The 126,263-nt window shown below is 40.7% G+C and overlaps 1 protein-coding gene and 1 long non-coding RNA gene across 25 annotated transcripts; one reads left to right on the top strand and one right to left on the bottom strand.

The window, feature by feature from the left end:
* Positions 1-7,240: 7,240 nt before the first annotated feature.
* Positions 7,241-113,899, bottom strand: FYN (FYN proto-oncogene, Src family tyrosine kinase). Of its 24 annotated transcripts, XM_083433683.1 has the most exons (16): positions 113,331-113,885; positions 98,705-98,814; positions 61,039-61,111; positions 55,363-55,450; positions 48,517-48,595; positions 34,014-34,271; positions 32,988-33,084; positions 29,803-29,901; positions 28,235-28,338; positions 27,242-27,391; positions 21,564-21,719; positions 19,566-19,745; positions 14,287-14,363; positions 14,046-14,199; positions 9,785-9,916; positions 7,241-8,875 (listed from the first exon to the last, which is right to left on the bottom strand). In XM_083433683.1, the coding sequence occupies exons 6-16, from the start codon at positions 34,258-34,260 to the stop codon at positions 8,667-8,669; spliced, it is 1,605 nt and encodes a 534-aa protein (XP_083289809.1). In that variant the 5' UTR covers positions 34,261-34,271; positions 48,517-48,595; positions 55,363-55,450; positions 61,039-61,111; positions 98,705-98,814; positions 113,331-113,885; the 3' UTR covers positions 7,241-8,666. The 24 variants fall into 24 exon arrangements, with proteins under 24 accessions (XP_083289809.1, XP_083289820.1, XP_083289808.1 ...); XM_083433694.1 differs by lacking the exons at positions 21,564-21,719; positions 55,363-55,450 and adding an exon at positions 22,171-22,335; XM_083433682.1 differs by lacking the exon at positions 55,363-55,450.
* On the top strand, positions 22,343-24,421 carry LOC310674500. The gene is made up of 2 exons (XR_014509619.1): positions 22,343-23,787; positions 24,183-24,421. It is a non-coding gene; the product is annotated as an uncharacterized lncRNA (long non-coding RNA).
* Positions 113,900-126,263: the final 12,364 nt, after the last annotated feature.

Raw genomic sequence — 126,263 nt, 5'->3', positions numbered from 1 at the left:
CCCAATGTGGGTTTTGAACCCACAACCCTGAGGTTTCCCACAGCTCTCTTAGAGTCATTCTTTTGTATCAACAAAGGATTGGGAACTCAAAAGCAGTAGGTAGCACTGAAATGCTATTTGGGATAGCGGCTGTTTTGGTGTTTGCAAAAATTTGATCAAGATTGTCATCCATGCCCAGAGAATGTTATCAGGAAGCCTTACTTTCAGATTTAATCTTAGTTGTTACCAAGTAACCTTGTTTGACGCAGTTCAGACATTTTAAGAGAGGTACACCAGATGCTCTCTCTACTGGACAAGTTCAAGTCCAAGAAAGCTCAGTCAATGCAGTCTTTTCCCCACAGAGCTCCTGGCTCTCCTGTTTTATTCTCTTGTCCTGTTTAGTACCTGTTCTCTGCAATGTAGTCGTCCAGGAAGGGTATGTGAGAGGAACACAGTAGCTCTGTAGCAAAGAAAACATCTAAGCTGCTCTCCACCAGGAAATTTGATTGGCATGTTTTTTGTTTGTTTTTTAAAAGAAGGCATTACTACAATGGCAAAAGCAAATAATGAAGTGCAACATCTAGAGGACTACCGGTTTCTCACTCCTGGTTCCACAGGGAAACTGGCATCCACATTAATGGTCCATATATGCACAAGCCTTTAATGGTTTTGAATAGCATCTTAGTTTATAAGATTATAAAGTAGTTTGCTTGCTGGCCGATATCTATATTACTATATTGTTTATAAGCTAACATATGTTAAGCACGGTTAGGTAAAGGTAAAGGGACCCCTGACCATTAGGTCCAGTCGTGGCCGACTCTGGGGTTGTGGCGGTCATCTCGCTTTATTGGCTGAGTACAGCTTCCGGGTCATGTGGCCAGCATGACTAAGCTGCTTCTGGCAAACCAGAGCAGCACATGGAAACGCTGTTTACCTTCCCACTGGAGCGGTACCTATTTATCTACTTGCACTTTGTGCTTTCGAACTGCTAGGTTGGCAGGAGCTGGGACCGAGCAATGGGCGCTCACCCCGTTGCGGGGATTCGAACTGCCAACCTTCTGATCAGCGCCACCCACAGCGCCACCTGCATCCCTGTTAAGCACGGTTAGGTTAACAATTTTGTATTTTTATATTGTGATTTTATGTTGTAACTGCTCTGAGACCTAAAAAGGCAAATTTAATAGTTAATAAAATAATAAGTGATACAAAACAAAAAGAAAAAAGAATGGGGATAGAAGAGAAAAGCAAGCAGATTCATATATCAAATTTTCAAGTAAAATAACCTTAGCAGAATCATCTGAGCATGTGGGCCTCCCCGCCTTTAAGTGCACATATTCATACAACCTAGCCGCCCTTGATCTTCTGGGAGATGGAGAGTGCCAGACCATAACGCCCCCTCATTTCTGCAGTCCCCATGCAAATGGAGCCAAGTCTTCCTTCTGGCAGGGAAGGAAGAAACTGAGCTTTCTGTAGCTGATTCTTCTCTGGCTGCCGGATAGGACCATTTAACTGTGCTGATCTTCACGGGAGATAGGGGATATGCAGGCTCCCAGTGGCCCTTGGCCACCTGGTCAGAGCCAGAAGTTAGAGTGTGTTTTCCGCTCAGTTATGCAGTCTCAGGGCAACAGGGATGAGAAACCAAGCATGTCACACACACATATATATTTTCGGCTGGGGGAGCCGAGTACAGAAATGTTGCTGAAAGCTCATCCCTGCGCTCACCGACTTGCTCTCATTGCATAGTATAAATAGATTACGCTTGCTGCCCTACTAAGGAGGCTTGCAAATTCTGGCAGGGAGATCTGGAGCTCAGATCCCTCTGTGCTGTAGTAAATCTGATTACTTGAATCCCTGGCAGGCTCTCAGACACAGATGTTCTGAGCACAACTGGTCTGGTAACCTTTAAACCACTTGCATGGTCTGATCAGATTTCAAGGCTGCCTTTTAGACAGTCACCTACTTTTCCTTGGTCCTCATAGCACACCACATTACAGAAGTCTTGCAAAAGCCAGAAGAGTCTGAACTCCTTGGCTTTCGCATTACACAGTACCAAGGGATTTAGAGCAGTGAGGTAATCACAGGAGTCATCTTGCGACTGCTAGATGGTTTCAGAAGATTGCACCCAAACCTGTCATCAGATTGGGCACTTCATAAAATTCTGCACAGGGCATTTTTTAACATATAAAATAGTGGGGAAATTCCATGCCAGCCCTCATGAATTCCCCACCAGTGAAGTAAAACTTCCTCACCAGTAAAGTTCACCCAGCTTCATTCTTCTACATATGGATTCCTTTGCTTCCATGTGACCCATCCTAGGTTCTTTCTCAGTAAACACAAATCTCATCCCACTTTTCACCCTGCTTGCTTTGTGACAGGAGACAGACTAAAATGAATGACACGAATCTTATCTGAAGGCTCATTGGGAATAATAGGAGCCGTGAAGGTCAGTTTTAATGATAGGGCTCCGCTGAAAGAAGCGCAAGCTTTGGTGTTAACAGCGATGAAATATTAACTGCTTGCTTAAGTAATTTTCTATCTTAGAATAGGAAGTGGATAGAAAATTTCATGGTACCCAGACTTTTGGATTGCTCCTGGTGTTAGAATGGGAGGAGGGTGAAAAATTAAGCCTGTGTTGCTAAATACATAATCATTTAGAGGGTATTCTGCATGTGTGCTTTCATCTAAATTGGGGATCCTTACACAGTGTATACATGCCTTGAATCCTTTGCCAAGCTCCCTTTCCCCTTTGCCTACAGATTACTGATTTATTTGATTCTGTTCATTCATTTGCCACCTTTTCCAGAGTCGGGTGTGCCCGAAGCAGCTTACAACAAAAGTTGATTTATTTTCAAAATACAAAATGGGTGTGGTGGGGGAAGAAACGAGTTTACAAAGCATATCAATAAATTCAGATAAGACAAACACCTATTGGTCTTGCCTAATATTAATAAAGAGGCAGCCTTAAGTCTAACAGGGAGATTTTGCTGGACTGTGAAAGCCAATTGGAGTATAAGCAAGCACCATTATGTACTCTTCCTTTCTGTGAGAGACAGAGAGGCCTGGGTTTGAGTCTGAAGTTGTGATATTTGAGTCTGTAGACCAGGGGAGGCAACCTAAAGCCCCGGGGGCTGGATGTGGCCCAATCACCTTCTGAATCCAGCCCACGGACAGTCTGGGAATCAGTGTGGTTTTTTTTTATGAGTAGAATGTGTGCTTTTATTTAAAATGCATCTCTGGGTTATTTGTGAGGCCTGCCTGGTGTTTTTACATGAGTAGAATGTGTGCTTTTATTTAAAATGCATCTCTGGGTTATTTGTGGGGCCTGCCTGGCGTTTTTACATGAGTAGAATGTGTGCTTTTATTTAAAATGCATCTCTGGGTTATTTGTGGGGCATAGGAATTTGTTCATTATTTTTCAAAATGTAGTCCGGCCCACCACATGGTCTGAGGGATGGTGGACTGGCCCATGGCTGAAAAAGGTTGCTGACGCCTGCTGTAGACAGATATCTCAAGAGACCTGGGGAAGGGGTGTGCATGATGCCAAATGCTAAAAGAAATGCGAAAAGAGAGCAGCTATAGGCACTCTTCAGCCACTGCTATTGCTACCACTGTTGTTAAAAAGAGATGTTTTGGAGTTAAGAAAGAGGCTGATGCTCCTCAGTTGGATAAAAGAATGAGGACAAACCACACACACCCAACAAGAATTAGAATCTGCAGCAGATGATATACCAGAAAGTTACCAGCTGTGCTGGACAAAAGAAAACTAATGAAAAGGGAGACAGTTATTATCAAGGCAAAGGCTTGATGTGATTTTTAAATAAATAAATGAATGAATAAATAAATATCTGAATTGAAAATATTTGAAGCTGTTAGGATTGGGGGTGCGGGGGCGCGGCGTGTGTTATCTTGCCCACAAACTGTGGCTAGAATATTGAGGAAGGGGGAAAGTACTCAAATAAGTGGTCTAAGAGCTGAATAGAGAAGACGTGATTTCAATGCTGAAATATATTTATCACAGTATTGCTTTACTATGGAATTTTTAGCTTTATGAAATGAGTACCTTTGTGCATGTTTAAATGAGTCCTTTTGAGTTCATTCCCCAACAGTTAAAAATCATTAAAACACTGTTCTGCAGGCTTTTTACTAGCAGACCATTTTAAGGCTTGGTTGCCCACAACCGATTCAGTTAGATACTTCAGGGATTACAGTCTTTCTGTGTTTTCTTTCACAGACTATTTTCCCCAGCCCCCAAATCTAAAGGATTACTCATACAAAATACCAACCTCTGGGAGTTTCCTCTTCTGTTCCTGGAATAATTCATTCGTACTCACATGAATACTCAGAGATGAAGGGCTTTGCCAGAAGTAATTATTTCCGAAACCACTTGGGTGTCTTTTGCCCCTAGAGACAGCATTGTTCAAGGGTAATGTTAGAAACGAAGACTCCTGGAGATATGGAGATCCTTTCTCTATCATGCCACCAAGACATACTATAATCAGACAATAATTTATTGGCAAAAGCTGTACTAGAAGCACAAGAAATGATATTTGCCAAGGATTTAAATAACGCCAGGTAAGGAAATCCTCTCAGCAGCATTCTGAACAGATACATTTGATACCACGCTTCAATAAAAAATACATGCATTCTTTTTGTCTATTACACACTCTGAATAACAATTGCTTTCTGGTGTGGCTGTGGCAATGCTGTGAGATTTTAGCATTATGAATAAATCTGTAATTTTTGTTTGCTATGAACTGAAAGAGGCAAACCGTTTTCTGAGCCAAACATTGTGTCCTCCACACATTTTTCTACACCATCCTTGCGGAGCAGCTGCTTAAGGTGTTTTCCACATAATTATATGAGCAATTATATGTCACAGCAACCTCCAACGTACTTTCACATATCGCTTCTAAGTGTTATAAATACTGTGTTTTTCACTGTAGAATATCAGACAATGTGCAGATTGGTCTACCTGCTACTTACCCTGAAAACATCTGGAGAACAAATAGTATTGTTACCCATTTTGCTTAGGTTATTACAGGTCTGCTATACATTGGCCCACCAAACTGAATACAACACACAAGCCTTATTTTGTGGCCTGTTAGACCCTTATAGATCTCCTTTTTTGCTGCCTGTTGGCAACGATCTCTACTCAGCCATGAAGCTCACTGGGTGGACCTTTCAGCCTAACCTACTGTCACAGGGTTGTTGTGAGGATAAAATGGGGAAGGTGAGAAGAACTATGAGCTCCTAGGAGAAAAAGGGTGGGACATAAATGCAACAAAAATAAAATTAACAGGGGTGGGGGAAGCCGGCAGGCCAGGCATTCAGAAGGCCAAATGTAGTGGACTCCATTCAACATGATGGTTCACAAACAATATAGGCATCAGGTAACCTAATAATGAAAATAAATGGACCTGCCTTTCACTGAGTCAGAGCAGTGGCCCATGGTACAGAGCAGTCTTCTGTGACTAGGAGCAACTTTCCAGGGTCTCATAAAGAGCTATTTCTTAGCTCCAAGATCCTTTAACTTGGAAATGTCAGCAATGACACCTGGGACTTGGTTCATTTAAAGTATTTGATCCACCATGAAACTGTAGCTTCATACCTGACAATGTAGGCCTGTTTGTGATCAACTGAGATAGTGCAAAAATCATTTTCAAGAAACGAGATCCTAGCTGCTAGCCCGTGTCAAAAGAAACCAGTTACTCTTTGGGGACACACCATGTTTGCCATGCTGTTGCAGAGGACTGATTCACATAATGCATTTGTAGCTGTTTTAATCTCAGTCTGACTCTACACATGGTAATAAAACTTTTGTGCATTTGGACCATAAAAACAGATTAGCGATCTGCACAATGTTTGGAGAGTTGTGTAATTCACACACACTAAGTATGCAGGTGATATCGCATGCTTGAACTGAGTTCACAGATTAGAGCTAGCTTTTGAATTGAGCTAATCTCTGTCCCTTCAGATGTTGCTGGACTACAACTCCCACCATCCCTGACCATTTGCCAAGGCCTTGTGGGAGTTGGAGGGCCACAGATTGGCTGCCCCTGTATTAGATAAACAGCTGTTCAGGGATATAATTCAGACCCCACTCTTCCTTGCAGCTGGTAGGTGCAATTGTAAAAAATCTGAAAGGGCTTTGTAAAGATTGCCACAGAGCATTTTTATTGAATGGGAAAATGTCTTGTACTTTTGTAGTTCTAGTGAGCCTTCCTGATGGTAGGGGTGGGGTGGCTGTGCTGCGGGATTTGACATCTTTCCGCAGGGCCTGCAAGATGGAGCTGTTCCGTCTGGCCTTCGGCTTAGACTCACTCTGACCCCTTATATGGGATTTGGTATATACATTTTCCCTTTGCTTTTTTGCTGGCCCATGTAGGACCAGCATGGATAGCTGGCAGGCTGAATATATGATGTTTCCTCCCTTTATGGTCTTTATTTATGGGCTACTACTAAAATGAGGCTGTATTTTAAGCTGTATTTTAATTAACTGTTTTTTTGTTGTTGTTTTCTATTACGTTTTATTGTAATTTATATTTGGTGTTAGCCGCCCTGAGTCTGGCCCTGGCCGGGGAGGGCGGGATATAGTTAACTTAAAAAACTAATAATAATAAATAATAATAATAATAATATCTGCCTGGCTGAGTTGCTGCAGCACACGAGGTGAGGTCATTGCAAATGTGCTGGTGGAGCCAATCCAGCACTCCTGCCAGCACATTTGCACTGCACTGCCCTTGCCACCAATGCATTGCCTCTATGCTGGGATGCTGCAGTGACTCAGCAAGATGGGAGGTCAGGTAAACAGGGCAGTCCCATCACATTATCAGCTGCTGGTGGTAGTCTAGCAAACAAACACCCTCTAAGGTTTCTTGTAACATTTTTAAAGATCTATTAGCATAAATGACCCTTTGGATTCTTCCAGATATGGATAGGATTTTTACCTTTGTTTTGCTTCAACTCATTGGTGATAAGAGTTCCAAGTGCGAACATTGGGAAAAATATATTTATTTCTACATAGAAAATATTCTTCCTTCCTTCTGACAACAGTGCACAAAGACACACACTAAAGAAAGTAATTCTTGAATAATTATAAGAGTACAAACCCCTTTCACTTCCAGCCCCCCTCTTAGGCTGAATCCCAGCTGTTTCACATCAGCTTCATAATAAGGCTGCTGCAAGAGCCAACAGGCCAAGGACACTCATCCCCTGCTACAAACCTCCATCTGGCTATGATTTAAATGAAAGAACAAAAATCCAAATGTAAAATACTCTTTTAATTACTAAATTAAGACGGTTAAACATTTTTAAAAATGTAAACTTGCAAATAAAAACAACAACAAAATGTAATTAAGACTAAAATTATTTTTAAAAAAAAAACTTAAAAGAGACATAGAAAGGATGTGGCTTTTTTGTTTCTTTTTGGTTAAAGGTAAGAAAAGAAGGTATCCAAGGCTGATACAGACAACTGAAAAAGTAATACTTGCGTGTATCCCTCCATTCCCTCCCCGTTTCCCCATAAAAGAAGTGCATAGTAATTCCACTGAAACACTTGCAGACATATTGAAAGTAATTTCATCAGCAGTACAGGACATTTAGAACACCTACTTTACGATGGGTTATGGCATGTGAAGAAGGTACTCTAGGGGATGCCTGATGAATGGTTAAGCATGGGGACATGATTAAAATGCTATGAGGTTGAGACTATTTGCATGTGGTTGCAATGTTTATTAATTTTTTTAAAAAATCAGAAAATGTTCAGTATACATATTTTGATACAGGAAAGTACTTGCAGTTTCAGTCTTCCAGTCTGAACAGGTAATGGCGCATTTTCTTTAATAAGTTTGTTATTAAATTTTGATCACAAATTCAAACCACGCAGTTGGCAAAAGTTGCTGGAAATGCTGCACATGATTTCTGAAAGATCAAAAGTTACAACGACCTACAGGTACATAGTCAAACCCAAAAGTGCAATCCAATTTAAAAAGTCATGCTTGGCAAAAGCCAAAAATTCAGTCACTGGCTTTCAGAATCTTCACCAGTGTTTCATGTCTACAAGGAAATTAGTCTTTTTCTGGGTGCTTCAGCATTATGGCTAATCCGTTTCTGAAATGAGTTTCCTCTGCAGTAGCACCCACAACTATATATACAAGTATGTATATATTTTACATATATCTTATATATAAAAGCAAAAAAGGAAAAGGAAAAAACCCAACCAACCAAACGAAACCAAAATCCCCAAACACTGGTCCTGATTTTATTTTGTTAGAACGTGAAAAAATGTAGACAAAAAGAGGCCACTTTTGGAAAATAATACTTTAGTTGAATCAGGAGAAGACTAGTTAAAATCACATAACTTTGCATTATTATTATTTTTTAAAAAAGGAAAGCACTAGGATGTTATTGGCACTGAATTACTATTTACACTGAACAAAGATTTTGCAGTTTACATAACATCAAAACAATGCAGTTTCTGAGTCTCTGATGAAGAACAAAATCAAGTGTTCACTTTTCTGTTCATAGAAGACATTCAGATCTTTACGGCAGGTTAGGTCTGGGAATTCTCAGCTTCTGGCTCCAGTGCTTTTTGGTGCTCTAAGATGCAGCCTTTGGAAGTAGCTAGTCAGCCTTTGTCAGCTGCAGTCGGAACACCTGATAACTGTAGTCTGCACAGACCAGAAAAATTACAGGTTGTCACCTGGCTGGTACTGGGGTTCAGTTGCAGTAAAGTAGTCTTCAAGGAAACCCTGCAAGTACTCAAATGTTGGGCGCTCTTCTGGGTCTTTCTTCCAGCAGTGGATCATGAGCTCATGTAGGGAGATGGGGCAATCCTGAGGGCATGGCATCCTATAGCCCCGTTCTACCTGCTCCAGGACTTCACGGTTATTCATACCTGCAAAAACAACAACAGAGAGATGTACTGGAAATGAATTTTGTTTTGAAAAAAGCAATAGGGCTGGCCATATTTCCCTTAACAACCATCATCTTGTCAGGACTCCAGTAGCAGATACCAAGATGAAGTATTTATCACACATTATCATTATGGTCAGTGGCTTCAGCGTGCCAGAACTATCAAACAGAATAGCAAATTCAGTATTTGGAGTGCCTAGAAGTACTTTGTGGATGAACAATACTTAAATTTGCATTTGATGGCACCTAAATTATAGGTGCATCAAAACTGTGACTCAGAAAAGGTGGTGTCAGGTGTCTGCTGCAAACACATGCAGAGCAAAGTAGGGCCATGCACCCAAACCCTTCTCTCAGTGTCCCCATCTCTTTGGGGAGTACAAAGTTCTGGAGGGGATTTCCTGCGGGTCTGCAGAACACATGCAGAAGTGCCCCCCCCCCATGGTTGGGAACACTGAGTGAACAGGGTTCTTGATTGTGGGAAGGCTTCTATGTGTGCTTAGCCAGACACAGATCTTCCTACTCGACATGAAAAGTTCAGGGGTGGAGATGATAAGGCTAGGGATGGAGCCAGCCCACGTACCCACATGTCCCCTGTGTGATCTGAGCAGAGTTCAGATAATGCCCAAACAGGGCTACTGACACCATACAATTGAGAGAAATGGCCTCTCGACTATGGCAAGGATTTGAAGTGCAGTGAATATGCGGAGGAGATCTCTGTGTGCAGATAGAATTTCATATTGTTTTTGCTGCCTGAAATGAGGTGGGGTTTTTTTGTTGGTGCTCTGCCATGCACACGTATAATTTGTTGGGATCCAAGCATTAAAGCCACAGATTTCACCTAACTCACATAATTGCCTGAAATCATTTTTAGCATGGTTTCTTATTTCCTTACCTGGATATGGCACTCTCCCTTTTGTTACTAGCTCTGTCAGCAATATTCCAAAGGACCAGACATCTGATTTTATTGTAAACCTTCCATACAATGCAGCTTCAGGGGCAGTCCATTTTATTGGAAACTTTGCACCTAGGAAAGAACAAAGCAGCTACCATTGAGGTATCAGTGGCTGGTAGGGGGGTCACTTAATTTCTTTACTTGGGGAAATAATTCAAAGCTTCTTTCTACTTAATATTGACTTCAGGCCACAACATTCTTTTTTTCTTTTATTTCTCATATTTACAACATGATGCTTCTGGGTATATTTGCATATAAATGACAGCGATTTTGTGTGTGTGTGTGTGTGTGTGTGTGTGTGTGTAATAATCAGAAATTAGGGTGCATTTGGCACCATCGAAATCTACCTGTTCCTATTGCAAAATCTAGAAGCATAATTATTTTGAACATGATGCTCACATCTGGAAAGGCACCTAAGTATCGTGAAAGGTTTCTAGAGGAGAGGTGAGGAACCTCCCATCACTCTCAAACACATGCCTGTAACACCCATCTAAACACCCATCTTCTCTCTTCCCCTTTTCCTGTCTTCTCCCCAGCTATTAGCATGTCAGATTCAAGGTTTTACTACTTGCGTATTAAACCCTATGTGGTTCCTGATCAGGGTATCTGAAAAGTCACCTCTCCCTCTAATTTCACCCTGGTCTCTTGAGGTCAGTGGATGAAGATTTGTTGATAGTGCAGCATGCCATTGTGGTGAAGATGCTGACACTTGAGCACATGATTTTATCACTGTTTGCACCAGTTTTCCGGAATTCTTATCCCCTGCAAGTGAAGCAAGCCCCAATATTTTGTAGGGGGGGGGGATTCTTTTCTCCCAAAGCTTCATCAATTATCCCATTTTATTTCGGTAGTTTTTATTTTTTATTGGCTTAATGTTTTCAATATTGTTTTATGGTTTGTATTATATTTTCTGTTTTTCTACCATAGTAGCATGCTGCAATGAAAGTGTTAAGCCTTTCCTTCCCCAAGTGTCAACCCCTCTGAAAATCCTGCTCCTTCCATCCAGCATTGCAGTTAGACGCTTGCGGGGGGGGGGGGGGGGGAAGAGACTCATTTATGTAAAACTAGCTTATTCCCCCCCCCCCCAAATAAAATCAACATTTAAAAAATATACATAATTACATATGAAAACGCAGGCATTTTGTGTGGGTGTCATGAACAGGGATAGATGGATCAGTCTTTTTATTATTAATTAAATCTGTATACCAACCTTCCAATCTATGTCAATTTCAAGTGCGTTTATTCCACTATAATATGTTAGGGTTGTCATATTTCAAACAGTGAGAATCTGGACAGAAAAGGTTAGCTTTTTTTTGGTTGGGTTGCCATACATCCACTGCCACAAAAACTGCTTTCGACCACAGTCTTCCAAATATGTCCGGGAAATTCTGGATGTATGGCAACCCTATGATATTTTCAAAAAAACATGATCTGCATGGAAATTGGTACTGAAGTTGTATTTTATCATGCATTCTACGATTCTATGTTTCTAAATGAATGTTGCCCTTAAATATGCATTTCAAAGATGTTTGGTGAAGGGCAAAATCCAAAGGATAGTTACATTCCAATCCAGTCAGTTCACAAAGGAATTCACATAAATTTAATTTGTCAAGCACCTGTAGATCATGACCTGGTCACTCATTCATAGTGATCAAGACTTGTAGCCAGACTTGCAACACTATTCAGGGAAGAGTGAGAAGGCAGCAACAGCTTCTGCTGCATGCCAGGGAAACCACATGTCCGTGCATCCCCATCCGTTGCTTCCACATGATTGATAGGAAATAAAGTTTGCAGGCCTATTTTGCTCTTATAAATAGTCAGCGTAAATGTTAGAAAAACACTGAAAAATCAGACTCAACGAATAGCACCACATCTTATAAGACCACTGGAGATGGGTATCAACACCATCTGCTTCCTTTAGCAATTTATTCAGGGATTCATAGGAGCACTTTTTAGAGAGTGGAAGAGGCAGGAAGTCAGTTCTATTAATGTCAAGTACACAAACTATCAGGTGGCAAGGGGGAAAAAAAATGAAAGCCAAGTGTATTTGACATGAAACCTTCAACTCTTAACAGAAACAAGCGCTTCCTGTCTCCAAAAGCAATTGCCAGCCTGTATCATACTTTCCCAGCCAGTCTTCTGTTCCTGTGTGCCAGAGACACCATAGGAACAGTAGCTGGCTAGATAAACACAACAATCCCCCAGCTGCATCCCTCTGGAAAATCTATGTGAGAGGGTCGTGGGGGAAAACATACAAAAACAGCTATTGCTTCAAAGTGTTACTATGCCATCAACAGCCCCTCTGGAATTAAGCAATGTTGAGCAAGGGGAAATCTGTACAATACTCCAGTATTTAAAAGCTTGCTTCAAAAATTATTTAAAATATAAGGGAGAAATTCCAGACAGACAGTGATCTGAGTTACAGGCTCTAGAATGCATATAGAGAAGTCATTGCCAATAGGTCTGCATTAATTCCTGTACTCAGGCTGATTCTAGAATTTCCTCTTGTAGAATGTATATGCAGAAGAATCTACAGAAGAATCTGCAAGTGTATTACAATCAACATTCATTTAATTCTGCATTTTTATATAGAGCATACATTTTGGGGGGAACTATTAGCAGTTTGGTTACTATGGGCCCAGACAATGATATTAAGTTTGCCCTTTAAGAGAAGACCCTAATGCTTTTCACAAAAGCAAGGTCACTAGTAGAGGCTCTCCTCCACAGAGAGGGCCTTTTAAGAACATAAGATAATCCCTGCTGCCAAAGGCCCATCCAGTCTAGCACTCTGTTCTCAATGGTATTTACAGCGGTGAAGCCCTGTGGATGGAAATCTCTCACTAGGGAAATTTGCTTGGCTTACATGTTTTTGGTACCCAGTAAGACCTGTGTTCTCTTGGGCTTTTATTTTTTTTCATTTTTAGACTGTTTTATTTACTACTTTTAATCTGCTGAGGGTTTTTAACTGTGAATTTGTTTTATTTTAGTTTTTGCTCTACTGTATTGATTTTACTGTGGCTTGTATGTCCTTATGCACTGCACTGGCAATTATACTGGACAGTATTCAAATAGATATGATAAAGTCAAAGTAGGATAGTTTAAGTATGCTATGAATTAAAGCATGGTACATGTTGTGAAGTAAATTCACTTCAACCAATAAAATATTTAGAAACTAACAAGGAAATAATTGGTTTGCATGATTCATTTTTACATGATCATGCTACAACCAGAATGTTTGACTTACATTTAGTTTTCCTTGGGATGATAAATTTCAAAATATGCTGGCTGTACTAATCCATAAGAGAAAAAGTACTGTATGGACTGATCCATATATGGACTGATCCATATATATGGAGTGAAGAGTTTACAGACCAGTTTCTTCTAAAATGTTTTTAACAGTACACTAAGGAAATAATATTCTACTTTAGTTATAGCTGTTGTTCCCTTTGACAGGGTTTTATCCATTGGTTGCTTAAGCTCACACAGCTGATCTTTCTCTCCCTAGGGTCAAAAGCATCCTGAACAATAGGAGCTATTCTGTATGGGCCTGTATGGGTCTGCAGTACAGGGGATGAATTGCCTAAATTTGGGATATTCACCTTTGCACTGCAGCCCCATATTAAACAGCCCTCATGATTTAGGCACCCAACTGAAGTGAGATGGTTGGGGGGGGGGTTACAGAGAGCTGTGGTGGGGAGGCGCCAGAAAATAAAGATCATGTGCACAAGTTGCTGCTGAGTTTAGGGCAGGCATAGGCAACCTTGGCCCTCCAGATGTTTTGGGACTACAACTCCCATGATCCCTAGCTAACAGGACCAGTGGTCAGGGATGATGGGAACTGTAGTCCCAAAACATCTGGAAGGCCGAAGTTGCCTATGCCTGGTTTAGGGTCTATTTCGTTTTTCCTTACACTCAGCAATAGAATCCCATTCCTCTTTGTCTTTCAGAAATTCTTATTGAAAACCGCTGGTCAAATTTGCCAAAGAGGTCATATATTATACAATTACACTTACATTTCCCGTGTATTGGAACTGATAAACAGTTTCATAATTATCTATCTGTACTTGTAAATTGAACATTGATTCACATTTCCTTTACACTAGATGAGTAGGAAGAAGACCCATCAAGATTTTGGCATGTTTTTCTATCAATCATCTTTGAAAGCTACAGTAGTAAAAGTTATAGCGACTACTTATCCTACCTTGTCTGGCTGTGTATTCATTGTCTTCAATTAATCTTGCTAGTCCAAAATCAGCAATCTTGCATATTAGACCATTTCCCACCAGGATGTTTGCAGAACGCAGGTCTCTGTGTATGTAATTCATTCGCTCAATGTAAGCCATTCCTGCAGCAACCTGTTGGATTTACAATACACTCTACTTAATAAAGAACACAGAACCTTGACATGAGTACATTGTACTAAGAACATAGTCAAAATTTACCTGTGCTGCCATATCCACTAGGTTTGGCAATTTCAGAGCTCTTCCTTCTCCATCTTTTAAGAAATCTAGCAAACTTCCTGCAATGCAATACAAAAAAAGAGGTTTAAAGAGGTTTAGGTACTCAGTGCTGAACAACACATAGACACCAACGTTTTTGATTGAATGTAATGATACATATCCCAACTTTTACCTATACAGCATCTTAAAAAGCAGAGACATCACCTTGCCAACAAAGGTCCGTATAGTTAAAGCTATGGTTTTCCCAGTAGTGATGTATGGAAGTGAGAGCTGGACCATAAAGAAGGCTGATCGCCGAAGAATTGATGCTTTTGAATTATGGTGTTGGAGGAGACTCTTGAGAGTCCCATGGACTGCAAGAAGATAAAACATATCCATTCTTAAGGAAATTAGCCCTGAGTGCTCACTGGAAGGACAGAAGCTGAGGCTCCAATACTTTGGCCACCTCATGAGAAGTGAAGACTCCCTGGAAAAGACCCTGATGTTCGGAAAGATGGAGGGCACAAGGAGAAGGGGACGACAGAGGACGAGTTGGTTGGATAGTGTTCTCGAAGCTACCAGCATGAGTTTGACCAAACTGTGGGAGGCAGTAGAAGACAGAAGTGCCTGGTGTGCTCTGGTCCATGGGGTCACGAAGAGTCGGACACGACTAAACGACTAAACAACAACAACAACAAACTATCCCAACCTATAAATCTCCTGATGTATATTATTATGATGACACCAGCATAAGATTATCGTGCTGTCATAGTTGCCTGTACGCTCCATCTTAAACATTTATGGGCATATATTCATGATAAGGATTCATGAGAATCCTTCCAAAAATATTATTGTAGAAATTACTATATGCCTTGTTTGGACTGGCTATAATGCCTTGCTCACACCTTTTCTCACTTAATACCATCCATTAAATTACATTTTAATATACAGTGAAAGATACATAGTTGCATATAGAGATAGGTGGGCAAACAAATGTTGAAAATGTGATGTATTGCTGTTTTGACACTTGGCTGGGATTGGGCTTTGAGATTTCTTTACTTGGGGTGCCTGGGTTCTGGCCGGTGAAATTCATTTTGAGCAACGTAGAAATGTGCATCTTGAGAAACTGTTATAATTTTCATTAACCTGGCTTGTGTGCCACACCAAACCAAACTAGGTCTTCGCATGGACATGGAAGTGTGTGGACTCTGGGAAAGAAGACTGCAGCTCCTTTGCACCTTTCCAGTTCTGCTTCTGTGCTGCACTCTGCTAAGCCATGGCTTGACTTTGTGTGCAGTAAGAACCCGGGGTTCTGATTTAGATCTCTCTAGATTAACCATGAGCTGTAACCAAAATTTAGCCTATGGTTTACTGTTTGTTGTTTGTCTGGGAGAGCTAAATCCCATCCTGGGGCCGAACATGTTAAATCAGACCATGGCTTAGCACAGCACAGAAGCAAACTTTTTGGGAAGGGGAAAAGTGGCCATGACCTCCTCTCTGGGAAACTACATACTTGGTTTGTGCTAAGCCATGGTGCAAAGCAGGCCAATATATCATGTCACCAGGATCTTTGTGCTTTTCATTAACTATCACCAAACTTACCTCTCAGAAGCAAATGGAATATCTAGTAAGTGTATTCAGTAAACTATGTTTCTGGATATAGAATACAAGACAAGAATACTTAGCAAGATATAGTTCTTTTATCCCTAAATGTAAATGCAGCAGGAAGTGTAAAACAGCTTAATAAAGCCCCCTTTGCCGAAACAAAATAGAAGGGAAAACAGTGTTTTACTCTGAATTTACAACTTTTAGTATCAGTTTGCATGAAATCAGAGCAAACCCAACAAATAGCGAGTCTTTAACAAGATCAACCAATTACTTTGTATGAATATTTTTTAAAAGGTAAAAGATGCCAGTGCCCATGCATGGCTAACTCATCACTAAAATGAGTTCTCACTGCCCTAACAATACCTTGCAGAGGCCTTCTATGCAGGTAATGTATTTAGAAGGTCAGTTCAGAATGCTTCGTTAAGCATTCCCTGATGGAGAAAGTGGCTAGATCGCACGACAATGCCTGAGCTCAGCAAATCCATGGAGCCACAATTGCCTTAGGAAGTGGAAATCAATAACCCTTTCCATTTAAGAGAGAGTAAGATGGAGTAATATATAAAAATTTAAAGATACAATGTTAAGGGAAAATAGCATGGTATGGATTGCAGAGCAGCTAGGAACAGGAAGATGGGAAAGAAAGAAATGGACCCTTTTTCAACACTGAAATGACAAAAAGAGTTAAGTAGTTGTGATAATGTCACCAATCTTAAAAAGGGATTTCTATTCTTTGTTATTCTGTGAAAAGAATGTAGCACAGAGGTGAGGGTTAATCTTTTGTGCCCTGAACCATAACTTACAGAATCATCCATGTCTTCAAAAACAAAAGTAATATCTAAAGTGCTAGATTTTGCAAAATTCTTTTTTAAAATGGTTTCTGTCCTAAACAAACAAACAAAAGCAGATGTTCATCTCTATGATAACATGGTTGCTAGGAAATGCTCAGAGCAGTCTGAGAAGGGATGTGGAAAACAATCTGACAACAAAGTGAAAACACAATTAAAAATACATAAAAGTATGTTTCCTTTCTAGCACTTAAAAATAGCAACTTAAAACTCTTTGCTAGATTGTCACCCACAATCAAGTGGGCATAGAAAAATATGCATGCAAATAATTATATAGAGAGATATGGAGGGGTTTTGACAGTGATACGCAAGGAGATTTTGTGCAGTCCTCACTATACAGCAGAAGCAACAGGAGCAGGAAGACAGAGGCAGTTTTAATGCTCTGGGACCAGGAAGGTTTTAGTGAAGCAACACATTCTTGTCCAAGAAAACATTGCCATTTGTGAAACAAATGTCCTTTCATGTGAATTTATATTGTGTGTACTTACATAATTTCTTTTAAGCTGCCGTGTGAGGAATAGTACTATTTTAGTGTTTTGGCTAAATACATGATTTAATTAAAGCTGATTAAATTAATTTCAATATGTTGTTCAATAGGGCTTCATGTGTATATGATGAGAGATTCAAGATTGCTAAAATGAATCAACAACCTTCATTCACCCTGGCGTGTTCTGGTCAAGACTATCAGTCTGAATTCTAATCCCCACTTACCTTGGCACCCGCAAAATATCTAATTCTGACATGGAGTAAATGGCAACTTTTATACCCTCCAATTAATCAAAGGCTGTTTTCTTTACTCATTAAGAGTTTAATTAATGAGTAATCAATTAATTCGACACTCAAAGAAACCAGAGGCCATGTTTATACTATACAATGAGTCAACGCAATAATAATTAAAGGAGGCATTCTCCATCACTGCTTCAACAATGCAATGGGGAACAGTGGGGAAACGTGTAATGTAGAGGCTCAGGTATAACATGCTGATGGCAGGCCAAATCCTCCTTAAACTGTCCTGTGAGCAAGCAGAGGATAGTGCTGTGAAATGCCAGAGACAGCATACCCACCAAGACATGAACTTCATCTGGGGGAATAGGCTTTGAGCAAGACATTCTTTTTCAACAATATGGTGTAGTCAAACCTTGGTCCTCAAACGGCTTCATTTTCTAATGTTTCAGCTCCTGAACTCTGAAAACCTGGAAGTAAATGCTCCGGTTTCCGAACGTTTTTTGGAAGCCAAACGTCCGACGTGGCTTCCGCTTGAGTGCAAGAAGCTCTTGCAACCAACTGGAAGCCGCGTCTCGGCTGTCGAATGTTTCAGAAGTCAAATGGTCTTCCGGAATGGATTACATTCAACAACTGAGGTTTGACTGTATCAGACTACAGCCAGGGAGCTCTAGTTTAAACAAACATTTATTCAATGAAGCTCAGTCAATGTGTGGCCTTAGTACAGCCAATCTGACCTATTTCACAGAATTGTAACAGGATAAAATATGGCTGAGGAGAACTTATTTATGAATTGCCTTTTACAGCAGTCTCAAGGCAACATGAAACAGCTAAAATATAGTTTAAAACAGAAAAAATAAAACAACTGTATAGGCTTAAAAACACAAAATTAACATATAAGGCAGAGATCTTTTCATCCAGCTGAAAAAGCTTGCCAAAAACAAAAAAAATCTTCAATTGTTTCTGTTGTATCTCAACTGGGATGCTGCTTCATAAAACAGGAGCAGCCGTACTGAAAGCCCTGCTTTGAGTCTTGATAGTTTTGAGATCTGAAGCAGAAACTCTCCTGCAGAATGCAGTGACCTACTGGAAATGTAAGGGTTAGACAGGGTGGTCTGTCAAGTAATCTGGTTCCTCTAACAGAAGAACTGGATTGAGGAGCACCACTAGAATATGCACATGCTCCTTCAGGGAGAATGCTATCACATCCAGGGCAGGCAATTTACTGACTTCTCAAACCTACCACCAGAGCTTCCATCTTGCCAGAATACAGGCTCATTTTATTAGCCTTCATTCAGCCCAACGCTGCATCCAGACACTGGTCCAGGGTCTGCTCACCCATTCCCAGTTGAGATGTTATAGAGAAAGCTGGATATAATCAGGATACTAAAGGCACCTTGCTTCAAATCTTCTAAAACTCACTCTCAATGGCCTGTGATACCACACAGCTCTATTGTCAGGTCTTCCAAAATCATATTCCCTAGAGATAAGATGAGAAATGCTACGGAACAGTGCCCCAATAGGCATCTCTCATACAGTGCAGGTTACCATGGTTAACGGTATCAAAAGCTGATGGGTGATCCACCAGGAGTTGCACTTGCAGTGTTCCTCTCTTGATAAAGAGTGATCAAGGCTGATTCAGTCCCAAACCCAGCTGTGAACCCAGATTGGAATGAGTCTAGAAAACCAGTTTCCTTCAATGATGCTGTCAATGGCACCACCACAACCATCTTGTAGACCTTGCCCAAAAAGAGGTATTTGTGACTAGGTGGTAGTCGTTAAAACACCATCAGGTCTAGGGTCCCCTCCTCTGAACTGGCCATGCTATGGCCTCTTTCAAGGTGCCAAGCACCACCTATTCCCACAAAGATGTGTTCATCACACTCTGGATCCACCCAGTCTTGTGTATATCATCACCTTTTGTCACTATTTATATCACCTTCAGCTTCTTGGAGAGAGAAAAAAATGCAATAAAGAACAATTACTTCAATGGGTAGCTTTAAAAATAATGGGTAAGCAAATGGTTGAAGGTGATGCTAATTTGCATTAATCAATCTAGAGAGTAATTCCTGACTCACATCTACAAGCAGCATGGTGCTAACTTACCTTTGCTCATATATTCTGTGACGATGTAGATAGGTTCTTCGGACACCACAGCATAGAGCTGGACCAGTTTGTCATGTTTTAGCTTTTTCATGATCTGAGCCTCCTCCAGGAATGATTCTGGGGACATTGTGCCAGGCTTCAGAGTCTTTATTGCCACTTTAGTATTTCCATTCCAAGTACCTACAAAACACCCACAAATGCTGTCAGCAGAAAAATCCAGTGTCCACAGAACTCACAAGACTCTACTCGCAGTAGGTAAACAAAGAACAGAAGTAGCAAAGATCAGTAAGTGAGACATCTAAGAAGCAGTGGACATTAATGAGGCTGTGCATTTTTTGGTTGCCAGTTACTGTAATCTAGATCCATACACTGTAGTGGCCAAAGGGATGAATACACATATGCTAAGCTAGTTTTAACTTCTCTGTTATAAACGAAGTGACCAAGGACAAGCCATTGATCTTAGGCTAATCTACTTCATACTGTTATTGCACAGCTGAGACACAGCCCTGAGCAACTTGGAATAAATTTTTCTGCCTCTATTATTAAAAGAGGCCATCATTTTTGAGCTCCTTACACAAATCAGCAGAAGTCTAATTTAGTTGACTGAATAGTGCAGACTGATATTTCAGTGCTAAAATTAGTTCCATTTATTTGAGGGAATTCATTATAAAAAGACTTCCTAATGGAAGAAGCTACATATATAGCTTTGGCCAAAACAGCACATCACATAGTGTTTTTTTAATTTAAAATAAAACACAGAGCTAAGGAATTCATTCACTCTTAGTTCTGCATTGAACCAACAATGGTGAGTGTGTTAATGCAGGAATTCACACATTAGCTCAATACTTTTTTGGTAACTATCTATAGATTCCACCTCCCCTGAAATAAGAGGCACTTATTTTGATCCAGAAGAGAAAGGTAGATCATAAAGGGGCTATGTTGACATGTCTATAGATGTTAATACACACAAGCAACTTGTTCTCACATATTCTGAAGAATAGGTAGTCTTCATGCAACTCCCACCCCCAGGGTTGCTTAGCTACTTATTTGTAACCAGTTTGATAGGAACTGAGGCAGTAGACACAGGCAAGGCACCATGACTATTTGACCTCCTGTCACTGGTGGCTTATTGGCAGGGAGAGACTTGAGGTGGTAGCAAGGTCCAGGTGATGCAAATGCATGGGCAGAACCATGGGCAGAACCAATCTCCTGCTCCTACCAGTGTGTTTACTGAGCTCATTGCCATCTCACCCCTCCTCCCCAGCAGGCTGCAACAATGCAGCTGACAGGTCAGGTAAGCAAATATGTCCTACCTCGCTGACTCTACAGGACAGAGTGAAGGTTTTTTCCTCACTACCATGAAGTCTCCTAATGTAGTGCTTTACTTTTCCCCATTGACATGTGGTAGCCATACATATATATGTAGAAAAGTGAACTTGGGGACAACTCTTCGGTGAGCTTCACCCTGCCCAGTGCTGCCTGACCCTGGTTACTCTGAAATCTGGAGCACGTTTTCTCCCTTTTCAGATGTATTTCAAATTATAGGTCATTTACTTTGTTTCATAGAACTCAAGAGGAACTATTGACAAACTAGTCAGTACATATTTGCATAGCCCCAATCTTGATTTCATTTCTGGGACTAGTTAACAAATGCTGAAACTTGGGAACTGGTACAAAGGGCTGTATTAAACCAAATACAAAGGATTATTTGCCTGCAGTGCTAGAATAAATTTCTGCAATGTCAGTGTTGCAGTTTGTGACACTGCACAAAGGCAGCACTTGGTGTGGTCTCCTCAAAGCCCATGTGGACTTGCACAGCTAGCAAGTTGACAGACTAGGCATCAAGAGACCATATAAAAAATTTAGATTTAGGTGTCACTAACTTTAGATTTATTTCACTTCGTTTAATGATAACTTTCTGATTTTGAAACGGACAGGTTTTTTTTATGATGGCTTTAAAGTTATCTATCCCAAACAGAACAGTTTCCACTGCCTTACCACTCCACACTTCAGCGAAACAGCCCTGACCCAGCTTCTTTTCCAGAAACAATGAATCTCGCGCCACTTCCCATGCATCCTTAGCCAATCCGACAGTTTGTGGAGTGCAATTCGATGCAATCACAGTTAAGTTAAAACATAAACCATCAGCTTTTTCTACAGGAAAGGAAATTAATAAAAGAAATACTTATAATCCACACAGTTATTACATGCACAGAGAAAGATGGAAGGTGGTTTTGTCCTTCAGTGCCCATGCTCACTTAATTTCGAGGTAGAAGGCTCATCACAACCTTTACATAATTAACAGATTAGAGTGTGTGAAGCTTGATTCTTAAGCTGAAGGTAGTTTGTCAAACCTGACATATAGAGCCAGGAGAGCATATGAGATCATCTTTCTTTCTTCTTCTTCTTCGTCTATAAATTACTCAGTGCTCAGAATGAAAGGTTTTCAAAGTCAGAAGCATGTTATCCTAAGTAATCGAAGACATCTGCTCTTTGATGTTGCTGGTCACGGCTCATTTTGCTTCCACATTCCATCTTCCATACTTGCCCCCAAAAGTTGGGAGACTATGGGATATATATATAGATATGTATTTTCTCTGCATACCCATCCATACTTCCCCAAACTGCCCATTTCCCAGTCTCTTGATCAACTGTAGTGACTCTCGTGGAATTTCCCAGACATCTTTGGTTTTGACAGACAGATCAGTAAGCCTTGGCATTCCTTTATGACAAGGGACTACTAAGCGGCAGCAAAGACCTGCAGCTCTCTCTGATGAAGCAGAAGTGAAGCAGAGGGGAAAGAAAAGAGTAACAAACATGAAACATACACAGGAAGCAAGAAAAACAATGCCAGTAAACAAGTTACATCATTTGTTAGTAGCATTCTCCCCCAAAAGCTTGAAGATAAACAAACTGTACACTTAAAACATTCACTTTTGAAATATTCACTCAAGGGCATTTATTAATCCCATTATTCGTTTGGCATAAGGAGTGGATAAATCACCTCTTAGTTTCTTCCTATTATTGCAACATTCTGCAATTATGGGCGACTGGCATAATGTAGTTCAAAATATTCATTTAATACTGTCTGACTTGATAAATTATTTATTCGTTAAATTTTCAAATTATTTAACGAGTTAAAAAAACAAAGCAGCACATAAAATGAAAATCCTCACACCTCAGTCTAACTGTTTTACCTTTATGAGAATTTTACTTTTTATAATAAAAAGTGTATGTGGTTTGCATTAAAAGAAGAAGCACATGTTGACGAGATTTGTGTTTCCTCTCCCCACCCCAGGCCAAGGAGGCCATGAATAGATGCCATACATGTTACATCATTTTGTATTTTAATGTCACCATGAATGTATTTTCACAGTAATGTTGATCTTTAGAATGGTTGGCATGACAAAAGTCTGCAGAATTCTTTGAGCTACAAGGAAGCATGTGGGGCAGGCGGGGCTGGGAAAATAACTTTAGCTTAGTAAGTCCACACAAATGTGTGAGCTCCTGCAGCCACTTTGCCCTGTCCTGATTCTAAAACTTGGCATAGCAGCAAAAAGGACCAGGAAGGAGAAAATGGCTGGGAGCTCCCTTCCAGGAACCTGCATGTTCAGGCAGTCTCGCCAAACCATGGTTTGGCTTAGCATGCCCCGCAAATCAGCTCCCTGTCTGTACACAAACAATCACAGATGGACTGATTGTAAAGTTATCACCCCAGTAAGCTAAACTAAGCTAACCTAAGCTAAAGGATCCCTGGATGGTTAAGTCCAGTCAAAGGCAACTATGAGGCTGGGGCACTCATGCTTTTCAGGCCAAGGGAGCTGGCTTTTGTCCACAGACAGCTTTCCAGGTCATGTGGCTAGCATGACCTAACCGCTTCTGGTGCACGGAGGACCATGACAGAAGCCAGAGCACATGGAAACGCTGTTTACCTTCCCGCCGCAGTGGTACCTATTTATCTACTTGCACAGGCATGCTTTCGAACTGCTGGGTTGGCAGGAGCTGGGACAGAGCAATGGGAGCTCACCCCGTCGTGCAGATTCAACCCCCCGACCTTCATATCAGCAAGCCCAAGAGGCTCAGTGGTTTAGATCACAGCACTACCCACTCTCAGTACTACCTACCCCAACTGCTTCCTTGTAGTGTTACTTTATATTATTTTTTGCTTCTTTCTTACAATGTGTTAAGAGGTTCCAAGTCAGGAATTAACACAAGTAAAAAGGTAAAGGTAAAGGTACCCCTGCCCGTACGGGCCAGTCTTGACAGACTCTAGGGTTGTGCGCCCATCTCACTTAAGAGGCCGGGGGCCAGCGCTGTCCGAAGACACTTCCGGGTCACGTGGCCAGCGTGACAACGCTGCTCTGGCAAGCCAGAGCCGCACACGGAAACGCCGTTTACCTTCCCGCTAGTAAGCGGTCCCTATTTATCTACTTGCACCCGAGAGTGCTTTCAAACTGCTAGGTTGGCAGACGCTGGGACCGAACAACGGGAGCGCACCCCGCCGCGGGGATTCGAACCGCCGACCTTTCGATCAGCAAGCCCCAGGCGCTGAGGCTTTAACCCACAGTGCCACCCACGTCCCTTAGCGCCACCCGCATCCCTAACACAAGTAGTGAGAACAAATATTGAAAGGCAGGAAAAGGACATTTAAATTGTAGGATTGTTAAAATAACAGCAATTTGATGGGCTGCAGTATCTCCTGGATGCCTTTTTCTAAGATATAAATGCAGTAGTGGCTACTGGATTGTCCACTACTGGGTAAATATATATGATTTACTTGTCTTTATTGGTGCTTTAGGAATAAGGTACAGGGGGAAACAAATGCCCAGAAGCAAGTTTGTGGTGCCTTGTTTTTATTTTAAAAAAAGCTGGCATTGATTTAAAACTAATACAGCCCAAAATGATCTAAGCCCCAACTATGTGAAAGAAGGCCTTCTCTCATACCAACTTGCTACAGTTTTAAGATCAGTAGGATAAGCAGTGCTTGTGGTCCCAAAGCACAATGAGATTCATGGGGCAGGAGCTTGTGGGGCAGACTTTCTCTATAGGGACCCTCAGCTGTTGCTGCTGGTGCTATCTGTAACTGAAGCCTGCATTTTGTTTTATGCTGTTTTAATTTTATTGCTTAATTCTTGCTTAGGTTTGTATATGTCTGCCCTGGGACCTGGTTGAAGAGTGGATTATAAATAAATGATAAATAAACGTTTTTCTTTTCACCCATGAGTCCAGAAATACATGGGTATCAGACAAAATCAATTAATGGCTATTAATACAATCAAGTTGGTTCTTTGGAGCTGATAGGTACATGTTATACCTCTATCATAATACACAGGAGCCTGACCTAGAGTTTGTAAATCTTTTAAATGGGGTTTTCTGAAATAAACATGGAGCAGATGCAGCAAACTTTTGCAGGTAAGGAGAAGAAAAGGGAGAAATGGTGGACGGGGTGAAAGAGCTAGGGGAAACCAATTAATAGACAATTCAGGATGGTGTAGTGCCAGAATATGCGTGGACGATCTTGCAACTAGCTCAAATCTAGGCACTAGAATTTTCAAAACTGCTTTCCTAACACTACCATAATTTGCAACATGGCCAGTTATGTTCCCAATGGAAACAAAATCATAGCTTGAGGCAGAGGCTTTTTGTTTGTTTGTGAATTTCGTTTGTTTGTGACCTTCATAGGAGAAGGCCGGGGGGGGGGGGGGAGGTAGTCCAAAAAAGGAAGGAGTACTGGGACAGAACACATAGCTAGGAGCTGTAGAGGAAAAGAGCTGACAGCCATATCTGGCAGGGGCTGGTGAGGTGGAGTAGAAAGCAGCAAATGGCTGCCACTTACAGGGAGGGGAGGCCTGCGCCCTTATGAGTGGGCAGCAGAGACAGGCAGTGGCTCATGCAGCACCCATGCAGATACACTGCTGGCAAATGTAATTGACCACACTCAAAGAGAGAGATGCTGGCCCTTCATCAGCAGCACACCTGCACACCGCAGGAAGAAGCTTTTCCCTGCTTCAAATACCCTCAAACAGGCCCACCTCTAAGTTTAAGCAGCTTCCCAGGATAGAAGAAGGAATTTCAATAGATGTGACTTGCATGACTATCTATGTCTGTTGAAATTCCTTCTTCTACACAAGTATTAAAAGTTTTAAGAAGCCCTGTACTTAAAAAGCAAAACAAAACTGGCTACCCCAGACATCCCACCCTCTCAGTTTCTGTTCAGTGGTGGCAATTTACTGCCTTCCATTCTATCTCACCAGCCATCACACCTCGATTTGAAACAGCCACCCAAATTTCTAGGCTGAAGCCAATGTCTTTGCAGCCACATATTTTCCTACCAATGGCAATGTAAAAGATAACATTTCCAGCACTACACCAATAGAAGAGTTGAGACTAGAAACCACAAAGTATTAGAAAATGAAAGTCTGAATGTGTATAGGGATAGAATAAATAGATCTTAGAAGCAAGATTGAGGGCTTTGGTGCAATGCAAAACAGGGAGTCAATGTATGAGAATTAGACGTAGGATTAATATTAAGAAATAGTTGAAGCATAAATTGTCAGCACTCCTCTAGTTAGCATAACCTTAGACCAAGCAGAAATAGAAGGTCAGATTTTCTTTTCAGAGAAGCTCTGAGTAATATTACAAACAGAAATAAAATGATGCAGCAATAATCCCAAACAGATTCCCCTCCCCCTACAGTTTATGAAACATTTTAAAGATCAAACAATCTTAGGCAGCATTATAGTTATGATATCCTAGACTAGAATAAGCAATTTTAAATATAGTTATGAATAAATTTACTTAAAAATAATGGTAGGAAACATCTTGAAGATAAGAACTTTGCAGAATATTTATAGAAATGTGTGTGTGTATGCGCATTTGGAACAACATACACAACATAAAAGTGCGAGGAAACTATTTTAAACGATTAAGCAAATTATACAGATATGAATTTCTAATTGTTTCACAGCTGTGCTACAATGCAAAGTATGGACTATTACTAAAGATATAGTATATGGAAATCAATGTAATAAAACATGCATGTTAGCTATAATGTACAGTACTATCTGGACGGAGACAGCCTTACTACAGTTATCCATACTCTGGCAACCTCTTGTTTGGATTACTGCAATAAATTATATGGGGCTGCCTTTAAAAATGATTTTGGGGGGGGCCTTAGGGGGATGCAGGATTGGGGAAAGGAAAGTGAAGTCCTTTTGTACAAGCAGAAGTCTGGTTGCACAACATTGGATGGCATCAAAGAAAGAAAAATTACCGATATGCTACATAGCTAGCAAGAATTATCCAGTCAATGTTCCCAATAGTTTCTTTGTGGTTTTGTACTCTAGCAGTGTAATTAATGAAGAACATTGCTTATGTAGTGCAAAGCTGCTTTTATTTTCTTGGTTTTTTTAAAGGAAATTGTTTATTTGCTCTCATCAGATATTGCTGTGTTACATTTGGAACAGTTTAATGTGTTTTACAATTGTATCTGTTTTTATAATTGTATATTCTATTGTTGCAACCTGCTCTGGTACCTCATGGTGAATAATATTGAAAGTATTGAATGAATGAATGAATAATTCTTTAATGTATTATACAGGAAAAAAGTTCTATATACACTATTGATATCTTATAGGAACAGAGAATATATACCAGACATTTATCTGCAAAATTACCTGAATAATGCTGAACAAGCTGTTGAAGAGTTTCAAATTGTGCCCTGGTTGTAATGTAATATCCTCCATTGTCAAGTTTGCGAATTTTATAATGTTTGACATGATCTCCTTTCATATCATCCCAGTCACGAATAGACAATGAATAGGCACCTATTAAACAAGTTTTTAAAAGCTACATATAGTCAGAAGTAAAGTAAATAGACTTAATTCTAACTAAAAGTAATTTAAATTCTTTTGATAACATATTACAGTCCAAAGAAAAAAAGGACCATTCACTGTAATTACAAAAGGCATAATTAAGGTATCATATATAATGTATGCTAAAAGAAGACATTGCTGGATATACAAATTTACAGCTACAACTTTCAGTATTTTAAGATACGTGATACCTCTATATTGTAGTCAGCTTTGAACAACAATTATAACACCTGTATAGGGTTTTGTTTAAAATCAAGAATTGCTTGACTGTTTTGAATTGCATGATAGTTTAAAACTCATGTCTAGGGCATGCTTTAAGTGATGACTTAAGCAAAACTAAATCATACTATAAATGCTATCTATGTGCACAGGATCCCTTCATCTTCAACCTCTGTCCTCCCCGTCTTTTAAATATATATTATATTGATACACCTGATCAAATTCTTAACCAATTGCAAACAGTGATTTGCTATTTATTGTGTCGAATATAAATTTCTTTTTATGAGCTTTGCAAAATTCCACAAGCATGCAGCAAAATTTGGAGACGTCACCCCATAACCCTGCAGTTGCTTTTCTATACTTAGGAAAGGCACTACAGAAGTAATGAACTAGAAATGATGATTATTCAATACCAAATACTGGTAAACTCAACACTGACACTCATAGGTCACACAAACAAAAAATCAATGTATGTATGATAGATTAGGTCCCACTTGTTATCGGCTCATCGCTTTGTAAGCATCCCCCCCCCCGTCCCCCCGGTTTACTTAACAATTAAAATACTGGCCATACTACCTTTGGTGGTTTCACTCTCACGAATCAGGAAAGTTCCTCGAGGATTTCCAAATGTTAGCAGCTGCCTCTCAGCATCCTTTCGTCCAAGTTTGCCAAAGTACCATCTACCAAAAACACCAAGAAAGAAAATTTCATTTTAAATAGAAGGCTGAGCAATATTATTTAATTTGTACAAACAGGAGATTATTTAAGGGTGACTTGTGAGGATCTTGTGGCCTGAAAATACAATCTGGAAACCTGTTATGGATAGTAAATGGTACAGGACTCTTCTGGAAGCAGAAGATGGAAAAGGACAACTGCAGTAGCAGTCAAAAGTACGGTTCACCTAATGAAAAGTCAAACCATGATATAATGGAGGTGTGGGGAACTTATGATCCTCCAGATGTTGCCAAACTACAACTCTCATCTCCTATCCATTATCCATGTTTGCTAGGGCTTATGGGAACTGTAGTTCAGTAACATCTAGCAGGCTGAAGGTTGCCTACCCCCGGTTTAGTTTGAAGCAGGCTCTCTGAGAAGAGTTTATGGTCACTTTGATCCTCTCTGATGGTTTTGCTTCTGCGCTATACTAAGTCATGGCCTGGCTTATCCGGTGGTCTGAACCTGGGATCATGATTTAGCTCTATTCAGACTAACCATGAGCTGTAACCTATGGCTCTATGGCTTATGGCTCATAGTTTCTCTGAAAAAGCTAAACCATGAGCTGATTTCAAACAACATGCTAAGCCAATCCCTGTCTTAGCTCTGTGCAGTGCAGAAGCAGAATGACCAGGGAGAAGTGTGCATGCACACAAAAGCTTATACCCAGAACGAACTTAGTTGGTCTCTAAGGCGCTACTGGACATTTTTTAAATTTTTTAATATATTTTGAGAGCGAGTAAAGTTATTAATTTCTCTGGGAGGCTGTACACTCATCTGTTCACACAAAGCCATAGTTTGACTTAGCATGATGTGTGACTCATGCAAATATGAACAACTTGTACCTGTGGTGACAACTGCCAAGACCTGACTCCTGACATTTATTTGAAATGCACAATGCAGAACAGAAGGATACAGCTATTTAATGTGTATTCAGAATAGTTTCCAAACCGAACCACTTATGCTGGCAGATCTAGAAACCATTGAATAAATATGCATGTTTAAGATTTAAATTTTCAACTTCAATGGACCTTGCACAGTACTGAAAATGCAGCAAAAAATTCCCATAGCATTTACATTTAAATACTGTAGTCACAATTATAAAAAGTTTGTTCAGCTTGCAATTATTATGCCTTTATCTCTAGTGAATTGGCATGTGCAAAATTTATACAATTTGTCTTCTGTACTGACATACCAACTGCAACATGAAGGACACTCAGGCCAAGAAATTTTGGGTGCTCCTACTTTGACCTAATGAGAATGAGTTTAGTTTCCCCCCCTTCCACTAATTTACCCAATTATTTATCATTGAGCTGAAGAAGGAAGCCAGTGTGAAATCTGAAAATCACCCCAATCAATCACACACAAAATCTTTTGCACTTTCTTTAAGCACAGCTTTAAACAGTTTCCATAAAATTAAAAAAGCATACTCCTCTGCTTGGATGGAGTCAACTGGAGCCACATAATTACTGGGAATGTATCCAGTTTCTCCTGTAGTCAAAGAACGGGCTTCCCACCAGTCTCCTTCCCTGAAAAACAAGAGGGAAAAAAGAGTAAGAGAATTCCCACTCTGAATTCAAAGCTACTTACCATAAACTGTTATAGACTTAATTTGACACCCTTCGTTACGGAGTTCATTATGCATAAAAAGAGAGAATTAAAGGAACAGGACACAAAGGGTCAAAAAGTGACAGAAGAGTCAAATGTGTATTGAAACTATTTATTGGTTTTTATTTTGCTACCGCTGCCTAGAAATTCCACTAGATGGAGATATTTTATCACACCCATAAATACTGTGGCTGGTGTCGTTTAATAGGGGCTTCTCCAAGCAAAACGGATTGCCACATTTTGTACAGTTTGCCTCTCTGTTAATGAATGTGCCAGTATGAGCAGCTTCAGAAGCTCTAAAGTATATGCATCTACACCAGGGACTTTCCCTAATGGCAGCCCCCTGAGGTGCATTGTAAGAGGGTTTAGAACAGGGATGGGGGACCCGTGCCTCCTCCAGATTCTGTCACATCTGCCCCAGTCAGCATGGTAACTGAATGGTCAGGGATGGTGGGAGTTATAGTCCAGCACCATCAGGAGAGGCACAAGCTTCCCACCCCTGCTTTAGAGGCATGAGAGTGGGCAAGACTCTGGAACAGGAATGTGAGAAAGAGGCTGTGTACACTTTTCCGGCTTAAAGCACCAAGTCTCCCCCTCCGTAACTTGGATAAAGCTGGTATCGGAGGGAGAAACGCATCAAAATGTGGTATTTCAGGGAAAACCATGAGAGGACAGTTAGAGGATAGGTGTGGATTATGGTTAACTTTGTGTGTACCCCCCCCAAACCAGTGGTAAGGAGTGCCCTGGATGCAGAGTAAATGGGAGTCTAAAAATTCTGTGGCATGAAAAATGGTATTGGGGCAATTTTTCCAGCATGTTTATGAAAGCAATGATGTGTTCAGCGTATGGGTTGGTATAAAGCCTATATGAGAGCAGGGACAAGCATGCTAAGCTTTGCTCCTGCACTGCTATCTCTGTCACTCTCCACAATCTGGAATACGATTATCTAAGGTGAGGAGTATCCGCAAGGAGGAGGCAGCTTCCCGCCTCATACCTCTCCCTCCAACTTGTGGAGGGGGGATGGAGACAGCGATGGGGTAGGGGAAGAGCTAAGTAAGCACATCCATACTCATCCTCTTTGCAGGTAGGATTGACACTAGAGCAGAATGCCTAAACACACACACTCTCTTTCTTTACTGTGCCCCAAGATTCTTGACAGCAGAGCACTTCAAACTCACCCATTGCAGTTAAGAATTTGTAATGGATTTGTTTATTATTCAAGCATTACTTTCTTAGGCTTGCAGCAGCAGCATTTTGAAGCATAAAGGAAAGTGTATAATGTAAATATTTTGTCGGCTTTTTTCACTGCCAATTTAAAAGAAAAGGGTGTTTTCCTTTATAAATCATAGCCCAAGTGACTGTGCTTTCATGTGCATAAAAGCTGTTCAGGTAGGCAGAATAATGAAGTATTCCTTGAAATTATCTCATCTTTTTACTTCACTCTTCCAGACATCACAATGATTTATTTGCAATAAAAGGAAAACTATAACTAAATACTATAACAAAACACCACCATCGTTCAGCCCAAACACTGAGGTCCAGCGCCAAGGGCCTTCTGGCGGTTCCCTCACTGCGAGAAGTGAGGTTACAGGGAACAAGGCAGAGGGCCTTTTTGCTCCTGCCCTGTGGAACGCCCTCCCATCAGATGTCACGGAAATAAACTACTATCTGACTTTTAGAAGACATCTGAAGGCAGCCCTGTTTAGGGAAGATTTTAATGTTTGAAGTTTTCTTCTGTTTTTAATGTTCTGTTGAAAGCAGCCCAGAGTGGCTGGGGAAACCCAGCCAGATGGGCGGGGTAGAAATAAATTATTATTATTATTATTATTATTATTATTATTATTATACCTTTGGTTTGCACATCACAGTAAACTACAGTAAGAAATAAACATGGCTTATCATGGTTTACCATAGTTATTTTCTACTGGTCATGCAGACCAAAGATATTTGGTGACAGTTTGTGCAATGACTGCAAAAATTTACTTGGCTCTATGTTCTACTACAAAAATCCATGAAGATGGTCACAACCTCATAATGCTCTTAATATTGTTTATAGTTTAAATGTGTTGTTTTAAAAACTTATCCAAACCAGAGCAATGTACAAGCATGGTCTGAAATAAACATTCTGCAAATTGCATCAGTATAAGCACTGGCTTCTAAAAGGTCATATTTCCATTGCTAATTAATTCATTCCATCTTTCAGATTCAAGGACTAAAATCCAATTCAATATTTAGCTGCGATCATGAAAGGAAGGACACAGTGGATCCTTGCGTGAGTGGGTGGAAGCCAATAAGCCAAGGGTTTCGGACAAGTGAGAAGCAGGACTGTCTCGAGTATCCTGCGTTTCTTCCTCCAGCTGTTTAGCTTACAGGCCCTGATGCTGTGCTTCTCATGTCCACTTGCACCAGGAGCAGAAGTTGCTCTGAGTGTGAAGATTTCACATAAGAGATCCGGCTGAATCAGAAAAGGCCCCTCTCTAGTCCAACATCCTGCTCTCTCAGTAGCCAAGCAGATGCTTACAGGAAGCTCACAAGCAGGACATGAGAGCAGCAGCATTCTCGCCACTTGTGATTCCCAGAAACTGGTACAGTCATACCTTGGAAGTCAAACAGAATCCGTTCCAGAAGTCCGTTCGACTTCCAAAATGTTCAGAAACTGAAGCGGAGCTTCTGATTGGCTGCAGGAAGCTCCTACAGCCAACCAGAAGCCATGGAAGACGTTTGGCTTCCAAAAATAGTTCGCAAACCAGAACAGTCACTTCCAGGTTAGCAGCGTTTGGAACTGAGCTGTTCAAAAACCAAGGTACAACTGTATTACGAGTTATTCTGCCTCCAGTACTGGATGATGTACACAACCATCATGGTTAGTAGCCTTTAGTATCTTTATCCTCCATGAATTTGTCTTAATCCCCTTTAAAGCCATCCTCGTACATCTTTTGGGAGTGCTGCTGAAGGTACAAATCACTCAACAAATATTAATAAAGTGATGCGGTAACATAAAACTTACGAGCTGTTAAGTATCTGAAATTTTTCTCCTTTATGAAAACTTAAATCATCTTCTGTTCTTGCTTCATAATCATATAGAGCCACAAAAAGAGTTACACCTAAGAGACATAAAACAGCAGTTTACAAATTTGCTACTGAATAGGGGAAAACAGATGGCAAACAAATTCTGCCTTAAAAAATAAATAAATACAGAATTTGGTTTAAAAATTGTTTTTTGTTCCACTTACTTCACGAAATATTATCCTTGCAAAAAACAACAACCCCCCCCCAAAAAAACCCTGTGCAAGACAGAGGACTATCATTATTCCTGTACTGCAGATAAGGAGTGTGTGTCTAAGGAAGAGACAGAAGTGGCTTTCCAAAGGCCACCTGCTGAGTTCATGAGTCATACAGGTGACACCTGAACGAGGGAATTCACATCTCAGTCTCTCAACCATCATGCTATACTGGATTGCATGTGCACTCAACAAAACTTTATTATTTATTTAAATGAGGTAAAGATAGGTTAGAGACTTTGAAATCTGTGTAGCTATTGCCTGTTAAGAGCTCTGGCTTCCATGTACTCTGTGGAAAAGAGTTCAGCACAAACAGCAGTAGGCAATGTGAATCACAAGGTCACCTGTTACAGACTGCAAGTATGAATGTTGCATAAGTATGAGAGCAGCATGTAAATTACGAGTGCAAGAAGTGTATATACGTGAGTGCTGAGAATGAGCAGCGTGAGGGGGCTCTGTGTGCACTGTGTGAGACAGTGAAGGGGGAATGGAGACAGAGAATATATTATACCCAAAGTCATATCTGACTTTGTGCAGGCCTCCTTTTGTGTGCTCTGCTTACATTGTGAATTATTATTATATTGTGAATTGTGTCCTATATGAGCAAGAATCATTTCATGTCTTCAAATCAGAGGTGGGTGTTGCAAGAATGCAAATGATCCTCAATAAAAGACTGATTTTTTGTTTTTGATTTTTGTACTGAAGAAACCTAATATGCGCTGAAAAAGATAAAGGTATTCTAAATGATATACCTGTGCCTCCTCTTGTTCGCAGTGTGCCTGTATGTGATGAGGAATTTACACCACCAAAGACGGTCAGCCCCTGTCCACCGGCTGTGGGGAAGTTGTTGTAGTTTGGAATCGAAGTCACACCAAAATTTGGGTAATGTTGAGGGGTGGGATCTGTCCCATAGCGATAACCTGAACTCTGGTTTAAACTGCCATCCCTCTCGTCTGTCAGTTTTGTTGCTTCTTTATCCTTACATTGCACACAGCCCATTATCTAAAATCCTGCAGTAAACAAACAAACAAACAAAAACTGTTTCATTTTGACATCTGATATATTTTACCAACATGATATGGCACATAAACAGTTAATTCTACCAATCAGCAAAGGCAGAATTATTTTTGGGATACATCAGTATCAAGCAGCTAAAGGAAACATATCTCTTTTCTGGGACATGTCTAGAAAGCAACTTCTTGAACTTTCCATTTGGTGTTTGTGCTCCAACTGAGAAACATGGTTGGTCAATAAAGAAGTTTCCTTTACAAGGCAATGTCCCCCTTTTTGCATTTCTAAAGTGTGATTCAAACATGGCTTATGCCAGTCCTTTGTTTGCTGTGATTCGAACAGCAAAAAGACAGACTATGGACCAAGAAGGATAAAGTCTCCTACAATTCATAAAAAGCATCTTTGCACCAAATGATTTTAGCATCTTGTTAACCAATCTCATAGGTATCTCTTCTGTAGTTCTCCTGTTAAAGTACTGACGTTAAAGTGCCTTTAAAATTGTGTTGGCTTTCTGAAGTCATCTCACATCCTTTCTGAAGTCACTTCACATTACCACTTTGGAAAATATTGCTCATGAACCACTGAGCATTTGGTTTCTGATTCTCTAGTCTCAACTTCTCCCACCCCATTACAAAAATTCCCCAACATTGAGCAAGCTGCAAGTAGAAAAGGCCACCAAGCTCTTCTCTCTGTTGTATTTGCTTTGACAAGAGATTTACTGATGCTCTAGCTGCCTGACCTGGGCAAACCCTAACCCCACACCGTGTCAGCTCAAGGTTCCGACCATCCTCAGGTAAGATTCTCTGGAGAGAGATGGATCCCATGGCTCCTCCAATAGTCCTCCTGCTCCACACCTCTATTCACCTATTCTCTACTAGACTTTGGGATGGCAATGGCAGTTGCTGACCCTCAATACAGCCAAGGAACTGGCAGCCATTTTTGAGATAGTTGCACTTTTATGCTAGAGGCTGTTATTTCGGAGACAACTGCTGGTTTATTGCACGTATAGTTCCTATGTACATATACATGCTGCATTCAGAGTTTACACTGCTTCACTTTCCACACACAGAATGATTCAGAATACACCACTCATGGAAGAGATCCCAACAAAAGAAGAGTGGCAGATGAAGTTAATGGACTATGCCAAGTTGGCGAAACTAAACGGGAAAATTTGGAACCAGCAGGACCAGACCTTTTTGAAAGACTGAAATAAATTTGCATTGTATTTGAGAGACAATTGTAAACAACTGACATCATTAGTAGGGCTACAAGAAGTTTTGTACTGTTAGATATATCAATTATTATCAATATGATGTTTAAATGTTGTATTTAAGATTTGGATTTAAGGGTAACAACAACAACAACAACAACAACAACAACAACAACAACAAAATGCAGTATCAGAGCATAATTAGGAAAACCATCAGTTGAGGGGGAGGGAAGATGGCCAAGCGGTCTTTATATATTATATGTAAGATGGATGTTTTGTCAATTTTTTTTTTTATAAAATTCAATCAAAAAATCATATATATAAAAAACAGAATATACCACTCATATGTAAGAGCCATATGGGAAAAAATGGTGTGGTGTGGGTTTAACCCTCTATCCCTCCCCATGCAACCCCACCAGATGATTCTAACGGGGAAAAATGTGGCAGAATTTTGTATCATGCAACATATAGCCTTGCCGGGTGGGTGGGTGCTCTAAGCATCTCCAGGGGCCAATTATATCACACTGGCTCCTAGAGGCCTCCGCACAGGATTGGAGAGTAGCTGCACACTGTGATTTCAAACTGTACATATTGGAAAGGGCAGAATATGCTTTGGAGATCAGAATCCCAAAATAAAACAAACCTACAACATGAAACAAAAAAACTTCTGCACCCACATTTGGGCATATGAATTTATGTGGGATTTCTCTTCCACTAGGTTTAGCCCCCATCTCTATTTAATAGTCCTTTATAGATATCTGAGCACTTTCACAATCTGAATTGAGCAAGGATATACTTTATTACAGAGGAAGGGGAGGATATGGCCCTAAATGTATTATTCACACGCTGAGCCAACAAAAAAGTGAATTATTAACTTCGAGGTGCCAAAAAGGAAAAAAAAAGGGAAGAAAGAAAAAGGAATAAAGCAGCTATTCAAGAAATGCAGGCCAACTAAACAAGTAACAGAAAACTAGGCCAGCAATGAATAGGTACACAGGCCTTCCAAACTGTAAAAAAAAAGAGAGACCCAAATGAAACAGATTTTTTAAGAGGTAATAGTGACATCAGTGCAACATATTTTAATGAATATATTTTAGTCAGTTTCTCCTCTCTCTCTCTCTTTGCTGGCATGTATTTTCCTTGAGAGAGGTGGGGAGGAGCAGGCAGAAAAGTTTGATGGAGAGGTCATTTCCCTTTCTATTGTCCTCTTCAGCTTGGCTCCAGTGCCTGGGCAGTGCACGTATAAAAGCTGCTTGATTGCAGGACTGTGTGAGATGTGACAGAGGGTGTAACCTACATGTTTCTTTTCAAGCCAAGACTTTGAAAAGCTGTCCATTCCTTCTTGAAGACACTAGCTATGGATGATATCATTACTCGCCTAGTTAAGTTTCAGGAGGAAGTACAAGCACATTGCTGGACTTGATTCAAAAGGACTCCAGGGTTTTTGTAGATATTTTTAAATACATCCTCCATTCAGCAGTAGCACCACAGCTCTGAACAACCAGAGGGCAAGAATCTATTTTCCGCTGTTATCACAAAGCATCTCAAATTCAAACCTGAGCTGAATGGAGGCATTCATGGTTTGGTAGAGCTGAAAACATGCATGCTCAGGACAAGCGGTGATGATATCATTCAACAAAATCTGGAAACTATTTGTGCCAGACCCCTTGGAGATTTATGTTCAACACCACAAGCGGTAAACAAGATTTTAATATGGTCCTAATGGATGATGTATTTCTTCCTCAAATGTTTGGATTGCTGGGTCATAGGACCGTTTCAAAGTTTGCCATTACCGTTACCATAATTTTAGCATTTTAATCTTGATCCACTTTCCCAAAGCAGTATTAGGAATTTTCTGAAGAAAGCTAAACAAAGTTTACAGGAATAATGAAACTTCAAGTGATAGAGCACAAATTTACCTTTCAAAATATTGTTCAATTGTACAGAATCAACAATTCTACACTCACCAATGTGTTATTGAAGTTGCAACACTATACACCAGAAATGGGGAGCCTGCTATACATCCTTACATGGGCTCCATTAAACTTGATAGGGCTTACTTCTGAGGTGTTATGTGTAAGAGTCACTATAAGGCTGAATCACATGAGAAAGCCCCACAGTGGAGCTTGATTTAGAGAAAACGTGCACAAAATTATGCCACAAGTGTCATCCTTATGCATGAATATACAGTGGATATCTGTGGAAGGGATGGATAGTTAGGATCAATGACTCATCTAAATCCGTGAGGAACCATGAGAGTCATCTAGTCCACCCCCCCTGCAGTGCAGGTCCTTTGCCCAACGTGGGGCTCAAACCCATGACCATGAGATTGAGTGTCTCATGATCTACTGACTGAGCTATTGCAGCTGTTGAGAAGCTTTGTACTGTTGATGTGAAGTTTATTAAACATATCTTATGTCATTTGAAACAAGATGATCATTTAACTGACATGTTCCTGCTGGAAGCTATAGGAATATGTTGTATTGAAGGTAGGATAGCAGACAGAAAACTGTCAGTTAAATTGTCACTGCAGTCTAGCATCGGGGGTGGGGGTGGGGCACCTTGCTTGGAGAGGTTTCTGGCTTTATACAGGCAACGGCCATTTTATGCCGGGGTTACGTTCTGAGGCACTACACATTTAAGTGAAATTGCGTATATCAGGAACACCATTGAAAAAGCCTACAAACACCCTCTGAAAATCCCTTGAAAAAACCAAATTCCACCACAATTACTCCTTCCAAACTGCCCTGTCCAAACTCCAACTCTCCACAGGACTCAACAGTCAGTGCAAGGGCTCCTGAGATTGTACTTCCAAAGGCTTATGGGATTGCTAGGCGCTGCTATTACACTGTTTTTGGCCTTCCTGCATTCTTTTAGGGCCACTTTTGCACTTTTTCTAGTCACCTCTGGGTTTGTGGTGACGTGCACATGTTTGTGGCTATGTGTCAAGCACATATTGAACACACGTAAAACGGTTGTTGGCTGTATTGAGACTCAGTCATCAAAAGGGTGGTCAGTTTTAATTTGTCAATTAGTGGATATTTTACCGCATCTTATTGACTCGTAAGTCAGTAAGAGGATGGAATTTCACCCAAATTTTAGTGACTGCATGGAGGGTCTTGGCTGATGTAAATAAAAGGCCAGGTTTTGTATTGGGTGGGTAGAGCAGCTCTTGGAGCTGAAGGAGGGCTGGGATTTAGGAAGGGACCACAGTGAGCTGGACTTAAGAGGCAGGCATATGAAATGTCTGTCTTATGTAGCTCTGAACTGGACAGAGGCACCTTGGAGGATGGACTGAACCTCCCATTGACTTTGGGGAACATGCAGGATCCCGTGTCATGAACCCTGGGGCTCCTTAGGAGGAAGGGTACTCCTCAAAAGGGAAGAGCTCTCTGAATACCCCTAAACAGCAGCAACTGCGATTAGGTGGGAGGATGGAAAGACAGGCTATATTAGGCTTTACTGTGAGTTTCCCAGTTGTGAAAAGCACAGGCCCTTAACTCTGTTCAGCCTGACTTCTTGTTCCTGCCTCCTACACTGAATGACCGCTGCTAACCCCTTGCTTTTGAAATTTTGCCTACTTTTGGTCTGCTTAATTTTGGCTTTGTCTCATGTCCCTGCTATTGGACCACATCCATGCTTGGCTTGCATCACTGTGCTTGACCTCAGCTTCTCCTCTGTGTTTTCGGATAGCCCTGATGCTACTACCAGACCAAGATAGGACAGGGTAATGAAGATTCAACCCAGGAACTGATAATACTGGGGCAAAGAGCTGAAAGTGCTTTGCTAACAAGAGAACAGGATTGTATGATAGCCCTCAAGAAAGAGCTATAGGTAAGTAATAGTTGGTTGTTGTGAACCTGATGCTTGAAGGCTGCAATCTGTGAGCAGCCTGAAGGACTCCAGAATGAAGACCACGTTGGAGTCTCCATGTAAAGCCCTCTAGATGTATTAAGTTGCGTGTCAACTGGGGAAGGAGAGTGACAGGGTAATTGGCAAGGGTTCAGTTAGGGGATGGAAGTTTAATCTTATATAGTCACCTCCTTAAAGGGATGGTAATTCTGTTGCTTATGCAGTGTCATTTATTCAAATCCTTGTACTACTTCATGTACTTGGGTTGTTGTGTACAATATGGCAGGTGTATAACAGATAAAAATATTAAAAAGACAGCTTTGATTTTGGAACTTGTGTAAGCAGTATGGTTCAAAAGGGGGAAAGCAATTTCTTAGACTCTTTTGATCTTGCTAAACAGGCTAGAACCCGTTAAATAAATTTTTGTAAACTCTTGCCCTTGCTTTCCTCCCACTCACTGTGGTCATCAGTTTTGCATGGAATAGACAAGAGCTGCCAAATAAACAGAGTCCAACTTAGGCAGAATCTTTGCTACAATGCTAAACACTGTGCTGTTTTCATTGGGTATTGGTGCCCCCAAAGGAGGTGATCCTCAAATCTTTCCAGGCACCCACCTCGCCTCCTGTAATCTGTGCAATGTTGTGAAAGCAGTCACCTAAAGGAAAAGCCCACATAAAACATTCTGTTCATGTAAATTATACTGTCAGCTGTTCCATATATTCATAACTCTCCAGCTACTGAGCAGCTCTATTCACACAGAACAGCCCTAACAGAGACAACACAGTTAGAAACACAAAACAAGAACTCCAAATGCAATGCAGAGCAGAACACTGGACAGGTATACCCAGCTGCCAACTACGCATTAAGTCACATTCAACTACAACGCAAAACACATTAAGGAATTAAATGGCAAAAGTGAGCAAAAACCTTAAAAATGGGTTGAGTCACACTTATTTGTTATGTGCTCAAGGAGCCAACTGTTATCCGTTTTAGAGATGGAAATAGTGAGGCATAGAAAACTTGCATAAGCAAGGCTTTGAGCACTCAGACACAAGCCATTGACCTGCCTGGTGACCAATACAGGGAAATTAAGAAATGGACCTCTAAAGTGTTTTTTTAATCTTTACTTTTTGATTTTTTAAAATCTGCACAGAGCTCCATGTCTAACCAGAGCAGCAGTACTAGAGTGGTAATTATCTGCCTTCACTATTTTACCCAGACTAAATCATTTCCTCACACTGTTATAATTTTAAAAGGCACAATTCCCTTAGCATCGGGCATCCTTTTTTAGTTCAATATTTTAAAACATTCTGAGCAGTTTATCCCAAATAAGATTTCTAATTCCATTGTCTGCACATCCTGCTTTCTGTATATCATCGCCCTCTCCCTCCAACTCTCTAATAAAAAATGAGTCACAGAGAAAACAACGTGAGGTAGGTATTGCAGGCTTTCGACTCCTCTTGGATGAATAAGTGCCTTGCCTGCTTCATCATGCTTTTAAATCAGAGTGTACTGTTAATATATATATTCCTATCATTTTCTGCTTAGCACAGAATGTAGAGAGGCATCCTAGTGGAATGTGACAGAAAGTTAAATTCATGTCAATTCTGCCTTCTATTCACAGGGACCTCATTCCATTTTTAATGCAAAGTATTTTATTCCTTGGCCCAGTGGGAAGAAGCATCCGAAATCACTAATATTTGACAAAGTCCAGATAGGTATAACAGCAAACAACATTCCAGGCAATATTGTGGTGTTTCCTGCTTATTTTCCATGATGGAAATAAAAAAGAAAAGTGAGAAGAGGAAGGAGGAAAGTCCTTCACAAAGGAATGCTGATCTCAAAGTCATGTGGTCTTTTCTGCTGCATAGAGATGGGAAAATGAGGCGGAAATTAAGTGACTTGGCAAAGTGTAAGGTGTGATCCAGAACCAAGCAAGAAGCATAATGTGCCAAGTGGGAGGTATGCCTGTTTAATTATGTCAGTAGTATAACATCTGTCTTGCTAATGCCAGATTTCTTTACTGGGAAGGGATAGGCCCTGCTTTAATTAGGACCTATTACCCAATACTTTTAATTCTCTCTTTCTTCAGTAATAAACAAATTTTTATTTCAACATTTTTCATACTAACACTAGGATTTATTTATTTTTTTAAAAAATGCTATTTTGTAACTCTCTTGTTACCTCGGGAACTGAGGAACTTTCAGCCAGGCGCTCATGGGCTGGGGCAACGCAGCTTGTTTGAGCAGTTCAGCTAGGAATCGGGAAGGTTGTTCCTCCTTCCCAGCTGAGAAAGCCCAAGTGCTCCTCCAGCTCACGGGTGAGTGGGCAACCACCAACCGCGCTCCCTTCAGCTGAGCAGTTTCACGGAGCCCCCACTCCGCCACCAGCTCACGGGAGACAGCCCTGGGCTGGGAGCTGCTCAGCTGAGGTAAGAACAGCTGCACACTCCTCAGTCGAGCAGTTTAAAGATGCAGAGGGAAGAACAAGCTGTATCGGCGCCTCATACTGGTCCTGGGCGATATAGCGATATATTGCCCAGGCCTAGTATGTAAGAGAAATGGCACTGTACGCCTCACAGATCATTTGCCTGTTTCTTCTTTCTGTCTTAATGACCTAGCATCCCAAGCGCAAAATACCTGAGAGATGTATATGAAGTCTGTCTCACATGGTACTCTCCAGTTCTCTTGACCTGAACACACAGCTGGGAGGAGCCTTTGGTCAGTTATATGCACACAGCTCAGCTTTGGAGTCCATTATAGTTTCTGCTTATAGCATGCTTATTCCAGGACAGCTGCTACTCACCTCTACCTGCTATAGAAAAGACGTCCTTGTTGCCCACTGAAGACAACTTCCTGGCATTTGTCAAGGAGGAACAACGACAACAAAAAGATTATTTATTTACTGTACCATGTCAAGTATGCCCTTTTTTGTTTTCTTTTCTGCTTCTCTCAGTTGCTACTTTCCATATCTATGTTACATGGAACAAATTTATGGCTATATTGTGCCATTTCACAGCATTGATTCAGCCCCCAATTGGCACTGATATTTACAGCCAGTAAGGACAGAGCAAGACAACAGCAATGTTACAATTATGGATGTGTTGTCTTTGCTCTGGTGGTGGTGGGGTGGGGAGAAGGACACACACTAGAAATGAACCTCCATGATACCTTTTCCTGTTAACAAAACTGCCCCCTCCAGAACAAATGCTGTAGCTTATGAGCTGTATTTCATTTTATATGTGCAGATAAGCCTCACAGAAAGAAGCTGATGGAAGGAAACCAAAGAAACCAAAGTATAGCACTCCATGGGATGAAAATCCACTAGTATTTTGGGTGATGCAGTAATCAAGAAGAAGAATAATTATCTTGCAGACCATCATCAAAAGCCATCTTCTTTATTTTGGCATTCTGAGAACCATTGAGGTACTTTAAAAAACAACAACCACCCACCAAAAACAACCTTAGGATATATTCACCACTAGCTGAAAAGGAACAGGAAAGTCAGTGTTCCATCTGGACAGCAGTAGCAAAAACTGACTTCACTTGCTGTGCTTGTTTAAGGAACAGTCGCTGTGGTGGAACTGGCAGGGTGCCCATGAGTCAGGGGGTCACCTGGCAAATCCACAAGAAAACACATTAGCACAAAGTGGCTGTTTGAGCAGGCGTAATCAAAAACTCTCCAATGCAGGAAATGAAAGAGAAGGAGGCTCACCTCCAAGCTCCCAACAAAAGGCCACTTTGCCAACTCTTCCCATTTTGAACAGAGTTTCATTGCCAGATAATTCTATGAGTGTTAGAGCCTCCTTTTTTTGTTTTGTTTTGTTAATAGTGAATTCTTTTTCCATTCTCTTTGCTTGTACCAGTTTCAGTCAAGGAAAAGAGCAGTGTTCAGTTGGAAGGAGAGTAATTTCAGCAAACTTGTTTAAGCAAGTATCACTGAAATCCATCTGCAAGACAGGCAGATTCTGTCATTTCCCCGGAAATCTATTTATATTTTATAAAAAGAACTTATGCAACCTTTATATCATGGAGCACTAATTAATATAAGCTAGGAAGTAGGTCTGTTTTATTTTTAAAGAGTGGAGGCATACTCTTCTTTGAAGCAGGTATATATAAATTGTAAAGATGTATTATTATTATTTTCAAATTCATACTGTTATTAAGTTATGCCCTTAGTTTTAGAAGTTCACTTTGATTTGCCCAATCATATTTATTGTGCACTAAAAGTTTAATGGAAGATCCAGAAGACACACTTTGTACCCTTTCACACTGCTTTCACAAAAGTTTAAAGCTTTTTGTACTCTTTAAAAGGAAGGGGATTATCTCGGTCACTTTTTTTCACGTTTCCCCCCCATGAAGATACTAAGAACGAGGAGGAAATGACACTGTGAGCCTCTCTGTGCAGTCTCATTACTTCTCTGTAAAAAATACAGCTGCTCCACATTATTTCTTACCACTAACTCTCAACTATTTACATTTATATGCCACTCTTAGTTACCAAAGTAGCTTACAACAGATTATAAACAAAAGCAAATCAATGAAGCATTATAATAGACTATAATAAAACAAGTGAGAGACAAAATACAAAACCCAAAAAATTGCAAATGCCTGGTAAAAATAAGGCTTTAAGCGCCCTTCTAAACAGTCAATACTCATTTCCATGGGGCATATAGCAGATCCAGGATAGGACTTTCTTTGGGAAAATGTTATCTAGGGGCCATCATGACAAGCATCCATCAAGTGCTTGTGTTAGGGAACAGCAATCCCCTTTACTCTATGCATCGGTTAAGAGAGTGGAGGAGCTGATGTAGGTACAAGAAGGAGTGATAGAACAATTAGCAATGAGGAATACATAGTACTAGCAGTGAACTTGTGCTATTTGGCTTTTCCATTCACTTACAATACATGTGTTCAGATCATGATTTCACCATTTGGTCAACTAACTCATCAGTCAGATTAGAAAGATGCCTGCAATTAATTGAACTGAAGGTTTTGTTTTTTAGAACTGTTTTAAACTTAAGTACCTACAAAAACCAGAGCTGATAAGTGCCATAGTGTCACAGGGGAACTTCTTTCCCTCAGAAGCACCGTATTTTTTGCTCTATAAGACTCACTTTTTCCCTTCTAAAAAGTAAGGGGGAAAGTGTGTGCGTCTTATGGAGCGAGTACAGGCTGCGCAGCTATCCCAGAAGCCAGAACAGCAGGAGGGATCGCTGCTTTCACTGCACAGCGATCCCTCTTGCTGTTCTGGCTTCTGAGATTCAGAATATTTTTTTTCTTGTTTTCCTCCTCCAAAAACTTGTGGTCTGGTGCGTCTTATAGAGCGAAAAATACGGTAGATGCCTGTTTCAACACTTGCAGCAAAATATATACACCTGAGAGGTCTAAAAGAGTAATCTTTTCATATGTTAGTTACTTGGTACTCCAATTGCTACTAAGGATGATAACAAAAGCATTTTGTCAACATTTTATAGGACATAACTTCTAAGGACTTTACCCAGCTATGTTTCCTTCAGGCAGCATCATAATAACGGAATATTTTAAGCTCCAGTGGCCTATTTGGATGTGTATGAATATGTAGTATAATGTACTTCACCCTGCAGGTAATTCTCCTGAAACTCAATTCACTGTTATGAGCTTAAAGACGAAAATGATTTATAACAATGAACTGGCTCAATTTTAAACTCTAGGGAGCAAGTAAGTTTAGGAAAAGAGGAACTGTTTAAACCTCTTTGATCTGAATTTTTGTCTAGAATGTAAAAAAAAATAAGGAAAAGATTAATGTTATCTTTATGTATTATGATCTAATATGCACAAATGTATCCTTTTGAATACATTTTAAAGTACAAGCTTTGTTGGTTTTTGTTCTCTGCAATTGTTGAGGCTACATTGCAAGAAGAAGCAAGAAAAAGAAAAAAGATAAGCTCCTTTGGGGTTTTTTTGGGGGGGGGAGGGTTAATTTCTTAGCATGCTGGAACTCCAAAGAAACTGGACTTTTTATCATAGAAATATTGGGAAGGAAATACCATGGGAATAGCTCCATGTTAAATATGTAAAAATTGTTAAATAAGCAGAAGCATTTACGTGCTGGTGACAGCAGATGGACAAGTCTATTGCCAGTATTGAAAAAAACAGGACAGGGAATAGGGAATGTTTTCCTAAAGGACATCTAGAAACTTTGAGAGATTTCAGTCCACGTAGAACAGGGGCACAAAACCTGTTTTTACTAAAGATCATATTGTGGAAATAAATCATTAATTCATTCTTTCACCACCCTTTTTCCCTGATGGAATTTAAGGTGGCTTACAAAAATAAAAAATAAAAAATTGCTAAAAACACAGAAAAAACAATCATTAAAAACAATCAAACATTAATAGAATTAAAACTATATAGATATATAAAATCTATTTAAAACATACAAATAATTACAATGAAAACAGCACTGCACCAGCCCTTTCATAAAAAGCAGTCAGTTCCCCAAAGCCTGCTGAAAGAAGATTGGTCTTCACCTGCCAGCGGAAGGACAATGAGGGAGCCAGTCTAGCTTCTCCACGGAGGACGTTTCAGAGTCTGAGAGCAGCTACCGAGAAAGCCCTTTCCTGTGTCCCCACTAAGTGGACCTGTGAGGGTAGGGAGACCAAGAGAAGGGCCTCCTCTGAAGATCTCAAAACCCAGGCAGGTTCATATGAGGAAATACGGTCTTTCAGATAGCTTGGGCCTAAGCCATGTAAGGGCTTTATAGGTCATAACCAGCAGAAACAGAAAGGTAACTAGTGAAGCTTTTTCTAATAAGGGAGTTGTCTGCTCCCTGTAACCAGCCCCAGTCAGCACTCTGGCTGCAGCTCTTTGAGCCAGTTGAAGTTTATGAGTGCTTTTCAAAGGAAGCCCCATGTAGAGCACGTTGCAGGGGCCATTGCTTTACTAGTCTTAAACATCATTGGTTGTGCATATAACCTGTGAAGAATGCAAAGTTAAAGCTTTGGCAGAGTTGGACTTAAGTGCATGTCTGATTTTATCAGGTGGGATAGAAATTGCAAGCTTGAAGAACTCTCGAAGGAAGGGCCTTTTGTTATAGGAGTCACCCTCTCTGGCAATCCGTCCGTCAGCATGTGCATTTAGTGAGCTTCAAGGACACAGTGCAGGCTTTTGTGCTCCTTTACATGGGACCACGGCCAGGGGCTTTAGTCCCATCAATGAGTGTATGGGTGGGTAGTGGCTGTGCTGGAAAGAGGGGAGTTGTTTGGCCCATGGCAGCTGCTGTCTTTAGCTCATTTTGATTCCTGGAAAAAATCCCAGGCAGCACAGTGCAAGGAGCAGCAACTATAAACTCTATTAAAAAGAAAGGGAAGAAAACCTGAGTAAGTGGAAATGTACTTTATCTAGAAGCTGAACCACATATTTCAGCTTCTAGGGTTAAATGAGGTATAATGTCAGCCGTCTAAAGGTTTATTTGCTAATAGAATTTTCTATATGGATTGACTGAACCTCCAAGAAAACGTAATTTGGAATCTCACCCCCCCTCCCTATTATCCAATATATATTACTCTTCCAATTTCTTAATTTACCTGGATTTTTATGCAAGGCGGCAGCATGGGCACCAATATTTTGGATTTACAAATCGTTTTTGCCCCTTAAAAGGGTCCTCCAAGTGGCTCCCATACATAATATGAATAACGGCTGTACTATAGATGCTCAAAAGCATACTAATAACTAAATGAATCCAAAAATAGCCTGAGACTGGCCCTTGCCTTAAGCCTGTGGTGCAGTAGTGGCAGCAGCACTGATCCTTCCTACACTGCCAGGAATATGCACCATACATTTAAAGCACCCCGTGAATCCTGGGACCTGTAGTTTATCCATCACAGAGCTGCAAGCCTGAGCACCCTTAACAAACTACAGTTCCCAGGATTCTTGGGGAAGGCATGTGGCTTAAATGTATGGTGTGTGCACAGCCCATGTGAGAAGAGTATTTTTCCTATTCCCTGAGTGAACTCCTGCTGCATGGTCATGGGATTCCCATGTCACCTGACTGCATGGGAAGGAATGGCACTGCTGCAACTCCTACAGTGACAGAGTAATGCAAGAGAAGCCAGCCCTGGTGCCGTCCTGAGTAATCCATTCACACACCCATCAGCTGATTATTTTGCTCAATTCTGCATATTTTCTGCATTCCAGGAGCAGAACCTACCAAAATGTATGCTACAGAAAAAAATCAATCAATCAATCATAGAATCAGAGTTGGAAGGGACACCAAGGGTCATCTAGTCCAAAGCCTGCACTACACATTTCTGTAATCAAGGCACAAATGATACCCCCTCTTACCTTTGGATTAGTGTTTATATGGATTAAAGCCTGCATTTTGCTACTGCAACAAGAGCTAGGTTGTCCCCCTAGTAAAACTAATTCGTATTAATGTCTACTTTAATGTCTTAAGGCATTAAACATGTTCAATTTTAATAGTGACCTATCAATACATATCTCATTGCTTTGCATGGCTTCAAAGAATCACAGTCACTATACTTTGTTAAGGGTACTGGGAATTGTAGCTCCATGACAGGGAAACTACAAGTCCCAGGATTCTTTCAGGAAACTAACATGTTTTAAATGTACATTGGATGTGCTTTAAATGTTTGGTGTGGATCTTCCCTTAGTAATTTTAATTACATATTCAGTTAAAAATGTATAAAACAATGGATTACTAAAAGTTGTAAAGAAAAGCAAATTACAAATGGCAGCTGTGTGATTCCCAACACAACTTCTAACATTTCTTTACACTTGCTGTGGGTTTTTTTTATAACTCTCATGTCCATGCCTAAACAAAATTCAAATGACTAAGCAATGCAGTATGTTTCTGCTGTTCAGCTCCTTCAGAACTGTAAGTGCAAACACTTAGCAGAAATCAGTGGTTCTGGTCTCAGTTTTTTCCACTGCATGTGGAAGTGTGGAAAAACTTCACTCACTTTTTCCTTGTAACTGCTTCTTATTAATAGATGGTACGTGGAAGCTAATGCCCACATTGGTTGTTATCAGCAACTGAGTACAAAATGCTACCTAAGCAGCAACTAGACTTTTTACCCATATTTACGAACTCTCAAGGTGCCCATGAACTGGGTCAAACAGCTTTCCATCTTCACCCATTATAAAAAAATATGAATTGTTGATGTGATTCAAGGTACTCACTAAGAGCTCATCCAGACTTCTGTTTGTCCCTTGATTTCCAATCTCAGGTCTGAAGAATTCTTTTGTCTTGCCACTTTTCCTGGGAAAACAAATGCCAATCAGGTTTTTTGCAGACTGACGTTTGTTCCAATTCAGCAGTAAAGAGCAGGTATTCCTGGGGAAAGCGGCAGGAAAAAACTAAAACCTGTCAGACCCATGACTAGAAACCAAGGGAGAAAAAGAAGAAATCATGGAACAAACATAAGTGTGAATGAGCCAGCACAAGACAGAAAAAACTGTCAGAAATGTGTACTGTAGCTTATACAGAAACAAAATTAAATTTCTGAAACTGAATTCTCCTTTGCTCAGCTAACTTGCCTTCAGTCCAAAATTTCCAGGGCAGTTTGTATTGAGGACAGTTTGGATTTGGGGGAGGCTGCTTATCAGAATATGTACACACACACACACACACACGGTCTGCATGTATTCAGTCTGCTAAATTCAATCTGCCTTCTTAACAGTAATTAAAGCATTAATAGGATTGCTCAGTAGATTAATTCATTAAGTTTAGATTTAGAAGGTAGAGTCTTAGCCAGATCTTAATCAGATTTGTCACCACCGTGCTTAAGATAGTTTCCCAAATAATACATTGTTTGTATGTCAAATACCGGTAATCTTAATTGTAACATAGTTTTTATTCATTTCCATCTTTAAACTGTTTAACATGGTTGCATTGAGATATATCTTTGTCGATATTAGAGCATATGTCATGCAACAATTACATACAATTAAAAATAAAGCAATAATAAACACTCAGATAAACATTTTGAATATATTAACAAACTTGTGTCAAAGTATATAGCTCAGTCAGTAGAGCGTGACACTTATCATCTAATACTATAAACAAATTAAAACCTTAAAAACTTCACACAAGATTACACACACACACACTTCAGAATGCACAGGACAAGAGTCAAGGAATAACAGATAATCAGTTATATTCACTACATTCAAAGACTTCTAAGCATTTGGGTCTTTTTCTTATCAGTGCAATTGTTGGGGGGGGGGGGGCAAATGCAGCTCTACCTAGAGAGGGTTCCACATTGGGAGTGACATCTAAGAGAACACCATATCTCTTGCCATTGTGAAACAGGCCATGCGCAGGGCCAACACCACTGCTTTTAGCGTATGAGCTGGCAGTATTGGAGAAGGTGATTCTGCAGTCATATGTGGTTCAAACTATCCAATGCTTCAAATACTAACACCTTGAATAGAACCCAGTGCCTCACAGGTAACTAGTGCAATCCTTTCACAATTAGTGTTATAGTCCAACAGCTGAACAGCCACATTCTGCACTTGCACCAGTATCCAGACCAGTTTCAAGGGCAGTCCCATGTACAGTGCATTGCAGTAGTGTAGTCACAAGGTTACCCAGGCATAGATTTCTGAAGTTAGACTATCCTGGTCCAAAAACAACCATGGCTTGCCATCCCAGCATTGCCTGGGATGTTTCTGCACAGCATCTCCTAATTCCGATGGAACTGAGAGACACAGCCAAGTAGCATCAGCATACTGATGACACTGTGCTGCAAATCTTCAGATGACACCTCTCAGTGTCATCATACAGATGTTAAATATCATGGGGAGAGAATGGAACCCGGTAGGATCCAATAGCACAAGTGCTAGGGACCAAGCAGATGTTTGTGAATGCTATTTTCTGGTAGCAGTCCTACAGGGAAGAATGAAGCAACTGTAACATGGTGCCCCTGACTCCCAATCCACAGAGCTGCTTCAGCAAGATATGGTATCATCTTCTCCCCAAAATGCAGTCTTCATTCTTCACCTTAATGTGCACATTCAAAATTGACTTTAGTTAAGCTGTTACATTTTACAGAGCTGGACAGCTGCTTCCCTACAAAGAGTCTAAGATAGACAGACAGACAGACACACACACACACACACAAACTTATATTCCCATACTAACCCCCCTCTCCCAAAAAAAGCAGAGAAGGAGAGTAGGAGAGAGAGAGAGACGGACGGAAGGAAGGAAGGAAGGAAGGGTGAGAGAGAGAGAGAGAGAAAGGTGGAAGTTAATTTTGTCCATTCCTGTTAATATTTCTGTAAACGTTTTCTCATCTTTAGAATAGTTTTCTTGAAGCGTAACAATCAATACTCTGGCTTTGTTTGTAGCTGTTCTGTTTTAAATGCTTTTAATCACTGCGGCAAGAAAAAGTAAACAGAAGAGTGTTCAGCACCCTCATCATCTCAGTAGCCTATTTTCTGCATGGGCAGCTTTGTCCTTTAGTTTCTTCAGCATAGAACCTAATCATGTCGTTCCTAATTGTAAGTGATACATACTCATACATCTGTTTTCTCTGTAGAGCCTTTTAGAATTCTCTGAAGGGCACAGGAAGGATGTGGGCTCCTTTTTAGATTCAAATGAGGCAAATTAGCCTTACATTGGGTGCCACAAAGTAATGCCTATGTTACATTTAAGCGTGAGAAAGCGGAAGGAAACACACCACACAATTCCTATGTAGGTTAACAACTTTGCCAAAGTTCATTTTGCTTTCCCGCTCAAACTGATTTTAAAACCTCTGAGGTTTCTTTCTTTCTTTCTTTCTTTCTTTCTTTCTTTCTTTCTTTCCTCAAGGTAAGGAACGGTTGCCAAAGAGACACAGAGGAGAGTAAGAAAAAAGTGCAATTATTATGCAACAAAGAAAGTTAACTATCGTTTCACCTGTAGATATTTTTACATGCATTTACATGCATCAACAGTTCTGAAAATGCACAGAACCTATTTAAATGCAGTGCTCTTGAAACAATTCCACACACTTGGGAATTGAATGGCATTTCATCTGTCCTTGTTGTGAACCCACGTGGTTTCACTTCAGCCCTAGTATTGCATCTCTGTAGGAGGCAAGGTAAGGCTGGGAGAGGGTCACAGCCCAATGAACTGCAAGATTCAGGGGTAAAACACATAATAACTGTATTTCACAAAGTCAGACAAATGGCGCATATCACCTGCTATTGTAAATCTCCAGTGGCAGGTTTGTCCCATGGCCTCAGGCAGAGATCATTTTCAGTCTTGCTACCAGAAATGGCCAGAACAGAAGATGAACCTTATACATGCAAAAGCACCCATCCCACTGAGGCGCTGCAGTGGATCTTGCTCTTCTCCCGCACATTGCTACAAAAATTGATTTTTTTTGTGACAATGGCCTGATTCACATGCCACAGCAAGTCAAACCTTTGCTTAGTATGACCACATGAGCCTGCAGGCTTCCAGAGGAGAATGTGGTAATGGTTTTAGCTTTCCCTGGCAAATAATAAGCTGGAAAACCAAAGCGCAAGCCTTTGATACAGCTCATGATTAGTCTGGAGAGAGTGGTTTCAGACAATAAGCCAAGCCATACGTTAATGCATGAGCACTAAGCTGCCACTGCGGTTGGTAACTGTGAGAAATGGATGCTGGACTAGATGGGCCTTTGCCCTGATCCAGCAGACTCTTCTTATGTTCACAGTAGTAGAATGAACAGGGAGGAGCAAATTAGCTGAACCTCCTCTCCTGCAGTCCACACACACACACACATTCATGCTAAGCCATGATTTGGAAAACTACTCGAGAAATGGGATTTGGAGATAACTAAATTTGGAATTCCTGGGTACTATATAATTTCCAGACCTTGTGATGAACATGCAATGCTTACTGAACACGCAACTGCTATGTAAAAGTATGCCATTCATTTGGTATAAGAAGAACTTGCTATTTAAAACAAAAGTGACTTTCTAATTTAGCGGGTTCAGGTTACCAGACACAGAGGCTGAGTCCAATTAATCAAATTTCAAGGCCAAGAGTTATCTGCTCTGTTTGTCTCCTCCTGTTTTCCCAAAGTAGAGCAGGTTTCAGTCACAAATTTTACACTAAATACTGGCACTTCCATATTACTATTGCATTATACTGGCAGTTAGCAGAGGAGCACATATAGCCATGCTGTACCTCAGGCACAGCAGGATTTCTCAGAGCTCATTGTAAGTTTTTTTATAAAATTAAATTTGAGAATTTCCCAACTTCAAAGCGTGAAATGCGATGACTGATAAAAGTAGCGAGGAGAAGAAATGAGTCTGAGGAGAACAGCACAGTTTCATATTAAATGCAACTAGTCGTCCAAGCAAGTTAGAAAAAAATAAATCATGTGAAGTTAATAGGTATGTATCTTGGTAATTAAGCCTTAATTTAAAATTATCTTTCTTCAAATACTTCTCTAGGCAAGAACCCTATAATTATGCCTGCATATATATATATATATATGCATGTCATAATAAAATGCCAGCCATATGATTTTCACATACATTTAACTTTAACAATTATTTATGAAAATGGGAATAGGAAAGGCATATATTGGTGCACAGGATTTTCCAACAGGACTAAAAAGGTCAGAGTGAGAGTAAGTGTAAACTTTCTCTTTCTCTGTGTGTACAAGGTTCTCTTTCCCCCAAAGTCAAAGGTTCCTCTCAGTGAATTGGGTTAGACAGAATCAGGGGTGAGGTGGCAGTTACTGCCAAGTTCATTCCATTGAATGGGAGACATTCGCTCATACAACTTTGGGGTGTGGGAGCCCCGAGTACCCAATGTTTGGGGTAAGAGTCAAGTTGTGTCCCACAACAATTGTATTCCATTTTCTTTGTGCCGTTTGAACATAGCTCTCATTAAAAACTGATCTCTCCCAGCACAGGTAGTTTAACGGTGGTGAAGATGACATGTGCAGGAGGTACAAATGGAGCAGAGACATGTGCCCAGGGGTTCAGAAGGAAAGGTGATGGGGAGCATGAAACCATCAGGTCTCAACTCAAAGCCTGTCTCAGAAAGAAGGAGTGGGCAAACTGGAGAAAGGTAGCTAAGAAGCCGAGTACCACAGTGGAAGGGCAGGTACTAGTAATATAATTTATTTATACCCCGCCCATCTGGCTGGGTTTCCCCAGCCACTATGGGTGGCTCTCAACAGAATTAAAAGCACAATAAAACATCAAACATTAAAATCCTAAACAGGTAGGATCAATTATAGGTGCTGAGCAGAGAGAAAAATGGTAGTAAGAGATAAGCAAGGTATGAGTGCATCTAAAGAACAATGTTTATGCAACTTAATCACATTTTAACTAGGAAGTGCCCGTATCCTCCAGTAACTCTAGGCATTCATTCTTCTTAACAATGAATCCCTTAGCCCTAGTACACTTTTGTGAGGTACGATTTCCTGCTGTGTTCCATGATACAGTGGTACCTCGGGTTACAGAAGCTGCAAACCCAGAAATAGTACCTCGGGTTAAGAACTTTGCTTCAGGATGAGAACAGAAATCGCGCTGCAGCCCCATTAGCTAAAGTGGTACCTCAGGTTAAGAACAGTTTCAGGTTAAGAACAGACCTTCAGAACGAATTAATTTCTTAACCTGAGGTACCACTGTATAGTTATAACCCCCTATCCCTCTTCATTACCAACAGGCATTAAGTACTCATTGCCCCATCTGTTGTGCATTCTACAATTTCCAGATTATTCAAGGATTCATATTCATGAATTTAGATTTCCTCTATAACCTTTAGAATAAGAACCAATCTATGTAATTAGCACATTAATTACAGCTTAATCACATACTCAGTGATGACATGCACAATGACCTTACCTCTTGAATTAAATACTTCAGAATGCTTGTTCATAGCACCCCACATATAATCTCAATAGCTACTAGTTTATATTAAAGCAGTTTTCCTTTAGGTTCCACATTCATGAGATAGTGCATACATGTACATAAGGCATAGCAACAAACCTAATGTAGCAATACCAGCAAACTTAAAATGCTGATTTGCAAAGTGAATTGTATCCTAATAGCCAATAATGACATATAATATATAATAAAATTTATAATATACTTTAAAATAGCCCCCCCCCCAATGATAAGCTCTTTCAAGGTGGGATCAGAACCCCAAAATCACCACCTAATTAAAACCCCTAAGTATCACACACCTCATTTCAGGGGGAATGTTCTTATTGGAGAACATTCAGCACAGCCTTTTCTCATCAAAAGAATAGAGTTCTCAAAATATTTGGAAACATTTTGGTAAGCGATACAACTTTCATTTTTAAAAGGTGTACTCAATTTTATCTTGAGAGAGGCAGATAACAACAACAGATATTGGTTCAGCTTTTGTGGCTGGAAGTTAACATTATTAAGTCAACTTGTGTAGGACAGGACAGCATGTATCTGAAATTGAGTGTAAATGGCTATCAGATTTTGAAGAGCTGGAATCACTGCATCAAGCTCATCAATTTTGTTAACAGTTAAACCAAATAGTTTTAATCAGATTTTGAATAAATGTGCAATTACTTTTGGGGAAAGAAACTTTCATTTTTAAAACAAAATATTATCAAGGAACTAGAACAGAATCCAAATCAAGACAAAATATGAAAAAACAGAATGAATCACTTAACACACAAACACACACTATATTCTCAAAGCTGTTTGGGTTGTGAAAAGACTAGGAAAACCTGGTATGACCTTTTTCCAATGCCAGTGGCATTTAATTTAATTGATTATCTGCATATTCTGAGTAACAATCATGCTAATTACCCATGGGGTTTAAAGCAATCAAAGTACTGATGAGAAAACAGAGTGGCACATGTGTCTGCATACAGGCAGCCTGTGTTGATATTTAAATGCAGATCCTCTATAGTACAGTTGTCTTGAACAGAGGAGCCATGTCTGCAGCTGTCACATCAGCTGACAAGGGATCATTACTGCTATTTACATACAGCTGACAATTAAATAAATTTCCTATGGAAGCAGAGCAAACATTGACACTTATGTGAAAAATACCTTTTTTCTGAAGGTATTTCACATTCTTGTGCACAGAAGAAAACAGTGCCAGCTCTGTAAAAGTTCATCTGCATACTTTGCTGTAAACCTGAAATAATTCAAAAATACTTTTAGAACACAGGTGATTGCACAAATTCAAGTTTTAGACTGGGATAGCTGTTTTGCCTTCATTAAACCAATGGATTAATGAAATATGAGTTGAACCTCCTATAGTTTGGAAATAAACTGAAGGTTTGTGAACACACAGACACACACACAGAGACACACACAATAAATCTCTTTAGTTAGATCTTCCCAGATTACCAGGTACATGTATCAATGCAAATCAAAAAAATATTACAAACTACACTTAAGCATCTGGACTGAATTCAAATATACCCTGAATACTACAAAGAAAATCTACGTCGAGCATTTGAAGAGTCATAGTAAATGGATCTATTTATTTATTCTGCATATAAGATTTTCTGTATTTCCTCATGCGTAGTTGTCTTCAAATCTACATCAGTTTATATTCCACATGATAAACAGGATTATAACTGGAGAGCTAACATATAAAGCAAGAGGAGGGGTAGCCCTTCAGATGATGTTTAATTCCAACTTTCCTCATCCCTGACCAATAGCTATGCTGACTGGGGCTGATGGAGTCCAACAACATCTGGAGGAAGAAAGATTAGCCAATTTTGAGATAGATGAATGAGTTAGAGAAATTTGCTGGTTTAAACCTTGCTTTAGCAACAAGCTCAGGACCAAAAGAAATGTGACATTATTCACTCATTTACTAATTGCAGAAACGTTTTTAACAGTGCAATGCTGTTCAGTAGTATGTACCACTGAGTTCAATGGGGCCTACTCCCAGAGAAGCGTGCACAGTTCTGCTGCTCCTAAATAGCTGCTGCAGGAGGCCCCATCTGGATGGGAACTTGGGGGAGGCTTTTTTACTCCTTTGCCCCTGCAATATGAGAATAACAACACCAATCTACTTTAGTGGGCTGTTCCTAAGATAATGTGAGCTGCTTTGTACATCTGGAAAGTACAATATGCTTCTCAAGTTAAAATGGCTCTAACAGTGCAATCCTAACTATAGAAAGTCTGTGTAAGTTACATGAGTAACTAGTGTAAGATACCCCATTCCAAACTTCATTCGGGAGAAGTTTGACTGACACTACCATTTGCCAGCTAAATTCTGCTGGGTTACTAGATCACATGTCCTAGCTGAAAGGGGTCTAGAATAGGTATGTCTTTCCTTACCCCATCCTGCACTGACCATGTCCCTTTTTGGGGCCTTTGGTCAGTATAAATTCTACCAAATTAAATTCTGGTACACCACCAGCTTACCCAGGGTGAAGGACTTCTACTGGTGTAGCCCCAGCTAAGCCAGGAAGACCTAGGATCCACTGAATCCCAACTCCCTTATCCTGGCAGATCGTGGGTTTGAATTGCACTGTTACTTATTTCCTGAAACGAAGATGGGCTTAGGTGCACCTTCCTCTGCTCTTCATTCCCCCTCCCGCTCCACTTGAGTAGAAAGCAATCCAGCCCCAACACTGTGCCTCTCCAGATTTGCCCCTACTGGGTATTGATTAAGGTAGGTAGATATATTGAAAAATATGGTGCAGCAGCCCCTAAGTCATATCACACTAGTATTGGAAATACTAATCAAAACAAGGGTGGAAAAAAGGAGTACAGCTAAAATAAGAGTGATGCAAGTTTCAAAATCGCACTGATTAATAATAGATAGTACACTTGGGGATTTTACTACTGATTTATTGAGATTTAAATAAATAAACCATCGTAATGGGTTGAGATGGCAAATAATTTAAAAGCATCTTCTTCCCCTCTCCCCTTAGCCACTGCTAAAGCTCTTGTTAGTAGTGGGAAAGTGTACAAAATGCATAAACAACAAACATAATCTAAATTCTGGGAAAAAAAGGCTTCTCTCCCACTCCTCAATGCAAAACCTTAACAATGCAGATACAGACAAACCTAATACTTAGAAATGGATGCTCTGTCAGCACGTTAAAGAGAAAATGTTATTTTAAAAATGGCAAAGAAAGAAGCCACAATTTCTGGGGTCTTTCTAGAATTCAAGCCACTTCTGAGCATATTAAAGAGAAGTGTTATTAAAGAAAGGACAAGAAAGAAACCATAATTTCTGGGGTCAATCTACAGTTCAAGCCACTTCTAAGGATATTAAATGGAAACTATATTTGGATTTCAGTGAGCAAAATCTTTTTGGTTTTGTGGCAGGTTTTTTTTCTTTAACCCTTAGCACAGCGCCCCCACAAGTACAAAGCAGAAGATATTCCATTCTATTAAAATCCTCCAAAGATGTCAGATATGCAAGATGTTATTCAGGCTAGTTGCCAAGCTCTCCAGAAATACTCACCAACCCTGTTCCTTCATATTGCAACTTGCCCACAGATTGCACACCAAGGAAAAATCAACTTATGTGCTCTCAACTGGGTTCACGCTAGATGTATGACAGTTTCACTGCAACATCATGGTGATCATGGTGTTTGCTCTGTGTCAAAAGCAGTGGCAGCACTGGGCTCTCCTGTGCCACATCACCCCACATGGCAAGGGTCCTCCAGATGTTGAATTCCAACTCCTAGCAGCAGCATGGCCAGTAGCCAGGGATGGTGGGAACTTGAGCCCAACAATATCAGAAGAGGCACAGCCTCTCTCCCCCAACCCCATATAGGATGTGATTCTGTGCTGGCACAGCTATTGAGGCAGACTTGGCTTTAAAATCAAAGCTTTTTACAAAGTATCCTAAGTGAGAGCTTTAAAAGAAGGGGAGCTAAAGATGAGAAGTCCAGAGTTTGCCCCATAATGTGGGTGGCATGAAATATATTTGGGACATGTCATGGTGGACATGCAATCCTGAGCCATTCTTGACAGCGAAGTCTCAGCATGAATGTGTGTGTTAACATACTGGGTACCTAGAACATAACTTAGGGGCATTAATTAAAATGGATTTGGTCTTAGTAAAATTTAGTTGACCACCACTCATAAAGTTGGGCACACTGAGATCCAAATCACTGTCAGAAAGCAGCTGAATCCTAGAGCACGGACGTCTGCCAACATGCCAGTGACAGCTTCCTTTTTGGGGCTAACCAACAGCTTCAAGGGGGTGCTTCTTCACAAGGTTCATGGTGAGGCAGGAAAGGCTTGTCCTCCTTCTCCATATTCCATGGCCCCAATCCTAGTCTTCCTTCCTCCCCTATTAATGTTATTTAGAATAAAATAACTGGACATGTTAAATTTAATCCCACATTGAATGTTGCATCTGATTCAACCCTCAGGCAGAGGCATTCACATTACTGCCTACCCAGTGTTGATAGCTGGAGATGCCAGAGACTGAGCCTAGGGACTTCTGCCTTGCAAAACACATGTCTTACTATTGTGCTATGGTTTTCACCTGCTTCATTCTGGGGGCCTTCATTTTGAAAATGGCTACTGGTAATTGGCTAAAGATGCTATACTGATGGAGGGTTAAGATGCCAAATGTTTATTATAAATAAAATGCTACATTGAATAAGTATTTTTGTTCCTATTCATAGTATTTTAAATACTGAATAAGCATTAGAAAGAATGTAGAATCACCCTTTGAAACAGTATTAATATAAAACTTTGTACCAATATCATGCTAGATAAGCTTTTCTACCTTATGATTTATATGAACAAATCCTATCAATGACCACAACTATCTTACCCATAATTATCTCTCTTCAGTACTACCATCAGAACCAAATAATCCTTGAGAAATGAGACAATACGCAGGAACACATCCTAAGTCCAAATGCTATACATACGTAGAACAGATGCTTCTTTTTAAATAGCTATGATGAAAGTCCTCCTGGGCATTTTTTTTTAACCTAGCACATGAGCATCGTTATTCCATTTCCTGTCACTGGTCATCTGGGATACTTTCCCAGGCTTCTGTCTTAATTTGAGCTCAGCAACCTGATTAATAAGCAACCCTATAAAAATATTTCATCATGTGTTATTCATTTTTAGAAAATCACACCAAGCTCCAATGCTGTTTTCATAATTCGTGTGCCAAAGAGATTAAAAGAAAAACCTGGAGAGATCTTTTAGTCAGCAAGCAACGTGTAGTTTTGTCATTGAGGCCACATCCTTACTGCTGAGGTTGTGCATATGAGCGTACAGAAAAGCCATAAATATCTTTAAATAAATCACATAATTATGTCAAGGCACTAGTATGCCATGCTTAGTGATATGGAAATGAATCTATGTTGCTTTTGCAGAGCAATCCTACTGAACGGTTGTGCAGGGTGAAAACTGATGGCAGAGGATGTAAGATCTCCGAAGTCCTGCTAAGCAGGCAGCAAAAGGGTAGAAGAGAGAGCAAAGTGGTGCTTGTGGTCCCCCCCGCCCTTGGGCTATTTTTTTAGTTAATAGATACATGGCATTTAACACTTATAAGACTCAGCTTTATAGAGAAAACATCCTCTTCAGCATGCTGGAGATAATGCAAGGTAATTGGCATGACTTTCCATATGTGATGGACATGGGAATTTGTGCAGCCATTTGGGGAAAGGTTATTTACAGAAATAAGCAAAAGCACAAATCACAATGTACAATGCAACCCATGTCTAGGTTTATTTTAAAAAAAATTAAGTCACCCAAATTATTGCACAAGGAACTTATCACTTTTCTTCTGGTAGAAGCATGATTGCTCATAGCAAAAAATATAAATAAAAATTTGGAAAGGACTGGAACATCTACACATCACACAATGGAAACAGAACGTATGGACATTGCTTTACCTGAAAAACTAAGAGAGTCCATGCCCTGAATGATGGCAACTGATACGGACGATTTTGCTGAAATATGGCACCCCTTTTATAAAGTATTCAAATGAACACTCTGATGACTGGCAACTACCATCTACACATAGATTTATTACTCTTCTGTCCAGGGAGAGGGGTAGGAGGGGAAAAAACCCAATTGTTTAGACACTAATATCTTCCACCTCTTTCCAAGCCTCTAACAAGAGTTACTAATTTCAGTCAGCACACTGATGGACAAAAAGTTGAATTATATGGGAAGTCCTATCCTCCAATGAGAAATCTGCATGGATCATCTCTAGGGAGTTTTATATGTCATTGTCTGATATAACAAGGAGTAACATTATACAAAATCAGTCCTCTATAAAAAAAGACATGGTACAAGAGATAAGAAACAGATGCAGTATGTCAGTCTCCACACTGTTACAAAATCATTTATATCAACCTTTTAAAAATAGTTCTATCTGAACCATAATACTAGTTTGCATGATGCCATAGGAAATTTCTTTTTTAAGGCAAACCTTTATAATATCCCTCCCTTTGATTTTAGCTCCAAGGCTTTTAAGTACTTTATAAAAGCCACAGCACAATAAGTGGAAGCTGTTTCAGAAATTAAACTGTCTAGTGCATTCCTTGCCTCAAGGCTCAGCTTGATTTCTTTCAAGATTTCTCATTATAACCCAAAAGTCTTCATGCAAAACTAAATAAAGGAAAATAGAAAAAGAGGAAAATACGGTACTGCCCACACCAGTAACCAACTTTGTAAAATTATAGGTTTCCTATCTAAGCAGAAATTAAAGCAGAACAGTTGAAACAATTTAATGGGCACAACTACAAAAGTGTAAGATATAGAGTTGCTTACCAGAATTTCCCCCCTGTAAACAGAGCAAGTTTTTGTTCACCACATTTTTTCAAGAGCTTCTGTAAGACTGAACCTGCAACAAAAGAGGGAATTGCTCAGTTATGCACTTCCATCATTATTTACTTACACAGTGCCGAACAACTCTGGTGTTTCTAACAAAACTCCTTTTATAACAATCTTTGGACCGGGCTGTACAGTAGTACCTCGGGTTACATAGCTTCAGGTTACAGACTCCGCTAACTCAGAAATAGTGCTTCAGGTTAAGAACTTTGCTTCAGGATGAGAACAGAAATTGTTCTCCCGCAGCGCAGCAGCAGGCCCCATTAGCTAAAGTGGTGCTTCAGGTTAAGAACAGTTTCAGGTTAAGTACGGACCTCTGGAACGAATTAAGTACTTAACCCGAGGTACCACTGTACACCAATGATGGGACTGGAGCATAACACCAACACAGGGAGTTGACCTGTTTTTCAATTTTTTAAAAATGCCAATATGGAGCAAAAATGCCAATATGGAGCCAAAAGAGCAGAACCAGTGGATGAAGGCATTGTCCAATCTTTCTTTCACAGTATTGATTTTTCCTCTTTGTAAAAGGTATACCTGAGATTGAGCGTTATTAACAAAACATAGGGTCTGTGATAAAACAAAAAATAGCGTACCCTTCAAAATTACAATGCCGACATAATTGGAATTTTCACACATTGTTAAAAGGCCCCATCCAGCAAGGGAAAGTGTTACAATAAATACAATTAATTCCTTCAGACCTGCTCAGTTATTGGCATGCTGGTGTTTCACATAGCAATAAAGTGTCTCAATCATATGCAACAAAGTAGTTGTAAGAATGGAAGTCTGCAAATTGCTTTCCCACACTCACCAAATTGTTCCTGCTGCAATTATATCTTTCTGTAAAGTTACAGTTTGCTGCAACGGGTTTACCCTTTGTCGTTATACAAAATCACAAATAAGCAATACAATAAATCCATGATCATAACTGGAAACAATTTTCCAGTTATTGAAGGCCATACAAACAGACATGACATAACTTGGGTAACGGTAAAAATGATGGACACGTGCCACTATTTCACCAAAGGTAACTAATTTTTTCATGATAGCTACTTGAGTTCTTTCCTTAGGCTATATACATAGACAGAATAGCTTGCTGTGCAGACAAGCAGCGCTGTCAGAACAATTTTGAGGGCAATAATCATTGGGGAAAAGAAGAGCCTGTGTCTTGTGGTAGTATAAGATCTGAGAAACAGAGCAAGCAAGATGTTGGAGTGGTTGGAGAATGAGGTACAATGCCATTGAATGCCTGAAGATTAAGGAAGAGAACAGAGGTACAGTACATTCTCTACAGTTAGTTCAAAACTGTTTCCTCAGCATTGAGAGAAGGATAACAATTGTGTTTAAGGTACACATGACTAAAGACTGAAGGCATAATCCTGCTTGGCCTACACAAAGGCCCAGTTCACACATCCCATTAATTAAACATAGGTTTAAATCAACTATGCTTTAATGTGAATTAGCAGAGTACTTGTTCCCAGGGCGCACCTCCTGCTACTGCCATGAAGCAAAGCAGAGTGTCTGTGTCATGGGTAGGAAAACTAAGGCCCGGAATGGCAGATGAAACTGATGGACTACATGGAAATGGCGGAAATGACCGGCAGAATCCGAGACCAGGGAGAAGAGTCAATGGAAGAAGATTGGAAAAAATTTAAAGTATATTTACAGAAATACTGCAAAATTAATCAATGTTAGAAGTATATTGGAATGAAGTTATATGGTTTTAGCAGAAGAGTTATTAAGAATTATATGAACATTAAGTGTTAATGTGTTAAATTGGGAAATTGAAAGTTAAATTGTGTTATGATAAAATACAGACCAAATTGAAGAAGAGGGAAAGGATTTGTTGAACCAGATAATTTGAACCAGAATACAAAAAAGGGAGGTGCGAGGAAGTCGAGGAAATAAGCTAATGAAAGATTTGGATATAAAAATTTGGATTTGTGTTTTTGTATTTCCCCCCCCCTTATGTTGTATTGTATTTTCTTCTACTTTTTTTAATCTCTTTTTGTTGTTGATGTATTGTTTGTTGAATTTGTGCATTGTTTTTCATTTATTGTTTTTCTTTTATAAGTATAAAATCTCTAATAAATTTTATTTTTTTTAAAAAAAGGAAAACTAAGGCCCGGGGGCCAGATCTGGCCCAATCGCCTTCTAAGTCTGGCCTGCGGACAGTCTGGGAATCAGCATGTTTTTACATGAGTAGAATGTGTGCTTTTATTTAAAATGCATCTCTGGGTTATTTGTGGGGCATAGGAATTCGTTCATTCCCCCCCCAAAAAAATAGTCCAGCTCCCAACAAGGTCTGAGGGACAGTGGACCAGCCCCCTGCTGGAAAAGTTTGCTGACCCCTGGTCTGTGTCATCTGGCAGAGTTGTGTCATCTCAACCTAGGCTTATGGTTTGCTTTCCCCAAACAAACCATGAGTGGTGAGTCAAGAGCAACCCTTGGTTACCACATGTGGCTTGTTGGGGAATAATCAATCCAGGAGCCCAGGTTTTGATAACATTGGTTTGGTTTGTTTATGATACGGAAACAGCAGCAGTGCAGAAGAAGCACTATGGGGACATCTGTACACCGTGTACTAGCAAGCTTCTTATTCACATTAAACCATTGTTTGTTTCAAACTGTAGTTTAATTTGACCTCTGAACCAGGCTATAGACCGGCTTCATTAGAGGTCAGTATGGCTCTTTTCTCACCCATGCCTACTCCACATATGCTCTGCCACAGCTCAACTATTCATTTCAAGGAGAGGCTCTCTTAAGATGCACAATAAAGCAATCCAGGAACTGCATTTTCCTTAAGCCCCTGCATGAAATACTGTTACTCTGAAAAGTGCCTTATTTATTTCCCCTTCCTCTGGAAAAATGTATTGCTGACTTTAAGAAAACATATTATGGCAGTGAACAGCATAAGATCAACAACAAAAACCCAACCCGAAAGTAAAAAATTCATCTTAAAAATCAGTAAATCAGCTTATTACACCAAATAACACATCTCAAGGAAAGTGTGGGTGGTTCCATAGAAGCCACGAGGCAGTCATGGCGTTTCCTTGAACATTCATGATACAATCTAGAGTGTGAGGAGAGCTGTAGCTGCTGAGTACCCAGGGCAGATGTTGGGGAGGCAAGAGTTATAGTGGTCTTTATATATCTCAGGGTATGGTCTGAATGAAGGCACGTGAGGTCACTGCCTCTGTCTGGTCAGTGCTTGGATGAGAGATTGCCTGGGAACCACATGTATTTCCACCTTGCATTCCATGACGAAAGAAAGGCAGGATATGAATGTAAATACATAAATATACAAGATAAACACATACATAAATAAAACCGAGTCTCTGCATGAGTGGCAAGAGTGCTTCACAGGGGAGTTTTTAAAATATATTTTGAATGGCATATGTAAAAAGAGTTCTATTACCTATGTTTTAATGATACACACACACACACACGAGATATGACTTCATCCCACATTAGCATGCCCTGCAATTAAGATTCTCCTTGGAGGTTAGTCTTTGGGTCCCTCTTTAGATGTTAGGCAGGTTGTAACCTGTGACAGCTGCCCTGCCTGTGACACTCTCTCCCCAGGGAAGTTTTCCAGCATCTTCTGGGTATCAGGTAAAGACTCTTGGGGTGGGGGCAGATCTTTTTGTTGCTGGCTTTTACAGTGTGTTTTAACTTGACTTGCAATTGTTTGCATCCTAAGAATCACAAAGTGAATTTTTGAATTGTGCAAAATGAGAGTTTCCCTCATCCAAAATGCCTCTGTCTGATTTTGGGTAATTCCTTCTTCCAACACCAGCTCCCCATGCCATTCTCATGCTGTTCAGGAACCTTTTCACAGCACAAAGGGGAGGGTATTCAGAGGGAAAGGAAAAAACCCTCCTATGAGCTTCTATTCGTGTATTTTTTCTTCTTCAAATCTAAGCCATTCTTTTTCTGCTGCACTGTTTTAATTTGATTTTTTTAAATGTATTACGGTCGTGTTTAAATAATATGTTGGCTATGGTTGAATCACATGCTCCTAGAGGCTTTGCTTTGTAAGAATGAAGTAGAAATCTTTTATTTTTGTACTTGATTTTTCTTTCAAGTACCCCCAAACAGTGATCAACAAATTATGTTGTTGTAACTTCAGAACATGCGGCACAATCCTATGCATGGTTATGCTCAGAAACAAAACCCACTGTATTCAGCAATGTTGATCCCCTACCATATTGGACTTGTGTTTTCTGAACTACTAGTAGCAAGACTAGTTTTTTTAAAAAAGATTATTCTGACAAACCAATGGAGTGATATCTGATTTGTTCAGCAAACTATAGAGTGGGTCCATAAATTAAGTATGAAAAGAGCTGTGGTGTATGTAGTGTATTCTTACAGACTGATGCCGATTCACTTATTTTTGGGAGGCCAGATTACTATTTCAGAGTGTATTTTGTGACAGATCAGTACTGAAGTAGATAGAAAACTCAGATAAAGAAATATATATTATGAGCCAAAGCCTCAACGTGTGCATTTCTACTGTCCACCGCTCCCCAGCTATAAACACTAAGGAGAAAGAATTTTCCCATGTCTAATAGATTTGAAAACCAAGGCGACAACTATATTTTCCCCTGACCTAGAATCCTTCTACCCCCAAACCACAGTGAAAGGAAAGTCTAAGGATAAATGAGATGTTTTATTACTTGATTTCATACAGATCACATTATGCAAAGCAGAAAACAATAATTACTGGAATTTCTTATTTCCCTCTGACTTCTTCCTGCTCTGCTCAGAAACTCTAATAAATCTGCAAAGAATTATCTTGCTTATGTTAATTAGCTTGTTAGCCACAAAGTAGCTCAGCTTTTGCAAAAGAAAAATGCTTGCCGTAACTGCCAATGAAATTGGTTAGATAACTTCACCTTTTTTAAAATTTTAAAAAATGGAACTAATTTGAAGAAAAGCCGAATACAATATGATATATTCAGATTTCAAGAGGCAGCCCTTACAGTGGTCCCAATATATTTTTGTTTGCAAGGCTGGGCCATGCTAATGCAGAAGATATTGGTTCAGATGTAATGCTCCAGGCATCATAAATCATGGTTTATGAAACCAGGAACACGCACAGGGCTCACCATCTCCCCCTCTCCCCTCAAAATGTGGAATCCTGGTTTAATGTTGGTAAATTAGAATAGTTCTTCCCAGCTTAAAAAAGTATGGTTTATTAAATCTGGAATGGAAAAACCGAAACCATGAAACGCTGAAGGCCACTGAATCTGATTTAAGCAACTCTGACACATGGTCCTCAGGGTCCCTTCCAACTCTACAATTCCATGAGTCTATGAAGCAACTCTAGCTCATTAAGTTCCTCTGCCCCTTCCTCCTCACTCCCAAACTCTGGATTTGGAATATTAATCAAGTTGAAGCATTCCCTAATATTATTTCTATTATTATGTATTGTAAATCATTTGTATTGCTACCAAATGATGATGCAAGTGAGTGCTCTAATTTGTAATTATATTATCTATGTTATGTTTTTATTGTTAGCCACCTTTAGTGCTTTGTGTGTGTGTGGGGGGGGAAATCACAAGCTATCTCTGGGAATACAGTTCTCGGTTTTTGCTGTTATGTTGCTACTCATTTTATGGGTAGCAGCTAAAAACAGTCCAGAAGAAGCACTGATAAGGACAGATCAATATTTGTTCCCCAAAATGGTATTATTATATTATTGTGATTATTTGTTTCATTTATGAATCATTTCCTATGAAGCATTTCAAAGTGATTTTGCAAAACAATTAAAAATATATAAACAATTGCATACATAATAACAAGTTCAAATCCAATACAAATACAAAAGGAATTTTCCACCTAGAGGGCACCAACAGATGCTGAAAAGACAAACGTAATCGTAACTATGAAAGATGCTTAGCAGAACTGGAAAGGCTTGGGCCCTTTATGATCCCAACGTATATATGTTGCTTTAGATAATGATAATACCTAGATCTTTAGATAGCCCTTAATTCCAAAGGATTCCAGAGAGAATGACAAAGCAATACAAAAACCCAGCTCACATTGAAATAAAAATTGATGTACAATTGAAACAGGGATGGCTAACCTCTCTGGATATTACTGAACTACAACTCCCATCAGTAGCATAGAGCATGGCCAGGAATGATGGAAGCTGTAGTCTGGCAGCATCTGGAGGGCCACAGGTTTTCCATTCTTGCTTAAAAACAATAATTGCAATAATTAAGGTTCTATAATATGAAAAAAGCCCAAACCGAAAGGTAGGATCAGTAGGGTGACTCCAAACCCAGCAACCAGGAATCTTCTGAGGGAAATTATCTCTTTCCCCAAGCATCAGCAAACTGTAACATCACAACAATACTACTATATACAGCAAGTCTAGACAAGCCAGATCTTTCTCCTGACAATGCAAAATGTTACAGTGGTGAAATCAAGATAGCAAGACAAACTGCTTTCCTTGTTTTAGGTAGATGTCAGGTGCTATCATGTAGGATAGTTTTCATATGACAAAAATGCACCCTTGAAAAACAAAGAGAATACTATACATATCTTAACACATCTAAGAACTGCAATGATAAACATTTCATAATAAAGTAGATCATGTTTGAGATGAAGTGGCAAACACAACTGTATCACATAATTAAGTGGTGAGGAACTGGTCGTGGATGAAATATGGCCTACAAATGAACAGAAGCACATTACTGAATCATGGCCTTAAAATAAATAGAAGAAATGTCTATCCAACCTTCTCTTAAGTGGCTTCAAAGTACCATAGATACTGCCAGAAACACATGAAAATACCGGGCATGTTTTATAGTATCCTTCTCACTCTAGGTAGCACTACGGCTTCCAGTCATAGACAGTTGCAAGTATGTAGGAGTTGGCAAGAAAGTCTCAGTGGCAGAGGAAGTCTCTAGGCCACCAGGGGTGTGTGTGTGTGTGGATCTGCGTTCACAGCATTGTGCATTGGACACCATGGGGCCAACATCTTGGTCTGAATGCCTGGGCCCATACTACATGATTTGGCCTAAGGGGTATGACATGGGATAGCCTGCTGCCTTGGCTGATGTTGCGCATTGCAGTGGTGGGCTCCCCAGATGCCCCGATCGTAACTGTAATGACAATTATGTGGTCAGAACTGTTGGAATGGCAGAACGGGAGCGGTGCTTTGAAGCCTGCACAAGTCAATCACACTTGGAAGAAAATGAACAGGGTAGTGCAGCGCAGTGTTGGCACTCTAGGGTCTGGTGATTTCTCATCTTGGCATTAGATTTGACAATGGGGCTCTATACAGACCCACTGGGGTGCACTTTCTGCAGGGAGAAATGAGGGCTAGCTGCTCAATGTGTGTAATAGCAGCAGGGATTGGTTGAAGATGCAATTGGTTTGGCAGTGAGTCAGTGGGAAAGGACTAACTTGTGTGGTGGATAAAATATTAGGTTGGATCCTTAGTCTGTATGGATGGTGAGCTGGGAGCACCCCCCCCCCGCCCCGGTCCAAGAAATCAATGTATCCTGTTAAAGGAATCCAGGGTGGGGGTGCTTCTGTCCAGACACCCAGATGGGCGCTGAAAGGCCACAGCATCGCCAATATTGGGCGGGATTGCCCTGATTTGATGTACATCATAGGGCAACCCTTAAGCTCGGTTAAGCCTGTCAAACAATAAAGCAGCAGACAGGCAATTTGAGCCAGGATACACACCCAAGGCATGTGCCTGTAATCAATAACGTTGTGGCCTGTTTTATATTCCAAGTAGTTGTCCTCTGTTTATTTGCAATTTCACCATGCCTTGGCCCACCACCCATTGCTTTACTGTGCCTGGGGCCCACAACATCAGTCTCACATACTACATGCTACACCACTTTTGAAGGTCAATAGTGCTTCAGAATCAGTTTATGCTACAGCATGTTGGATGGATGTTGCTTTTCCAAGAAAGTCCTGCAGGACACACAAGCCTTTAGGCATGCCTCAAGTAGCTCCCCTAATTGCCACTGTTACCTCCTAGCTGTGCCTTGCAAGTCTGAACAACTTAATCTGTAAAAAAAATTGCTAATATTTAAGCATTTAAATTCAGTGGTCTGATTAAGAAATTAAGACAACAAAACATTCAAGCAAGGGGCTATGCTTAGGCTGCAGAAGATATTTGTATTCATTAGATTTGAGATGAATTGTTTTGTTGCTGTTTTTAGAGCTTTCTAAATTGCATATTATAAACGGCAGACAGAGTATGTTGTTTTTCTCTCCCTCTTATGAGTGTTGAAATTGGGATGGGAAAAGTATTACTGCCTGTGGCATGTATACTAATCCCACTGTTCTATCTGGTCACAACTTTTTGGTAGTTTTTTTTAAATCTGCAGAACAAGTCGGGCCGAAGATGGCAGCAGGTCAAAATAAATGAGGATGTATACCATGAGAAACAATGCTTCTCTCACACTGTGTTCAACTTTCTTAAACTACTGTTTGCTTCCAGTTAGAAAGAGTATTTTATCATTCATGAGAATGAAAGTTTTAATAATTCCTTGGGTATAAAAAGCATTAAGTTCTAGCATAACCCACACACACACACACACACACACACACAGCAGGCCAGGAATCCTTCATGACTTCAAAACAATTCCATAATAAAAAACTTCATACCAAATGTTTCAGAGTGTAGCCAGGAGGCTACCAAAGTTAACAGGAAGACAGTTGCCTTCTAAACTTGTCACAAACTGTGTACAGAGTTAGATCAAACTGAAAGCACGCTCAGGGGTCACAGAATGCCGATCAGCCATTGTGGCACACTAAACAATTCACTGCAAGTTCCACTTGCCTCCATTTTTATTCAGGCATCATCTCTTTACACTGAATGAAAGAAACACAAGCCAACAAAACCTGCTTCCTCTTTAAAATCGTTTTAGCTGCTGGTCCCCCCCCCACCTCCAACCACAACAAATATTGAAACCGAGACAAGATCAAGGATTGATGTTATTCCAAAACAACTGAAAATTAACTGTCAAGAGTGTTAATTCATTTGTTTAAATTTATAGTATGCCTTATGTGAAAGTCGAACCTAGAAATTGTAACTTCTTACAAGATAGCTAAGCTAACTGCATTACAAATAATTCACTATATAGTCTTCCCCGCTTGCCCTTGAGGAGGCAAGAGCTCACACTGAAACAGGCACATACTATGAGGCAGCCACATACCGAGCATTTTGCAGATGGGAACAAAAAACCCATTTATAGGATTCTTTCAATGAATGAACTTATGTCAATAGAGTGAGTTGTTTATAGCTTGAACCATACTTGGTGACTGCCCTTTTTAAGGAATCACATTTCACAACTTGAAAACTCTTTTGAATCCCAATAACTTACAACTTACAAGTTCTTGTTCCATTACACATATTCTGCCACCAGCAGACACAGAATCTCACTGTGTTTCCAGCAAAACTGTGCTGAACACAGCAGCATTCTTATACTTGCACAGTATTATCAATTATTTTTCATTTCAGAGCTGATTGCTTAGGACTCTCTCTGTTGTGTTCTAATCAGGGAAATAATATTTTGCTGCAGTATCTACTGCAGTTACTACTAGTCTATCAGCCACACAGTTCATATGGCCCACAGATCAAGTGCTCAGTACAAATCACTTTCCAAGAGCAGAAGAACATCATTGTCCACTTGCACATACTAATTCAAAAAAATTAAATGCATTTTGCAGGCCATTTCATTCCCTTAAATCTACTAAGGACTTTAAAAGGACTTTCTGTTTTTGTACAGAGAGGCTCTCTCTCTCTCTCTTTTGTGTGTGTGTGTGTGTGTGTGTGTGTGTATGTGTGTGTGTGTTGAGAAATCTACCTCACAAGCCAAGCTTTTTTCTTCATGTAGGAAAGAACAGCAGAAGCCTTTGTCTTTTGTTCAAAAAAGAATCGCAGAAGCAGAGCTCCGAAGATGCACTGGGGCTGCTAGAGTTACAAGACTTCAGTTGCTAGATCACAGACATAGGCTCAGACCAAGGTATAGTAACTTTTTATTGTGTTCAGATGTTGCAATACAGAGCGGCCACTGGAAACATATTACATTTCCGTTCTCAATATCTATTCTGGTTCTCACAACACTGCAGAAATGATGGCATTTATTTACTATTCACATCTACATCATTTAGTACCAGGCTATCTTAAGAACCACCATCTCTCTTTAAGATCATTTAAGATCTCTCTCATTTGATCTCTCTCACTTTAAGATCATTAGAGGTGGTCCTGTTAAGAGTACCCTTTCCTTCAGACAATGGTCCTTCCTGGTGGTTCCCCTCAGGCTACGGGATGTACTAGAGACACTTACTGTGTCCACTTTCTCTTGGCATGTATTTCAATTCAGCCTTTTTCTGATTAATATGTTGTTTGGCCTTTCAATTTTTTAAAAACTACTATATTATTTGCATGGATTGTAAGGTAAAAGGTAAAGGACCCCTGGATGGTTAAGTCCAGTCAAAGGCGATTATGAGGTGCGGTGCTCATCTTGCTTTCAGGCCGAGGGAGCAGGCATTTGTCTGCAGACAGCTTTCCGGGTCATGTGGCCAGCATGACTAAATCGCTTCTGGTGCAACAGAACACTGTGACGGAAGCCACAGAGCATAGAATTGCTGTTTACCCTGTAACTTTATTTGGAGCTTTACTGTTATTTAAGTGTGATTTCATTCTGAGGATTTTGCTCTTTTCTTTTCTTTTTTTTTTTTTTACAAACAACAAGATGAGCTTTGTTGAATTTCAGAATCATGAATTGAAGGTATGAAGTTGCATTACACCAACTCTGACCATTGTTCCATCCTCCACTGTACTGTCTGTTCTAATTGGTATCACCTCTCCAAGGTCTTGGGTCAAGTCTTTCCCAGGCTGGTATCTGTGATCCTTCTAACTGGGGATCCTGGGAACTGAACCTGGGGCATTTTGCAGGCATATCATGTGTTCTTCCCCATCCCTTCCCTTCTGATGTCAGACAAGCAGCCTGATTGAAATAGGCGGCTTTTCTGATATTATTTTAGGAAGCCCATTTACAGAGCTATGCTTCACAGTAGTTCATTAGAACCACCTTCCCTCATCTACACCACTGAGTATCAGGACTAAAGCATGTCCACAAGTAGTAGATTTAAGCTAAGCAGGTAGATTTAAGAATTGCATTTCGCATTATTTGTAGCAGTGTTACCATGAGCCACCCCATGGTCAAGACTGAACTACACCCTACCATTCCTTAAAATATTGAGTGCTTAAGAAACATAAGAGCAAAATGTCTGTCCATGTTGCAAGTCCAAAATTCCTGTTGCTTTCAAGGAGAACATATATTTATCCAATATTTTAGAATTGTAATTCAAAGAATACAGTAATCTACTTACATTTACAACCGGCATTAGATTTTTTTGTGGACTGCAATTCACATTTGGATCCAAGACAATTCATGCACTTACTGGGCCTATGGCTGGCTTCTTGCTAGGTTGATGTTTTTCATCGGCCTAGACTCAAGAGCGTTTGTGGTTCGCATGAGTGCTCTGTCACAATGTGATACATTTCCTGTCTGGAAAGCAATTCGGCGCAGGAAAGAGTGTTAAAACCCACACATAGTATGTGATGACTGAATATCTGCCTACTACACCTTGTGCACATACGTGTTGCACCTGCAAAGACACAATTGCATGCAGTTTACGGGCTCCTGTAAATCTTCCATAAAGTAAGATAGGTAAATAGGTAAAGGTAAAGGACCCCTGGACGATTAAGTCCAATCAAAGGCGACTATGGGGTTGCAACGCTCATCTCACTTTCAGGCTGAGGGAGCAGGCTTACATGACTAAACCGCTTCTGGTGCAACAGAACACCATGATGGAATCCAAAGCACATGGAAATGCCCTTTACCTTCCCATCGCAGCCATGTGATTATCACACATGGCATCCCTACACATTGGGATTTACAATTTTCCTTCATTGAAGCTTTCTACGCAGCTTCCTTCACTGTCTACACAGAACATAGATTTTTGTTGACATGCCTCAGCATGCCACTGCCCGATCCAATTCTTCTTATTTGTACCACAGCCCTGAAAAGCCTTTTGTGCCCATGAGAGAATATTCTGTGCACATGGACAAGTCCTAGGGCCTTCCTAGTTAAATGGCTTTAGTGTATAGGGCCGTCAAAGCTCAAGTTTTGGGAATGCATATTGTGTGCTTTTCAGATATTTATTTTCCTTGCATGTATTGGACATATAGCTGTAAGTAATGATGACACACAAAAGGTTTTCATTTGTTAATGTAATTTTATTTCAGGCCTTGCTTCAGAGGAAGGAAACCTTGGGGAGCTACAATATTTACTCTGAAGTTCAGAATGCTGACATGTAGCAAATGTTCCACAAAACGGATTCGCAATAGCTAAATTCCCTATAGGGAGCCAGCATCAACATCGTGTTTGAAGATTCGTCCCTCACATACTCTCTCCAAAAAAAGAAAAGGAAAAGTGTCAGAGCAAGCAACTGTGAGTCCCAGCTGTTCAAACCGTTCATTTTTCATAGCAATCCTATTCTTAGTCTGGAGCTCAATGGCATGAAAAGAAATATTGCCTGAAAGAGATTACTTTTCTATGGCAGTAACACTAAGCGCAGTTACTTGAAAACTCAGTGTGGCTTACTTCCAGTTAGACATGCAAAGGATCATGCTGTAAAAATGCAATTAACTCTGTGAAACCAATCTATAAAACTTATTGGTTGCTTTTTTTAATGTCATAGTAATATTGGATTCATAGTGTCTACTTGCTGACAGATGCCTAATGGACAAAATACAATCCTACCAGGGTCTTTTTCTCCTCTAAGCAGCTGGACGCATTTTCATGCGTCCAAATATCCTTTGGCACTTCCTGGCACTGTAGTACTTTAAAAATGTACTCAATAGGTTTCTGTTATAGACCTTCTATGTAACATAGACTACATCCCCACTCCTCTCTACAATGTGTTAATTGTTACCCCTCTGCTGCATAGCTCTAAATGGCACAACTGGCAAATTACTGTCTTGGTAAATAAGGTCGTTTTAAAATTCAAATTTTGCTAGGAAATAAACAGTGCGGCATAGGAGGCACAAACATAACAAGTACAAATTAGTAGTTGTATGTGCAAGGCCCATATATGATAGATAAGAAATAAATATTATCTCGTATACATAAGGTACTGTATTTTTCTCTCTATATTGTGTGTGCGTCTTATGGAGAGAATGCAGGCGGGAGGCTCTGCTCAGCGCTCGCTTTAAAGAACCGCATGGAGCATGTGCTTTCTCCTCAGGGAAAAGCCCCCAAGAGATGCACACACATTCCGTGTGCTCTTTAAAGGGAGCGCGGCTCTTGGGGGATGAAGGCTCCCCTTGCCAGGGAGAGGCTGCGCGCGGCTATCCCATAAGCCAGGACAGCCAGTGGGATCTAGCTATAGTTAACTTGGGGTACGGTTATTCGAAGTGGTCAAATCTTTACATCACTTTCTTCCCATTAGAAAAGCAGCTGTTTTGCCCAACCATGTTAAAGGACAACAACTTTTGGTGAGTGAATGAAGAGACTGCCAAAAACCATGATGATTGTGGAGCGCATAAAATATTGCTGTTAGAATCTATCCTGACACAGCTCTAATGAATTAAAAACAGGATTAGAAGGAATTAGAAAAGCAACACAGGAAATCAGTATAATGGTGTGTACCACTCCAACCAACAATGTGGTGGAATACAGATAGCTGTACTGAATACAGGAAATGTTAACTTACAGCTGAAGCAGCATAACAACAGACTTCTCTTGGTTTTGTAGTGGTTTGGTAGCCTCTTTGTGTAAGAGAGGCTTTATCTAGAACTTCTGATACACATTGTGAAGACAAAACTGGCTTCAACAGTTTTCCTGCCATAGCTGATTTAAAATGGTTGCAGAGAGTCACCCAGTCTGGGCTCTGATGATCTCCTGCAGGCCCCCATCTTCTCTTGTGACACCACCTGTCTGTTCCTAATCACCCTATTTTCAGCTGCATAAAACTTTCTGGAAAAGCAAAATTTTCCATTTTCTGAGTTCACTATTAATAATAAATGAATTCCCATTGCAAAGTACAATATTAAAAGTAAAAGAAACATTTCAAAATAAATGTGTCTCTAGGGCATTTTCCAGTGCAAACTGAAAACTTTCTGATGCAAAGTACAGTATCAAATGCAAAATTTCCATTCAAAATTTTAGGGAAACCTACATTTCTGCTCCTTCCTCAGCCTGTTTGAGGTGTCCTCCTCTCCACTGGCATAACCAACTGCACATTGCTTCCTAATTGCCGTGCTGTGTAGCCCACCTTGGGGAAAGCCTATTTTTCTTGGCAGAGAAGGCAGTGGCTTAAAGGCAACTTTCATCCTGTGTTCCTTCTACTGCAGCGTTGGAGAACCCTTTTGGCTCCACAGACCAATTTTAGCATGTGTGCAGGTGTACCTACCTGTTGATCACCTGACATCAAAATAACAACAGGTGACTGGATGCTCTGCAGTCCCAAAGTAGGGACCTCCAGCAGACTTCTGCTCTACTGCCTAACATCAGTTGAATTCTGCTTTCCATTGCAAATACGCAACCAGGAGTGAACCCAAATGTGCAGCTGCATCTCTATGAGCATGGTTTGATGAAAATGGCCTTGTGGGCCAAAGCTGAAGTCCTGTCAAGCCACGTTTGGCCTGTGGATCTGAGGGTCCCCACCACTGTTCCATTGGGATGGGCCTGACAATGGGTCTAATGAATACAGCTGACTACTTTCAGCCAAGGCAGTACCGGTCAAAGCAAGGCAATGGCAACACTTTAGGTTGAGGGGGGGGGGGACACACACCACTATATACACTATCTACCTTTGCAGAGGATTCAGCAAATCAAACACTAAGGAATGTGCTGCCATATCTGAAGGGAGGAGATGAGAGAAAATCACACCTGTTGCTTCCACTGTGTGTCAGGCCTTATGGACGGCTGTGAGGGTCCAAACATTAACATCCTACTCTCCATCATATTATGTCCTCATCTTAAAGATATCTGATGGCAAGGAATAAAGGGACAAGACACCACAGATATAGTGTGAGAAAATCTTGCAAGTTCTGTTCACATTATTCACCTTGCAATGATATACAACTCCTTGAAAACTAGAGGATATAAACTCTCCCTACTCACAAAACACTACCTACTCAACTGCTGCCAGTGCTCCAAACTGTCCACATGAGGCCTCAATTCTATCACTATTGAAAAACCAATGTAAAGGAAACTGAGAATGCAAGAGGAAGAGGTTATTGTTTCTGTTTTTGTATGGGAGCCATAGAAAGGGAAATATACCAAAGTCTCAAAATGGCATTCAGATTCATCAAACCATCATCTCAGCTTACTCAACAGTCATATTAGCGACATTTGTAATGAAAAGACAGAATGAAAAGATACTTATATCAGAATATGAAACTTGTAAACAGTACAGTTCCCAAAAAAGGTTTCATCTTCATTTAGAACTGCATCTTAAGTAGCCACGATGGAATCTGTATCCAGATTCTATAGTTTCAGTAGGATTTAAGCAGCCTATTTGTGCAGGATTACAACATTGACAGTGTGTGTGTGTGTGTGTGTGTGTGTGTGTGTGTGTGTTTTAAGGCAGCAAGAATGGTTTCCTGTAATTCCCCACTGCTGCAATGGAAGAGCTCTATCCTGGAATGAGAAATGGGTTTTAGGAACCTGCATACAGGTAAACAGGTAGCAAGCACTTGTCAATAAGCCCACAAAAGTCACTACCCTGCATTTTTATTTGTCTTTTGCAGGCCAAGTCACAGTAAGCTGGGGTCACTGTGGTAGGGGCACAGGAAGCAACAATGACATGATAACCTTTTGCGATTGAAATGGCCAAAACTTTATCAATTACAGATGTCAGAAGGCTTTGGCATAAGCATTGGCTTAGAATCCTGAATCAACCATCCCAATTGCTGGCTGATTACTTCATCAGGGTCAATCCTGGTTTAGGAATCCCCATATACAGGCAACCCATGCAGGATGCCATTTGGGAAGTTCTGTGACCCGTTAGCCCCCATCTGGGCATACCAACATAATCCTTCCCCTTAGACTCCCTTATCAGGGATCACCCTCACCTGTAGCTACAATAAAAGCCTCTTAGTAGGCTTCACAGCTGACTACCAAGCACAAACACTCAAGTGAGATGGACAGAACTAAGCATACCTCACTTTCCCAGCCCACTCACTTTACTTTGTGAAATTCCTTGTTGACTATGGCTATTAGGTAAGTATAACTGTTATAAAATGTAAAGCTGAACAAGCAATCTTCAAAGTATCAGGACAAAGTGGGGAGTAAAACAGGGGAGCATGAGAAAGTTGTGTTGGTTCAAGTGTTAGGTGAAACGTAAGTGAGAATGATAGCTATGATAACCAATGCCAATTCCAATACCTGATTGCACATAGTGGGGAACCTGAGGCCCAGGCATGAAGGCGGCACTTCAGGTGTCTCTATCTGGCCCTCAGGACCCTCCCTAGGCCACATCTCCTTCCCAAGCCACATGTCTTATTCCCAGGCCACACCCCTCACTCTCTCTCCTCCGCATCCTCCTTGAGTGCCCTTGTGTGACTGGAGCTGTGATAATGCTTCCTGCTTGCCTCGATTGACGGTGTGTGGGTGTGAGTGTGTAGAAACTTCCAACTTTTACAAGGCTGGAACGAAGCCCACTGTACAAAGGTAAGAGCCACATCCGTTGTCACACCCATTTGTGCCTCTGCCTCTACCAATATGCAGCTCCTGGAAGGCTCCTACTGAGAGCATATAGCCATCAGGCTGAAAAGAATTCCCCACCCTGATCTAGTAAAAAAAGAAAAGGTCTAACCAAGAGAGCATTGTTAAAAAAACAAAACCAAAACAGCCTGCAGGTGCAAGCCTGGATTAAGACTCCTTCAGAACACTATTAATTATAAGAAAACATTTTTATTTCATTTTTAAAGGAACTGTGCTTAAAAAAAAAAGCCATTATTTTAAAAACTGAACTGGTTTTTTTTAAAAAAATCTCTTACACAAAGCCATTCTTGTAACGCTAATGTCTTCTTTTTGAACTTGAGCAATAGATAGCTACATCACACCACAGGAGGAGAGAAAATGCCACCATGTGCTTCAAATGTCAGCCTTGTTCTACTTTGCTTTGACATTAGAAGTCTGGCAAGATATTCTAAACAATTGCAAAGAGCTCAGAAGAGAGCACTCTGGAATTTGATAGAGTGGAAGGGTAGCCACAATTTCAGAAGTATTTAATAGGGGCGAGCAGTGACCACAAGATTTGCCTTGTATCTGCAGTGTTTGAGAGCATCCTGATCTGTATTGTTTAGATTCAATTCTTCATTTGGGTCCAAATCTGATACGTTAAATCTGCAGCTCTATTTTATCCCCATATAACGGGGGTAAAACATATTGTTATTTCAACATCTCTCATCCACAACACTGTGATTGAAATGCCCTGGGAAAGTAATTCCCAGTGGAGAAGATGGAGAAATGCTATTGGATGACAGAGAGAAGGCAGAACTGCTCAACACCTACTTTGTCATTTATCCTCACCCAAAAGGAAAGCGGTGCCCAACCTTGTGATAATAGAATAAACAATATAAGGAGGGTGCTGCAGCTCAAGACAGGAAAAATAGGTAATAAGGGAACACCTAGAAGCCTCAGCGCCTAGGGCTTGCTGATCGAAAGGTCGGCGGTTCGAATCCCCGTGGCGGGGTGCGCTCCCGCTGTTCGGTCCCAGCGCCTGCCAACCTAGCAGTTCGAAAGCACTCCCGGGTGCAAGTAGATAAATAGGGACCGCTTACTAGCAGAAAGGTAAACGGCGTTTCCGTGTGCGGCTCTGGCTCGCCAGAGCAGCAATGTCACGCTGGCCACGTGACCCGGAAGTGTCTCCGGACAGCACTGGCCCCCGGCCTCTTGAGTGAGATGGGCGCACAACCCTAGAGTCTGGCAAGACTGGCCCGTATGGGCAGGGGTACCTTTACCTTTACCTTAGCTACTTTAAATGAATTCAGATTTCCAGGGTCTGATGAGCTTAACCCAAGGGTGCTAAAGGAGCTTGTGGATAGTCTCAGAAGGTCTCTCCATAGAAGGAAAGGATTGAGAGGCTTCCCTGCTCTTCTGTTACAACCAAGTGCTACCGAATTCTCTGCATCAGCATTACATGAGATTTCAGAATACCTGTGGAAATTACTTCCATACATGCATGTAGTAACACATGTAGAAACAGCCCAGGTAAATGAAAATGAGTTTTTGGAGATCAACAAGACAGACTTAGCTCAAGACAACACTATGCTCAAGCAATTTCTGCAATTCATTTTAAAATCTGCTCATCATGAGTTTCTTTTCTGAATATTTGATTTTTACAGGGTTATTCATTCAGATTTCATTTTCTTTTATCCAATCTTCTATACAAGTAATGAACCAATAAACCAAGATGACTAAGTGCTGACCTATTTCAATCAAATGTCTTAATTTGTATTAAATTAAAAGTGTAGGAGGTCCCTCCTTGGCCCCTCAAAGCACCAGATGCTGCTTGTAGCTTCCCTCCAGCTTCAAGCATCAACCTTTGTTTAACTGGTGCTGTCACTATACCTAGTTTCCTGAACTGCATGCATGTACTTGGGTCCCTATGAAAGCTATGGTGTACCAGATCTATATTTCGTGCTGAATAGTTCTTCTCAGAGTCGGGGAAAGAAGGGTTGTCGGGATTTAATATGCAGGCAAAGGGATAACACAAAATGAGACATTGAAAGTAGGACAAAAAGTTAGAGACAAGGTACTTCCAGGCAACCTGCTTACTGAACATTCATACTAATTTGTTTGCACGAGGATTTGTTCTGATTTGTGTGCAGGGAGTTCAGCAAATGTTATCCCACACTTTTCAGGGCCTTTCACTGTTACTGTACTTTTCTTATTACAAAAAAATCTGATTTTGAGAAGTAAATTTCTTGCAAAATAGTTCCAAATCAATTCTAATTGTGTAGCCTGACTTTGATGATCTGTGATTGAATTTCAGCAGGAAACAGTGACACAGTCTGGAGGTGCCCAGCAACTGAGGAAAAGGAAAGGGAGGAAATATAACCTGACCAAATAAATCGGTTCACACCTCTGCCACAATCAAAGCTAACAAAGACCATAGAATGAACACCAATATAATGTAGACCAGAGGTCTAAAAGCACATCCATCTCTGCAACTATGTATGTCTGGGCCTCAATGGTGTCTGGGAAACCACTGTCATACATTTCTTGTATACATACATGTGTGCAAGAGCAGCCAAGAAACACACCTACATGGTTTTCTATTCATCATTTTATCTATAACTGACACAAAATCATCAACACACAAGGACGTTGCAATAAACCATTCTGATGTTTCACAATGATAAGACCTATAAAATGCCTTCCTTTCACACACAGAGCTCACACAAGAAGTAATGCACAGCTTCCTTCACTCTCATTATGTCTTGTTCTTGAAATCAGCATTTCAATGCCTATTATTTTGTTCAACCTTGTGTTATTAATGCTGTTTCTACATCCAGCACAGATAAAACAGGCACATTTTTTTTCTTACTTACAGAAGTTCTTCTAAAATAACATAATGAGGGAAGCAAGATAATCAGGAAGTTCAAGTAGACCGGAGATCTCAATTAGATTCAGGGTGTATTCTTTAGCTTTTATTAATCCTTTTGTATTGGTTGAATGCCACCGAAATAGACATTCTTCCATTTCTCTTTGAAAGTACGCCAAAGAGTAGAAAATACCATATACAGTGGTACCTCGGGTTACAGACGCTTCAGGTTACAGACTCCGCTAACCCAGAAATAGTACCTCGGGTTAAGAACTTTGCTACAGGAAGAAAACAGAAATCGCGTGGTGGCAGCGGGAGGCCCCATTAGTTAAAGTGGTACCTCAGGTTAAGAACAGTTTCAGGTTAAGAACGGGCCTCCAGAAGGAACTAAGTTCTTAACCTGAGGTACCACTGTACAGTTACAAACAGGAAGAAATGACCACACAAATAAAAGTTAACAAGACATGCATCGCCACCGCTACTAGTCTAGCTGTGCTTTGGTCCTTCTTCCCACACACAAACTGAAAGGCTACATCGAATATATCTTGCCCAGGTGTTACTATGAATTCACAAGGAAACTTTTACCAACCTGGTGCCCTCCAGAGCGGCCAGCAGCGTCCTGACCAGTATCTCTTGAAAGGTCTCAGTAAATACTCCCTTAAAATCTAAAATGCATAAAACACTGTTTGCTCTTCTCATTTGCAGTGGCTCAGTCTCTCATACATTATATAATCCCCCCTTAACATGCATACTTTTCATTGGATGCCAGGACTGGGTACCCTCCCTCCCTCCTGTTCTGAACAGAGGAGAGGTGCAAAGAGCTGAAGTGACACAACCTGCAAGTGTAACCACAGTGCTAAACAGATTGTGCTCAGGAAACAACAGTGTGAGAGTTTGGTTTCTGCCTGCTTAAAGACTTCTATCTCTACAGTAAGGAGGTTTCTGGAGCAATAATCACAAGCATGTTCTAATCAATACAGATGTACTGCAAACCATGGTTTACAAACCCATTTCAAATCATGGTTTCTAGTTTCTGGACATTTGCAAACCATGGTTTAGCTATTCAGATATAAGTGTGGATGATCATTCCAGGTTTCATAAACCATGATTATGAAGCCAGAACAAATGCCAGGGATGAGTTTGTCTTCTCTTTCATACCAATGTGGCACTTCATTTCTGGATTGTATTAAGACAGTTACCCCATTCTGTCCAACTAAGGAATTCTAGCTTAATGTCATATCTAGCTTAATGTCATATGCTAATATAACACACCTTAAGCCAAAGTGTCTTGTTCTGACATAAGAGGGAACTGTGGCTTAATACAAGCTAGAAATAAAGCACTGAAGTGGTACATGAAGGAAAGAGCACTAGCTTTGTTCTTGGTTCCAGATCTTAGCTAAGGAAGAGAGAGTGTAACCATAATCCCTGATCTGGATGATACAGCTGCTGTATCACGCTGAGCTAAAAAGACCAGCAAGAAACAAAGTGGGTGCAACCTAATCTCCAGAAGATTCGCACAATCCTGATAAGCCATGACTTGGCTTACTGTGATGTGTGAACCAGGCCACTGTGTTGATGGATGCCTTACTGTGTGTTCTTTACTGATGGCAAGGTATGAAGCTTTCTACTTCATCTCACTGGAAATAGTTCCAGGAATGTCTCCTCTTTTTCCTGGTGTTTAAAAAAAATTAAGTGTAAGGTAACTACAGTGTAAAGGAAGTGCTTTCCTTTCTGGAAGTACTGTGTGATATAGGTGAACGTTTCCAAGAATGAACTCTAATGCAGTTGCTTAGTGGTTCTTTCAGATTGTTGATTTAATTCATCTGGCTGTAATAGGTAACACTTAGAAAGTGCTGCCCAGAGGAGAAAACTTATAAAAACAAAAAAGAGTCATCAGTTTAGTAAATCCCCTCGATTGCCTAATCCTCCAAAAGCCCTACTAGTAAAAGTCTTTTCAGGCTTGCTATTTTTTAAAATTGAAATTATGAATGAATTAATAAGTTTTGAAATAAAATCCATTCTAGTTTGCAGTTAGCACAGAAATTTTTAAAGCTGTATACAGATGCATTATGACTCCTATTTAGAATCCATTTATAACAATACACATTACTCTTCCTAAATCTCAGGCGCAGAAGTGCACACAAATCTGAGTTTTGCTGTCGTATTCCAAAGCACATGTCAGAGGAAGTACTGAAAAAGAATGTGGGACAGGTGGATCTCTGGATGCTCTGCATATCCCTTTGCATGACCCCATACAACACTGGAGATCAAAAGAGATTTGCAAAAGGCAAATGAAGACAAAGGGCTGTATTAAGGGATTTTTCTTACCTGGTTAAAAAATCCAGCTTACTACATTTTTAAAAATCTCTGTACCCTTTGCTTGGCTATCCTGCCTGTATTTAAAAAGATTACTGCTTGATGGCCTTTGGTTTTCACTATTGGTTTACTGTCTCCAACTTATGCCTTATTAGAACCCACAGCAATAGGATATACAGTGGTACCTTGGGTTACATACGCTTCAGGTTACATATCCTTCAGGTTACAGACTCCGCTAACCCAGAAATATTACCTCGGGTTAAGAACTTTGCTTCAGGATGAGAACAGAAATCGTGCTCCGGCGGCGCGGCGGCAGCAGGAGGCCCCATTAGGTAAAGTGGTGCTTCAGGTTAAGTACAGTTTCAGGTAAATAACGGACCTCCGGAACAAATTACCGTATTTTTCGCCCTATAGGACACACCGTCCCATAAGGCGCACCTAGTTTTTTAGGGGGGAAATAAAGAAAAAAAATTATCCCCCCCCCCAGGCAAGGGGCTGGGGCGGGGGAAGCCTGAGCTTCCCCCGATGCCAGCCCCCAGAACAGGCAACTCTCCGCAAGCCGTGGGAGCCCGGCGCGGGCTCCCACGGCTTGCGGAGAGCTGCGCAAAGCCTGGAGAGCAAGAGGGGTCGGTGCGCAACGACCCCTCTCGCTCTCCAGGCTTCAGCGAAAGCCTGCATTCGCCCCATAGGACGCACACACATTTCCCCTTCATTTTTGGAGGGGGAAAAGTGCACCCTATAGGGCGAAAAATACGGTAAGTACTTAACCTGAGGTACCACTGTATTTTAAAACAAGATAGGTTTTTGATAGTACAAACAAGTTTCTAGAGAATGTTCTTAATCACTGATAATGTGAAATGATTCTCAATTCATTTCTTTCAAAAACGAGAATGAAAGGTGTTTTCTTAATCTTCTCCTGGAAGAAAAAGGAAACAGGCAATTGATAATTTCCAGAGTTATACATTACAGAACTGAACTGGAGGTTCCTTGACTGAAAATTAATTCACTACACTTGCTGCTGAGGAAATCCAAAACTTGTGCAAATTTATTCTACTTTTGAAGATTATGTTAAAATGCAAAGCCATATAGATCTACAGTAACTTCTGGTATGATTATAGGCTCTGGGGAAAGATTTGTAGCATAAATGCAGCTGTCATGTTAACAACTTTCTAACCTCCAAAGATATTTTTAACTCCATCCATGCAATTTCAAGTATTGATTCCTTTCTTTCTATTTTATCCAAAGCTACAGTTGCCTCTGAAAAGTATAAAGTCAGCCCTTTGAAGTTCTTAACTTTTTCAAGCTATACTTTCCCTCCTATATATTTATAGAAACATCAGATACTCTAAACTGTGTCATTTAGCTTGCTTATAAGTCTCACTTCCATTTGGAAGCAGTTTTCGCATTCACACAGATCTATTTCACAGAACAAATGCTGAGCAGAGAAGACAAGGACATTTTTTATATATAAGCAAATACACTGGTCTACTCAGCAAGAGCAAAACACAGCTTTTTGATCTAGTAACAGGCTCTGAACCACATAGTAGTGCCACATGGCATATAATACTTTAAAACTAGTTTTAGACTAAATGATAACTTTAGAAACGCATTCAGTGGCTTCCCATAGTACCCAAAGAGAATCAGATAACCACTCAAAGAAGCATACAGGCAACTCCCCGTTTGCCAGGGGGTTGAATTCCAAGGCACCACATGAGTTGGCAGGACGTACGTAAGACCCCCCCCCCTTTCCGGTGCTGAAAACAGTGCGCGTATCAGTTCTACGTACCTCAAATGTGTGCAAATGGGGAGTTGCCTGCATCTGGTACCCAACATCTATATCCAATTAGCATATTATGTTATTTATTAATTCATTTAATTTATGCCCTGTATCCTCAAGAAATTTCAAAGTTATCATGCCAGTTACAGGAAGAGTCAACGTACTGGTACATCAAGAATATAGGATAAGTGCACCTTCAAAATCTGAAAAGTTGTGGAATTGCTTCATGTGTAACCTACCTAGATCACAGCACAACCTGCATTTAATCAAGCTTTGGCTCAATTTGCTTCTGTCAGTTTTGCGGCTGCATGGCAGGCTTAAATTGCTAGCTAAGCATATGATGAGGCAATCACACAACTTCACCAAGAGCCACAAACAAAATGAAAACGCAAGCAGGGTACTTCATGTATGACAGGAGGGTTTCAGAAAAGCATACCCAAGGCACACAGATACTACAAAGTTTCATATTGGTTGCGGAAGAAATCTTTTAACTATCACAGCTTTCTCCCAAGAATCTTTTGCTGTTTGGCAAAAGTTCAAAGAATTTGCTCAGATTATAGCACTGTAATCGTATACATGTTTACTCAGAAGTAAGTCCTACTGTTTTCAATGGGCCTATTCCCTAGTAAGTGTGTTTAAGATAAATGTATGCTCTTTTGGAGGACCATTCATCTTCCATCAAAGGGAGGGGATGAATGGTTACTTCTGGGGTGGGCAGGTAATGGGGAAGGTCGCTCTCCCGTCCCAGGGACATGGCGTGGCCAAGAGCAGCTAAGCCTCTGTACAAAACCCCTGAAGACTGAATATAACTGTTTTTGCTGCAGCCCCAAAATTGACATGCAAAAACTTCAGATCAGCATCGATTAGGGATTGCATCCCAGGGTTCTTTAAGAAGATGCAATTACTATTAAATCTGTTAGAAGTTTACCATATATGCATCTAGAAGTCTTACTCAAAACATCTGTCAAAGCATAGGGAAATTGTTTTTTATTCGTTCATTAAAATATAATGTGCTTTTCCATCCAAAAGCCCCTTGAATAGGGAAATGGGGGTTAAAGCAAACTTCTCACTGACAACTAAAATGTGAAAAGAAACCCAAATTGCCCTTTCGACCAAGGAGAAGCTAATCCTCAAAGGTTAACAGAATATCTCAGATTATCTCAAGACTGAGTTCTTTGCGTGACTCATTTGTTCTTCCAGCACAACAAAAATGCCGACAATCAGTGTTAAGTCTTGACTGTGTAGCCCGATAATCATTCCATGTCTACAGAACATACCACCACAGGAATTATTAACACATCATGGGTTGCAACATTTCCCACTTAGTTCAAGTCAACCTCCAGATTTTTTTTCTATTTAAAAACTCTAGGCAGCCTGCAAACTCCAAATATTTTCACTATTTTCATCCAAGAAGATGGAATAACAAACTCATTGACATGGTAAGGTAAAGCTAAAGGGACCCCTGACCATTAGGTCCAGTCGTGGCCGACTCTGGGGATGCGGCGCTCATCTCGCTTCATTGGCCGAGGGAGCCAGCGTGCAGCTTCTGGGTCATGTGGCCAGCATGACTAAGCCGCTTCTGGTGAACCAGAGCAGCACACGGAAACGCCGTTTACCTTCCCGCCAGAGCGGTACCTATTTATCTACTTGCACTTTGACGTGCTTTCAAACTGCTAGGTTGGCAGGAGCAGGGACCGAGCAATGGGAGCTCACCCCATCGCGGGGATTTGAACCGCCAACCTTCTGATCTGCAAGTCCTAGGCTCTGTGGTTTAATCCCTTAACACACTATTCAGAAGCAATGCAGATGCTGCAGAGGTGTTTGCCATGGGGGGAGGGTAGAACAGCACTGAAGAAATGGTATGTGATTGTTAAAAATGAACAGACTCAACTAACCAAAGCCCATGAAAGGAATCTTGTTGCCCCAGGACTGATAGGAAACTGATAGTTAGAGCTACTTCAAGACAATGCTTACCAAGAGTTACTTACCAAGGCCTGCTTAATCCAGAAAATAGTGGGCCATGGTGAAAGTCCTTAAACACGTATACTTCATATGTGTGCTCAGTCACATTAAAATATACCTGCCATGTATGCTTGCCAATTGATTTGTAAATGTAGCATGCCAGTGATCAATGGCCTGGTTTTGTTAGGATGATGACATTATACATGAAAGGGAAAGCACACATGGTAACTGCATTTAAATGTAATCAGGCACATGTGAAGACTTTACACATGTAAGATCATGCCTGTATAAATAAAGCCTAAGCAGAAGTTACAAAAATAGGGTTTTCTGTGTCTCTGCCTTTTGCCACCAAAATGTTTTAAAAGAACATTGTTCAGTGCCTTCACCCAAATTCTCTTCCATTTGAGGAGTATGACTTTGGACATATTCATGTCACAGGAGTAGCTGAGGGCACAGGACTTGATGATCTCTTGCTGCTTGGCTTTCCTTAGCTTTCTGCATCACATCTCCTTCTGGCCTTTTGCAGTATCTGTTCCTTACTTTAGCATCTAAAAGCTCATTCCGATTCTCTCCCTCTCCATTGCCCAGGGTTGCTAGGGGTGAGGAAGGAAGAGTAGTGACCAGGACCCACCCTTATGCTAGGCAGCTCATTTCAAACTGTGGATTCATTCACTTATGAGGTGGGGGGAACTGTTGTGAATGACCCGCCCAGCCTCCTATTTCAGTTTTGCTGTGGGCCCATAAACCCTCCCCGAATGTCTGCCAGTTCGCACTATCCTCACTTCTTTTTCAGTGGCACTGCTGGAATTCAAAATGTTTCACTTCCTTTTTATTTTTAATCTTTCATGTTATTCTTTATAAAGCACAGACTTCTGGAGGCTTCTCCTACCCTCACAGGGCTTCTTTGGAGGTTTTCCGTGATTCAGGAAAGCCAAACAGAAAATAACAAATGCTATCACTGAAGTAGAATAGCTATTTTCCTTTTTACAAAGCCTCTCCTCAGAAAAACTGACACCAGAGCATTGTAGTCTACTATTGGATGCAATTGCTGCCTGCTGAGTTTCCCTCGTCTTCTGTTCACAGTTTCCATCACTGGCTGAACTATTTTTATCAAGGCCATTATAACCTGCAAAAGCATGAAATGGACTTTAGTCCATTAAAGCATATACCATAATAAATTTGTCCGCTTTTAAGATTCTTTTAAGCCACAATACAACTTTGTTGTTCTTCCACATATATAAGGCTGCATATGTCTCTGGGCAAATGAACTCGTGTATGTCTGTCCATCTTCTCCTTAAAAGCGTTGCTTATCTGAACTAGGGAAGTACCATCAGAAAGCTCAGAGGAAGGAGAAATTAACAGGCTAGTTATGGTTCTCTGTAACCTACTACCGCAGAAGAAATGCCTTTCAAATGCTTCCAAGAACTACATTTGAGGAAACCCCATGATGACTGACAGGATACTTGGTGCCAGTGCTTTAGTAATACCACTAACTAACTGATACATCAGTTCCTTCCCTCATATCTTATCTATTTGTCAGATACCAAATCACAAGTCTGATTGGTATGATGGGGGGAAAAACCAGAAGGGTGCTGAGAGCTGCGGCCAGTTCAGCAACACTACAACACTGATAAGAAAATAACTACAGTAGTAGCTTGGTTTACGAACAGCTTAGTTTATGAACAACTTGGATTAAGAACGCTGCAAACCTGGAAGTAGGTGTTTTGGTTTGTGAAATAAGAACATGTTTCGCTTCCTGTTGAGTGGGTTCCATTTGTAAATTGAGTCCGCCGTTGCTATGGGAAAGCAAGCCTTGGTTTAAGAATGCTTTGGTTTAAGAACAGACTTCTGCAACGGATTAAGTTTGTAAACCAAGATACCACTGTATTTAAATACACCATAAAATATTTGGGTAGTGAAAGCCTGTTACATGCAGAAGGTAAGCAGAAATTAGGACAAGCCATTTCCTAGCAGAGGACAGTTAATGCAAGTTAATGACATACACTTTTATGTCCAAATGGGAGCTTTACATTAGTGGCTGGTGCTAAACTGTTTAAAGATTCATTTTACCAGATGTAGGAATATATACTAAGTCACACTACTGGTCCATCTGTCTATACTGACTGGCAACAGCTATTCAGGCTTTTAGGCGGGGGTCTTTCCCAGCCCATCCTAGAGAGACCAGGGATTGAGCTTGGGACCTTCCTGCATGTAAAGCAACTGTTCTACCTCTGAGCTATGGCCTTCCTAAACAAACAAGGCGGCAGCAATGCTAAGGAAAAAACAAGACTATAATCTCTTCTATCGGAAAGGTTTCAAAATAAAGCCCAAAGTTCCACACTCTTTCTAGCTGTAGAGGAAAACATGTCCTCTCAGCAGCCATTGCAAAACAAATTAATAGATTTATCACTAAAAAAAAAAAAACCAAACCCCATGAACACAAATTAACACAAATTAATGTTTGTTTTAAAATTAAATTAACGGTAGTTAAGGGCTTTATTTGACCTATAAAGCCTTAAACAGCTCATACCCTTAAACCACAATACTTCAATAACTGCCTCTCCCCATATGAACCAACCTGGACCCTATGATCATCATCTGAGGCCCTTCTTTGTGAGTCTCCTCCACATAAGGTCCAGAGGGTCTCTTCTGTGGTGGCTCACCATTTGTGAAATGCTCTCCCCAGCGAGGCTTGCCTGGTGCTGACATTACATATCTTTAGGCGCCAGGCAGAAACATTCATCATCTTCCAGGACTTTGGCTAATTAAACAATCGATGGCCTTTTAAACAGTGGCGGGGGGGGGGGTGTTATTGTTTTTGTTTGTTACTATGTTATGCATTGTTGTGTTTTTATATTGTAAACCACTGTGATCTCAGATAAAGGGTGGTATAGAAATCTAATAAATTATTATTACTATTGGGACAAAACAAGAAGTCATCTGCATGATATCTTCCACAGCTTTTCTACTTGTAAGCAAACGAGATTATGGGAGATATAGTCCCAGTCTGACACTATTCCAAGGGATCCCAGCACTATGTAAGACAGCACAGAAAGGTTAATGGTAGTTACTTTCAAAATTATAATAACATGGAGAATGCGGCTGCAGTATAAACAAAGTAGGTTCCAGAGATCATTTGGGGGTTATAGTGGACAGCATAGCTGGTTCTAGTTTTGAGAAGCCTCAGCAGTATCCCATCAGATGGGTCATCTGCCCACCAGTTTCCTCTGTTCAGTGGCAGTAGGTTGCCCTTCTGAGGACACTGAGACACCAGTAGCTGCCCAATGGTAGACCCCTATAATGACATCCAGGTATGCAGGAGGTCAGCAATGGGACAGAGGCACTAAGCTACAGTCCTCACCCAAATTCATTAATCCCTGGGCCCTTAGGCATGAAGCACCCACCACGTTAGCACCCAGATAGTTTTAACGTTTTAAAAGAAATAATTTTTGTGTACTTAATATTTTATTGCTCCTGACAGTTGCCAAAGAGTACTGGCTTTGAATAATTCGTTTATGAACTGAACAGTTGTGGTATAGGCAAGCTTCCCACACACTGCTTAACCATGTGGCTTCATTAGGAAATGGAAAAGAAAAGCTTATTCAGTTTTTATGACTATTCACCCTTTAGCATCTCAGCTGAGGGGGACAAGTGATCCTATTTATGTGAGCTGCAGCCATCACGTTTTTTTGTTTTGTTTTTTGTTTTTGTGAGCTGGAAGCCACAAGCCTCGTTTAATGCAGACCAATGAATATGCCAGCCACGTTCTGAAAATGCTTATCTTAAAAATATCGGGAATTGTTTGCACTTTAAGCTGCAAGCAGATTTAGAAATACTGAGCAAATTTACTGTGTGTGTATTGTATACACATTTGAAAAACACACACTCCACTATGAATGCAGGCTTTTTTTTTCAAGGAAAAAAAATAAGGGCAGCAATTGTTGTCTTTTGCAACAAGGATAACATGTTTGAATATACTTTCATCAACCTCTTGATGCACTCTGCAAAAGAATACTGAGCTAAACAATGACTCAACTCTGCACTTTCCTTCTCTGTTCCTTCTGTGCACATCCAAGCCACTGCCACATCCTGCTGCTTAGTCTAGTTACTATATAACCTCTTTTGCTAGCCTCTACTCATGCCAAATACCTTGAGAATGGATGTCCTAAAGCTCTCTCTCTCTGCCACTACACTCATTACTATTGTTCCAATCCTTAAAACCTTTAAGTCTCACTATCAGTTTACAAACTGAAATCAATTGACTAGTATTTACCACTCCACCTCTGATTGTTTCCCCCCCTTCACTAAGCGTCACTGATTTGTCCTTCTCCTTTTGTCCTTCTCTCAGGAGTGCATAGCTCTATGTGCACATCTGCATTTTCAAGCAGTTAAATTGCTATTCAGGAAATTTTCCCTGCTTCACCCCATCCACTATTCCTGTGGATTAACCAACATCCTGCTTTGGATATTGTTACTGCCACCCTCCCCTCTTGATAGTGTGTGGAAGGTAACACTTTCCTTGTTTGCCTATCCGGTGTACTGGTCCATACTCTCCTGCAACTTGATGCAAATAGAATCCCATCATGTCATTGTTGGTGACTGTCAAGAAAGTGTTTAACTCACATTTCTGCACTACTCCTTCCTACCCACACTTCATTCGAATATTTATTCAGTCTCTCTTCCCTTCCAGTTTCCTGTGAACCCGACAACACCATGGAAAGCCCTGGTGAAATCGAAAGTTATCTTATCAGCTGTTGGTTTTTAAACAACAGCATTAAATTATACATGCCCTTTTGGAAAACAACGATGAAATAGACAAGGCTTTTTCCTGACCTTATTGATTTGATCAAAGAAGAAAGAAAGGTTTGGAAGATGATGACACAATCATAGAAAAGGAAGTAGAATTGGGTAAAGGAGCAGAACCCCTTAACAGTAACCAAAGCAACATAGTGAGGAGAGATTAAAATGCTAAAAAACATATTCCCAAGTAAGCCAAGCTCTATGGAAAATAGTTGGTGGATCGCTAAAACTATTGCAGATTTCGAAAAAAACTGCTCAACAGCAACACACATGAAAAATGCAGAATGAAACGTGGTTGTAAATCTATCTTATATGGCCAGCAATCAATTTAATAGCATTATACAGTACAGTGGTACCTCGGTTTACATACACCAGGTTACATACGCTTCAGGATACAGACTCTGCTAACCCAGAAATAATACCTCGGGTTAAGAACTTTGCTTCAGGATGAGAACAGAAATCGTGCTCCGGGGTGGCGTGGCAGGAGTGGGAGGCCCCATTAGCTAAAGTGGTGCTTCAGGTTAAGAACAGTTTCAGGTTAAGAACGGACCTCCGTAACCAGAGGTACCACTGTACATCAATTAATGCTTCATTTTTGTCTTTCACACATACACAACAACAGTGGGAAAGAACCTCAAAAGCCCTTTTAAGCATGTGAAATCCGTCTTTGTCTTGTATACTCCTGTCTTAAATGCCTCTTGTCACGCTTGCATCAGCCTTATCCTCTACATCATCCAAATTAGCACATTATTCTGCCTACAGATTTCTCCTTAAAGCAAAATATACTTTTGCCAAGATTTTCCTAGACCTCACATTTTCTACACACTGCTGGGTCAGCTAGATTCTATTGCATTCCCATGTAGCCTTTAACAAATCTTATCCTCTTTCCTCTATTTTCGTCTCATCTAGCTGCGTCCTTTCATTAGAAATTACATCAGTCCTGTCTACTCTGCAGCATTTCTACGATGCTGGCATGAAGCAGATATGAAATAGTATTCAGGTCAGGAGATGGGTCCCAAACAAAGACATTCAATGCCCAGTGGTGGAGATTCCTTACTGGCTAAAAGGTTGAGTATCTCCCATACAGTCTACCAGCATAGTCTGTAGTCCAAAGGCTCTTTCAGACTAGCAGGTGGTATTCAAAAACATACTTGAAATTCAGGTTGTTAAATTAAAATGGATTTGGCATGCTTGCACAACAAACAAACAAACAAACAACCAGATGTAGAGGATCAAGAGAACTCCCGTCAGTTTACATGGGGAGGAGGAAAGCCAGTTCCTTTGTGACATTCACTATTAGGGTTCTTGTTGAAAGTTTCAATATATGGATTTCCATAAATTTATTTCACCTATGCTGGTATTAATCTTGACCATTTGGCAGGAAGGAAAACTAACTAAATAAAATTGTAGCAACTGTAATGCAAACACAATTTTTGTCTCATACAAAGAGATGGATGCAACATGAATTCCTAGGCCGCCTTTTTGAGCAAGATCTTTCAGAGACCCTGATACCAACAATCTTACTTCTTTCCATACATTTTCCATTAGAATCATAGAATTAAATAATCTCTTCTTCAAATGCAGCTCCTACAGACATTTAGGCTGCAATCTAACTCACACTTACCTGGGAATCAATCCCTAGAAATAGCTCACTCAGGCTTACTTCTAAGCACAGGATTGCATTGCAAATCCAGTGAAAATATCTTAACTATCCTATACTACACTCTTTAAATTCACTCAAACTTGACTCTCCTTTACCAATATATAACTCATTAGAATTCTCCAGTAGCTACATCACAGTTTTAATTCAACAACAACTTGGAAAAAATGTTTGAAGACCACTAAGCTTAAAGCAGTTAGCTCTGCAAAGGCATTAGTATGCTTTATGCAGAGCCAGATAAGAGATCTGATTTGATTTATTCTGCATTCCCATCTCTGCAACCACTTTAAAGATAGTACAGAATGAGTTTGTCATGCTGCCTTATACCACATTTTAGCTGCAGTTGAAGTAGGTGACGCTGAATATGTGATGGTCCTGCCAAAAGTACAAATTAAAGGACTAGAATTGTCAAGATTTTGATTATGTTGTCCCAAGGCTGTCCAGATTATGTAAAAAAAGAATGTTTATGCAATCCCAGTATGTGACAGGATTGCTGTTCTCTGTGATACACACAAAAAAATCACAAACGTGTTTCACTGCTGGAAGCTTATTTCCAATTCCAGTTTTAGACAATTAAGAGACACTAACTTGGACTGGCAATGGCTGATGACGATTTGCAGTGGATTGTTTTCAGTGGAATGAGCATGTGGATGCACATTTGGATAAGGCCCAAATGCTCACTCCAGTGAAAACAATGTAGTGCAAATAACTGAGCAGCACTCTGATCAATGATGCATGCCTAATTAAACAAAGGGAAATCCATGCAAAGAAACATGTTTCCATATGTGGAACTTCTCAGATGGATTAATACAACCTAGATAGGATAACCATTGTATTCCCTCTGCTCAACAGGGAAGCACCTAGCCAAGGTATAAGGACTGGGGTGGGTCTCCCTGAGCTTGGCTCCAAACACCTAGCTCTGCGGGTAGCTATTTCTGGTCTCCATGTGCCCCATCTGGGAAGTAACAGGCTCAAGACCCTCCAAGAAACTACACCTGGCTTGTCTTTGGCTGTAAGACTGAAGGCAGAAAAACCAGGTTCATCTCCTGAAGTCACTGCAGTGGCACTGGCTCATGGTAGGGGCAAGGAGGGAGATAAGTAGCTTGTTTTCTCTCCCTTTCACCCACTGAAGCCACCAGTCACAGAGGGCTGTGCTACGTTGGGATAATACCTCCTTTACAGTTTAAAAGCAGAGGTGGCAAACCTCCAGTTCAGTGGCCTGATCCAGGCCGTGTGCCTGTGTGCGAGTGCAAGAGTGAGGTGTTGCCTCAAGGTTGGCCAAGGCTGAAAGAGGCCATGATTTTTTAAAAAGGCTTGACACTCTTGAGGTTGGAAGTCTTGTGTGCAAAGAAATCAGTACTGGAAGATGTGCAGGTGCCTATGCACAATTCACAGTAGTTTCCCCTTTGCTGGCATTCTTGTAACTTAAATGGCAGCATGTTGCCTCGTGGTTGGAAAAGATTAGGAGGGGGAACTGGGATCTCAGGAATGCATGTATATTTTCAGCCCAAGGGCAGTGTGCATGTGCCTGCTTCTTCTGCCATTTTGGTCTGTGTCTTCTACCATTTTGGTCTGTGTCTGTTGTTGTTGTTGTTTTAAAGAAGTGAAGATTTTCCTGCACAACTCAGGAGCAGGAAGTCTGCCCTGGCACAGAGAAATATACTCATCTTCTCTTTCTGACCCATTTTATCGCTGATCATGTTAGCACATGGGACATCCACTTGTGCCAAAAACAGAAATGAACACATGTCAACTAATCAGACTAACATTATAATTTGCAGGATTTAGCCTATGGTTCCTCTGAAAAAGAAAGAAGAGGTCTGATGTTGAATATAATATCTCATATAAACTTATGCATTAAACTTCTCATACATGGGACCTTTGAATTTCAACCTACTGATAATTTTATCCATAAATATGTATGGGCTTAAGTAAGCTGTTTTCTGACCTATGGAACAGTCTTTTAAAATGTGTTTTTATAAAAAGAAACGATTGTTCTTATAATTAAGTGTTCTTTGTATAACTACAGCATTAATATGTACTAGGCAACTGTATTGTGAAGATTATAAGTCTGTGCTAATATTCTGCTTTGGCCTTTTGCCCACTAGTAATAATAAACTTTTGAATTAATTTTCTCCAGGGCTACAATTTTCAATCGATTTAATTGATAGCTTTACTAAAGCTTCAATGACAGATTAAAATTAGTATTACTCCCCATTTAATCAGTGGGCTTGAGATTAGGAGCAAAACTGAACATAGAGACAGATTCAAATGAGTAGTCAAGTTGCCAAATTATACATTTCCTTGCTCAGATACATTATTTTGCTGGCTTGCAATAATCATCTCAAATATGGGGCAAGCATCATAGCCCTGCAATGTCTCTGGTTTGGATTAAAATCCAAAGATTTTAAGTCCTCCCTTCCACCCTGACAGATGCCAGCTGCATGAGGGAAAATGCATTTTCAGCATGGCTATAACAACATGCCATGTATCAGAGGGGTGTGGAAGGGAGGGAGAGACCTGCCAGTCCTAAGATCTGCAGAAAAAGTTAAGGTGATGAAAAGTAGCTGAAGAAGGAAACAAAACATTATTGTGCTCCCAAGGACATATTTAGGAATATCATATAATCTGATTTGATTGACAACTGGGTGAGAATAAATTGAGCAATTTTCTGAGTAGAGTAACATATCTTGGTTTTTGAACTTGATCAGGATAGTTTACCCCATCACTACAGATCAGGCTGAAAATAGCATCTTCCCTAACATCAGTTGGCTGCTTTAAAAAGTAATAGTTTTTGGGTCATAGGTGAAATTACACAACCATCACCAAACTATTATGGGCTGTTCACATGACAGCGTGCAGGGAGATGGCATGAATGTATGGGCTCCCAGAGTGTAGCTCACAACCTCTTTGCTTCCCCCCAGTCCTTTTTACTGTTGTACCACTTTGAACTAAGCCAAGGTTTGGCTTCGTGTGTCATCCAAACTGGGACTTGTGGTTAAGCTTTCTCCTTGCTAACTACGATCTGTTACCTTGGCAAAGTGACAGCAAGCTTTTTGCCAGGACCCCACACATTTGTGGAGCTTTGCTAAGCCACACTTTGGCTTACCATGCTGCGAGAACCAGGCCAATGTTATGTACCAAATCAAAGAATTCCAGTACATTGCCTAGTTAAGCCCCACCCCGCATAATCAATCACATGACATGGTGCACGCACACTATTTGAATGGGAATGCCCATCAACTTTGCAGGGGGCTAAACCCCCTCAAATATTTTATTCTGGGGGCCAAAGCCCCCACGGCCCCTAGGAGTTGGCTCCTATGCCAAGAAGATATCAATCCTATCCTACTGCTGCTCCTCTACTTTTGGAACTTGGATTCTGTCTGATAGTCTTTAAGATAAGGAATTGATGAGACCGATCCACTATGAATAAGCAAAGTTGTAGTTCCCCAAGAATGAAAACCTCTGTGGCAAAATGCAAGCTATGAAGCGGGGTTCTTGAAGTTCTCTTTCACATGATAAAAATGTTAAATATTCATGGACACACTTTTCTTCTTTTCACTGTATATCACATGAACCTCAATAGGGTTTTTTTTAAAAAAAATCCAATGATGTTTAAGTTTAGGAGCAGAAGGCAGAACAGGCATTTTGAGAACACATCTGACAATATTAAGTCAATTAATACTGATACGCCAATAAAACATTCAGCAGAGCAAAATTCCACAGAAGACTTCCAGCAGCGTCACACACACAAAACGGCACACTTTCCCACTCAGAAAATACATTAAAGCTTTTCGCCATTTTGCTCCCTTCCACACCAAAACTGACAAGTATAATATAGAAATCAGTTGAACATTGGAAAATGTGGTTGGAGAAAACAGCAAACAGATGGCTCAGCAAGATATAGGGCTGCTGGTTTTGCTCTTAATTTTAGTTGTATTTTAAAAACATTTCTAATCACCCCGATGGATTTACAATGTTGCAAGTTAAATAGATCTTTTTATTTTAAGTGCATTGAAACAGGCACACCATACATAACAAAGTATATGTATAACAAAGGTCTCTTTTTATTATTTTTAAGCACTTCAAATAAGAAACCTAATGACTTCACCACATGCAAAATATATAGCATGAGATCTTACTTGTTTAATAGCACAAGACAACTATAAACCCCATGGGAAGCACCCCACATATTTTTATCTTTTTCCCTGGGAATTTTTGTTCAAACTAGCAACAAAATAACAGTGTTCCCATATCCTTTTTTATTTTTTAAATCAGCGCAAGCCAGTGGGAATTTTGTCCTCAGTATTAACTGTTGCAGTTGGGGATCATGCAGTCCCAATGAAACAGCTGAAAAAGACTTGCCCATTTAATAAAAAAAAACCCACACTCCTGCATGTGATATTTATTTATTTAATCTGCATTAAGGCACACACAGAAAGGGGGCAGCATTAAGGTGCTTAGCCATATCCTGATGACCCCACCCCACCCCACAATTCTGCATTCTTGAATTTATGTTTGGATACCCTGCACTGCATCAATGTAGCTCTATGGCAAACATTCTGTCAGTACAAGGATTTTGCCTTGCATGATGGAACATCCTTCTCCCCGCAAGTGCCCCTAAATCTGCTCTTGGGGTTTCCCAGAGCAAGAGTCTGCGTGGTTTTCCCCCTTGCCCTGCTTCTTTCCCAGGGAAAACCTGTTCTTTAGTGCTAAATTGGACTAAACATCAATATGGAGAGAAAACTCACAGTGGCTACTGTGAAAACAGGATGCTGAGCCAGATGGGCTCTTCTTATGCTCTTACCATGTCTGGAGAGCAATTTGGACACAGCACTGACCTCCCCAGGTTCCTTTTATCCTCTAGGCAATAAATTCATGAGAAAGAGGAGAGATCTTTCCCCAACCTTTCATCTCTGAAAGCAGGAACACTACAAATCAAGATTTCAGAATTAGTGTTCACAAGTGTCTGACTCTGAAATGATATTCACACCTACCAGTGCCGCTCAAGTTCTGAACCTGCAAAGGAACCCAATGCCCTTAACATTTATGAAACTCAAAAAACATACAGAGTTACAAATGTCAAGGCTAATGAAATACTATTTCCTGACCCTACCAATAACAGAATAGAGGAGAAAAGAAGTTTTTTGGTGGCACATAATAACCTATGTAAAAGAAAAAAATTGTTAAAGAAGACGGCATGTTTCGGCACTTTCTTGCCATGTTTCTTGTTAAATCTGGGGAAGGCTAACAAGAAAGAGAAATAAAATAACTTAAAAATAAAAAATGCAAAACTTTTCAACATTCAGTGGTTGGTTAACTTGTATTCTCGGATACCCAGGTTCCCAAATACCCCAACCAGATCCATCTGAAGAATTTCTCAGCTGGTTCTAGTAAACAACTTAGATAGTGCTTTTAAGGAGTCAAGGCCTAACAGTGTCTTTTTACAAGGTTTCACAATTTCATTAAGAACATGAAATACATACCTGCATATTGAATGAAATAATACAGCAGTAGCTCATCTCAGGCAGCAGCTGGGGCTCTCATGCAAACGTCACTTTGTGTCAAAGCCAAGTCAAGAAGATTCTGCTGTTTTCTTTGAGGACAAGAAGATTTTGTTTTCATTCTCATATGAACCAGTTTTTAAATATATCAAAGTGTTTATATGCCATCATATAGGATGAGCTAGAAATCCATTGCTACATATTCTGCTCCATATTTAAATGTCACAGCAGCCACTGAAAAAAACAAACTCAGCAACAAATCCTCTTATTATCTGCTGTTTTTACTACTCAGCATGTGATGTTTTAAAGTATGACGGCAAAGCATGTTGCCTCCTATATTCTCTTAACCTATACAATTTATTTTGCTCACTTGACATTCATGCTCATATGTTAGTAAAAGAGATTCCACTCCAGATTTTAGCTTGCCAGTAACTTCAGCGTAGGTGAACAATGCCAGAAACTAATGAATACTCAATCTATTCACTGAATTGCAAATCAGACAAGAAACTTCTTCCTCCTCCTATGACTTCTTTCTAAAAGGTTTCTTTTTTGCATCTAGGTCTCTTTCCTTATAAGCAGAACCCTTGGAATCCACAACCAAAATACCAATCCTTTTGTAAACATCGTAACGTTGCCTTGCTTTAATTTTTAATATTGTGAAGAGATCACAGCAGCTTGCAAAACTAGGAATCAGATGACACTCTTGAGATTGGCAAGTCTTTTTCTCTGGCGCCACAGGATGCCAGCCAATTATACATATATATAAATCATTACATTTTCACACCAAAAAATGGGCATGTAGTCATAAAATGAATTGTATTACAATGCATTAGACCCAAAAAGACTTTTGGAAATCACTGGAAGCAAGTATGTTACAAGAACATTTTAAATGTTCTTATGTAGCAGCTACATAAATGGCACATCTAAAGGCAAGATGAGACAATATTTGCAGAATTTGCAATATTTGGCAAAATCACTGGGGCCAAGAGTGCAGCTGTCTAGCTTAATTAAGTTTCTACTTGCTGCAAGGATTTAGGTCAAACCCTTAAAGTTACTCATGGGATTTTACAATCTGACATTTTCTTAAGGTCTGCAATGCAGACAGTAGTGTGTAACATGCAAATGAACAGGAGATCAGAGGAATCCAAGATACATAACATCAAGATCCTTCAGGGTCACTAGTTCAAAATTATACAGGTCACAACAGTGGCATGTACAAGTTGCTGCCATATGTTGGCTCCTTGGTCTCTCCTATGGGAAGCAACTATAGGAATTTCAGAACAGTTTCTATTTTGGCTGCTGTCCATAGAACAACTCCATATAATTTGCATCCTCAATAATATTAGTTGAGGCCCAGCACAGAGTGGACACAGTGACACAGCTGGATTTATAGGTTCAACAGCAGTGTGAATAAACAAAACTCTGAAATGTTTTTTTTTAATGCAATTAGGAATGAAAAACTTTTTAAAAATGTATGTTCACTAATTTGTAACAGCCACATGGCTAACACGCAGACATGCAAGAGCTTTTAATAACTGAGACTTTGTTAGTAGTATTTATTCACTGCTGTTCTCAAACAGTAAGTCGAATCTTAATCTCATTAAAACCTGTCAACAGTCCATATAAGAAACAGATTTTACTTTTCTGCACACAAATACACACGCTGCCCCAGCCATATATAGACAACTAGTGAGGAGTGCTTGGTGATGCCTGGGATTTTTTAGAAAGCAATAAATATTGTGATTTTTAAATGGATAATTTGTGAATTTGGATACATCATACCAAAAATCAGGTAAAGTTATGTTTTGGTTCACTATCTTGATTCAAAATGGTGACCAGCATCCAAATGTCTGCAAAGACTGCCACCCTCATCTCAGGAACCCTCAAGCCAAGTTCAGTGAAGAGGCAGCTGAACCTATGCCAAAAATGGATGAAGTCACACGAGACTGGTACTTTGGTCTGCCATCTTGATTTAAAATGGCACCTGGCATCCAAATAGTGACAAAGTCCGCTGCCCCACCTCAGGAACCATCATGCCAAGTTTGGTGATTTATATCTTGAGATGTGGCTGAACCCATAGAGAACAAACATACAAACAACCTTCCAAAATACAGTACTGTATATAATAGATAAAAATAGTGAAGATTCCTCCTACCCTTCTCCAGTATACAACAAAGGAGATGAAGGAAAGCACCAGGCAAAACAGGAGGAGAGAAGCTGATGATCCAGAACTACAAGTTCTGGGGGTTACAAGTTCCTTACCTCTGAACTAAAATCTACTGACTTATCATTCATTCAGACCAATATGTTTTGATTTATAATCTTCATCTGTCACTGTAAAAAAGGTAACCCTCTTTATCTTCCGCCTCTGCTTATAATTGCAACTATCAAAATGCAGTGAGCTGTATAGATAAAATTTAGTGCACCTTAGGGGCTGTCACTTCACTACACAGCAAAACAGTTCCATTCATTTCCACCCCAGAGTCCTCTTTTCATTTAATAAACCCCTCATCTCCAAATTGAAAGCTATTATTTAAACAAAAATATTTTACTTCTTTGCTTGCAAGTATTTTTTAAAGAACAATAGCTGTGAACCTGAGATGTAGCCTCACATGGGCAAGTGAGACTCCTCCACTGAAAGCAAAAGCAAGGGGGAATGTCTGATCATAATCTGTAAAAAAATATACACAGTGGTACCTCGGGTTAAGTACTTAATTCGTTCCGGAGGTCTGTTCTTAACCTGAAACTGTTCTTAACCTGAAGCACCACTTTAGCTAATGGGGCCTCCTGCTGCCGCACAATTTCTGTTCTCATCCTGAAGCAAAGTTCTTAACCCGAGGTAATATTTCTGGGTTAATGGAGTCGGTAACCTGAAGCGTATGTAACCTGAAGCATATGTAACCCGAGGTACCACAGTACTCAGGTACTAAATTCAAAGTAGGGTACATAGAATAGGAGAATATATGTTAATGAGCAACACTTTTGGTGGATTGCAGTATAGTAAACAAAATGTTCAGTAATATTGTTGCCATCTTCTGGATTTGTTTTTTTTAATGGTCCAGTGTACAAAGTTATTCTCAGCACATATAACAAGCGTTTGCCTTCTGAAAATACACATTTGTAAAACAGCAGGCTGTTTATACTAGAAACAAGGTTACATTAAACTTTAGATGAGCATTAGAAAAGCAGAACCTTATCTAGTCCAGCATTCTGCTTCCCACTGCGGCCAACCAGACCCCTCTGGGAAGCACACAAGCAGGACATCAAGACAATAGTCCTCTCCTGTTCTTGTTCTGCAGCACAAGAGGCTTCCTGCTGTTGATCCTATGGAATGCATTTAGCCACCATGACTAGTAGCCATTGATAGCTATATCCTCTATTAATTTATCTAATGCCCATTTAAAGCCACCTAAAATGTCAGCCATTTCCACATCTTATGAGAGCAAATCCCATAGTTTAATTTTGTGATGCTGCCTTGGAAACTTCAGCTGGTGCAGAATGTAATGACTAGATGACAGAAACAGCCACCAGAAACAGCTCTATTGACTTATTTGTTTGCAGCCATAATTCTGGGCATCATGAGTTTCAAAAGCCTTAACCATATACGGAATGGGACCCAGATACCTGCATGAACACCACAAGAAATGAGACGTAAGAGCATAAGAAGAAGAACCCTACTGGATTAGAACACATGTCCATCTAATCTCACAATGGCCAATTAGATGCCTATACGAAGCCCACAAACTAGACCTGAGTGCTACAGCACTCTCCCCACTCATGTTCCTCAGCAACCGATATTCAGAAACATATTTCTTCTGCCACTGGAGGTAGTACATAATCACTAAATATGATAGTCATTGACAGTTTATCCCACCCTGCCCCAACAAATTAACAGAATCTCCCTTTAAAACTATTGAAGTTGATAGCCATTGCTACATGTTGTGGGACCAAATTGTACCATTTAACTATGTGCTCTGTGTTTTGATGTCATAAGAGACCCTTCTTTGTGTTCCCTTACATTCGGAAATGAGGCAGGTGGTGATGGCCCCCTTATGAATACCCTAGAGACTCACATGCCACCTTCACTCCCAAGTTTCAGACAGCAGGTCAAGTTATTTTATTCACCAGGCATTTTAACTGGCTTTATGGACAGAACCCAAGTTTGTATATGAATTGATTTTATTCCCTGATTTTAAATTTATAGGGCTATTTTTTTTTAATTTGCTGATTTTCTTGTTTTTAGTTATTTGCTGGAGGTGTTTTTTGTTTTTATTTTTTCAAACCCTTCAACCTTTACCTGTTTTGGAATTGGTTTACAGATCGAAAAGAACATAAAAATATCTTAAATAAATGAATAAGTACAGTTATTCAAAATTAAGGCTAGAGGGAAAATACATAAGCTCAATTTGCAACAGCAGAAGCATTACTATCAAATCCTCTGAAGCCACAACTAAACATATTTCATGTGTAGAAGATATACAAGCTCACGAAGAAATGAGTGATTGTATATATTTGGGGTGTAAGATTGACTAAATGCCTCAAGGCAAAGTTAAGATTTCCCCTGAAAGTAGAGTTTTGTGTTGCTTGTTCTGAAGGGTATGTGTGTGAAATCATCTATCAGAATAATGGCTGCTAAACAGAACGATGGTTTCCATCTTGAAGCCATATTAATAGACTGAAGGTTCTCTCTAAAGTAATTACCTGGACACAAAAAGGAAAGGGGGAAAAATCATTTGGGGGAGAGATGAAAGTGCTTGCTGGGAAGAGTGAAAAGGTATCAGGTGTCCCTTGGTTTGCTTCTGGCCCCCTTCATTGCCCAGAATATTGGCAAGGAAATTGCTATTAAGTCACCCTGAGCTGAAAGGACAAAGTGGTATTGGTAGTGCTTCCAAGCATTTCAGAACAGTTAACCTAGAAAAAAGACAACACATTCCAGTGACTGTTCACAAAACATAAAAGAAATCCTTTGAGCCTGACATTTACCAGAATTCTGAAGCCCATTCCATCCATTTCTTACAAACTAACCACCCACTCATGGGTTCACAATGATTACCACAGAATCACAGAGCTGGAAGAGACCAGTCTCCCAAGTCCAGGTTTAGGCACCTACCTATTGATTAACTTTCAGAATTCAAACCACAGGATACTAAAGGCAGAGAGTAAACGTGAGAGGACATTTTTTAAGATAAATTCATGAACACGAATAAATCCCATTCACTATAAACTACAAGCTTTACTGTGTTCACATTATCCAGTACACCATATTTGTGATCCATTGAAGCACATGAACAAAGCATTTCCATGCATGATGGGTAGTTGTCATCAAACAACTCTTCTCGCAATGGTGTCTCATGCCTCATGGAATGCTTTATATCCCAGCCCACGAGAAGGAAAATTCTAGATGCTCCAGAAAGAAAATAGGTAATTTTTATTTTATTTTTTTGCTCAGTCCTTGAGGCATGTTGCCCCATCAGCCTCCACTATCCTCATTTCCTTTCTCTGAACTCTAGATTATTTGTTCAGGAAGTGACTACAAGCAAAAAGCTGAAGACTGGAGAAATGTGCTGCATCTTAGGTTCAGGAGCAAAGTTGAAGTCACTAAAGTTCTAGGAAAGGCTCTGCAATCTGCTGGTATCCTGTAGCATCTCTGAAATAAGATGCCAGCTGAAGGCAATTTCTCACTTTACATTTTATAAATGTATATGTTTCTCAAGTACAAAATGAATAAACTTCCTATTAGTTGGGAACAGCTCATACACACTAAAATTGCCACTTTTTCCAATGAACTATATCTAAAAGTGGCTCAATTCTTTCTTGATGCTGTCTGTACATATTTAATGAGCAAAAGCGGGGATTTAACACACACATGCATCATTCTTAACTAAATCAACAAGATGTCTGTTTATTAAACCAAGGATTCCATACCCAGGTAGGAAGTAGTCTTGAATCTGAGTGAAATTGTCAGGCCTAAACAAGGCAACTGTAGAGTGTAATCATATGCACTTGTACTCAGAAGAAAGCTGTATTTGTCCCATAAAACGTGCTCCCAGATAAGTGTGCACAGGATTGCAGCCTTAGTCTGCAACTCTGATCATCAGCAGTTTTTTTTTTAAGTGTAAGGCAGGAAAGTTTATTTAGCTTTCCAATTTCAGATGCCAGTTAAAGACAAAAACAACCAAAAACCCTCCTCTAAATCTAAAGGATAAAATTCTCTGCATTTTCTGAAAACACAACCACAAACTTCTTTTCCTGTGGTCATGCCTGGTTTTCCTCTTATTTTCCCTGTGTCTCTTAACTAGAGTTTGTAGCCTGGTCTATAAGAATGCAAGTCCTTTCCACTGAGCAAGAACTTCCAAAATGTAATACGTGTGCAAGCCCTAAAAGAAGAACAGCTGACTCCTGAGATGCATTCATTAAACACAGAGGCTCCATAGTAATGCTAGTGTTCCCTTCTCTCTTTGTACACCACACCACTATGAAGGGATTTAGAAAAAATTACTTAAACTACTCTAACGGGGTGGGGAATCAAGAGTTTCAGCTGCTCAGTCACAGACAGACTATCATATATGATGCAATTATTTTGCTTTATGTGGAATGAATTTCCAAAGAGCAAATGCTCATGTTGTAATACAGCATCATTCTGCATTGCTGATATGTGAAGTCACCAAGTCATGTCACCGTATAGGAAAAATCTGATTACAAGCAGGCATGCTGAGTATGCTTAATGCTATTCTTTCTCTAGGATTCAATACATTTTATGTGTTTTTAAAAAACAGAATGTCGACACCAAAAAGGTGACCTCCAAGTAGCAGCGCTGAAAACACCTTGTCATACATTAGAGCAGCATTGACCAACTTAATGCCCTCCAGATGTTTTGGACTACAACTCCCATTAGACAACTAGCTATGCTGGCTGGGACTGCTGGGACTACATACTAGTTCAAAATATTTAGAAGGTACTAGAGTGTGGAAGTCTGCGTTAACAGAGCTGCTGCCAATCAGCGTGGACAATATTGAGTTGGCTGGACAAACTATCTCAGCAGAAGGGTTCAGTTTCACTGATAAAAAGGCAAACACAATTTGCACCCTAAGCACATAGAAGCACACAATTTGAATTCCTATCAAACTGAAAGTTAATAATGCTGGAGCAGTTCTTCCCAAATCATGAAATAATGCATGGATTTTCCAAATGTGAGTTTCACTGCAACATTCATCAGCATTCAGTTATTTGCATGGGGATACACACACACACACACACACAGAATTATGCCTTATTAATTTTGCTTGCATTATTTTCAGCTCTTCTTTCTTGTTGTGCTTGCCCTACCAGCAGAACTACTAAAATATAACTATAAAACAATATTTTAAAAGGAGATTTAACAGTCACTCAGCATCCATTATGTATAATAATAATAATAATAATAATAATATTTATACTCTGTCCATCTGGCTGGGTTTCCCCAGCCACTCTGGGTGGCTCCCAACAGAATATTAAAAACACGATAAAACATCAAATATTTAAAATGTCCCTAAACAGGGAAGCAAACCTTACTACTTTGGTCTGAAAAAGACCAACAGTGCAAATTAAGGCTACAAATTTTTGTTGAACATCCTTCACTGAGACTTCCTACAGTTTCCTAGATTGCAAAAATGAACTGATCTGGACCCCGTACTCATCATCTGAGGCCCTTCTTCATGTGCCCTCTCCATGAGAGGTGGCAACATGAGAACAGGCATTTTCTGTGGTGGCTCCCTGTTTGTGGAATGCTCTCCCCATACAATGATGGTGCCATCATTGTGTATCTTTATGCGCCATGCAATTTTCCCCCTATGTAACTGGGCCTCTGTCCTTTAACTATCTGTGGCCTTATGGAAGTGGGCAGGATATTTTTAATGTATTTCTTATTCCTCTTGGTTTTAATTTATCTCAGGGAGGGGGGTATCTGTCTATTTGTTTGGTTATAAGCTGCTTTGGGCTGGCCTGGAAAAAACAAAGTGACTAAATAAATAAATAAATAAATAAACAAATAACAGAATGTATAAATAAAATGCATAATAAATTGGGGGGAAATAGGATCCCTGCAGTTTTAGTCTAACTGCAATGACTAAAAATATTGTAATGTGAATCATACTTCTGCAGAGGCTAGACAGTTTTAACTTGTCCAATCACATTTTTATTAGACCATAAATTTACTGCAAATCATATCATGCCTAATGAAGCCCATAGGGCTGTTGGCCTCAATGGTATCTTCACATACTGCTCCATATATATAGATAGATAGATAGATAGATAACATTACTCAGGCTCCTTAAGCAGGATAACTGTTGCGTATTAACACATTCCACAACTGCAAATTCACTGTTTTATACATAGGAAGCATCTGTTTTAGAAGTGATTTTCTTGGTTGGAAAACTCCACAAGGAAAAATTGTCACATGCTATGCCTTGCATTTGCACCCTCTGAAAAAAAATCACCAGATAATCCCTACTTCAAAAGCCCCACTGTTTGTCCATCTGACAACTGCTTCCAAAGAATGCAAACATGCCATCTCTATCAAGTGGTAACAAAGATTACTACAAGTGTTATGAGTTGTGTGCCCAGTACTGAAGGTAAGAAATAAACATTTTGCTGCAGATGGGTAGCAGAAAATTGTTACTACTTGGGTTTTTTCTAATGCCAATGTGAGCTCAAGCATTACCGTATTTTTCGCCCTATAGGGCACACCGGCCCATAGGACGCACTTATTTTTTTGGGAGGGAAATAAAGGGGGGGGGATTTATTCCCCCCCCCGAGCCCCAAAGAGCAAAGAAGCCATGACAGTGAGTGGGATGGATCCTGCTCGCTGTCCTGGCTTCATTTTTAGCCTCGGGACTGGGGGCAGGGGAAGCCCGAGCTTCCCCCAACCCCAGAACGGGTCCGAGAGCGATGGCGAAGTTGCGCGCAGCTTCGCCATCGCTCTCAGAGCTTGCGGGGCTGGGGGCAGGGGAAGCCCGGGCTTCCCCTGACCCCAGCCCCCAGAATGGGTCCGAGAGCGATGGCGAAGTTGCGCGCAGCTTCGCCATTGCTCTCGGAGTTTGCGGGGCTGGGGGGATCGCTTCCTGAAGCCTGGGAAGCGAGAGGGGTCGGAGCGCACCGACCCCTCTCGCTCTCCAGGCTTCAGCGAAAGCCTGCATTCGCCCCATAGGACGCACACACATTTCCCCTTCTTTTTTGTAGGGTAAAAAGTGTGTCCTATAGGGCGAAAAATACGGTAATTTTAAATAGCACATCTGAAGGTCCTAACAAGTATATTGTTTGATGAAGTATATATTCTTCACAGAGGCAAAAATGGAATTTGCTCAGTAAAGCAACAATTATCCACTATAGGCCATGTCGCTTATGGGAAAAGGATGCGCATTATTATAACGACACAGTTCCAGGCGTAATTAATGCCTGTTTCCAGCAGCTCAATTCTTTCCAAAAGCATACATATGAACTACAGTCAAGAACATTTATTCTGACATGATTAAAAACTCAAATCCTATGTCCCGCTGTGCAAAGACAACAGAGCACAGAATTGTGTTCAGGGTTTTCAGACCCATAACAGTAGATTGCTATGCTGGAAGCCTGCTGTTCCTATTATTATTATTCAATGTATTTTTATACCACCCTTACTCCCATAGGAGTTCAGGGCGGTTCGCAGCATAATAAAATATAACCAACACAAAGCAATAATTAAAACATCTAAAACTGTGTAGCTAAAATCAAAGATACAGTGCAGCAAACATCAATAGTAAAACTGTTGGGGAGGAATTTAATGTACTGCTAAGCAGGCCACTCCACCAGTGCAAGTATTTCTGCTTCCCTGATGGAACATTCTACTTTCTCCCCTGACCTCAGTGTTGTTCTAGGGGTCTCTCAATTCCCTTCACAGCCAACTTGGGGTGGCAAGAGAGGCACCTGGAAGGAGGAGCAGGGGAACCCCTGTTGCACTAATGGAAGTCCTTGTGTGGGCTTCTGCTGGCATGACTAGTTAGTTGAATCCATCCCATGGACTACATAACACATTTCTGTCCTCAAAGCCCAGGCAAACAAATGCATGACCAGTTGATATCTAAAGCTTGTCAGCATAGGAGACAGACCCACTTTTTCAAGAAGAGAACTCCACAGTTGGCACACTACCACTGAGAAGACTCATCTGCATGTTACAACACCACAACCCATATTCATTGGCTGGACCATAAGCTGTGCTTCCCCCATTGATCTCAAAGCATGAGCTGGTAGGCATTAGAAGAAGCACTCCTTTAAGTGCTCAGGCCCCAAGCCATTCATGTATCAGTGCTAGCACATTGAAATACACCTGGTAGCTCACAGACACAGAGCGCAATTCTATAAGGATTAGTGACATCTGAGCCCATCCTGCTACTTGACTAAACTCCACAATTCTATGATTCTATAATTCTAAACTCTGTGATTCTATGATTCTATACCAGCTGCAGCTACAGGACTGTCTTCAAGGATACTGCCACATAAGGTCACAGGGTCAAACTGTGAGGTTAATACTGCTGAAGCTGGGCTATCCTAGTCCTGGAATGGCCATAACTAGTGAACCAGTCATAGTTGGATATCACTCAGGCTTCTAGCAACAGCTTGGAATGAATGAGTACCCACAAACTATGTACCTGTTTTTTCAGGGGAAGTACAACCCACTCCAAAACAGGCAATTCCCCCAATTCTTGGACCCAAGAAACACCTGTCCATAGCTCCTCCATCTTGTCAAGATTCATTCTCAGTTTACTGGCACTCATCCAGGCCATCACTGCTTCCAGACATTGGTCCACCTCTCCTAATTCATTTGTAATATAGTGCCATCAGTAAATCAGTGAGACCATGCTCCAGATCCCCAAATGAACCTCCTAGGAATTTCAATAGCATGGAGGACAAGTAAGTTCCTTGTGTCATGGGGCTGAGTGGAAGCTCCTCAATGCTACTCTCTAGTATGACCCCACAGTCAGACGCAGAATCACTGTAACTGAGTCCCAACCTCCACAACTGCTCAAGGATATCATGGTCAGCAATACCAAACACTGTTTGTCCCCTGATAAAGAATCAAGATGACCAAAGCTGTTTCAATGGTGACTACAAACTGAAATGGCCTACATATTATCCATGCATGTCTGCAGCAGGCCAGCCACCACTCTCTCAATCCCCCTGCCCAGGAAAGAAATATTTGCAACTGAATGGTAGTTATCTAATACCATGGGATCCAGGGACAACCTCTTCAAGAGGACCACACCGCAGTCCCTTTCAAGGCAGCAGCCATGTACTTTCCCACAATGAGGCATTAACCACTCTCTGGATCAAGCCAGTCAGTCCATCACTGTTAGATCTTAAAAGTCATGATGGCCTACCCCTGCAACACCCAGTCCACATTGTCAGGATACAACAACTGAAAGTGATCCCATTAACTTTTACCAGATAGTATAGGACCTGCATGAACTGTGCTGTCAAGTTCAGAGTGGATAGGAGCTCAAAACGATCGCAATAATTAGCACTGCTATTCTAGAAAAAGAAAGTATTGCGTGGCACAACAGCAATGCTAAGGCAAATTTTCAGTAAGCGTTTTTCGGATATGAGCGTTACGGTATATGCAGCTCCTTGCAACCCTTATGAAGTAGCACCAACATGAGCACCACCACCTTGTAAGTGCCAGGCATTTCTTTGAAATAGCAAGGTCAGCAGACATACAGCTCTCTGCCCCAATTGTCTCACATAAAATACTGTGGCACTGTTGCAAAGGCAGATAATGCTAGCATTTCCTCTGGCATGGTACTGAAAAGTCTGAAGATAGTATATTTGACAAAGTGCCTGGAACAGCTACAGTTTTCTGTTCTTTCCTTCTTGCTTCTTGAACATGAAGCCTGAGAAACATCCTATACAGTATGTACAACCCAAAATACTGCATCCCACATTTTAAACATGATGTAATTCAAATAAAGTTACCATTTCACTTGCTCTGTGCCCCTAAAGCTTGTAAATTATTAAATTATATTTTACAACCTCAAATATTAGAACCAAGAGTTTATTATACCAATTTAATTATAAAAAGAATAAGCACAATTCATCCAAGATAGGTATTCTGAAGCCCATTACATGAGATGTTTGCAGATCCAAACATCTAAAATGGGCAGGGAGTTGCTGCCATCATGTCTAATTTGGATCTTACTGTCTTTGATTTCACTGTAAGAAAGTGCAGACATAATTTAAGAACCAACACGTGCTTCACTTTGCTCCCTACAATCAGTGGTTATTTTAGAGCACTCAATTTACATTTTGTCCAAGAACTGTAAATTATAATAAAATGGTGGGCATCTGAATAACTATTCTCCTTTTTCTGTCACTGAAAGATGAACTAAATTAACTGCAAAAACAGGACCCTTCAAATTTACCTTTCAGACTAAACCACAACAAATTGTATCGTCTGCAGACATAACCAAAAGTGCTCAACAATTGTTTAAATGCTGACAGAGTTCTCATGAGAAGAGTTTGTTTAAAAGAACTACAAATTGTTACACATTTTTTCAGGTAATACAAAGAAGAATGTGGGGCTGAGAACACACGTGAGCAGGTAAGTATCCTGGAAGAATTTTCAATTTCTATGCATGCCTTTCTAACACACCCTGTCCCCACTTCTGAGCATAAGAAATGAATGTACCACAGTAATGGAGCAGGGGTCGGGGGGGGGGGGGGAGAGAGAAAGCATTTTACAAACACTATGTCTTTTAGGCTACAATCCCATACACGGTTACCTGGGAGTAAGTCCTATTGATATTGATGTGACTTACCAGACATGCACAGAATTGTGCCCCTGGTGTTCTACTAATTTCCCTTCATTCACCATCTTTCCTGATGGAAGCAGCAAAGATCACTCTATTTTTTTTTAATATTTCACAGGTTAAAAAAGAGGGGGAGAGAGAGAGCTGGCTTTAACATATAAATTGTGATTCTGCAGGCACAGCAAAATGCTGGCAATCCATGTGTGGTGTTAGGAATCCTTCACTAGACTAAATGTGCCTGGAAAGATACTGAGAACAGTTCAGTGGTATCTTCTGGAGAAAGAGAAAGAAGAAGCCCCAGGGAATAAGCAAACAACAACAACAACAACCAAAGGAAGAGGGGAGGGGGAAAGGGGGTCTCTTTCAAACCTCACTACCCTTGAGCATTGTGTGAATCTCTTTTCTTCGCTGAAAGCCTTCTTTGTCACACACACACACACACACACACACTTCAAGATCTATTTGCAAGAGGGGGAGGAGTCACTTTATTTATTATTTTCCCCACTCCCCCTTTTTGCAGTTAAGTTGCAGCACATAAAGCCTTGGGATGAATCTTGGCTGTTTCCCCCCCTCCCCTCTCTAAACTAGTAAAATCATCAGTCTGTGTGAGTTCAGAAGGTGGGGATCTGGACAAATTTCAGCATTTTTGCCAAGAAGGAAGGGGGAAGCAGCTTGTCATGTGGAAAACTCTACTGTACTGTATAGGACAACTATCAATTATTAAAGGATTACATCATTGTAGTTATTCTCACCCTCTCCCTCATTCAACGTGCCACAAAACATTATCTAATTGATCCTCTTGCAATCACAATGCATCCCCATCAGGGGTTGACAAATGTCCCTTATACTGAAGTGGAATCCCCTTCTTTTTAAAAAGGAGGTTTTTGTATTCCACATCATCTCAGCACCGTAGAACCTAGCAAGCAGCAGTCCTCATTTGAGAAAGCCCAAGCTCTACTCTGTAGATCAGAGGCATCATCTCCAAAGTGCCCCTGTTTTGAAAATCCTGTCATATGGCCACGCCAGTCACCAACCCGTCAGCAGCAGGGTCACAAGAAGGGCCAATCCTACAGAGCAGACAGCAGCTCACATAAATCTCTGCTTTTGATAGCTAGGAAGCATTTCTGCAAAGGCGTGGGACAGGCAGCCACACACGCGCACACACACACACACAAGATCCTACAAATCTCAAATGAAAAACTTCTTAACTGCAGACTCTTCCTCCTAGAGGCCAGCACAGGGCACCCTTATCCAACAAGAGCTGGACACAAATGGCATATGGAAATAGCAGGGCTTTAGAGAGCTAGTAAATACGTTGAATGCCATGCTTTAGAAATTACATTACAGTATTCTGGCTCCCCATCCACACCTCTCTGCCATGTTCGACGATGCCGTTATTGCACGGTGAATGAAAGCGTTCTGTTCTGGTTTCCAAATCTTCTTTAGGCCCAGCCACCACCACGCCTCTCGAATTATAAACGGACCCATGCCTCTGGTCCCATCATCACTCCCTTTCTAAGTCCCATCCCCTTTGGTCTGGCGTTCACACACACGGCTCTAGAGGTGGGAGCTCCGCGCGAGAAACGACATGCAGCAAGACAATTGCTCCCAGAGCCACTTCAGGAGAAGAGCGCGCGCGCGCGCACACACACATACACACACACACACGCCAGCACAAAGCGGGGAACCCAGCCCGGTGGTACAAAAGCCGGCGCATGCCTCGTTGCCCTCCCTCCCTCCCTTCTATAAGGCAGGGGCTGCGGGAAGTCCGGGCGGCGCGTTCTCGTGCTTACCTGAAGCGCAGCCGGACTTGGGTCTGCAGCGCCGCCTTCACCCCAACGCCCCCTCCCCCTCGCGCTCTCTGCAGGGTCCGGAGGCCGGCGGCGGCGGCGGCAGGCGTCCCCTTTCCAGAGAAAAAAAGCTCCGGGCGATATCAGTCGCTCGCTCCCCCTTGCTATTCTTAACGTGAGGAACGACGGGAGGAGGGTGTGGGGTGGAGTGGACGTCCCTGCCTCAGCGGCCGGGGGGCGCCAAATGGCCGAGGAGAGGGCGGCAGCTTTGTCTGGCGCGCGGGCTGCTTGTCCTGAGGAAGATGGGCTCGCGCTGCGCGGCTCCGTTGCCTCCTCTCTCTCTCTCTCTTTTTGTGCCCAAGACTCAAGCCAAAGCCGCTTCAGTCTGTCTCCTCCCCTCCTCCTCCCACCACCGCCACCCAGGCTCCTGACAGATGGCGCAACCGCAGCATCGCTGCTTTGGCGCTCCTCCTGGCCAGCTCGCGCGGATGGAGCCTGGACTCCTCCACTGCCTTGCCTTGCCGTCCCTCGCCTCCTCACCCCTGCGTCAGTTCACTAAGCGGGGAGAGGATGGGGAGGACGCACGCGCGGAGGAGGAGGGAAGACTGACATCCCTAGCCGGCCTATGGCGAAGCGCTTTTGGGGTGGGTTAGGCGGGGAGAGGGGACTCCAGTTCTTATTGGCACGCGCGCCACTCGGGAAGGCGGGCGCAGTGGGATTCGCTTCTGCACATCTCATCTCGGGTTGCTCTGTGGGATGGATGGGGTGGGTGCGCCCAGCTGACAGAGCGCTTTGTTGGGGAAGGGTGCTTCCAGCCGCCCAATGAAACGGAAAGGAAACTGGAACAGAGGGAGAGATTCTTCCTTTTTTTTTTTAAATGCCTGGGCTTTGCATTGCAAGGATGTGAGAGTGAGTGAGTCAGAGAGTTGGAAAAACCAGCGTGTCATCTCATCCGCCCGCAGTGACCATTCGCGCCAGCATCCCTGTATGAATCAATCCAAGGAAACGTGAAGAGGGATCTGGTGGTGCTAGTTTGATCAGAATGACTTGATGCTTTTCACAGTTTGCCAAGCCATAGAAATGTAGGTGTTTTCTACTGACCTAGTGGGCAGGTTTGGTAGGTAAGTTTGGGCTGGGCCAAATGCTAGAAAGAGGCTCAAAGTTTCCATTGGGGGCCACCAAAATCTGGTGCTGCCTGTGCTACACCCCTGTTGGTTCCTTTTCAGCCACTGAATGAATGCATAAATTTACACTGTAGATCTCCAGTGCTCTTAACTCCAAAAGAGAGCTTGACCATGCCAAAGTTTCCTTGACCTTCCCACCTATTAGGGAGGGAGGAACACTGGCATTTAGCACCTCACCTCTTGAATGGAAGGTCTGCTTTCCACCATAAAACATCTGTTTCCTATTCTTCAGTAAAACAGAATTCATTGAAGTGTTGCACTTTGTAATGCCCGTAGAATTATGAAATCCTCAGTTCAGCCTGCCAAATGTTTTGCAATAATATGTGGGTGGGTTCAGATAACATGACTTTGTTGGTCTTCATTCATATGACAAAGAAAAATATAAATTACTTCCCAATCTGACTGCAGTCCATGAGTGTGTGTACTAGGTGGAATACACAGACACACTCCATCTTTTTAGGTTTTTTTTTAGTATGATTATGTAGAATAGCATATCTAGGCCACTTTTTGGTCCCACACAGTGGTCTCCAAAGCAGTGACAGCAAGGCATTTGCACTTGTCTTCAAAGTATAATTTAAAGGTAATGTAATCTGCTATCCTATACACAATTATCCCATTGAACTCATTAGGGCTCGCTTCTTAGTAGATACATTTGTAGGATTGCACTGAGATATCTATACATTGGAGGTAAACAGAAAACGAACATATCAAAAGTAAACCACCAAATTAAATTTTACCTCTTCTCATGCAATTAGAAATATACCTCATTTCTATGTGTAGAAAAAAAGTCACTTGTGGAACCTTAAAGACTATCAGATTAGATTAACACCTAATTCGCTCAGCCCTTCATTGTTTCAACATGTGTAGAAAATTATGTGCCTCTTAAGTTCTATGCCTGACAGTGCATTGCAGTCAGAGGTAGATCTGCAATCTTATACACTTACCTGTTTAACTCAATGAGACTTAATTTTGAGAGGGCATGTATAGGCCTGTGCTCCTCCATAATATATTTCAGCATTTCAGGGATTGTGCTATTGCTCATTAAGGATACACTAACTGCAACAGTCAACTAACTGCAACAACCAACAAACATGTTTATTGTGACATAATATTCTATGGTCAGAAGTGGGTTTATGCCACAGTAACTGTACATATACTATTCACTCAGAAGTAAGCCCCATTGAATTCCATGGGGTTTACTTGCTGACCTAGTGGTAAGCATGTATTGAACCCTACAAATTGGTTAGCCTTAACCAATGGACTTAACTAACTCCTTGGGCAAAAGGTGAGGCATAAATGTAAAAATAAATAATAATACCAATAAGAAGTCAATGTTTACTATATCATTATAATACAAATCAATAAAATGCTGAAACAAGTTATCAAAGTACTGATGAGAGAAATAGCAGGATACACACAAAGAAAAAGTCTATTGTCATCCTCCTTGTAGCTTACAACAGAAGAACAATGATAGGGTACCACTTCCCATCTAGAAGCAGCCTAAGTGTAGAAACATTTCAATAATTCCCTTCTCTATCAGTGTTTTGCTTTTTAAATGATGTGAGCCACCAGTGCAGTGCAAATGAATAAATCCTTACTCAGAAGTAATCCACACAGAAGTCAGTGGGACTTACTCCAGCCCAAGTAGGTTTCTGTGCATAGGATATGACTGGGCTGTTAATTTCACATAGCTGTTTTCTTTTTATCTCATAATTAATTAAAACATCCAAGGTTTTCTGCACATTCCTAGCTCCTTCTAACTTCTGAGCAATGTATCTATATCCTTTGATCACACATCATTCCAAATGTGGTATTTTGACAGTTTCTGTGAGCCTTCAGAACCACGTATCAAAGATCCTTTGACTTTCATAAGAGCAACCTGAAGACAGCCGGTATTGAGATGGAGAGAACAAACAGGGTTTCACAAATGCAATCTGTAGCAAAATGCTGCACTGTAATGTGCTTTTGTTCACCGTTCCAGCTAGCCATGCCTTCCTCTATTTCCCCATGCCCAATACCTCCCACTGCTAACACACACTCCAAATTCTACACTCATTAAGCATGATCAGTTCTCATTGTGCTACAGTATTTGGAATTCCACCCACCTCAGGAATTATTCCTTTAAAAAGTGAAATATACTCAGAGTGGATTTCATGCTCTTTATTCAGTTCATAGTGGTGAGGAGGGAATGAAAGTCCCCTCAAAGTATCTGCTTTATATACATTATTTACACAATGGGCTGCACGTGATTGGCTAATTCCGGAATTCTCCTGTAGGCCAATCGGGTTGTGGATTCACTTCTATCTGGAGCTGGATTGGGTGGCTCCTGCCAACCAATCATACTGCTGCATTGTTCTAGGACCAATCAGACTGCTGCATTCTGAATCCTATTGTTCTAGGACCAATCAGACTGCTGCATTTTGGATCCTATTATTCTAGAACCAATCAGACTGCTGCAGTTTGGATCCTATTCAACTCAGTACATAACAAAAAGAACTGTACTTCTGGAAACCTCAGGATATCCCCCAGCCTGGTGATACCTCCAGGAGTGGCTGGTGCAATGAGGAAGTGCCATGCCCCTGTCCTCCTGAGAGTGGTGCTACTTCCATTATTTCTGCTTACCTGGGTGGGGCAGAGTGATGGTGAGGTTGTGGCTAAGCAACTGCACCAACGGGAGTGATGGATTGGCCATATTGCTGCACCCACACGGCTCTGGCCTTTATATCAAAATTAGGGGAAATTCATGCTAAAAGGATAATGACTTTTTCATGAGTGACTAGTGGGGTGCCACAGGGTTCTGTCTTGGGCCCAGTCTTATTCAACATCTTTATCAACGACTTGGATGATGGACTCAAGGGCATCCTGATCAAATTTGCAGATGACACCAAACTGGGAGGGGTGGCTAACACCCCAGAGGACAGGATCACACTTCAAAACGACCTTGACAGATTAGAGAACTGGGCCAAAACAAACAAGATGAATTTTAACAGGGAGAAATGTAAAGTATTGCACTTGGGCAAAAAAAATGAGAGGCACAAATACAAGATGGGTGACACCTGGCTTGAGAGCAGTACATGTGAAAAGGATCTAGGAGTCTTGGTTGACCACAAACTTGACATGAGTCAACAGTGTGACGCGGCAGCTAAAAAAGCCAATGCAATTCTGGGCTGCATCAATAGGAGTATAGCGTCTAGATCAAGGGAAGTTATAGTGCCACTGTATTCTGCTCTGGTCAGACCTCACCTGGAGTACTGTGTCCAGTTCTGGGCACCACAATTCAAGAAGGACATTGACAAACTGGAACGTGTCCAGAGGAGGGCAACCAAAATGGTCAAAGGCCTGGAAACGATGCCTTATGAGGAACGGCTAAGGGAGCTGGGCATGTTTAGCCTGGAGAAGAGGAGGTTAAGGGGTGATATGATAGCCATGTTCAAATATATAAAAGGATGTCATATAGAGGAGGGAGAAAGGTTGTTTTCTGCTGCTCCAGAGAAGCGGACACGGAGCAATGGATCCAAACTACAAGAAAGAAGATTCCACCTAAACATTAGGAAGAACTTCCTGACAGTAAGAGCTGTTCGACAGTGGAATTTGCTGCCAAGGAGTGTGGTGGAGTCTCCTTCTTTGGAGGTCTTTAAGCAGAGGCTTGACAACCATATGTCAGGAGTGCTCTGATGGTGTTTCCTGCTTGGCAGGGGGTTGGACTCGATGACCCTTGTGGTCTCTTCCAACTCTATGATTCTATGATTCTATGATTCTATGAATACACACACACACAGAGAGAGAGAGAGAGGGGGGGAGAGAGAAAATTGATGTAGAAATGTGAAGTACGGGACTTAAGATTGTGGGAAACTAAAATCTCAGTGAACTCAGCAGGGCTTCCTTCTGAATAAACATGTATTTGATTAGGTTTCATAGGTCTGCCTTCACTTTGAAAATATAAATATTTTGAAAGGAGATAAAAATTCAGAGCCAACTATGCAAATCTAGTACAACCTCCAAGCTTTGCTGTCCAATCTTCTATTGTCTGTGAAAATAAAAACCCAAATGATTACTATGATAATTTTTACAAGTGAAGTGCCACATCAGATTACACAAAACAAATCCTTGCTAAAGCCTGTCATATTAAAAGGTCATATTCCCCTCAAGCTGCTCCGCCTCACTTTTGGCAGGACTTTAGAGAGGGAAAGCTTGTGGAGCAAAAGAGATGAGTGGGTGGGGAAGAAGAGCAGGCAAAACAACTAAATAATGTACCCAGTTAAGACAGGAGCATGAAACTGTGGGTGACCAAGGAGGAAAGTCTGGTAACTCCCCATCACGATCCCTCTAGGCTGGTAAACACTGGATTGGACCAGTGCCATCCATGATGCATCTCACAGTGATTGTAGAACTATATCCTTAATGGAAAACATAATGTGGAAACATAATGGAAAACCCATCTCCAGTTTTAAGTCAGGAACAGGTATGCTGGGGAACTCATCAGGATTCTAAGGTAAAAAAATATACAGTGGTACCTCGGGTTAAGTACTTAATTCATTCCGGAGGTCCATTCTTAACCTGAAACTGTTCTTAACCTGAAGCACCACTTTAGCTAATGGGGCCTCCTGCTGCTGCTGCGCCGCCGGAGCACGATTTCTGTTCTCATCCTGAAGCAACGTTCTTAACCCGAGGTACTATTTCTGGGTTAGCAGAGTCTGTAACCTGAAGCGTATGTAACCTGAAGCGTATGTAACCCGAGGTAGCACTGTATATCCTTCCCACATTTAAGTGTGTTTTTTGTGTGGTGTTTTGTTTTTTGGCAATGGAAATGTTTTGCAGTCCTACTCCCTTGAAAAAAACTTGCAGTGTGAAAAGCAGCATTCTGTTCCTTCTCCTTTAGATATGCTCTGCCCTGATGGGATGCTATCATGATGTGGAAAATAATTTGACCAAGGATGACAGGTGCATGAAAGCTGCAGGTAAAATTAAAGTGCCAACATACATATTTTACTGTTTTATTTGTTTGTTCAACTTATATTGCCACCCATCAGTGAAACTCTCTAGGCAGCTCACAAAACAAAAGCAAACATAATACAATCTTTTAAAATACAATAATTAATGCAGCAAAACTCAATAAAAAATAACAAATATAACTTTCCATAACAGAGACAGAGCAGTTTGCAGCTCAGCTTAATACACGCTAAAATATATGATTTTCAGTGAGTGACTGGCTCTTTTTTCCTCATACTACATTGTAGTATGTATTGTAGTATGCTGAGGCTATAAGTCCACTTCTGGTCCACCTACACACTAAAATACAAATATTTTACTTCAAGTGACTGGCTCTTTTTTCCTCATACTACATTGTAAAAACTGCTGAGGATGTAAGTCCATTTCTGGTACACCTACATGGGCTGCTAATTTGTTACTGAGCCAAGTTCAAAGTGTTGTTTTGAGAGCTATAAAACCTTACATGGCTCAGGACCTCCATTGATCCAGGACTGCCTTTCCCCATACGAACCTACCTGAACCCTGAGGTCTATCTCTCAAGACCATTTTCTTTCTGCCCCCTCTGAGAGTGATAATGAGAGAACTGGCTTTCTCTGTGGCAGCAACCTATTAAGGAATCCACTCTGCAAGGATGTTTGCCTGACGTTGACTTTGTCTTCTCGGTGCTCAGTGGAAATCTTTTTATTCTCCTAGGCATTTGGACAACACTAATGGTTGGGGTTTCATTTGGTGTTTTGGTCTGTTGGATGTGGGTGGATAATTTATGTTGTAGGATGATTTCTTTGAACGCTTAGTATTTCTACATATGTGCTGTTTTAATTAACTTTATACTGTATTGTATATGATAGCTTTGAGTTTTATTGTTTTGTAAACTGCTTCAGGACTCCCTTTGAGTGTATGATGCAATATATAAATTTAATAAACTTAACTAATTAATGTATCCAAGATTTTCTCTACAGTATTTGTCTATGTGATAGGAGGCATTGTTTAATATACTAAACCATAGCAGCACTGCAGGCAAAAGCAAGAATTCTTGTTCTGCTAATTCTAGAAACACTAGTGCACAGTATATATGGTCATATTTTTATTTCATCGTGTATTGCCTCTTGAGAGGAAAAGTGGTATAATAATACATCAATTACATATCTAGGGCTAGCTCAAGACAGATTCTATACTGAAAATCTGCAAAACAATGAAAATTTAAATGCTATCCAGCTACATTTTAAAACCAGCTGGGTGTTTGCACTCAAAAGCATTTGTAATTTGTTACTTGCTTTGCAATGTGTTCTCAGTTAACACAAAATCCCTCTTTAAAATATAGCTGCATATATGAGAATGTTTTTAATATATAATATGAGGATGTTGTCGGGACGCGGGTGGCGCTGTGGGTAAAACCTCAGTGCCTAGGACTTGCCGATCGTATGGTTGGCGGTTCGAATCCCTGCGGTGGGGTGAGCTCCCGTCTTTCAGTCCCAGCTCCTGCCCACCTAGCAGTTCGAAAGCACCCCTAAGTGCAAGTAGATAAATAGGTACCGCTTTATAGCGGGAAGGTAAACGGCGTTTCCGTGTGCTGCGCTGGTGCTGGCTCGCCAGAGCAGCTTCGTCACGCTGGCCACGTGACCCGGAAGTGTCTCCGGACAGCGCTGGCCCCCGGCCTCTTAAGTGAGAGGGGCGCACAATCCTAGAGTCGGACACGACTGGCCCGTACGGGCAGGGGTACCTTTACCTTTACCTTATGAGGATGTTTTACAAATAATGTTTTCAACAGGATTTTTAGGAAGATGTGATTCTAAAAAGGAGCAATAACAAGTTTCCTCATTGCAACCACAAATTATACATGATTGATCAATGATGGCGTTTACATTATCGGAACATTAGTCCTCATAACTAGTTGCAGGGACCCTCTTTCTATATCTTACAGTTGATCTGGATGATGAGAAATACAAGCTTCCAGAACCTCACATTTTAAAAATTAAAACTTAAAGATGTGGTTAAATCGGCTTTCATTCTATCCTGTATCTATCTATAAACAAATACAAAAATCAATTAAGTGGCTATGAACTGAGAAAACAGGTTTGATAAGAAAAACATAATATTTTCCTTTGCCTTTGTTCCATGAATAAAAATCTGTTTGGTTTTATTTGCTTACGTCGGATTTTCTAAATTGTGTAGTCCAATGTTTGAGGGAATCAGGAGAATATGGAAGAGGTGAACTTGACAGCTGAGGAGGCAGAGTGGGACTTGCAACTGTCTGCACTTGCACTTCCAATGCCCTATTCAGCATCACATGTCTGCAATATATATTTATGCAACAACCTGTCACACTGACCTATTTGGAGAGGACAGATGTTGCTTAGGAAGGGTGGTGTCTTTGTGAATTTGCGTCTCGGCAGTTCTCACATGCTTTAAGCCTAATTCCAGAAGAAAGGCCGTACATATTCACAGGTGGTAGTGGATGCCTTTAGAATTTGGATAGCTTGATGCAACAGCTGTGTGCAGCTGCCACATAACTGGGACTTAGACAAGGGATGGGGAACCTGTGGTCCTTCAGTTGGAATGGTTGCACTCCCACTCTGATCATCCCTGACTATTGGACAGACTGGCTGGGACTGATGGATGTTGGAATCCATGTATATCTAGAAGACCACAGATCCTCATTAGATATTCAAATCAAATGAAAGTATCCCATGATCTGGGGCTCTGAATCTAGAATGAGGTATGTGTTGTTGAACCACTTGGGAATGTGTTGTTAAATTGCATCACAGTGTCATTAAATCTGACATATTTTTTAGATTGCCCTGAAAGTCTAAAGATGTCAGGAACTAGGCAGAGGAGGACGAATGGTGGAGACCACCTCCCCATCCCGATCCTTCCAGGGAGGAGGAAGAGGAAGACAGTATAGATTTACAACAGTGGTGTGCGCGAGGTCACACCTTAGAGGCAGATGAGCAGGAAAGTTGGGAAATCATGGGAGAGCAGAGGCAGGCAGAGCTGGAGCAACAGCTGTCTGACACATTGTCATTAGAAAGCATTCCAGACCCACCATCTCCTAGAACCTGGCAAGCCTTAAAAGTAGGAGAGCAAAGAGTTAGAAGACAGAGGGCACTTAGCAGCATCCGTAGAGGAGGTGATGGTGATGACAAATGAGGAAGTGGGAGAGATTGGGGGGGGGGTGGAGATTCACTTGGGACAACGCCATTATCCAAGAGGCTCTCTTTACAGCCTCTCTCGGTAAAGTTTGAAATAAAAAAGGATTATAATAAACTTTTCCTTGTCTTTACACTTTCCTGGGCAACCAGCTGGGAGCCACTGACAGCATCCTGACAAAAGTGGTTATGTTTTAAAGAAGATTAAATTTCTTTGAAAAAATGATGGGAAATTGAAACCAGAAGAATTAGGAAAATCAAACCAGTGCTTGGGAATTATTTAAAACCATGATACTATAAGCTCAGAGAGAATCGCTAACTAGTTTAAGAGGATGCCTACATGATTAATGAAGAGAGGCAAGGAAGTCATAATGAGCAAGAAGACTTCCTTTAAAAAGTGTTGGTCTTGTTCAAATTATGAGGAGGCAAGGAGCAAAAGTAAGCTGGCAATAAGGCAAGCAGGAAAATAATAATCTGGTGAGCCTGATACTGAAAATATTTGGCTCTTGCCCCACTCACAAGTGGCATGTGATCCTCAAAAGGTTGCCCACAAGGGAATGTGGCTGTCACTCTCAGACTGAGAAAAATTCCCCACCCCTGTGTTACAGGACAAAGAAGAGAAAAGGTTCCCATGAATCACGGACTGAAATGACAAACAAGCTAACGGAATTCTATGCCTAGAATTCTATCTCCTTCACTGCAGAAGGTGTTGAACAATTACCCAGGCCCAAGTTACTTACTGTTTCTCTCTCTCTCTCTTTAATTTTCATGGAATGTGAAAAAGAGCATGAATTTCAGCCTGTTTCTCGCTGGCTGCAGTCCTGTCAACAGTGGCTTCACACACTATCAGAAGTCATTGTCCCCCCGTGGTGCAATGGGTCAGTGTGTAGGTATGGCTGTTAACCATAAAGTTGTTGTTTTGAGCCCACCCAGGGACAGTTGTGGGCAGGATTCCTCAGGGTCCCTTCCAACTCTACTGTTCTATGATTCTAATTGGCTATGAGGTATATTCATGTTCAGAAGCACTGCACCTCTGAATACCAATTGCTGAGGGGTAAACAATATGAGGGGATGATTGCTCCCATGCCTGTAAACATTCTGGAAGCATCTGCCTAAGTGCTTAGAAATAGTATAATGGATTAGATGGAACTTTTACCTGCTTTGGCGTGGATCTGTGCACATCTTATTTTTAAATATTTCTGTAGCCCTGCAAAAATACCTTGTTCTTTGAGGTAAGGCCAAAGATGTTGCAAATATATAGAAATATCTCTATTTTCATTTTGAAGGGTATGCATTAGTATTGCCATGAAATTTAAAAGGACTGCCAAATGACATGAATAAATTCCACAAAATAAGCTAGAATGTTTATTAAATAATGTTTAGAAAGACCTACATTAGTCACGACTGATTCTAGGCACTGTCAGACATAGGGTAATCCTTAACTTCTGGCAATAAGAAATAAAGCAGCAATCTTGCCCAGTTAGGATGAAATTAATCGGAGTGTAAAGCAGCCTTTACACAAGATTTAAGCCCTAGTGGCTAAAAATACTAAGCTGCATCACTATATATAACAGAATTATGGAAATATTTCATCTGCATGCATATTTAAGACTGTGTGAAGACAGTATTTTTATTTTTTACCACAATACACTATAATGTCCTGTATTCATAATTTCTCATAAAACTGTATTTCAATTAGCCGTGTGGGTGAAGGAACTTGCATTCATCTCTTATTGATTCTCCTTTTGTGCTTCAGCTTTTAAACAATGTAAACAATGTAAAAAATGTAGCCTATTATAGGGCAGCTTGCTGGCTCCCAAGGCTATTGTCAGCGTTCATCAGGAACTGCAGTAACAGTGTATTTGTTCTGCACCATGGCTAGTCATTAAAAAAAAATAAAAATGTGCTTTTCATGTTTTCCATTTTAAATATTCAATATGTCACAACCGATTTAAAATAAAAAGCGAAGCTTCTGCAACCCTATGCTATAATATGCAATTTTTAAAGACCGAAAGAAACACTCATTTAAATGTCTTCTTTAGTCTTTAAATGTCTTCTGAAAACTTTTCTACGTAACTTTCCAAGCTAATGCAGGCAATTAAGAATATAGCTATATATAATATTTTGTTATCTCTCATTCTGAATCCTCTTTTTCCTGCCATATCACCCTGGAGCACTCGTCATGTTGGGAGTTCCCCCAGTCTGGCTCCATGCCATTTGCTACAGTGGGAGAGGGGCATTCTGTGGTTAGTTCTCTTAGATTAGGGAGGCAGGACCTTACTGGATTCCAACTTCCATCATGGCCAACAGTCAGGGAGGATGGGAACTGTAGCCCAACCACATCTGGAGGGCTGCAGGTTTCCCACCCCTATGTTAGATGTTATGTCATGAAGACCGAACACTTGAGTCATGCTCGACAAAGGCCTGGTGAGTGCAATGTAGCCAACATGATGCTCCCCTGATGCTTTGGACTGCAACTCCCACCAGACCCAGCCAACATGGACAAGAGCCAGAAATTATGGGAGTGGTAGTCCAAAACCTCTGACGGACACCATATTTGCTACCCCCCAGTTTAATTTATGGTCTAGCTGTTAGGATGCTCAGAAGGATCAATAGAGCAAGTGATCTTTGGGAGAATGATCATTGTGTACAGTTGTTCACTTGAGAAAGCAACCTAAGCTTTCTAATATGTATGCTCTTGTGTTAGCTATCTTCTGCAATCTGGGCACCATTTTGCTGATGTTGGGTCGTTTTGCAAGGCTTAGGTTGGTCGCGTCTAAAGGTTTAAAGTATTTGGTAAAAAGACCTTCCTTGTTTTTTAAGATGTCCGGTAGCATCCCTTGTGAGCTTTAGCATGAAAGAAAGGTAATGTAAGAGAGTTGTGATTGTTCTATGAAACACTCTGGAGGAATGCAGAGCAGAGGAATCATGTGGCCATCTTGTAGCTCAGATAGCTCCCCACCCCCGTGTTAGCTGTGTAGGGAAGCACACTTTCCACCTGCAGTTTCACTCTGTCACTTAACATGGCAGAAGACCAAATTGAATGACAAAGTCTATTTCACAGAGCAGAATCAAGTGATGCCACATAACAATAATGCAAAGAAGCCGTTCTCTTTAGCTGGAGATAGAGCAAGGAGGCGCAGCTGACAAAACACATTGTCAACACCGCTGATAAGAAATCCCTGAGCAGGATGTGCCACATGAAGATGTGCAAAAACATCAGGAACCACAGAGCTTTAGAGGAAACAAAACAGGAAGCATGTCCCGAATAATCAGAGAGCAGGCCCTAGACAGGTTACCCTGCTGAGTCAGGAAAGAAAGGAGCGATCTGTTCAGGGTGGAACGTTAAATGTGAACATTATCATTGTGACAAAATCCTGCCAAAGATGGACCATGGGAAATTCATGCTGACACTCTTGCCTTTCCACGCTTCATCACCAAATAAGTGAGAGAAGGGAAAGCTGTGGGAGCAGAGTGTAACTGACATAGACAGGGCTTTTCATACACTCTGTGAATATACCATGGCTCTTTCTGTTGCAAAGAGGAATAATCTGGGCCTGGGAGCCTTTGGCTCAAAGAACATCAAAGCCTTCTATGCACAGCCTCAGAGCTACACT

This window comes from Podarcis tiliguerta (assembly GCF_965153285.1).
Source record: "Podarcis tiliguerta genome assembly, chromosome: 3".
Taxonomy (NCBI): domain Eukaryota; kingdom Metazoa; phylum Chordata; class Lepidosauria; order Squamata; family Lacertidae; genus Podarcis; species Podarcis tiliguerta.
The sequence above is the reverse complement of the archived record's forward strand: the minus strand, read 5'-3'. Positions and strand labels throughout refer to the sequence as shown.

Bases quoted from the DNA above. Each gene is read 5' to 3' on its own strand.
- FYN (XM_083433691.1), bottom strand. From the start codon at position 34,260: ATGGGCTGTGTGCAATGTAAGGATAAAGAAGCAACAAAACTGACAGAC. The intron at 28,339-29,802 runs GTATGCTTTTTT...TGTTTTTGGTAG, and splicing joins GACTCCATCCAAGCAGAGGA to ATGGTACTTTGGCAAACTTG. The intron at 8,876-9,784 runs GTAAGGAAATAA...TTGTTTTTGCAG, and splicing joins AGGGAGAGTGCCATATCCAG to GTATGAATAACCGTGAAGTC.